The following is a 144179-nucleotide window of genomic DNA, read 5'->3' on the forward strand; positions in this document are numbered from 1 at the left end:
AAACACTGATTTTTGCATATAAATATCTTGTATTTTGACTACCTTAAAATTGAAAACATTCAAATGATGGTTGGAGAGCAAAGGACTGCAGTACTTTATTTACAATTTGTCATTGATGTAAATTATATTAACTTTTTGTAAAGTCAACAAGAGTTTGAACAGCAGCACAATCACATGAAATATTGAGTACTGACCTGAATGAAACACACCAGTATCTGGTTCTTATTCTAACATGATATAAGCTAACCAATGTAACCTTTTGTATTTACACACACACACACACACACACACACACACACACACACACACACACACAGATCTTTGGTAGTTTTGAAACGATAACAGAAAAGCATTTCTGTAATTTCAGCAATAATATGATTTTAGTGAAAAAGGGGTTTAATTTAATTACTGATGTTTACCTGATAAAAAGCTAACTGTATGTCCATATACACTGTTGCATATATTAGATTCAACACTGGAATCTATCATCATCATCAGGGTCTTTCAGTTAAAAAAGTTAATACAGACATTTCCATTGGGTTTTCAGTTATACAACATCCATGTCATTCATATAAAAGCACCTCAAACATTAAAAAAAAACCCCAAAGAAATCAGTAAAACTTCTTTGTGTAACTTCCTGTCTCATAATTCTGATTTGTGCACATGAGCATGCAGTTTCCTTAAAACTGTTCTCCTCCTAAAGATAATGTGAATGTGACTCACCTCAGGACGGCTTCCTGTTGAGATAGTTTGTAAAATCAGCAGTCTAACGTTTCGACAGAATCTGAACGGGGAAATTGTGGTACTTTATATACCCCACCCCTCACGCATGGGCACACAAACACACTATAAACAGAATAGTCAGTAGATTTCAGTGGAGCTCTATTTAGTTGTAGTTTTAAAAATGAACAGTTCACTTCTCTGGAAAATTGTCTTTTTATTTTAGATAATTGTGAAGTGTTGAGTGGGCCTCTGTCTGCTGGACAACACAAACTGCTGTCCTGCTGCTAAAATCTGTCAAATAATATCATAACTCAGTGTTTTTGCATAAGACACTAACATTTTTCCAACACTTCAGGAGATGCTAATGCATAAATGGCTTTCTTTGCCCTCTGAAGAACTTCCCTGTGCAGCTGAGGAGCTTTATGTGGTGAGAGGCAGATAGAAAATCTATCATGTGAAGCTGGGTCTGGTTAACATGTTGAGATTGTGAGCTGAAGAATTTCAAAGTATTAGCACAGCTCAATAAGTACAGCTCAACATTTCACATCATCTGCTGTTCACACATGATCTTTCAGGACTGTGATCAATAGTCATGCTGACAATAAGCAGGTTAACAGTTCACAGGGGCGCAGTCGCAAATGTCAAAGAAACCAGAAGCAGGCAGAAATCCACCATTCAAATCAATAACAAGCCTGAAAACCAGTCAGAGAGGCAAACAGAGCTGGTAACAAAATATATAAATAAATAACTGAATGAATGAAGTTTATCAATCTAAAATCTGTTTATTGAGAATGTTATTCAATGTTTATCCCAACTTTAATTAAAAAATACAGAAATCAGACAGTGTGAAAACAATAACTAGGACTTGAATATAAATACTGTATATCCAGTCATATATAATTTGGTACATTTTGATATATTTTTGTTGGTGCTGATTTCAAATCGTTTTACTCCCCTTAAAGTTGCCGTTTTACTGTTTGTAGGAAGTGAGGAGCTCTGTGTGTGTTCTCATGCTCTCATTAATCAGGCATTTCAAACATGAGTTGTAGCTCAAGCTGTGCTGTTCATTGTCTCTGCACCTCCAGATGGTACCAGGTGATTGTAACATATTAGAAATACATTATGAACAAACACAATAATGCATTTGATGGTTTATTGAAATATGTTTGACATTATTATGACATCATGGTGCATCAACTTATTAGGAGGATGAAACAAAACTCTGTTGAATTAACTTGATGTTCTTCTTCATGTAAAATAAATGTGACAAACTGAAAACCAGTTTGTGGACAATGAATCATAGATAATGAGTGAGAACTAACAGTAACTCATCTCGGTCCAGCAGATCTGCCTGAGAATTATTCTGCTCCAAGTGGGCTTAAGTATTGTTTTTCCCTCCCTCTGTCTCTCTTTCTCTCCCTCTGTCACCTGGGCGGAGTTCATTGTGGGTTCCCGCCTTTGCCAAACACACCTGAGAGATGGTGAACACCTGCGTCTCATTAACCAGCTTCTGCTTAAGGGAAGAAGCGAGACCGCTCTTTGCTGGATTGTTGCTTTAGTGTCAGTGAAATCCTGGCTAGGACACTATAATTTCCTTGGTTTTTGCTTCTTGTGCTAACACGTTGTTTCCCTGTGTACAGACACCCTGGACCTGCTCTTGTTCCTTACGAAAAGTCCAGTGTGAGAGAGGCGTGAGACACTAATGAGACAGAAGAAAAGAGAGTGTTCACCCTCCTTTTCCCTGTGGATTCCCTGGAGACCTGATCCCTGCACCCTTGTTTATAGCACTTTTCCACTGTCACACATTTCACTTGTTGTTTTTGAATAAACCCCCATTCTTTCTTTGAGCGAAAGAGTCCTGCGCTTGAGTCCTCCAGTTACCATAGCAAATTAACTTTATGTTCTTCTTCTTCATGTAAAATAAATGTGACAAACTGAAAACCAGTTTGTGGATAATCATAATCATAAATAATGAATGAGAAGTGACAGCAGCTCATCTCAGGTTTTCTTTTATTACTTTTAAATTACTTTTAAAGACCCAAAACGTGCAAAGTTAACGAGTGCTTGATATACATGTCCAGGGCCAGGACTGTTCGCTCGCCCTTTTTTTCTCTGCACTGACAACACATAGTTTGGAGTAACTATGAATGGCCAAAACAGCTACTGCTATTGCTGTTATAGTTATCGGTGCCTTGCTTTTCTATGTTCATAACCCCCCCCCCCCCCCACCCACACCCCCACCCCCCCCACCCCACCCCAACACATCTCCCCTCTTCCCATTTTCTTCCTTTATGGGCTACATTTTCTCAACACCGCATTCTTTGCTAAACTCTTACTATGCCCTCAGTAAACGGACCACTGACCAGCACCACTTTGGTTAGCTAAATCTCTGGGGACTAAACCATCCAGTTAAACGCAACAAAATAGTCTCTCATCTCAATACATTGAAAAGTCGCATTGCTTATTTACAGGAAACCATCCTGATGAATAAGGATCAGTCTAGACTTCTTAGAGTCTAGACAATATTTTCACTCAGATTTCAATAGTAAAAGCAGAGGAGTGGTTATTCTAATACATAAAGATGTGCAGTATGGGGAGTCTAAAGCTCTTAGGGATAAGAATGGCCGCTGTATCATTACACAAGCCAGTCATTCTTGCTAATGTTTATGGTCCCAATTGGGATAATGTAGATTTCTATAGCAATCTTTTTTCCCTTCTACCAGATCTTGAGTCACACAATTTAATACTGTACATAACAGTGAAAAATATCAAGTCCATATGCCAGCCCAAGACATTCTTTCTCAATCTGAGCTTATTTGGTTTCAGCCTTAGTCATGGATCTAGAAGCATAAGCAACTGGTTTCCAGCTCCCCTCTTCAGCTTGAAGTAAAACAGCTCCAAGCCCATCCTTTGAGGCATCTGTTGAGATTTTCAGACTCTTATTTGGATCATAATATGCAAGCACTGGGCGCGTTGTCAGTGTGGTCTTTAAATCGTTCCATTCTTATTCATGCTTCGCTGTCCATTTAAATTCCATGGAATCACAAAGTAACTCCCGTAGTGCTGATGTTCTCACTGACAAGTTAGGTATGAATTTTCCAACAAAGTTGATCATTCCCATCACTCTGAGCACACCTCTCTTATCTGTCAGCCGTGGCATGGTTGCAATTGCTTTTATTTTTCTTTCATCTGGCTCAATACCTCCAGCAGAGAATGTGTCTCCCAAAAATGTTATTTCCTTTACACCAAAGTGACACTTGTCACGACTGAGCTTTAATCCATTCTCACTCACCCGTTGCAGCACCTTTAACGGTTTTTCATTATGTTCTTGTAGGGTGGAGCCCCAAATAACCACATCATCAACATAACAGCGAACACCTTGTAATCACCTGCTCCTCGTTGTCCAGTTGCTGCTTCTGCACAGCTGATGTGGTACACTCTTTCTACTAGATTTAATCTTTTGGATGTCACGCCACCCAGCAGCGATTCACGACCCTCTGGTACAACATTAAACAATACATCATAATCTTTGTGTTTTATTGACACTTTAAGTCTGCATTGACCACTGCTTTCAATATTCTTCCCATTGTAGTCTTTTAGAGGTACCCTTTTCTTTATTATTTTGGGCTTTGGTTTCATAGCATTGATCTCTGTCATGCTGATTAGGTTTACATGTATCAATCCTTAGTGTCACCAAAGTTTCTTGTATTGGGAGTGAAATACTCCACATGTCTTCATAATCTGAGCGTCTCTCGCTGTCTTCTGCTTCATTATGCTCAGTTTTTACATCCCCAAGTGACACTATGCCCACAAAGAAAGTCTCACTTAAGTCAGTCACTAAATGCACCGATTTGGGTTTGGTTTCAGACAGACATTGTATGGCAAAATGATTTTTTCCATTGCATTTTAAACATCTTTTGCCATAAGCAGGACACTGTCTAGGTTCATGTCTGGCACCACATCGCTTACAGGAGTACAGTGTATCCTCTTTGCTGGACTTTTGTGACATATTCTTCCTTAATTTCTTTTAACCACAGCTGTTTTTGCACTATCATGTACTGCAGTGACACTTGTCTCATTAAATGTCTTTGCATGCTGCAGGGCTAACTCACTTGCATGACACAGTCTTTCTGCTTCATCCAGAGTTAGTTGGGAATCTCTGAGCAGCCGTTCTCTAGTACCTTTATTATGGATCCCATACACAATTTGATCACAAACCATAGACTCTTTCAGCTCTCCAAACTCACACGACTGTGACTTTAGCTTCAAATCAGTCACAAAGCAATCAAAAGTCTCTTCTGGTTGCTGCATCCGAGATCAGAAAACATACCTTTCATATACTGTGTTCTTCTGTGGTGAACAGTGTGCATCAAACTTTTTAACCACTTTGTCGTACTTATTCCTGTCACCAATTTCCTCAAACTCAAACATGTTGAAGACTTCAATGGCTTGAGGAACAGCTACCGTGAGCAGCAATGCAATTTTCCTGGCATCGGGTTTAGAGTCCAGTCCCATGGCAGCCATATATACATATAAACTGCTGCTTAAAACACCGCCAGTTGCTGGCCACATTCCCCACCAGTTTCAGTCCTTCCGGTGGCTTCAAACTTTCCATCTCAAACAGAATTTTGAACGGCTATCACTTCCACTCTTTCACTTTTACTCCTGATACCATGTGTTGTCTTCGTAGCGCTTGACACAGCATCCACTTATGGTTCCACTTCTTGTGGCCGTGTCTTGATTTTCTCTACATGCATGGTTCCCACAGTAAAGCATAAAGGTGGAGGTGTGATGGTGTGGGGGTGTTTTGCAGGTGACACTGTTGGGGATTTACTCAAAACTGAAGGCACACTGAATCAGCATGACCACCAAAGCATCCTGCAGCGACGTCCCATCCCAACCAGTTTGCATTTAGTTGGACCATCATTTACTTTTCAACAGGACAATGACCCCAAACACACCTCCAGGCTGTGAAAGGACTAAAGAAGACCAAGAAGGAGAGTGATGATGGAGTGCTGCACAAGGTGGCCTGGCCTCCACAGTCACCTGACCTAAACCCAATGGAGATGGTTTGGGATGAAATGGACCACAGAGTGAAGGCAAAAGAGCTCAGGTGGTAGAGCAGGTCATCTACTGATGGGAAGGTTGGTGATTCAATTCCTGGCTTCCTCTAGTTTGCATGCCAAATATTCTTGGGAAAGATACTAACCCCAAGTTGCTCTCCAGTGCATCCATCGGAGTATGTGTGTGAATGTTACTTAGAAAACACCTAGAAAAATGTGCATGGGTGAATGCACAAGTTGTGTAAAGTGCTTTGAGTGCTCAGACGAGTAGAAAAGCGCTGTACAAGAACCAGTCCATTTACCAAAAAAAATCAATTAAAATAAAAAAACATGCTGTATTTTAGCCTTACTGATTGATTAATGAATTGATTTTTCAGAGTGAAAACAAGGAACTTGTCTGTGGTACACTACATGCTCCACCCTATTTACACACACACACACATACACACGTTTTAACATCATAGTGAGAACATCTGATTGACACATTTTTTCCCCGAGCTCCTTAACGTAACTAACTTTAAACCTAAATCTGCATTTTGAGCTGCAAAAGTCCCTTCAGATTTGTGCAGACTATGGTAAATACTTTGGTTGATCTGTTAGCCAGTGCCTATTTTAAAATTCTACTCAATGCTAGTTATTAATGTATTAATTTCACTTCATATCTCTGATAAGTGGCACTTTTATTTTAGGGATTCCTGCAGCCAGTCCTTAGCAGTGCCATGTCTTCCAGCACAACAGGAAACAATGACCCTGCGTAATTGCCATTTTTATTTTAACAGACTTTATTCAGTTCAGTTCTGTGTAAAAACTTGATAATAGGGCTTTGGAGCGTGATGTCACGGGGGTGGGCGTGGAAAGGATTTTGGCCCGATCCGCCATTTTGGGGGTCTAAGTAAGGAGCGAAAGCATAGCCATGGTTCGTACTTGCTGTGTGGTCGGCTGCAATCTTACGACCGGCACGGGAATAAGTTTCGATTGTCTTTTTATGCTTTCCCAACCTGGAAGCAACATGAAGGAGCTCATGTATCGGATATTACCAAACGAAGGCGTCTAGGCTGGATAGCAGCCGTGAGACGAGCTGATATCAAGTTCTGTTACGTCTCCAGATATCAGCTGGTGTGCTCAAGACATTTTCATTCCGGTAAGTTCTAAATATGTTCACATCACACTTTATAGCTGAATAATATCATCGTTGGTGGTCTCGGAAGTTATAGAAATTGCGATCAAACATAGAATGGAGTGACTTGATTGGTTGATGTAAAGACAATAAATGAAATGAGACAGGAAGGACACAAATTGGCGTTAATAATTTACCCGATTATCAATGTGTTAATTTACATGTACTTTACAATTATGGGCATATAATATGATAACGATATTTTAGCAGTTCAATGATAAATGTGTAACATTAATTATGGTGGGGGGTGGGAAATGGCTATTTCACTCGATGCACTCCAGCTGACTTACTTTGGTATGAATGACGACGTACTCAGAGTTTGGCGGCTTGAAAATAGCCAAATCTTGCACCCAGCCATTTGTAAATTGGATGTGCGCCTCCAGTGACTTGTAATTACGAAACTGGTTCGCTGTGTAAGCGCTTACTCCACAAACAAGATACGTGAAGATATCGGGGTAGGACAGTGGCGGTAAGTCGTCTGGGTCTTTACTCCACTGACGTATTTCATTTGGGTCCATATTTGCGATGCACTCTATTTTTTTTCAAGTACCGCTGCTTCGCCTCTGGACGCAATCGGTCTCTATACCGTCCGTTTTCTTTTGAGCTGCTTTTAAGCATCTTTCTTGTCGTCGTCGTTCCAACACAGTGTGTTTGTTTTGATTCGTAGACCCCGAAAATGGAGCTGCGCTCCCACAATGCATTGCAGCGTGACGTCAACTCCAAAGCCCTATTACACACAAACCTTGAATAATTTCCTTTACCCTTTTCAGAACTTGTCCCTGTAGTGCAGGTGTTTCAGACAGGAAGTTGGTTTAGTGTGTGAACAAAGATCTCTCATATTAGGTTTATTTACCCTGTGAAAAATTAGATGCAAACGTCAGTACAGACTATAGCTGCAATGTAATGTACATATGATATGTAATCAACATGTTGCATGAGCATTTAATGATTGTGTCTCTCAAGGAAAAATAGTGGGACATGTGTCTGGACAAGTTGATGACAAGAGTTAAGTTCAAATAGTCACATTTCCTTAGAATGTCCTCACTGACATAGATCATCACAGTACAATAGGTGAAAATAAGTCAGTTTGTCAGTTAACATATTCCATAAACCCATAGTTGAAGTCTCCATGAAAATAATTACTGACCCCTGAATTCTTGTGTAATGGTCATATTTGTTTAGCACACACACAGTAGACTGTGATGGTGAAGGTTTAAATGTAAGTAGTTTACTCTAACAGGTCCTGCATGCTGAGAAACAAGCAGCAGTAACCACACGGGGAAACATCTGTGGCTGAAACAAGAATCAGTATATTAACTGTGGTGACTTTCAGGTTGCACATGGTAAGAAGACATCTTTACCATCATGTACATCCCCAACATTGACATCTGAGTGTAGGTAAGATAGAGGGTTTTTTTTGTTTGTTTTTTGTTTTGTTTTGTTTTGTTTTTTTTTGGGGGGGGGGGGGGGGGGTAATCCACAATGGGTTATTACTTTTTTACTTCACCAAGCTGTTCACATTTGCATGAATGCCAAAAAACAACAGAATGAGAAGAACAATGCAAAGTGTCTGAGATCAACTGCTTGTTGCCCATCTTCAGGATAGTGATGCTGCAGACTCATGTCAGCAGCATCAGCTGTCATAGCCGTCTGCATCTCTTTGTCCTTTGAATTTGTAATACTATCTATCAGAATAAAGCCACAATCAAAGTCCAGGATAAGTGTTTGAGGAAAGACAGGTGGGATTTGGGGGGTTATTAAATTAGGATTGATTATCGCACTGCAACAATACAATAATATCTTCTGCTCTGGAGAAAAAACAGTCTGGGATATAATTTATTCATGTTTTTAATCATAATTCATTATGCTTATGTAAAATACTTGCATTTGAACCTTTACCATTGTTTCCCAGTAAAGTGTGTCTTTGCTTGACAACAGTGAGCTTTACCCACAAGCTGAAAGGTGTCACAGTAACCACGGTGACCCATATTTCAACCACAAATGTTTTCCTGTGATGTTACTGTTGATCATTTCTCCTCATACAGGAAATGGTTGAGCAATTTTTCTTTGTCTTCATTTTGGATTTATAAATTCAGTTTCCACACACTGCAGTAGACTGGTGATCCTGTCCAGGGTTTAAAATTGATGTAAAATTTAAACACACACACATTTTGAGGCTAATATAGAAAACGGAAAAATAAGTAATAACTGTGGTTCATTCTTCATTCACACGATGACCTTCAACCTTCCTGTCATGTTCGGGTCAAATCAGTGGGGCACCATTTGTAAACTGAATCTTGCTGAAATTAACGCCAATATTTTTCCACATTTAACTTAAAACCTTACAAAAACATGTTTTTTTGAGTCATTTTTTACAACATTTAGTAAAATATTTATAACTTTTTATATTTAAAACACAATGTTAAATATTAAACGTTAAATGTTAAATCTAAATATTATATTTAAATCTAAATGTTAAATCCATTTAGCTAAAAAACATGAGAAGAGCCGTTTTGTCGGCTAATCAACTGTTCAGCAGTAGAGCACCCTCAGCAGCTGCAGTCTCCACGTCGCAATTCCCGCAGCACAGCTGGCAGGCAAGAAGTGAAGCAGCTCTATCGGCACACATTAGCACCGGAGGGTTTCGTAAACCTTTTATTTTGGTATTTCTGTTGACCTGTACAATAAAAAATACATTTGCATGTTAGCTACATTTTTATTTTCCTGTAACATTTAGATTTAACATTTAACATTTACATTTAAATATAACATTTACATTTAACATTTAACATTTACATTTAAACATAACATTTAGATTTAAATATAACATTTACATTTAACATTTACATTTAAATATAATATTTAGATTTAACATTTAACATTTACATTTAAATATAACATTTACATTTAACATTTAACATTTACATTTAAACATAACATTTACATTTAAATATAACATTTACATTTAACATTTAACATTTACATTTAAATATAACATTTACATTTAACATTTAACATTTACATTTAAATATAACATTTACATTTAACATTTAACATTTACATTTAAACATAACATTTAGATTTAAATATAACATTTAGATTTAACATTTACATTTAAATATAACATTTACATTTAACATTTAACATTTACATTTAAACATAACATTTAGATTTAAATATAATATTTAGATTTAACATTTAACATTTACATTTAAATATAACATTTACATTTAACATTTAACATTTACATTTAAACATAACATTTAGATTTAAATATAACATTTACATTTAACATTTACATTTAAATATAACATTTACATTTAACATTTAACATTTACATTTAAATATAACATTTACATTTAACATTTAACATTTACATTTAAACATAACATTTAGATTTAAATATAACATTTACATTTAACATTTACATTTAAATATAATATTTAGATTTAACATTTAACATTTACATTTAAATATAATATTTAGATTTAACATTTAAAATTGTGTTTTAAATATAAAAAGTTACAAATATTTTACTAAATGTTGTAAAGAATGACTCAAAAAAACATGTTTTTGTAAGGTTTTGAGTTAAATATGGAAAAATGTTGCCGTTAATTTCAGCATGATTCAGTTTACAAATGGCACCCCTTACAAATCTGACCGATTTACAACTTAAAAGAGTCATAAATATTGAGTTTTACATCTGTTTGCTTCAACACCTTATGATATCCTCCACACTATGCACACATATAAAAGTGATGAGCACCACCTTTCACTGAATTTTGAGTGTTTTTATCAACCTTATGTGGTGTTCCTGGTCAGACTGCCATGGGAAATGAATGGGAATCAATATTAATATTAATAATAGTCCATATTAAACAGGTCAGATTAAGACTTCATCTTTAATTTGATGTCATTATGTCATGTTAATAGTTAAAATGTTGAAATTTAATCATTCTTATTAATAAGATGTATAAAGACCTGGAGAATTGTACATCTGTAGAAAGTCTTTAGAAGCAGAACAAGCTTGTTTTGTGCAAACATTGCAACAGTTAAAGTTTTACAGTCAAACTCCAGCATTCATTAATGTGAGATGAGTATCTTCCCGTCCACTTAGGCTTGCAAAAAAATGACTTCAATTTTGAATGATAAAAACTGATAAAGACTTCTTTACGTCAGATATGAGGAAGTCTCTGATTAGTTTTTGACTTCCTATCTTTAAAATGTGTTGCCATTTCAAACCCTATGTCTCCATCTAGTGACCAAAAAACTTTCTTTACATGGTCATACTCAATGAATAAGTGGCTGTAGCTTCACTAACATATCATTTGGATAACATGTGCATTTTAATTTGGTTTTTTAATTAAAAAACTAAATGTATGATATGATGATGGTACTTGGTCTTCGACCCAGCAGTCTGAGTTTGTGTTGACTTTATTGTTTATTTTTTTGGATTTAAGAGAAGATTTATAATCTGTCTCTATTTTTAGTGTCGAGTATATTATTTTTTCATGCATCTGAGTTTATTTTTTCTGAATTCTAATATTGATCCTTTGTTCCTCATGATGTTAGTTTCAATGTCAATGTCCTGTTTCCCAATAATGTCCCTGATCATGTCTGTCTGTGTTCTGTCTCCATGGCTCTCTGCATTTGTAGTGCTATGTGTTTTTCTCAAATTATGTTCCCATGTTTATGTCTCTATGTTTTGCACCTTTGCTTTATCAGGTTGTCATGTCTCAATGTCTGTTTATCCCCAGTCCCAGTGTCAAGCCCTCATGTCTTAGTCTGAGTCTCAGTGAGTGTGTGTTACTTCCTGTTTTATGTTGATAGTCTGCCAAAGCTTTAATTTTTGCTTCCCTTGTCTCATCAGTCAGATTGTGGTCAGCTGTGTCCCCCAAGTGTGTCCCCTCTCCCCTAATCTCCTGTGTATATATTGTCTGAGTCCCTCTGTGTCACATTGTCCCCACAACCTGTGTGTTCCCATGTGGTTTCTCAGTTTGTAGTTTCATTCTTTCTTAAATATTTGTGTGTTTGTGTCATCATGTACAGCAATAAACCTGCCTCCTTTTTTTATTCATCACATCTGCTGCAGCATCATAGCTGCAATGTTGTATCTGCAGCTACCTCTCCTGCAGTCTTCTCCAAACTGCAGCAACACAAAGATAACAGCAGCTTGTCGATGGAGCCTTTCCACATTAGAAATAAAACAGAATCAAATCCATGAAAGGACCGAGATCCAAATTGAAGATTTGAAGGTCAGGAAAATTAATGGGGTAATGAAGTGAAATTGTTACAATATAAAAGAAAATTATGGGAAGGAACATCAACCATTAAACAACAAGAGAACTAAGGTTTCTAAAATTGTGTTTTTCTTCAGTGGGCACTGAGATGGCAGCAGGTGATATCAAAGTGTGCTCGTAAATCTGCACAAACTGGTGTGTTTAGTCACCAGATGGTGGCATAAAGCTGCAAATGGCACTCTGTATTAAATATATATGCTAGAGGGTGTGTTAAGCAGCTGCGCTGGTTTTAGTCTTCAGTCATGTAATAAGTACATGGCTATGTACCTAAGTATTCACCATCACTGTCTGCGTGACATGTATTCATTAATGGCTTTCACTGATATTGATTTTTATTTTTCACTGATGCTGGAATTCATCTCTTTAGGCTTCAGTCACACAGTCCTAGAAACCGGTCAGTGACCAGAGATGGGCAGTAATGCATTACTGTAATCCGATTACTTTTTTCAACAAGTAAAGTAAGGGATTACTATTGCAAAAACGGTAATTAGATTCCCGTTACTTTCCTGTAGGAACGCTGCATTACTGCGTTACTCAAACCGTGATTTTTTTTTTGCGAGAATGTCTCACGACAGTCACGTAAGCGAGTGCGACGTTCGTGACAACAGCTGTGTGCAGATCAACAATGGATCATATATCGAGTGCGGGAGAGAGTATGAGCGTGCAGCGTTTAAAGCATGGAAGTACTGACCTTACTTTGAGTTTGATTCCATACAAAGTGACAAAAACATTAGTGTCCGCTGTGCGTGGGAAGAAAACTTGTTTTTACAGCGAAAAAAACCCCTAAACTTCCAAGGAAGCACCGGGTGCGCTACCACATAATGGGAAATTCACAGAGAAACTCGCTGATTCTTCAACTGACCGCTGCGGCACACCTGCACCAGGGTAAACCTCTGCCTGCCCCACTCCTGCTTTACAGGTGAAAATAGAGCAACAGGACCGCTGAGTCTTTGACTTTATTTATTTTCTGCTGTGTTTTACTTGCATATATTTGAAAGACTGAGTGTAAACACAAAAACTATTTTATTTTATGTGCTGGAATGTGCAGAAAATAGGTTTAAATGTTAAACTAATTTCTTTCAGTCAGAGAATGTTGCATATAATTTAATTTTGCTTGATGTATAAAGTTAAAAGATTAAAACTAATAAAACAAATTTTAAAAAGAGACTTTTCCATTTGATTACATTTTATATGATGGAGAAAGTAGAATTGGGCTGAAAAATCTATTTCTTTATCACCTATTCAGGTTGTAAATCATCTTTTTAAAAAGTAACAAAGTAATTAATTACTTTTGAAAATAAGTAATCAGTAAAGTAACGGAATTACTGTTTGGGGGAAGTAATCAGTAATTAGTTACTGATTACTTTTTTCAAGTAACTTGACCAACACTGCTGCTCAGTAGACCATTTTACACTTTTAATTTCTCACAAAATTACTTCTAGAAGGGAGCTGCGTCCTGCATGACACACTGCCGCGAATCTTGAAATGGCGGTATGCGCTAACAGTTTTATCACCTACCCCATTCTAGGCTAAACAATAGTTACACAAGCATTCAGTAGTCGCGCTGCGTAGCGTACTCAGGGGTTATTGTCTATTAGCTGCAACACACCTTTTCTCAGCTCCAGCGAGGCTGCGACCTTGTCTTACTTCTCCTCTGGTCTTTTCCCGTTATCTCGACTTTTTGCAGCCAAGTGTGGGCGAGAGTCTCCTGCAAACTTACTTCTAAGAGAGTGATACGCTGTAAGAGCCTTTATTATTCAGGGCCGAGTCCATTTAATACTGCACTATACAATTAGAGGGCACTTTGGTTAATATAAAGCATATATTTAAATAATTTCGTCTCAACAGTTATTCCTTTTTATTTCAACCTGAGTGATGGAGTGATTTTTTTCACCAAGCTGTCCACATTTGCATAAATGCCAAAAAACAACAGAATAAGAAGAAACAATGCAAAGTGTCTGAGATCAACTGCTAGTTGCCCATCTTCAGGATAGTGATGCTGCAGACTCATGTCAGCAGAATCAGCTGTCATAGCCGTCTGCATCTCTTTGTCCTCTGACCTCGTAATACCATCTATCAGAATAAAGTCCAGGATAAGTGAAGACAGGTGTGATTTTTGGGGTTATTAAATTAGGATTGATTATCGCACTGCAACAATACAATAATATCTTCTGCTCTGGAGAAAAAACAGTCTGGGATATAATTTATTCATGTTTTTAATCATAATTCATTATGCTTATGTAAAATACTTCCATTTAAACCTTTACCATTGTTTCCCAGTAAAGTGTGTCTTTGCAGTGAGCTTTAACCACAAGCTGAAAGGTGTCACAGTAACCACGGTGACCCTGTCCAGGGTTTAAAATTAATGTATAATTTAAACACACACATTTTCAGGCTTTTATAGAAAATGAAAAAACGTGTAATAATCGTGGTTCTTTCATTCACATGATGATCTTAAATATTCAACAGGTCAGATTAAGACTTCATCTTTCATTTGATGTCATTATGTCATGTTTATAGTTAACATGTTAAAATGTAATCATTCTTATCAATAAGATCTATAAAGGCCTGGAGAATTGTACATATGTAGAAAGTCTTTAGAAGCAGAACAAGCTTGTTTTGTGCAAACTTACCAACAATTAAGGTATTAGAGTTGAACTCCAGCATTCATTAATGTGACATGTGCATCTACCAGCCTCTGAGGGTGTGTTATAGTTGTCCTGTTGTTATAGTTTAGTAGTTTTTATGTTCCCTTAACATAAACAAACATAAACAAATATAAATCCATCCAAGTAAACACTGACAAAAAATGTCAGTGTTATAAAACAAAGTACAGCTCTGCAATGTCCATCAATGGAACACTTTTTGTGCAACCTGAAAAAGGGAATTTACTCATCTAAATAAAAGTGCTTATGGGATTCAACCAAAATATCAAATCTGAGATTTTACATGTTATCGTGTTTTCTCAGTGTTTATTTTTAACTTCCAAATTTTTGTGCAGGAATACAAACTGGTCGACATGCTCAGCTCTCAGGACACTTCTCTGTGCATTTACTGTCTCCTGCAAAGGAGAAAACTCTTTGCAGAGACACTTGTTCCAGGAATGCAAAGGAAACTCCTTGCTACTTTGGATAGCTGTTCATAGTCCTTCCACCAACGTAGAGGATTTCCTGTGAGATGCAAAGGGACCTCATCTCTATACCTCTTGATCTGCAGCAACATCATGTTCTGATTTTGATACAGTATCATCACCAGTAGAGGTAAACGTAGCTCCATCCAAGTCCACCAATGCACATGAGATCCTTGGTCTCCTTAGGGGTGGCTGAGGGATGGAGGCAAAGCTGTCTTTGAAATGTGGATGATGAGCCTCCTCTTTGGCATTCTCCTCCTCCACCCGTTTGTCAGTCTTATTCTTTTGCTGCTGAAAAACATTAAATCCAACTAGTATTAATGTCACAAAGTCAAAATTCAAATCCAAGATTTACCCTGTTCTGCACTAATATTTACTACAAATGTCTTCAATACAGTTTTTTTTTTTTACTTTATTCACTTGCTTATAACTTCAATTGAATTTTTCCAATTAAATTAATTCATTTATTTATTTACATTTTTTTCCTTCTTTATCACAGTCACCACAGTGTCCAACAGTCTGGAATAGATGTCACTGGTCTCTGCTTCAGACAGGAAGGTCCTTAAACCGAGGATCAACAGTTGACGCCATCAATAGTGTCGCCCTCTCATTGACATATCTCTTTCCCAGATCTTCTGTTATAGCGGTCTTAAGGTCCCTTACTGTTGGGGTATCATCATTTCTTGTGCACCCATTACAAGCACAGCATGATGAGGAGCAATGATGGACAGGGTTGGCATGCTCTCCTCTGACATCACCAGGGTGGCGTCCTTTACAGGCTTCAGCGCAATGACAACTTCTGCACATATGATGTCAGACTCACTTAATGTAAAATTTCTTTTTCACTCTTCCTAACTTCAGCAGAAAGCAGAGCCGCACAGATGGCTGGTTGCTGTTCTAAAAATCGTTCTATCACATCATAGGAGCTGTTCCATCTTGTAATTATGTCCATGATCAATCTGTGAGCTGGTACCTGAAGGAGGCGCTGTTTCTGCTTCAACTGATTGCTGGCTGTGGTGCTGCGCCTGAAAAAGGCTGTTACATGTCGGATCCTCCCGAGAAGTTGCGCCACGGATTGTATTTCCAGTGCTTTCTGTGAGGCAAGATTCAGACTGTCTGCACAACATTGTATGTGCATCATGCCTGCAAGTCTAGCAGCGACAGCCACGTTTGGTGCATTATCGGTAACAACAACAAGGTCCTTTGCGTTTAATTCCTATTCAGCCACGGCGTCAGTTAGTAACGCTGCAATGTGTTCACCTGTGTGACTGCCATGCATGGCTCAGGTTTGTAGTACATGAGACTGAAGGTTCCACTGGTCAGTAATGTGATGTGCTGTAACAGTTACGTACGATTCAGTGGCTCTCGAAGTCCAAGCGTCGCATGTCAAAGCAACTGTCTCTGCCGAGCTGAGAGAGTCCGGCACTGTCGCTTTGGCATCTTGGGTCAACTTTGTCAGAGCAATGTCCGTGATGTGTTGTCAGAAGAGAACAGTGTAACGCGGCTCCAGCATTTTAATCCTATTAACAAATGCTTTATTCTCCACAACACTTAAAGGGCGCATGTCATTGCAAATAAAAACAAGTACTGACTGCATTATTTTTGTTGCACGAGTTGAAGTTGCTCATCGTTTCGAACTTCTTCAATTGGCCATTAAGCGGGATCACCTCGTTTCGCTTTAAAATTAGCATTGGAAGCTACGTTGCTATAGTGTCTAGACACATGTGTTCATACATTTGTTGTGTTACTTGAATATTTGACTCTGGCAGTGCAGATTTTATAGACTGCATTGCTCTTGTCATAGTCTTTACTAACTTCTTTTGTCCTGAATCCAAAATAAGTCCACACATCAGCTTTGTAAGCTGCTCAGTCAGCAGTTAGCTGGCACCATTTGCCACACATCCACTGTTATACTAGTATACACTATATTTTCACAAGTATTCACTCACTCATCCAAATCACTGAATTCAAGAGTTCCAATAACTTACACAGGAACATAAGATCAAGCCCCGGGTCAGGCACACTGCTTCTACAAATATTTCTGAAAGAATAATTACAGTCCTCCAAAACTTCAAGTGGCCATCAGATTAGCTGAAGAACGGTGCGTAGAGAGCTTCATGGAATGAGGCAAAGCAGCTGCACACAAGCGTTACACCAAGTGAAATGTAATGCTTCTGATACATTACTGTGAAACACGACACCACTGAGCAGTGCAGACGCGTTCTCTGGAGAGACAAATTACGCTCCTCCGTCTGGTAATTCATGCTCTCAACTTTGTGGGAACAGTTTGCGGAAGACCCTTTCCTGTTCCAACATGACTGCGCACCAGTGCACAAAGCCAGGTCCATAAAGACATGGATGAGCAAGACTGATGTGGAAGATCTTGACTGGCCTGCACTCCTAAACCTTGTGGAAAGCCTTCTCAGAATAGTTGAAGCTCTTATACCAGCAAAGGGGGTCAGACAGTGTGAATTAAGAATGGGATGTCAATCAAGTTCATTTGAAGTCGAGTGGCTTTATTGACATTTCAACCATGTGTAGTGGTACAGTACACAGTGAAATGAGACAACGTTCCTCCAAGACCATGGTGCTACATACGACATATAACAGACAAGCAACCCAAGACTACATAAAGTTGCAAAACAAAAACAAAACAAAGACAGTGCAACACCAGACAGAACAGACACAACAGTGCAATAGAAAAGTGCAACGTAACAGTGAGTTATGCAATATGTGTGTGAAGACAGACGAATATGTAACCCAACTTACGATTTATTATCAAGAATGACCCACTAGCCAGTATCAGAAAATCTAGGATCGGCAGGAGCCCAAGGTATAAACACCAATAAGGAGGGACCACACCAGAGAGACTGTTAGCTTAGCTGCTAGCGGACTTTCCGCCTCGTTATGTCTGCCCTTTTCTCCTTATCAAATTAGGTTTTCCCCACTTTGCTTACTCACCGATGACATGATGATCAAGGTCAACAGCAAGGGTAGCTGGGAGCTCATTGCTGATTGGTTAGTTCTCTTGTTAATTAATTAACAAGAGAACTAAGGTTCCAACAATTCTTCGTTTTTCTTCTGTGGGCACTGAGGTGGCAGCAGGCAGAGCTTTGAGGGTCCAAACCAAAGTGAGGATGAACAGGAAAGAAGGGACGAGGGCAAAATAAAGGAAAAAATAAGGAAAAATAAAGAAGAATCCAACAAGAAGTAAAGAGATAATAGACAGGATCCAGACCAGAACAGAGAGCGGCACAGGACATTTAGTTTGTCTGATGCAGTTCCATTGTGGATGGGTAATGACCAAACACCTGCAACACAAAACAAACAGACATTCTGATCATTACAGGAGGACATTTATCTTTAGAGGGACGCTTGAGAATTAGATTTAATGCAATACACACAGAGATAAACAGACAGGTACCTTTCAGTAGCAATGCACATCTTGAAGCTAATACTAGCAAACACAGCACAGCAAAAAATTAGAGGAGAATACTGAAAAACGCGAAATAGTTCACTGTTTGGTTGGATGATGAAAGGGACCATCATGCTGCACTGGACTAGATTGGAGAATAATAATAATAATAGTAGGTGATGGGGTCCTGCTCCTTTTGTACCTGCAGAAAATATTAATGCAACAAGTCACATTGATGCAGTAATGAACATGCCTTTTTGAATTAAAGAGATTTGTTACAGCAAATGAGTTTATTTATCCTGTCTGTGGTTTATCCTGTGATTTAGACTTACGAAAAACTGAAATATGTGTAAAAGCTGCAAAATGGTTTGATGGAATTAAAAAGAGTGACAGATTGGTGACCAGGGCAGGTTTCACTCCACCTCTCACACTGTGACAGCTGGGATAAGCTTCCACTTCAGAAGCAGAAAATGGATGACGGATGAATTCAGAACTAAACTTTATGAACTTGTAACTCATAAAATGAACTTTTAAAGTGACCAAAGTGAAAAGATTTTATAAAACTAGACTGTTTGTAAAAGTGAATTAGTTCAGCAGGAATGAGACATAGAAAGTATTAAAAGTCTTCATTTACGTACCACAAAACACACCCAACAGCTCACTGCCATGGTCAAAGGAAGGCAGGCATAGATGTTTATCAGGACGATTACATGGATTTCATCAAAGCTCTCCATCTGTAGCAGACTTTCTGTATGATGGAGCTGCTATAGAAAAATCCACCCAACTCTCTTCTCTTGGCCAAAAGACTTGCCTGTTTGCAACAGGAGGTGTTAAAATAGTGAGCAGATCAACATTGTTGTTATTTTGATATGAAATTATAGCTAAAGATATTAGAGAAAAAAACAAAGTCTGCTAAAATAAAAACAAAAGTGGAAAAACAAAAGAATGGTTGATTTTTTATTTTTAATATAGCGCCAAATAACAGCAACTATAATGTAAGGTAAAGACTCCACAATAACAAACCCCTGCAATCATGTGACCCCCTCTGAGCAAGTGTAGCAGCGTTTAAAAAAAGACTTGACACCTTTTGGAGCCACAGCACATATTTCACATTAGAAAATCACACAGCACACGACCAAACAAAAACATCACAAAAAGCATTAATTCTTCGTGCACCAGTTTTGGCAGAATTGGCTCGGTTTGTCTCCACAATACCTTTTTTGCTTTCTTCTGACAAATAATCATGCTGGGCCTTCATCTGGGTCGGCATTTCTCCAGGTTCCAAGTCAGAGCACTGCTTTTCCTTTTCAAATATTTATCTACTGCTATTACGCTCTGCGCCGTCTCACAGCATGACTACTATTCAATTTCTTCTTCGTCTTCTTCTGTTCTACTAGCAGTTGGCGACCCATTTAATTAGAGCAGGTATTTGTACTGCCCTCTAGTGGAAGAGAAGGTAATTGTTCTACCCATTTCTCCGATCGCTTAGAGCAGTGTTTCTCAAAATGTGGTACGCATACCACTAGTGGTACTTTGGCTCACTCTGGTGATACGCAGGAAATCCCCCCAAACATTTTTTAAGATTAGATAATATACCATTTTTGAGGTATGCAAAGACGACACAAGAGTTCCCAAGGCTCTTCTTGGGGCCGGAGTCAACCAGAAAACATCTCCCCAAGCATGAGTCCTTTATGAAGTGCAGCCTTTCCTTATCGCCAGCAGTCTCGGCCACTACGGAGCACTGGCGGACACCGGCATTAAAACTGCAAGGGCGGCAGACAGCGCCGTCTGCACCGCTGTGGCTTAACCGCCACAGCAAAAGTTAAAATGTACAACTCTGCTATCAATATCGACATAAATGACGACAGAAAACTAAACAGCAGTGGCATGTGTAGGGTTACTGAAGTTGGGCTAGCTGGTATATAATTATGTGCTGTGTGGTGGCAAGTGACACAGCTATGGTTAGCATAAAATAAACACAGTGAAGCTGGAGGATGAACAGTAACTTTTTTTCACTCGATAAATTTAACGTGATGGTTCCCGATAGTTAGGGACAATGCAATTGCATGGCATGATGCTGTAAATGGACCAAACTTCAGTCAGGAGAACAACTGTAATATAAGGTTAGTCATTAATATACTGATGCATGGGCTGGGCTGTAGTTACATCGTGAGGTTTTAAAAACCTCAGCAGGAACACAGGGGAGGCACAGAAACTAGGAAATTTTAAATACAAGTTATAAAGAATATAGCTTAAACCAAAATTACAAACACTACCTCACAGACTCGAACTGTGACCTTAATAATGGATTGGATTTATATAGCGCTTTTCAAGGAACCAAAAGCACTTTTTACAATGCCACTATTCATTCACTCTCACATTCACACACTGGTGGAGGCAGCTACGGTTGTAGCCACAGCTGCCCTGGGGCAGACTGACAGAAGCGAGGCTGCCATATCGCACCATCGGCCCCTCTGGCCAACACCAGTAGGTGGTAGGGTAAAGTGTCTTGCCCAAGGACACAACGACTAGGACAGAGAGCCCGGGGATCGAACCAGCGACCTTCCGGTTACAGATACGCTTCCCAACCCCCTGAGCCACGGTCGCACCGTGTCAATACCTAAGTAGGTGTCTCTGGAGCATATGCTCCATATGATCTTCCAGGATAATAACATTAACATGTCTCTGGAGCATGTTATGTTATTGTCCTGGAAGATCATATGGAGCATTGAGCACACAGTGCAGATAGTATGAAGTGTTTAAAGACCATCTAAAGTCTTTGTCGTTCACAGATGAACATCAATATATGAATCATTTTATTCCTATAGGTGTAAGAAACCTTAACATTTTTTTGGTCTTATATAACTTATAATAGTGAAGGAATCCAAAAATAACGCACACATTTTCTTTTTATTTGCAGGCCCTATATAAAATGATATAAAGTGGACTTAAAAAGTCTGCATACATCTAGCACTTCCCAGACACACACACACACACACACACACACCTCTTTCAGATGAACACACTCGTCCACGCTCAGCACAGCCACAGTGTGTCTGACACACTCTGCTACCTGTGATTGCTAAATGGAGATCTGCAGCAGCTGATGGAAGTTTGTTGCTTTCATTTTTGCTTCTAAGTAATCTAACTTTAGCTCATGCTTTTGTAATTGTTTGAGCTTTTTATATTTATGTTTCAGAGCACTAGCTTTATATTTGTGCTGGATTTGTTATATTACTATGTTTAAATAAACTGTAGTCAAAGGGAGGAAACAGCTGTGACAAACCTGATGGAACCAAGCACAAAACACTTGTGGCTGAAACACGAGTGAGTATTATCTGTACAAACTTCGAACAGCTGGCAAAAAGATCTGCATCATGTATGTTAGTGCAACAGGTTTCTGCTTCACTCTGCTGTAACAGGCCGGCCCAAATAAACTCCTCGACTTTGCCTTGTGTTGTATTTTTACTAATACAAAACTCTGGAGCGGAGGTGTCATCAAGTACACCCCCATTCCAATTGTAGAAGGAACGAGCTGCATTCTCGGGAAGTCCGGACTTCCGTGTGAACTTAAGAAGTCAGGACTAGCGAGAACACGAGTACCCAGGGGCGGTCCAACCCCCCCCCCCCCCCCCCCCCAACACGAACACAGACACATATAACATATTAAGGATTGTACATTAACATATTTTATTGTAAACACTGTTGTCATAACCAAACTAAATTTAACCAGAGAAACACATAGATAGAGAGAGGGATACAGTACTGTCAGGGCTGTAGACTTTCTGCCACGGTTGCACTGGTGCTCCTAACTTTTGTGTGTGTGCGCCAAAGAAAAAAATTTAGGCGCACCTACAAAACACAACAAACGTTAGCCCGCAAAGCCACAGTGAACAAAGCAGCATAGCGCAACAAAATTCAATTCAAATCAATATAAGACTTATTTGTAACCTACATCAACAATCATGTTATGATAAATTACGTAATTACAACTACAACAGAAGACTCACCTTTGTGGAAATGCTTGGAGCAGACTAACATGTGAGCTGGAGTGTTCTGGAACGTTGTATTCGGTCTCCGTCGGCTCTTTGTTACTTTGGAAACATGGCTTGAACAATTTCTGTCATGCGACCGGCTAATGCAGTTAATAATACAACAGCTTCTTGCCATTTTTTGTGTTTCTTTTTATCGCTGTGTGACTGTTTTCATGTGAAAGCCTGCGTGCGCCAGTACCGCTTGCCACGCGTTCCCAGAATCCTTTGCGGTTTTACCTCGTAATGACGTCACATTATCAATCTCCTTTTGTTCCTGGAGAAAGTATTTAACTGAGAGCCATGTTAGGCTCAGGGAGACTCTCCACCAAGCTTGGTTTTCTGTTCTTTGTTTTTGATTAAACAATGTTAGCTACCGCTCACCACTTGTCTGCAGGTTTTATTTAATGGAAAACTTCCACAACATTAAGATCATACAACCCTCCAAAAATTGAAAACCACCAGACCAAATATTTAGTTATTTACATTGGTCTTGATTATTCAATACAACATAATATCATAGGGGCTTATCCCATCTGTCTATCCCCTCTGGCAGGCGGCAGGGGACACCCTGTCACCAGTTTATCACAGACCCAATATAATAAAGCATTATAATCTGATGAGACTTTAGGTTTTTTGCTATATTTTGTACATAACTTGGAGTATGATAAAATGGCCTTGCATACCGGAGCAGAAGGTGAACAACTTATGAAACAATTTATTTTCATGGTGTTGAAATCTCCCAATTCTTTGAATCTTTGGGCTGAAGGAAGGACAATACTCGGTGTATCAATGCTCAATCAACAATCATTTATTTCCATATAATTCAACAGTCAGAGCATTACAACGTCTGGACGGGAGAGATGCTACCAGAGGGTCAGGCACATGTCTCAAAATGGTGACGGGTTGCTCAGCTTTTTATAGTCTCTAGTGGCCCCCAGCTAGTCGTAAAAGCCAAAACATCACATTTTTTCTCTGTTACAGCGCCTAAGTTATGACCTCGGCAGTTGTTTCTCTGCTTTCTGTAAGGTGGGGGTGTGGAATGTGGTCTATCTATCTCCCCTGTCTTTAGACACAGAGTCTCCTGCTTACAATCTTCTCTTCATGATTCAACAATTAAGCATGTCAAGAAAACAGTGTAACACATTCCCAGCAGATCAAGGATACAGAGTGATGCACATTTATCTAATGAACTAATATGTGAATATGTTCTGTTAACTCAAAAGTATAATGAGAACTACACTACATACAGCTCACACACTCTATATTAAAGGGTATAATGTGATCTACAGCAGTATTCTAATTCAACTACTTTGATTACATATATAAGGTAACATATAATAACAGAATAATCTAATAATGGCTAAAAATAAAGTTACTTTATTAAACCCCAAATCCTGCTTCACTGTGCAGGCCTCTGGCAAATCTAATGAGGCTTTATCAAGCGCAGATAATTCTTAGTCAAACTACTGTTACAGAAGTTTTCCATTTAATAAAGCCTGCAAACAAACGGTGAGCAGTGGCCAACATCCTTTAATCAAAAAAGAACAAACACCCAAGCTTAGTGAGAGAAGCCATTATCGCGGGGCCTCGACCGGCAGGGTTTCACCTGAACCTGGCAGGTTTAAATACCTTCAGGAACACAGCTGTTGGCAAGGGAGGCTTAGCACTCCCTTGCTAACTCTTACAGTCCTTGAAAAGACAAAAGGCTCTTCTCCCCACTCTGGGTTCTTTGTGGGTTCTATGCTTAGCATCTGTTAACAGCATGAATGTGAGAGACATTGAGAGATATTAAAAACCCAGAGGCACCGAGGCATTTTACAATAAAATAATGTAAATAATACATAAATTCCTCTACACTACAGATGCAAATGAGCCTTTGTGCCATCTTCAATTATGTGAAGAAATGTATATAAATACTTTCCTATTTTTGAGCAACATTTGAGTCTAGTATTCATTATTATTCATTATGCTTTTGTATGTTGCTTGACAAAAGTGAGCTTTTACCCACAAGCTGAAAGGTGTCACAGTAACCACGGTGACTCATATTTCAGCCACAAATGTTTCCCTGTGATGTTGCTGTTGCTCATTTCTCATCTCATTTCATACAGGAAACGGGTGAACAATTCTTTGTCTCCATTTTGTTTTTATATTATCAAAAAATTAGTTTGTGTTATTACTAGGTTAAGTTGTAAGCTTTACCACAACAAATGTGAACACAAGCCACAATTGCTCTTCCTGGTATCTGACTGCAGTTGATGCCTGAATTAGTGAATAACATCAAATGTAAACTCTCATCAGTATCATAGTTCTAGAGAAGATCTAACATATTATCACATTTTGTACACTTTAACATAAATATGATGTGTAAGAGAAATTTAGCTGATTAAGGTAAAGACCCTACAACAATGCAAGAAAACAGAGAAAACGACAACAATCATATAACCCCCATATGAGCAAGCCTGGGAAAACTGTGAGAGCACGTACTCTCCTCTTTGAAATAGACTGAGGGTTTCAAAAGAAACAAAAAAAACTGAATATTAAATAGGAAACCCTTAAATATATAAAATGCACCTAGTAGTATAGACCAGCGGTCCCCAACCCCCGGGCCATGAGCCGTTTGGTACCGGGCCGCAAGAGTTAAGGCTCGGGTGTGAAATCAATGGTTTTCAGGGTTTTTATCAGTTTTAATTGTTATCTTTTAATCGTTTTTATCGTTAACTCCGCTTCCCTGGGTCTTTTCCCATGTGCTATGAATAATCTTCTTTTTTTGGTATCGGTACTGGTTTTATTTTGTTGTATTTGTTGTATTTTAACCTTATAGGGCGGTCCGTGATAATACTGTTGGACATAAACCGGTCCGTGGTGCAAAAATGGTTGGGGACCACTGGTATATACTCCTTGTTGTGGGTAGTATTCTAATTTCACATTTTTAGGAAGACACTATAAGGTGACTTCTGCTGTTCAGCCTTGTCTCACATTTCCAGAGAAATCGTCCCAGCCACAAACACCTTAACACTGGCCTAATACACTTTATTTGTATAGCTGCAAGGCTAAAACAGAGCTCGATAAAACACTGGCCTCTGAGGTTAAGAGGACAGGACTGGAAATGATTTTAAAATAACCCAGCAAACAATAGGCTAAATGAAAAACTGACTTTTCTTAACCTCCAGGTTAAGTTTACAATGAATATAAAATTTAAAAAGTTTTTGTGATATAAGCATATTTGCATCCACAACCAAATCATGCAGATATGATGAAGGAAAACGGAAGCTGTCCAGAAAATAAACATGTGACCTTTAAGGCAAGGAATTGTTTAATAAAAAAGGGCCAAATTTACAAAGGGACATCACATAATGCATATTGAATATAAAAATACTATATTATTTGCAGATAAAAAAACAATGTGGATATGAAGTATCAAACACTATTAACAAGAGCAGAGCTCCCACTGAGAGCACCACCACTAAAACCTAGACCTGAATTTCATTTCATGGATTATTAAAGGATGGTTTTTGTTTGTTTCTTCATCATTTCTAATCTCTCCCACTGTTTCCTGCACGTTTCTCTCCTTTTATGTCAGTCAGATTATCACACTGGTGTTGTAACTGTTGGTGTCACACTGAGATCTCCTGCAATGTTGTCCATACCGCAGAAACACAGACGTGCCAGCAATCTATCAATGGGCCCTTTACGCATGAAAACAAACAGAACCAAGTCCATAAAAGGACTGAGCAGAAATAAGCTGATAACACTATACGGAAAGTCCATGCGATATCTAAATGTTGAAGTACAACAAACGGCCATGGGAAAGATCATGAGAAAGTGGTTAAGCAGCAATACAACTAAAGTTCCTAAAACTCTTCGTTTTTCGTCTGTGGGCACTGAGGTGGCAGAAGGAAGAGCTCTGAGGGTCCAAGCAAAACTGAGGATAAACATAGGTGAGAGGTTGAAGACCAAAATAGTGATGGAAAATTGATGGTTCAAAACTATGCAAAGAGGTGCAGTGATAACACAAAGGATCCAGACCAGAACAGAGACCAGCAAAGAACCTTTAGTTTGTCTGATACAGTTCATCTGTGGGCAGGTGATGAGGAAACACCTGAAACACAAAACAGACAGACATGCATTCATATCACAGGGAACATTTCTCTGTTTAAGGACTCTTTAGAGTATAATGTAATGCTCAGAGACATGTAAATGCACAAAGAGACAGACAGATACCTTTCAGCAGCAATGCACATCTTGAACTCAAGATTAGCCATCAAACCAAAGAGGTAAATACCGATAAAAATAGTTTCAGTGGTGTAATATTCATGGCCTTTGTTTGACTTCCAGAAGATCATTGCACTGAACTGGATTAGATTGGAGAATAAGAGATTTGTGTAGTAGGTGACCAGAACCTGCTCCCTTCGTACCTGTAGGGAAAATTAAATTATTAATTAGTTTATTAGTTAATTAGTTAATAATTTAATTAATTAATTAATAAGTTAATAATTAATTATTAAGTCACTTTAACGCAATGAAACATAGAGTGAGGCACAGAAAGAAAGCAATCCCAATAATGTCTTACATACCACAAAACAAAGCCAAAGGATGAGCAATATAGTCAAAAAAAGGCAGACAGTAATGTCCATCCACGTCACCACATCGAAACTCTCCATCTTTATCTAACTTTGTGTGTGGTGGAGTTGCTGTAAAAGAAATATCCGTCCTTTTCTTCAGAAAATAACCTGTTGAATGGAATAGCATGCTTGAAAAGTTGGAAGGTTAAAAATGTTCTTTTGTAGCCATTAAATTCTGGACAGAAGCATTGGAAAAGATGGAAAGTCTATATGCTTGACTGATAAAAACAAAAATAAGTGATAAAAATGTAATGGTCCTTCAAAACTTGTTTACTCAAATTAAACTGAATGGAAAGGCAGGCCTTAAAGAAGAAATTTACTGGCTCACGCGACGTCAAACCTCAATTTTACACCTATTTAAATTCACTGTCCAAAAATACTTCAGTAGTACATTCACAAACAAAACATATATTATCCAAGTATTTTTTTCTGTAATGTAACTGTAATACTTAATAATGTAACATGAACATTTTATCCATTAGGTGCTAAAAAGTATAAACTTGTAAGTATAAATTTTTATCCTATTGTATATTTTATTCTATTTATTCTACTTTATATAGTATTTTATTCTTATTGTATTCTAATTTTGCTATATAACTTTTGCACTGTCCACTTCCTTTCCTTTCCCACGTGTGGGACTAATAAAGTTTATCTTATCTTATCTTATCTATTCGACTGGTAACTGAATATAGACAAATATATTGGAGTTACCACTATATAAAAAGCGCTTTGTGATAACATTATAAAAACAGAATATAAGGTTTGTATCTACTTACTTGCTTCAGGGCCACTTTCAGCTCAGCTAGTTGGTAAAATGAAGGCTATGAAGATTCGATTCACAGACTTAATTTTCCGAGTGAATCTGAACAAGGAAACTGCCTGGGGTGTATCATATGCTCCACCCCATTGACACCCCTACGCGCGCACACACACACACACACACACACACACACACACACACACACACACACACACACACACACACACACACTCTCTATCTCTATCTCTCTATCTCTCTATAATCTGTTACCCAGTGCCTAGTTTGAAGTTTTACTTAATTCTAATTTTAAATATAATAATTCCACTTAATATGTCAAATAAACAACACTTGCACCCACCCCTGAGCAGGCTCCCTTTCTTCCAGCAAAATGGGAAACAAGACATGAATATGAGGACTCACTCAAACAACTAACTTACCATGAAGTTTTTTTTTAATTCAGTTTATTCAGTAGTTCAGCATGAATTCATGATTATATACAGACCTTGTTAGAGTTTGTATTGTTGATTGTCATTTATGCTTACAAATATTCAACCATGTATACTTAGAGGCATATAATTAATTGTGTGTGATCTTTAACAGGCTGCAAAGGCTTGGTGTGTATTCCACACTAGAATGCACACCCACATCCTGGGAGCACGAGAGAGGTCATACCTTCTCTTATTGTTTTATGGTAGGATTAACGTAGTTACGTCTGTTCTAGTCTAAGTGCTCTTTGTGTATAAATGAACTGCTGGACTTCCTCACGGTGTTATCTAGGATGAGGGGGGGTCTACCCTCTTCCTGACCAAGGATGTTTGCTTGTGTGCTTTTATGATCCTTTGATCAGCAGTACCCACACACACACACACACACACACACACACATCCAACACACACATCCACCACACACACACATCCACCACATACGCCAACACACACACAGGCAAGGTACTCTTTGTTTGTATGTAGACGTCATATGTTAATGAACCTATGCATATTCATGTAACCTCAATAAAAGGGCAGTGGTACGGGAGAACGGACGAGAGCAACTGGGGTCAAGCGAAGGAACGGCGCCTGTCCGGTTCTCTCCCGTGCATGAGAAACATGAAGAACTTTGCCTACTTGTGTCTTGCTTTGCAGTGTAATTATATTGCCTTCAACGTTCCAGCGGATGGGTTCAAGCTACAAACCTATCAGACCTAGATTCATTTCATTTGCTCTTTGAACTTATCCATGTTTCAGTGTGAGGATGTAAATGACAGACAGGAAGTTGGTTTAGTGTTTGAATAAAAACCTCACATATTTATATAATTTATGCTGTTGAACATTAGATGTAAAAGCCAGAATAAATTATAGGTTCAATGTTTAAATCAGTGTCTAATCAAAATGTGAAATGTTCACTCTTGATCAGCACATACACAGTAGACTGGGATGGTAAAGCATTTCATGATTATCGGCGTGACGGCCACGGGGCGGTAATCGTTCAGGCTGGTGACGGGAGACTTCTTCTGCACTGGGAAGATTGTGGCTGATTTTAGACAGGATGGGATCCAGTGAGAGGTTGAAGAGTCTGGTGTAGATGAGATAATAAGAAAAGATGAAAAAAACTATTAATTAACTACTAATAACTTTTTTTGTCAAGTTAAGGCCTGATCCGTCTGAAATCCATAGCCAGTGCTCTGACACGGTGCCATCAATCTTTGAATGCTGAAAAAGCACAGTGTATCCAGAAAACACATTATATGCTGCCATAAATGCACTGCCCAACTGTCCCCTCTAACACTGCCTTTCAGCAGCATGCAACAGCAAACAGGTCGTCAGAGGAGCCGAGATGATGATTAAGTTTAACATTTTCTAAAATATTGACAAAGCACTTTAAGCACAAGAGTGTTAGTTAATAATTTAAAAATGAATATTGTCTGTATGGACTGCAACTCCCCCCCCCCCCCCTCCCCCCAAAAGGTGCACATGTAAAACTGCGGTGTTAAGCGATGCGGTTGAAAAATTTGAGTGCGCCTAACTTTTGTGCGCCCATGGCAAAAAGTTAGTCTAGAGTCCTGGATTGAATGAAGAATTATAAATGTCTCCTGAATCGGGATTTCTCTGTTCTATCATGGGGATCAAAGACTCGGGTTTAATAGTTGGCATTGAAGATGCCAAATCTCTGATAAATTCAACTTTAACTTCTGGTGGTCCTGCAGGCTGAGCAGACGTTTGTCTTCCAGCACAACACAAAACAGTGACTTGACTATGATGATTAACTCTGATGGTGCAAAACACTGCCTGACTACTGAATTTGTAAAATCACTGAAACACTTTGCAGAAACCCCAAAAATAATTACAGATATTTGAAATTATAGTTTATTTAACAGTTTACCGTGATCTGGATCATACAGAAACCTACTTTCACTTCCTTTGCTTTTTGCAGCTCTCTGCAGCTGCTTCAATGTGGGGAGGTGAGGGGCAGGAAGTTGGTGTAGCGTGCGAATAAGACCTGGGAGGGAGGGGGACCTGAAACTGTAATTGGAAGATTAAATGAAACACAATAAAGAGGAAATATCTTTAGTTTTGGTATTTATTAATTTGGCAACATTTGTTATCACAAAGGGCCTGACAGGCTTTTATGGATGTGTTTGTAGGGGCTTTTGGATGTCAGCTGCTTTCAAAATGTTGTGCTTATTTCGTAATATCTCTACTGATTTTGCTCAATGTCAATTTTGACAAAAAAATCAAAGTTACACTCGCAGTAGCACAGGAACAGAGCGGGAGGGAGAGAGAGAGAAAGAGAGCCAGGGACAACAACGTCACATTAGAAAGGTATATAATCATCCACAACTATTTTCAGTTGCGGATGATAAAGGATTCAGAAAGTTTATTCATGCAGGTCCATATGACAGAGAATATGCATCTTCTTTTCGTTTTCATATTTTAATTTATATTTAATTGTGTTGTGGTTTGCAGTGTTTTGTGTTGTTTCATTTTAAATTTGTTTAAAAGGAAAATCTGAAAATTTAAATAGTTCAAAGTTGAACTGTGACTAGTTGGTTTTTGTATTATATGATTTATTTATTACATTTTATGTGGAGTGAATAAATAAAAGTATATTTACGGTGGCCCCTACAGACAAAACACGTACAAAACACAACAGAAGTGCTCCAGGATGCTGGGCGCAGTGTTGAGCTTTTGTTCATAGAGGCTACACTAGCCAGCAAGTACCAACGACCGATTTGGTGTGTGGTAGTAACAGGTAAACAAAGATTTTTTTAATTATTTGAATATATATGAGTGCTTGTGTATAAATACACAAACAATACACATATGCTTTCATGCTTTCAGTTGTGTAATTTAAGTGATCTAGGTAGCTCTGTTTAGGAAGTTCAGTTAACGCTAGAAATGTGTTTTGGAGTTTGTACGTATTTTGTCTCTAGGGGCCACCACGTGTATTTATATATAAGCATATATAAATAAAACCACTTTTTTTTACATTAATAATTCCTTTTGTGCATAATTTTATATTATTGTTTATAATAAATTAATTAAAGCAACAAAACAACCTGAAGAGCCGGTTCGGAGCCGAAAGAGCCGGAAATCCCATCACTACTATACTAAGTACAGGCCATTGACCATTTTACATTTGAATCCAAGGACTGGAAAGAAAGTCAACATACCTGACAACTGACACAGTTATCATATGTGTATATCTGTACACATATGATAACTGTGGTGAGTACATATTACTGGTTAATACATACATTTTAACTGTCAGGGTCCTGGGTCAGTGACCTAGTGTTTTGAGTTTTGCATTTTGCATTATTTTTGTCAGTATTTATCATTGCTAGTCTTTTGGTTTCAATGTTAGCGTTCGTAGTATTCTGGTTTCTGTCTCTGTGTTCCATGGTTGCTCTGTCTCCCCTGTCAGCCGTATTCCCTTGTCAAGTCCGCGACTATGTGTTATGTTTCCTGTTTTACTTTGTAAGTCTGTGTCTCAGTGTGTCTTTTGCTTCCCCAGGTCTTGTTGCGCTTGATTACTCCCAGGTGTACTCTCCTCCTGTGTCCCATTCTCTCGTTATCCCTCCGTGTATTTTAGCCCTGTGTTTTCCTTGCTCTGTGTCACATCGTGTGTGAAAGGCTCTCCGTGGTCCCTGTCCCAGGTTTCCTTGAGTTTTTAGTTTTAGTTTCTCAGTAATCTTTTGCTAGTTTTCAATTAAAGGATTTTGGTTCATTTTTTGTGCTTGCATTTTGAGTTCACTTTTTTGTGTGTGAGTCCTGCATTTGGGTCCGCCTGCTGCCTACCACGGCCTCACATGACATTAACTAACGTCAAAGTCAAATGCTTAGTGCGAACCACTCATGTACTCCAAGGCCAATCAGTTGTTACGATCCATGAAAAGTTGTTGGTAATATTAAGTTTGGGGGTGGCGTCATATTTGGTGTGAACTTGAGCCAAGCTTGAGCTTCTTTTTTTTTTTTAAACTTGAGCTGTTATTAATATCTACTATGATTCAAAACTTTAAAACTATATCCTCATAACTATGGACAGCTAATAAACAGACAGACAGAACAGATTACATTCTCCCTCTGAACAAAACATAAACATGATTATATAAATACAAAATGGAGGCGATGAGGAATTGAAAAACCATCTCCTGTAGGAGCAAAAGTAACCACACATCACTGTGACAGTGTTCATCTTGTTAATAAAAGTTTGTGTTTGTCCAGCGTGGACACACAGTTGAAACTCGGATTGTGCAGAAATGTTTGATGATGATGATGCCATACATGTGAAAGTACACATTGTCCTCCTGTCTGAAAGTGTTTGTGTCTTTCTGCAAAGCAAAAGGTGTAACTGTGTGCCCCCAGTGTTGTAAAGCAGCGGTCCCCAACCCCCGGGCCTCGGACCGGTACCGGTCCGTGAGTCGTTTGGTACCGGGCCGCGAGAGTTGAGGCTCAGGTGTGAAATGTCTGGTTTTCAGGGTTTTTATCGGTTTTCAGCGTTATTTTGTTATCGTTTTTATCGTTAACTCGGTTTTCCTGGGTCTTTTCACGTGTGTTATGAATAAATCTTTTTTTCGGTACCGGTAGTTTTATTTTGTTGTATTTATCCGCGACACCTTAAAGGCCGGTCCGTGAAAATATTGTCGGGCATAAACCGGTCCGTGGCGCAAAAAGGTTGGGGACCGCTGTTGTAAAGCATCGTAATTCTAAGAGAATGACTTGTTCTGCATTTATGGTGTATGTGATGAAAATATCCATACATATTTTGTTTTTAAAAAGCATATCCAATTTTCAGTATAAGATAACATATGAGGGCTCTTTTTCATTAATGTATTTTCATTGAGGTTTGTCAGTCCTTAAGTAGGCGCCTCTGGAGCATGTCACGTTATTGTCCTGGAAGATCATATGGAACGTTAAGCACACAGTGCACATAGTGTTTAAAGACCATCTAAAGTCTTTGTCTTTTCCTGATGAACATCTATGGAGTCATTTTATTCCTACATTTTGTCTCATTAGGTGTAAGAAACATTAAAATGTTTTGTCTTATATAACGTATTATAGTCTTATATACAATGTTTTAAAGTTGACTTTAAAAGTCTGCATTCATTTAGCACTTACTGTAAAATGTCTGTATGCTTAAAGTACTGCCTGATATTTCACTTCCAGATGTGGATAATCTTAGCTGTCTGATTGTAATTCTAGAATTGACATTGATGGCAGCAAAAGTTGGGAAAGAGTCACGTTTACTTTGGTGAACAGAGGAGACGATTTAAAATATACAGTCAAGAAACAAAATAGTAAAAACATTGCAGCTGTTTTAAAAAGATAATTGACAACAGGTGCAAAACATATAAACGTAAGTGACACCTCATTCTTAATAAGTAGTGTTTAATATGATCCCCCGTCCCTGCTACTATAGGAGCTTCAACTCTTCTTGGAAGACTTTCTACAAGGTTTAGGAGTGTTTATGGAAATTTATGGCCATTCTTCCAGAAGCACATTTTTTTTAATACAGTTAATATTTGTGAGGGTTGATTTGCTGGATTTCTCTGTGTTTCTAACAGTGTGCTTGTAATTTGTTTTCCCCCTTTTGTCTGTATTAGATAAGTCATCACATCAACAACCAGCATTTTATCTGCAGCTCTTTCTGCTGCAGTGTTCTCCGCAGCACAGAGATGACAGCAGCTTGTGAATGGAGCCTTTCCACGTGAGAAAAAGAAAATTCATGAAAGGACCAAACAGAAACAAACTCAGGTAGAGCTGATGGAAAGGAAAATAAATGGCATAATCAGGTGAAATTCTTCCAATTGTTACAGTGATGAATATAGCAATATAGCAGAAAGCTGCATATATGCACCTCAGTCTATGATTTTATTTGGCGTACCACTTCATGACTAAGCTGTTGTCGTTCCTAATCGCTTCCACTTTGTTATAACACCACTAATAGTCCTTTTCCACTAGTGCCTACTCAGCGCGATTCGGTTTTTTGGTTTCCATTAGCTAGTACTATTAGGTACCAGGTACTTTTTTTAGTACTCGCTCCGTGATATGAAGTAAGCTGAGCCGATCTGAAAACCTGAGCCTGCATGCCACCAAGCATTTAGTCGTGAAGAAGTTTCGTGGCTGGACTTGTTGCATAGGTGGCATCCTATCATGGTACCATGCTGGAATTCATTGAGCACCTCAGAGCGACCTATTCTTTCACAGATGTTTGTAGAAGCGGTCTGCAGGCAGAGGTGTTTGATTTTGCACACCTGCGGCCATGGAGGTAATTGGAACACCTGAATGCAATGATTTGAATGTGTGAGTGAATACGTTTAGAACTGTACTGTACATCGTGTGATGAGAGCTCTTCTACGCATTTTGTTTTGGCTAAGGTGCTTAGCCCACATTAAATTTAGCTGTAGGCCTTTTACAGTGACTCAAGAATTGAGGATTAGTAAGTAAACTTCCAGCAACTCTGGATTTTCAGCATTACAAAGAAGTTCATTTCCTGTTGGGGTACACAATCATGTGAAACTTAGACTGATCAGGCCTAACATTATGACCACTAACAGGTCTCTTAAAACTAGGTCCCTTTTGTGACATAGAGTTTTTGTTTACAGATTACGAACATCGTGAATCCCGTATTTCACTAAGCCCAAGCATAACAGATGGTTAAATTCACTTTTGTCCTCTCATTTTACCATCTACCAAAAATTAACTCTTCATCACGTCATTTAATCCTGAACTAGCGAGATTTTGATGTATTTTGGTTTTAATGACTCTAAATTAAATGTTTTGTTTAGATAAGCTAATTTAACAATTTAATTGTTTACTTTGTATTATAACAACAATTATAACACTATGATGGGAATCCTCCCGTGTGCTGGCGAAACTGTGGATACCAAGGAGCCCATCACACCCATATTATGTGGGACTGTCCTGTGCTACGGACTTACTGGAAAGACATTCATGGTATATTACAAGGCATTTTTAACTGTACATTCCCTCAGGATATGAAGACAATTTTTTTTGGCTGTATACCGCAGAACTGGTCCAAAAATGACATATGTCTGTTAAGAGCTTTATTGGTTGCAAGTAAGAAATGTATAACAAAGAAATGGTCCTCGCAAGACATACCGACTTTGTCATTATGGTGGGAAATTACGTTAGAGATATATAGGATGGAGGAAGTAACAGCTTATGTTAATGACAGGATGGCCTGGTTCCATCTGTGCTGGGATAAGTGGGTCCAATACGTTAATACCTATAAACCGAATTTTCTCTTTAAAGCTTGAAACCACCAATTTAGTTAATTGTTTACTCCCGACAGAGCTTTCTCCTTTTATTTTATATATATATATAATTTTTTTTTCCTTTTTTTTTTCTTTCTCTTTCTTTCTATCTGTCTTTCTTCTCGTTTTGTTTCGTTTTTCTCTTGTAAACTGTGTTAATTAATGCCTGTAATCATCTTTATGAGGTAATATTGTAGAAATAAAGAATATAAAAAAAAAAAATAACAACTCATGTGATAACTGGTTGATAACAGCCTGATAACAGACGCTTTGTAGAGATCTCCGCTGGTTTATTTACGAGTTCTAATATCCGCCTGTACGCCTTACATGTGAACGCAACACAAAGCACGCATGTGCAAGTTTCTTGTCGAAGCCGATTGGTTCGTTTCAAACTCAGAGCGCCGTCCTGTTATTTTGTTTAGCTCTACGTTGGTTAGCATAGAAAAGAATATTCTTCTGTTTTAGCGCCCGATGTTCCAGATATAACAGCAACGTGAGTATGTTTGTCGAGTAGTATCCCAATGTAACGGTTACTGTCCGACTCCTGTTTCGGAAAAGATACCGGACATTTGTTAAAAAGTGTTGTGATTGTTAACTGACAGGTGCGGCTCCTTGTCAAGTGAAGAGTGGCACTAATCAGAAATTTGTGATACATCAATGAAAAGTGCACGAGTGTCTGGAATAGACGTCGATGATACAGTGATGACGCTTGGCTGTGACTTGGCAAAAACGCTCACAAATCTATTGTTACGGTGTTTTCCCCTGCAGTGCTAACCATTGTTGTTAGCTGGCTAACTTAGCAGTTAAATCGTAGCAATGAGCTAATCAGTCGCTGGCTAACGAAGCTGACTGACTTCTTTTGTTTATTTATTTGTTTGCCGAATTCACAGCGACCCTCCGAAACGCCTGCTTTTTGAAGGGCGGGATTTGCACCAACTTGATGACCATACTAAATTGATAAATGTCATGTTTTTGTACAGCGAGGTGTGTATGTGTGATCATTTAGCCCTGTGGGCTGTTTTGACAGTTAATTTTTAAATCTACAGTTGCTTTCTCATTTTGTTGTTGTTGTTGCAGGATGATGGAATCATGCCCTGACAAGGCTGATAAGCAGGAACAGGTAGCAGCTGACGTTTTGAAAGGGGCGCACTTATCAGAAGTTGGCACCTTACCAGACTCACAGGTAAACCAGGTCTTTTATACAGTGCTGACATAAACGCTTGTGTTGACCATACGGGTGACTGTGTGACAGAAATAACGTGATACGGGGTACCTACTATGTTTAAAACATTATGAAGTGTTTACAGCAGCATGCGCACACTTGGCTGTACACCTGGGGGTTTCGTGCCTAAGAATCGGTCCAAGCACACTCTATTAAACAGAAATGTGTACAGATTCAGCCTATTTTGGGCCATTTTCTAAACATTTCTATCCACAATTCTTCAATAACTGCACCCCAAATGTCTCCATGCAGTCAAAACCTTGTACATAAAAAAACATAAATCACAATCACAGTCAGAAAGACTGTCCCCAAGGGGCAATTAAGATACAACAGAGCAGCATGATGTTGAAGATAAAGACGGGGCATAAACAGGCAATAAGAGTGAGATAATAAATACACAGAATATACATCATATACACAGTTTTAAAATTAAAGTGACTGAATATAACTGACTGAAAATAGATAATTTATTAAATATGTTACAAATAAAACTAGGATTTCATTGATGTAACTTTTCCTGGACTGATACTGACTTGTTATTAGTAGTAATAAAGGAGCTGATATATATTTGCTGTCAAATAAATAATAATTTAATGTTGGTGTCCAAATTTAGACTAAAACAGTTCACCAGTCATTCAGTGTGTTATTTGTTAACACAGGGAACACTGCTATTCAGAAGCAATGTTAAACGGGACTAATAACCAAAACAAGTAAGTATGTCAGGGGATTTGAATGGCCAGCTAAAGTTTGCTTGTGAAGCAAAGTGGTGGATTGTTTTCACAGTAACCGAAGCGTATGAGGTAACTGAAGGAAAGTCTGCTCAGAGGTGTGGAAAGTTCAGCAGGAGGACAATGCTGGTGGTGAAGGACTCAACGGGGCAAATACATCAATTAGTTTTTCAGCTATAAATAGATGACTCTAGCACTTTAAAAAAAAAAAAAGTATTCGCAGATTTAGTCCCAGCTGTCTCCATTTTTGATTTCACAACAGCAGTGAAAGTTACTGCTGTAGATTATGTTGAAGCCACAGTCTTGGTTGTTAGAGACCCGCAGGGAGTGACGGAGATGTTGAGTAGATGAAGCCGGGTGGAGTTTGAGAATAAAGTTTTCTAAAGTGGACGAGAGCAGCGCTTTTTACTGTGATTGCAATTAAAAAGCCATCAAGAGTCTTTTATCAAACCACCTGATCAACAAGCATCCTTTCACTGGTCCCATCCCCCGGCTCTTGGTTCCACATGTGCCCGAAGAAAGACAACGTTAAAACCAAAGCTGTCAGAATGCAGACGAACTAGTTTAGTTTAGTTGAGCCATCTTTAAATTTGGCTGAATTCCTTTTAAACTTTGCTGCAGACTGATGGGAGACATCCGCTCTCTCCTCTTTCAGAGGTATTTGTACAGATACCAGAAACGTGTCTAAAATATTGGTAAAAATGGCAGCGCTGCTGTCACTGTTTCTTAGAAAGCAAGAAATGTTGTCCCAGTGTTGCATTTAATGACATTAAATGCATCATTTGATTGGCAGCGTATTTGAGATAAATGGTTTTTATCTGACAGCCAAACAACTTGCATTACATGTGAACAGACTGATATAACTGGACACAAACACTAATAACACGTTTCAGCCTGGTTAGTATTATTTATGTGTAAATAATCTTGTTTGCACTGTCACAGCTCTGCCTTTCTGCTGCTTCCTAATTTCAGTTCATTCTTGTATATGTCGCATAAATTCACAGCAAGTCGCCTCAAAATGCTTAATGTGGTTAAGGTAAAGAGCAAATCACATGACCCCATATAAGCCAGCGTTTATCACAACATTGCAGCATTTACCTAGTGGTTTACTTATCTTCATGTGTGCAGTCTGAGGCTGTCATTGTTCTCTAGTTTAGCCATGCAAATGCCCCTTTGTGTGCTTTCTTGTTCTTTTATGTTGTTTTAAGTCTATCTTTCCTGTTTCTGTTTATTTATTTATTTATTTATTTTTATATAAAGGCTGTACCTTCCAGGAACAATAAGGGCAAAAAACATGCCACTTTTATATGATGCACTCACATGTACATGTTAAACATTGTTCACTGGCCCTTCTTAAATGAAACAAATAATAGAAATGATGTGTTTTTCTGTCGGCCACAGAGCAGCAAGTGCAGAAAGAGGAAGAAATAATGCTGAATATCGTTAAATAATCGGATGGATTCTAAATCAGATCCAAGAGTTCAAGTTCTTATGGCTTCATACTTTTAGTGTGAAAGGGAGGAAAAAACCACTCGGTGGCAGATGGAACCAATAAAAGACAAAAAAAAATTAAATTAAGGATACAAAAAAGTGTAAATTATAATACTAAATGAATAACATGGTAACAGTAAATTATATTAAGACTAAGACATTAAATTGAATGGATTGAAACTTTATAAGTAACATAGTCCACTGTTCCACAGACGATTGTTCAGCGACTGTTGGTGGGAGGCTGGGAGACCTGGAGGCAGAATGTGGTGTTAATATGCAACAAAATTATGTCAGGATGTTTCAAGAAAGTTTACTGAACAGTGATTTGTTGACGTTTGCAGACAGTAGGAAACGTAAATGATGTAAACGTTCTATCCTTACACACTCCCAAATTTGACGTGTCAGTTTACTGAATATGTAACCCCACTTGTTTACTTTTCCTGTCATATGAAGTGTAACTAGTGTGATTTGTTTACATCTGGGTCTCACATCACCAGCTTCTTCAGCGTGTTTGAAGTAGCTCCTTTTTAGGTACAAAATCATCATCCAAGGCTGACGCGTGGCTCTCAGACATCCGGGCTTGTCTCATTGCACCAAGGAATATAAACGCATGACGTTTGTAATATAATGTATTGTGGAGCTGATGCATGGAATGCGATGTTTTGGCTTTGTACAACAGAGCTGGTGTGTTTAAAAAACAAAACAAAAAATGCTGCGACATTTGTGTCGGTGCCTCTGACCAGTGTCTGGGAAGGTTTGGGACTGCAGTGCATGTGGAAATGGGATTAGGTGTTTTAGTCTGGCAGGGACCGCTAGAACCTTCAACCAGCCAGGCTGCCACATTTTTGTAATGTTTTTACATTTTAGGTAAGATTAAAACATTAAACTGGAAACAGTGGAGCTTTTTTGCACCCAAGTCAAATTCAAGCTTTCATTTACTCTGTTTCTTCAGTGTGTTGAGTTGGGTAAGATGCATATATTTGACTATTAAGATATTTAGGTACTTGGTTATACATTTTGGGATTTGGCAAGCAGCAAACTCTCAATGTGAAGAATTAAGCCAAAAACTGCAGTTCCTCTAAGAGCCACTAGAGGCTCCAGAAGTGGTCCAGTCCCTGTAGGCTCCCATGTTGAAAAGTTTACAGCACAAATGAACATGTTAACCTTTCAGCCTTGGTGTTGGTGCAGGCCTCAGGTTCAGACTCGGAGGTAATGAAACTGTTTTGCTGATGTTAAAAACATGTGCAGGCCCCCAATTTCCCACAGAGGAAACTGATTATGAACCAATAATGAAGTGTTAATGGAACCTTATGTATAAACACCGACATATCCATCCATGGCCTGTTGTGCAAACTGAACGTAACATCAAAAATCTCATCGTTCACTTTGTGATTTTTCACTGAAATCCGATGTTTCCTGCAGGATTCCTGCACTGAGGAGAAAGAACACCTTCAGGTCTACCTCCGAGTCCGACCTTTCACCTCAGCAGAGACAAACAGTGGAGAGTCTCAGGTAAAAAAAGAATGAAGTCATGGACGTAAGAGTAATTAATATGCTGGATATTGATTGGAACTGAATTTGTGTTCAAAGTGCAGACACCGAATTCAAAGGCCATCGAATAAACAGAACAGGCTTTGTTTTGTGGTGGAGAACTTCTTCCACAGTGTCAGAATGATGAGGTTCTGCTGATGCTTCTGCAGATCATGTTAAGTGAATGTAAACTGAACCAGAATAACCCCCGTCTGTGTTCCTCCTGTTACTTATTCATTCACTAACAGGACTGTGTTACCATCAAGCTCCCTGACACAGTTCTGCTCAAGCCTCCCAGTTCGTCCCTCTCAGCAAGACTGAGCACCGACAAAGCTTTTCCACAGACTGGACAGCACTTCCAGTTCTCTCAGGTTGGTGTTTCCTGGTGTCACAAAGTGTTTTTATCATCAATGCCCACAGAAAGATTCTGATGTTCCTTATAAATGATCCATACCCTGTCTTTTTTGCTCAGTCTCAGGCCAGAATGTTGGAGAATTCCTCATATTTAAATATGAGACGATAAGTTTACCGTCAGTACAGATGTGCCTTTTTCCTTCCTTGGACAGGTGTATGGCCCTGAGACAACACAGAGGGAGCTGTTCGCAGGCACGGTGAAGGATTTGGTGAAAGATGTTCTCGAAGGCAGAAACTCTCTGGTTTTCACTTATGGAGTCACAAATGCTGGGAAGACCTTTACATTCCTCGGTATGTGGCAGTCCCTCATGTCCTGAAGTGCATCACTTTTTATGTCAAGGAAAGTTGCTTTGCAGTTTTGTATGAAAACCATCTGACTGATGCCATCTTGTGGTGGATCAGTGTAACAGCAACAAACACTCATGATTGTGAGTCCACTGTCTTCAACACTGGATCTCGTCCAGCTGCTGTCTTGAACCTGTTTTGATGAACTCTATACTCTAACATGGAAAGACATTTAAAAAAAAAGAAATAACAGTTGAGCTGTTTAACTCATCTAAAATTGATGTGCAAGTGTTAAAGCTTACTAGCTTTACCTATCAAGTCGCAATTCAAACTTTAGCTAGCTTCACTTTTATATACGACTGCCAGGACTATTCGACAGAGTCGCTGAGTTTTCCTTTTAAAAAATAATTTCTTTTCTTTTCCTTTGGAGGTATTTGATCTCATTAAACAGCCTGTATGGCTTTCATGCTCAGGCTTGTGGAGCAGCCTGTAGAAGTGAGATCAGAATCAGTGTTTTGAGTTTTTATTGTAAAGGCTAACAAACGTGTGTGGGCTGGCTGGTTGATGATGATGGATTTGACTGTAAGAAATTAATTGTACATTCATTCCCTTGATGAGAATCGATAAGAATTTAGCTGGTTTCTGATTCATTATCGATTTTTGTTTTCACCATGTTAAAAGTCGCCACCGTCTCTCAGCAGGATTTCAAAGACATCGATGCTGTGTGGTCGCCTGTTTGTGCTCTTTGTTGTGATCAGTGTTGGAGTTGTTACTTAAAGTATTGCACAGGATACTTTTTGCTAAAGTGATGCAGCAAGTTACTTAATTACTCCCAGGCGAAAGTCATTCATTATACTACTCCACGAAATCAGCCAATCACAGTGCAAGCAGATCGCCAGTTCCAAGGAATTGAACTACTGGGAACCAGTTCTTGATTCTCATCCCTTGATGTGTTTCTCACGTCACGATTTAACACTTCATACTTTTATGACTTTTATTCTATGTTAATAACTGACTGACTTTGAAAGTTAATAAAACTCGACTGCCTGTCGATGTGTCACAGTCCATCATCATGCTTGTGTCACTCAAGGTCCGGATTCTGACGCTGGCATCCTGCCCAGGTCTCTCGATGTCATCTTCAGCAGCATCAATGAAAAGGTTTTCCCTGGAATGAGCATCAAGCCGCATCGCTGCCGAGAGTTCACAAGGCTCACTGTGGAGCAGCAGACGGAGGAAGCATTGTTCAAGCGAAGCCTCCTCAGACAGCTAAAAGAGGTAGTGTGTGTGTGTGTGTGTGTGTGTGTGTGTGTGTGTGTGTGTCTGCTCACACACACACACACACAGGGGACACCTAAGTAACATAATACTTTCCCTAACCTTAACCATCAAAAATGAACTAAACCTAACCACAACCTAACTGTGACCCTGACACCAAAACCACATTTTGAGTCCTTCACATGCGGCATGTTCGAGCGGCACAAAGTTCTGCTGTGTGTGTGTGTGTGTGTGACTGCAGTCATAAACATGTTGTAGGAAGTATTTCCTGACAGTGAAGAAAGACTCTGCTGTGGGAACACCCGACACCCACCCTGTGGGGCCAATCAGTGATAGTCTGTTCTGGAAGGTTTTGAACGTTGTTCTGTTGTGTTTTAAAGAATTGAAGCTGTGTTTTACCTTTGTTTGTTTGTTTTTGTTTTTTTGGAGCTTGTCGGCAATATTTTCATACACATATTTGCAGTCAAATATAGAAATGTATCAGCTACGCCTCACACAGCACATGATCATCAGAGGACCATTAAAAACCTTCTATAGAGCAGTGTCTGCTGCACAGTTTCATCACATTAGGGGGAAGTGAGGCCAGAATAACAAACAAACAAGGGACATTTTAAACAGTAGGATGTGAGGAAGAGCCAGGTGCTAGCAGAACCATTCACCATGCACACCAATGAGCCCTGCAGACGGACACTCAAAGATCCTCGTGAGCAGAGAGGGAGAAAACAAACAGGTGCACAAGAACGCAGGATTGCAATTAGACTCAAATATCAGCAGGGCTCTAACAGGGTGTTAATATACGGCTCAAAGAAAGCATTGCACAGCACTGCAAGATTGAATATTTGCTCTGAACCCACAAAGTGGTTTTCAGAATTGCAGGAGTGGTTTTATTTTACTGTTGCATCCTGTAAACCATTTTAAAGCTTGTGATGAGTCTTTGGTGAATCTCAATCATGTGGTGAACTCTTCTCTAAAGGTTTTTGTCTGCTCTTGCTTATCAGCCACACATGGTTTTATGTATTTATAATATTTTATTATTTTTGCTTTAGAGTGCAAAGAGCAACATCAGTCTGAACTCGACCAACAGGACTGTCATTGAAGGCAAGTTTTACATTTTAATGTAGCGCATGCAACACTGAACATGTCTGTGCTGTTAATATTAATGTTGTAGTTATGACAAACATTACAGATCAAGCTCCAAGACACGAATGTATTTTACAAAAGCAGTGGGGATGGTACAGTGTGTGTGTAAATGTGTGTGTCTGCTGCAGGCACCTCCATGCTGTGGACCAATGCAGAGGATGAAATCTCACTGGAGGTGGAAGCTAACACCAAGTTCTCTGTTTGGGTTTCTTTCTGTGAAATTTACAACGAGAACATTCACGACCTCCTGGAAGTGGCGCCTGGTGGGGCCCTGAGGAGGACCGCACTGCGCCTCTCGCAGGATGTCAAGGGAAACGCGTTCGTCAAAGGTCAAATCTAAAATTATAAGTAAAAGCAGAACTAAATGTCAGCTTTATCGTAAGTTTTCTTATGAGAATGTAGGAGAGCCTTCTCAGTGACTCGTACGCTGTGTTTGTGTATTTCCATCTAGACCTGCGCTGGGTTCAGGTCAACAGTGCTGAAGAGGCGTACATGGTGATGAAGTTGGGAAAGAAGAACCAGAGCTTCTCCTCCACTCGACTCAATCACCTGTCCAGCAGGAGGTGAGGACGACAGGCTGCAGCATTTAGACCCAGGCTGAGGCTGCGTCCACATGTACACGGGTGTTTTTTATAAACAGTGGATGTCAACAAATCCCGTCACACGTGCAGTTTTGGAAATATATTAGGGCTGAACGATTATGGAAAATAATCTAATTGCGATTTTTTGCCCCAATATTGCGATTGCGATGCGATATGCGATTATTTTTTAAGGTCTTTGTCTTCTGTATTATTAAACAAAGACAAGCAATACATCATATAGTATGGCCAATACTATATTACATTAATTTTAAACTGTTCTTTCCTGGAAGACAGACCTCTGTTATGATGACATGAGGTGATGCATGAATTGATGACTGACATTTTTATTTAACTTCTTCAATCACAACAGTATATTTGAACATACACAATAGTTTATTTTTAGCTTACAAACATCTGAGCATAAAGTGCTGACAAGGAACCCTGGTGTAAACATTAAAATGAAAGTCAGTACAATGTGCAGATTGCAGAAATATACATAAACAAAATCAGTGGCTTTACCACACTCAGTTTTTCCACATCTGTGAACTACTAGACAGTCATTCAATTAAAAAATAATATTAAATAAATAAAACTAATAAATAAAAAATACACACATCTTACTGATCTCTGCAGTCAGTAACATTACACATAAAGTGCAAACATAATAGCAATTGTATAAACACACACACATTGGACGGTCTAGCCTTCTGAATCAGAAGGCTAGTTCTGATTAGCGTCACCGCTGTCTCGGTGGAGTTTAATAAACTCGGCCGTCTGCTTCTTGCTATCTAAAATATAACCAGACACTGGTGTAAATTCTCGACTGTCTCATACTTCTGTTTAATAAGTTTTCTGTTTGACGTTTAGTCAGCTGTGTGAAAACCAAGGAGGAACCCACCCGGGGGATTAATAAAGTTTTATTTTATCTAATCTAATAACTTTAATCTCAGCCAAACCGATTTACTCACGAACAAACAAAACACTGAAAAAAGCCCAACAATAAAATTTTTAGGTTGTCTAAGTGACTTATATATTACGTTTAACCCGAGCAGCGAAACTCCGCGGTGATCTGAAAATGATGTGCCGGGAGTTGTGCCGTTCTCGGCCGCATCAGTAACCCTCGAGCTCCCGGCTAGCTGTCGAGCTGGTGGGTAGCAGACGCCTCTGAAAACGTCGAAGCACTTTTGCAAATATGGGATATCTTGATAAACCGAGCAGATATTTGATGTTTACACAACTACTTTCTCGCCTGAAAATATGTTAAAAGTTTATTTTGTGACCCAGAAAGATTAGTATGAGTAATTTTAAAACTTAGTAGCGGCCGCCATTGCTGGAAACTGGAGTTTGGCTGGGCCGCGCTATGAATTCTGGGATATGGTAGTAATTTGGACAGCCTTCGGCGCGTCGCTGTGACGTAATCGGTCTACAAATGCGGCCTCAGGAGGATGCAGCCCATGAATTTGGACATGTCCAGAGTATAATCGCAGCCTTTGCGGTTAGAAAATTGCACTTGATCATGTCGCGATATTATCGCAAATGCGATATATCGTTCAGCCCTAAAATATATCTCCATCTGCTTGTACACGAAGTCAAAGACTGTCAAGAACACGCCAAAGCAGCAGGTGACCAAATAATCCTGACTGTGTAGAAATGTTGGCCAATCAGAAGTGTAGAAGCCTGGGAGGGGAAGCGTAAACAAAGATGGCGCATAGAAGCAGTCTGTCTAAATACAGGCACAGTGACTGTGTGTGAAAACAGCATCATTGTAGAAATTCGTCTCATGTAAACAATAACATGGCGCACAGCTTTGACGTCGGGTGAATAAATCTGTTTTCTACACGTAAACGCAAAAACTACGTTTTAAAAAATCTCAGTTTTCAGTGATTTTAAACGGCGTTTATATGTGGACGAAAGGCCCAAACGCATGGAAAAAGCTGCGTTTTCAAAAACACCCGAGGACGTGTGAAATGAACTGTGGTTCGTTTGTGTGAACGCAGTGATCCCACTCAGGTGTGGACCAACCGCACTGAGACTCTTTGGAGTAGGTGCTCTAAGAATGTGAATGAATGTGTTATGGAGAAAGTCCTGGCAGCCCAGTGCTCAGACTTTGGGTTTAGGTGTGGACGAGGAAACGTCAAAGGTGTGCGTCGTTTTTGATGCCACGCTTTACGCCACATTATTGTTTAAATGACATAAATTTCTACAGTGGCAGAGACAAAATACTGATGCTGTTGATCTGACCATCTGCAGTTTTACACGCTTACATGTCCCTCCATTGAGAAAAGCAGAGGTGTCAGATTCTACGTTCAACACAGACACACTCACGACCCAAATCCCAACATCGGTTTTGAATAAATTAATTTTTTTTAAATTAAATTTATGTGTTTTATTCATTTCTAAGATGTGAGTCTACACCAACCAAAATACTGTCTTTAGTTATTAACATTTGAAATGATGAAGGCACTTGAAAAGTAACAAAGTTATCTGCCTGTTCAGAAAAAGGTTTTGTGAGGGTACAAAACCCTGTTTACTGTTTCCCTCCCAGGCTTCTAGGCTTCTGATTGGCCAGCATTTCGTTTTTAGCGTTTACATGTGGACGGAGATTTTTTTTTTTTTTTTTTCAGAACTGCACGTGTGGACAGGTTTTTTTTTTTTTTTTTTAAAGGAAAAATCTTGTTTTCAAAAATACCCGTGCACGTGTGGATGTAGCCTAAAGGTTTCATCAGTGGTGAATAGTTGAGTCATTTAAGGAGGCAGCACTAATACTTTAGTCTGTCTGACATCATTTCAGCCCTTTGACCAACAAGGTTTTTCAAAAGTGACAGAACTGAATGCAAAGTTAAAATGAGGAATGATCAGTTTTGTCCAGTGAACTTGTGTTTGTACAGTGTTTTCCTTCATGCAACATGCAATGAACGTTTCTCGGTGTCATACGTGTTTGCAGCAGTGAATTTCCACAGTTTAAGACTCTGCACACTGAACTCCACGTTTGTTTTACTTCAGACTTTTAAACAGCACGAGATTGATCAGGTTCTGACATCATTAAACATGACAAAGTCAGTCATAGTGGTCAGTATCAGGCAATATATACTAGTGAGAAAGAGAAGAGCTTTTACAGACCTCACTACAATTATGTATTTAATATGAAGCAACGCCTGCTCTGGGCCGTCACCCCATGAACTGCACGAGAGGGCGGATCTGTTACTGAGAAATTGTTCTGCTTTTTTTCTTTTTTCATTGAAATGTGTGCTGTGATTCTTCTTCGTGCAGCCACAGCATTTTCTCCATTCGAATTTTGAGGATTGAGGACGTCGGGACACCGAGGGTCCAAACTGTCAGCGAGTGAGTAAAACCAGTGTTTGAGCACATAAACGAGTGTTTGATGTGTTCTCAGATAGTTAAAAATAACTGTGTGAGGTGGGATTTAAGCTTCTTCGTCAAATCTATATCATATGTATGTTGTAACAACAAATCCTTCTGGGAAGGGTAAGCCGTAAGCTGATATGCACTTTCCTAAAAATGTAACTGCGTGTCAGTACTGTCATTTCCTCCAATGCATTTGTGGTTACTACATATGAAACTGTTTTTTTGCAAAAGGCTGGCATAGAAAGAATCAACTGGAAGACAGAAACCCAGCAGAAATTCCAAAGCAACACAAGCCCACTGTGCACACGTGTAAATGCTGCTGTGGCTGCTAGCATAGACTACCTTATTGGCTTTATCTAGATTCAGCACAAAGTATGCTCTGTGTTGTTTGTGTCTTCAGGTTGTGTCTGTGTGACCTGGCTGGCTCTGAGCGTTGTGCGAAGACTCACAACAAAGGAGAGCGTCTGAAAGAAGCAGGAAACATCAACACGTCGCTGCTCATTCTGGGAAAATGCATCAATGCTCTGAGACACAATCAGCAGGCCAAGTGAGAGTTTTATCCATCCTTCGTTCCCTCTCTGTCTTTGGTTGATATTGAGTTTTATTTATATCATAAATCACAACACTTATCACCACACTTTGTCACGGGCTAAATATCCCTACAATATTAGAGGGGAAACCCCAACAATCATGCGAGGGAGCACTTGGTAACAGTGGGAAAGAAACGCTCCCTCTGAACAGGAAGAAAGCTCGATCAGAACTTTGCTCAGAGAGGAGCAGCTGCTGCTGAGGGTGAAGGGAGGAGCAGAGAGCAGAGTAAACTAATGTTTAAATGCAGATGGTGCATGAACGCTGTACGTAAAAGGTGGACTTTTGTTTTTATCTCAGGAAAGTGAAGCCAGGACACTGGCTGCTTTGGACCTGCATTTTTTTCAAAGTGTGACAAACAAAAGCATCAGATGCCTTTAAAGATCTTTTTCAAATGTTGCAGGATTAATGATCCAGTCTGCTGTACGGTTAAAAATGACAGAATTACTGCAGACATCCGCAACTCGTCTCGTTTTAGCCTGATTTTAAATCTTCTTGCAGTCTGGTTTAATGCTTACTATAGCTTCTCTGGAGAATGCTGGAGGCCACTGCTTAAAGGAGTGTGAACAATGCATTGGTAGTGGACACAAACACAAGTGCTAATGCTGATGCATGTGTTATAAAAATGCATTACTGTTTCACAGTGAAGCTGCTCTGTACTCTTTGCCCGTTCCCTCCAGGCTGCTGCAGCACGTTCCCTTCAGAGAAAGCAAGCTGACCCACTACCTGCAGAGCTTCTTCTGTGGTCGGGGTAAAGCCTGCATGATCATCAACATCAACCAGTGCGCCTCCATGTACGACGAGACGCTCAACGTCCTCAAGTTCTCTGCTGTGGCGCAGAAGGTTCATACATGTTTCATTGTGTTTGTTCGTGGGCTCCGGGCTGCATTAAGTCTGCAAGTCATCCCTCTGTTTGGAAACTGTGCCAACACACACCCACCCACCCACCCAGAAGTGGAAAAGTACAGTCCACAGGCTGAACGGTTAAAAATCTTCCACGTGGTAATCTGTGACAATCTGTGCAGCAAGAGAACCATGCAGTCGTTGTATTCCTCTGTGTGTCACTGTAACCTATTCATATTACATTCATATCTAACCTACCATGTCAGATTATGGCACTTGGTAAAATTCCCAAATGTTCTCACATGTATTAAACATCATATATTTAGTTTACCTTTTTCTTCTTGTGTGTTTTCAGGTTGTAGTTCTGTCCTCCAAACCCGTTCCCTTCATGCCACAGAGGTCTGTCGGTGAGGTGTCCTTCATCATGAACAGCACGGAGAGTAAAGCTCTCCGGAGCAGCAGGACGAGCTCCCTGATGGGCTTTGAAAGCAGTCTGGAGGACGTACAGGTAGGACGAAGAGATCACTTCCTCACCGCGGTTTACAAAGTATTTCATGTCGTTTACATCTTTAATTGGCTTGACTTATTGTCACATAAATCTCCATTAAATGTTTTTATCCAGGAGGATGAGGATGATGAGTGTGAGGAAGAGGAGAGCATGATGATGGACACCACGGATCAGGCCGAAGCCGAAGAAGACGGTGAAGATAAAATTCTCGTCTGTAAGAAGACGCATCAGGTGAGCACATTTTTATTTCATCAATGATCTGGAAGCATTCGCTGCCCTCAAGGTGTAGCTGTGCTGTGTGGGTGGAGCCAAACTGGTGGCAGAGAGTATCACCTTCCCTCACTGTGGAAAAACCCGGGGGGGGGGGGGGGGGGTGTCAAACGTCAAGCCCTGGGGCTAAAGTAGACCACTGAGCTCTGCATAGTTCGAATCACTGTGAGACTGTAGAGTCAGATGTTAGTGGTGTTATAGCAAAGTGGAAGCGACACAGAGCAGAGTCAGCAGTTGCTGAGCTACGTGATTCAATTCCATTTTATTTACACAGCGCCACATCACAGCAACAGTCGCCTCAAGGTGCTTTATACTGTAAGCTAGACCCTACAATAACACATGCAGAGAAAAACCCCCCTATGAGCAGCACTTTGGCGACAGTGGGAAGGAAAAACTCCCTTTTAACAGGAAGAAACCTCCAGCAGAACCAGGCTCAGGGAGGGGCGGGGCTATCTGCTGTGATTGGTTGGGGTGAAAGAAGGAAGACAGGATAAAGACATGCTGTGGAAGTGCGCATCTAGTGCTCAGATGTTGCCACCTTTTCTGCAGTCAGTGACTACAGCCCTCCAAACTTTACGTGGCCTTCAGATTAGCTCAATGCAGGTGCAATGCAGTGCTGTGAAGCACGCCGCCACTGGACAAATCGCCATTCTCCATCTAACAGTCCAGTGGACGAGTCTGTGTTGGTGGTTGCCAGGAGAACAGTACTTGACTACATCGTGCCAAGTGGAAAGTTTGGTGGAGAGGGGATTGCAGTGTGGGGGTGGAAAGAACTCTTAATGCTTCAGCATACACAGACATTCTGGACATTTTCATGCTCCCAACTTTGTGGGAACAGTTTGGGGATGGCTCCTTCCTCTTCCAAAATGACTGCACCGGTGCTCAAAGCCAGAAAAGACATGGATGAGTGAGTTTTGCTGTGAAAGAACTTGACTGACCTGAGCAGAGTCCTGACCCCAACCCAACAGAACACCTTTGGGATGAGTTAGATCGGAGACTGCGAGCCAGGCCTTCTCGTCCAACATCAGTGTCTGACCTCACAAATGTGCTCCTGGGAGAATGCTCAAAACTTCCCATTAAAACTCCTAAACCTTGTGGAAAGGCTTCCCAGAAGAGCTGGAACTCTCATAGTGGCAAAGAGTGAGCCGACATCAAATTAAACGGTGTGGATTAAGAATGGGATGCGTCCCATATGTGTGTGAATGCATTTGATACAGTTTATGTTCACACCCCCTACCTGAGTCCACAGCAGGGATGGACACCAGCCTTTTTTTTTCTCAGGGCCACAGTGATTTGGATGAAACATGTGAACGGGTGCTGAACAGTTGTATGAAGATTTTACACCCATAGCTTTGTAGACATAACCGATAAGAAAAGGTCCTGGAATTACCTGGTAGAAGATACCAACTTGTTTCTGTCAGTATGGATAACTGAGACATAAAACTTGATTTTTACCATCAGAGAAAAGAACAGCAGTGCAGCGCTCTGTTTAAACAGTTACTGTGCAGTGCAGATTTATCGGCCTGTTCTGCTCCTCATGTGGTGACTGAGCTGCAGGTGTTTTTCTAAAATGGAAAGGTAACATCAGAGTCTGTGGTGACACAGGTGTGTGTGTGTGTGTGTGTGTGTGTGTGTGCGTGTGTGTGTGTGCGTGTGTGTGTGTGCGTGTGTGTGTGCGCGTGTGTGTGTGTGTGCGCGTGTGTGTGTGCGCGGTGCTGTGTGAAATTGTGAGAAACATGTGGGTAACAGAATGTTTGAACATTCATAGGATGCTTTGTGTGTTGAAAGATGTGGAAGTGTGAGTCAGTGTGAGTGCATGTGTGCGACTGTTCCATGGCAGTTTGGGGTACATGCTGTATGAGAAACGTGCTGACTTCAGTAGCTTTGCTCGTACTTGCTCTCGAACGTGACTCTGCAGCCTCAAATTAATTTGTCTATCACGTGCAGAAGGACACGGAACATTTTTGATATGAACGCTCTGCAAAAATGTTGCTTCATAATTTGACAAAGTTCTCATTTTTAATTTAACTGTGAAACTTGGGCAGTCTGTACCTAAACCTCATCAGACTCCTTTAAATGGTTTGTTGCAGAGGTCTAAAGGCAGAAAGCTCTGATCGCAGCTGTAGCCTTCTTCTGTCTGAGAGGGGCAGCCAATGAACGGAAGCCCAGTATGAGAGAAATAAGGGTTTTTTGAACAGTGACTGGTTTATCCTATTACACCTCATGTGCATGTCTGCAGTGGACGACTGAATATAATTATGCTCTTCAGTCAAATGCAATAAGAAGTCATCAGCGTGTGTCCACAGAGGATTATCAAACTGTGTGAAAAGGTTTTGTCTAAAGAAGTAAAAAAGTACAAAAGCTCATGTTATGTTTTGCTGTTTTGTCCCTCAGAGGCAGGCGGTGCTGTTAAACCACCTGCAGGTGCAGCTGAAGAAAGCCAGAGCTGAAAGTCTGCTGATGGAGTCCCGAGTCCGAGAGGACATCGGCAGAGAGTTCTCGGAGCTTTTCTCCGAGATGCAGAACGATTACAAGTGAGACCCTTGTAGAGCTGTCCTAACAATGATCCAGGGGGGGATTTTATTTTGACATCTGAACTCAAAGTCACGCGAATGTGTTTGTGTTCGGCTCAGTGAGCGTCTGGCCAGGGAGAGAGAAATCCTGGAGGAGCGAGCTGAAAGGAGGCTGGAGATTTTCAAGAATCTCATCAACAAAATGGCTGCTGGACCCAGTGGAGAGGCAGAAGCTGTGGTAACACAAACCTTCATTTACGTTCTTCAAAGTCCTTCAGTTATTGTTGTCTTTACCAGTTTGTTCTGTGCCTGCTGATTCACTTTTGATTTAAACATAAATGAGATAAAAAGAAATCGCAGACTACAGGTGGGTAATCCTCTCCGACGTCACATCGTCCTCATGTGAAACAACAATAACAGATACATCGCTGCTGGATAAGATAAGATGACCTTTATTAGTCCCACAAGTGGGAAATTTGTTTTGTTACAGCAAAAGTACAAAGTTATGTAGCAGAAATTAGAAAATACTGAAATGCAATGCAATAAAATAAAATACTATATACAATAGAATAGAATAGAAATACAACTGCTATATACAACTGAGTAAGAAAATACAAAAGTACAACTTCGTCAGAAGAAGGATTGTACAAGAATTGCACATATAGCAGTCTTATTGCACATGTGTGGGTTTGATCAGTTGCAAAAGTCTTTGTTGTGGAGTCTGACAGCAGTGGGGAGGAAAGACCTGCGAAATCTGTCAGCTTAAATACCTGAAATAATGCTACACAGTGCCATCTTTGTTTGCTTCCTGTCTGCAGCTGTTTGTTCAGTCTGTTTTCATCACCACGTGTACAGCTCAGTATTGTAATGAAAAACATGCACGCCCTGACGGGGTCGCTCAAAGCCCAAATTCATCACGTTTCAAGCACATCTGTGATGATCATATTTAGAATAAAAGATGAACATAAGGCAAATATAAGCACTGAAGTAGCCTCAGTGGTGGTCTGTTGTAAATGAGTGAAAATCTAACACAACTCGATAGTTTTTGTTTGTTTGTTTTTTCCTCGAGTGTTGAAAACGAGTTTGTGGTTTCCAGCTGCAGGGGGCGGCTTTCTTTCATGTTTTGATAAATGTTGTGCTCAGAGGTCCGACCTCGAGTTTCTTTAAATCTAAATCGTCACAAATTTCTGTGCAGTCGCCTGAAGTGTTTGGAGGATTCTCCCTGTTGGAGTTTAAATCAAAAAGCTGTGGACCTCACCCTGTTACTGCAGGGATAACATGCATAAGGGATGCTATATGTTGTTAGAGGTATATGTATACATGTGCATGTGTGGGGTTATTACCTCTACATTAAATAGGATTTCCAGGATGCGCCCACTAAACTGTTTCTTTCTTCCTGCAGGACAAATTTCTGAACTCCTGCTCCTCTGAACTGGTGGGAGGAAAGAAATCCACTGATGCCGCTCAGAGAAGTGCAGATCCAGGCCGAGCAGGGCCTCGGGCAGGTGCTGAGCTGGAACCGAATGAAGGGCAGCAGGAAGCCCCGGAACCGCTGGCTCACAAGTGCAATGGTAAAAACAAGACGGCGAACACAAATCTATTAGTTTATTCGTCTAATTAAGCAGATGGTTTGCAGATAAACACCCAACAGCGTGAGCACATGGCCTGCAGAAATATTTTCTGTTGGATGAAGAATGCATTTGTAGCTCTGTTCAGCCGTAGCATAAAAATGTTCTCTGATAAATTTGTGTTTGCATATTTGAAATTAGTTTTGAGTGGCCAAAATGAAGTATTACTGGTGCCCTACTTTTGTTCCTTTTCTCTCTTACTTAAATGGTGTAGCCAGAGGAAATGAGAATGAGGAGAAGAGGACAGTCCTCTTCGAGCTCCAAGAAATGTCATCAGAGGTTTCCCGGCTGGAGAAACAAGTGGGAGACCTGCAGAGGACGGCAGAGCTGGCCCAAGAGAAGAGCTCACGTGAGAAAGAGCAGCTGCAGGTGGGGAGCACATGAACAGGAGGTGCTGTGTGGTCTCATCTGTTTCTTGTCTTCACAGCTGTAACCGTCCATGTACAGTTAAAAGTAGCTGTTCATCAGTATTTATTACCCAGCCTGGTTTGTCTTGGTGGCAGTACAGACACTATAAATTATACCTGTTTACTTTTGTCTGCATTACATGAATATCTCTTTTCACATTTCATTTCACGCCTGTTTATATGTTAAACTGGGAGTAATCCATCATTTCAATCACTCAGGGGGCTTTGACAGCTCTCCAGAAAGAGCTCCGAGCCAGAGAAGAGGCCCTTGCTGTGTTGGAGGGCCAGACTTTGGGAAAAGAGGAGGCACTAGCATCTTTAAAGGAGGAGAGGAAAAAAAGGGATGAGGCCGTTGCAGCAGTTGGAGATCTAAAGCAAAGTAACGAGAAGATGCTGGAGTCCCTTGAAGAAGAGAGAAAAGGGAAAGAGAAAGCAATGGCAGCCCTGGAAACTGAGAGGAGAGCCAAGGAGGAGGCCATGGCAGCGCTCGCTGCTCTTCATGAAGAGAAGAGTAGCAGGGAGGAGGAGGAGAGGAAGGAGATAAGCAGGCTGGCAGAGCAGAGGAGGCACGAGGAGGCGGACGCACTCCGACAAGAACTGGGAGAGCTGACTGTGAAACTGGAAACTGCAGAACACCAGGTATGATTTTTACCCAGAAATGTGACCAAAAATGTTAAATCGATCACCCCGAATACGGTGACGGCCCTGGAAACAGTTTACAGCGCTCTCACGCATCAGTCGAGATGTAGTGATTTTAATGTTTTTCTATGTATCAAACTTGTGTATAAAAGTGTGGCGTCAGGAAGAAGATCCAACTCAAATATCTGTAGAGTTAAAGTTGTGGGAGCTTCCAGCTGTGGTGGGAATAAGAGGGCAGCCAAGAGTTTGATGCTTTTGTTTGTTTAAACTCCAGAAAATGCCCAAAGTGTGTGTGTGTGTGTGTGTGTGTGTGTGTGTGTGTGTGTGTGTGTTTTCAGCTACATGTCGTTTATATCATGTGGAATTTTGTCTCTTGTGTTTGATTAAAACTCCCTGTGCTTACCATGAAACTGCCACAGGTGACCAGCAACGCAGAGAGAGCTGAAAAAGCCTTTGTCCAACTACAAGCTGCTCAAGCACAAGTGGATGAACAAGCCAAGGCGATTCAGGAGAAGTGTTCCCAGATCCAAACTCTGACACAGGAAGCTGACAGGCTAAAGCAGGAAGTGCACACCTCTGCAGTGTCACAAGGTGCGAATGAGAAACTGCAAGAGGAAGTGTCTCAGTTTCAGAAGAGCCTGGCTGAGGAAAGACAGAAAACTGAGGCCAAGCACAAAGAAGTGCTGGATCTGGAGCACGAGCTGGCTGAGGTCAAACAACAGCTGGCACACAAACAGCTGGTCCTGGACCAGCAGCTGGAGCTGTCGAGTCAGAAGGAGGCATCTTCAAAACAGGAAGTTGAAGAACTGCAAAATAAACTTAAGCAGCAGGGAGAGATGTCACAGGCACCACTGGATGATCTCCAAACTCAGCTCGAGTGCCAAAAACAGGATTCCAGAGAAGAAGCAGAGGAGCTGAGAGGAAAACTCGAGCAGCAGACGGCGGCCTCAGAAAGGCAGGTCGAGCAGCTCAAAGAGAGGCTGCGAGAACAAGAAGCATCATCGCTGCAGCAGCTGGAAGAGTTGAAACGCAGACTGAGTGAACAAAAATCCAATTCCAGCAAGCTCGTGGATGACCTCAGACAGAAGCTCAGCGAGCAGGAGCGAGCTGCAGAGCGCCTCAAGACAGAGGTGGAAGACGCCAGGATTCACTCAGAGGCTAAAGAGCTCAAGAGGATGAACTCTGACCTCCAGGCTGAGGCTGCGTCACTCAGGGAAAAAGTTTCCAATATGGAGAAACAAAAGGAGTCCTGCAAAACCGAAGCTCAGCCGTCGTCCTCAGAGACCGAGAGGATGCTGGAGGAAAAGGACAGTCAGATGGAGGAGAAGCTAGCAGAGCTGCAGAAAGAGCTGCTGGAAAAGGATGCACAGGTGACATCCCTGAAGAAGAGTTTGCAGGAGGCTCAGGAGCAGCGTGAGGAGGATGAGTGCCAAGCTGTTCAGGAGGCCCGGCGCAAGGAGGTCGAAAGGAGACGGGAGCTGCTGGCGGTGGCGCACGAGGCCATCGCTCAGAAGGAAGTCGAGCTGAAGAAGAGAGACGAGGACATCAGCAGGTAACTCGTCATTGTGTTTAGATCTGAGGCAAGTTGGAAAGTTGGGCCTGTAGCTGCTACATCATCGTTGTTAAGCCCAGTGAAACTGATCAAAGCCTTTTCATGTTACATTTAGCTCAGGATTACAGACGCGTCGGTTCCCGCTACAGCCGGAGTGTAAAATATCTCCGCTCTCAGCCCGGCTCTCTAAAATCCCGCCTCCGCCTCCCTCACGTATCTGCTCTTCCAAATCACTGTGAAACACATGCTTTCAATCATTCTGATGAGTTTTATCTACAAGAGTTGCTATTATGGGAAACTCATCAGCCCAGAGCTGAGCCTGCCTTTGTAATGACTGCATTAGTGCGCAGCTGCTCTCAGAGCCAGCGCAGAGCTCACAATGTTACTGATGGTAAATGAGAATTCTTGCTGTTTGAGTCTAATTATAACTTCTAAAGTAACAACAAAAAATCAGGAAAGATGAAGCCGGGTTCATACTGCAGGTCACAAACATTGTTCCTCTTCACCTGAACAAAACTATTAAATGTTTTTATTTACCTACATCTGTGATGATTTCATGACTGTATCAGGTGAACATCGAAGAATATTTATCTCTAATTAAAACCTTGACTCGATCAGGATGAAATTAATTGTTATAGACCGCCTGTATTGATAAAGGTGTTCGTTCATAAATTTCTGCCCCTCTCTTATAATCTGGGATTTAGAGATGGTTCCCTGGAACATAAAGGTGGTTGAGTTGCTAATTAACAATGAAAAATGACAGTAAAATGTTGTTCTTATATAAACGGTGTTAAAGGGAATACTAACTAATGAGAAATGTATCGCTGTAGAACAGACTGAATTCTCTCTGTAGGTGTGTCGCTCTCCCAAACTGCTGTTTATATCCTCTCAAGGAGAAAAGTAACAGAGTGGGAAGCACTGACTGTGTTGTTCATCATTTTTTTTAGCACTTATTAGGCTGCTTTGGTTTGTTCGTACCTTTGAGTCTGGTGGACGTTGTAAAAATCCAGCCATGAAAGAGTCTGAACATCGTGTCTTTCCCTCTCAGGCTAAAGGAAAACGCCAAGCAGGACTCAGAGAAGGTGAAGAGCCTCAGCGTGGACCTTCAGAGGAAGGAGGAGGACTCTTCAGACCTCAGAGAGAAGCTGGCTGACTACAAGAAGCAGATGCAGCAGGTCCAGAAGGAGGTGCACGCATTATTGGATGTTTCAGTCTGTCGCTCACACTCCTCACTGCTGATGCAGTTTACTGCAGCACATCAGCTGCTTCCAGCAGAGTTCTTACAGTTTTTTCCTAATTTGGTTTATTTTATTTAGATTTTTAAATTGAGTTTAGTTTTGGTTGGTTTCCAGTGTGAGTTTGACTGTTTCAGTTCGGTTTTATTTACTTTAAAATGTTTAGTGTCAGTTTAGTTTTGCGTGAATATTAGAACTCCAGTGCAAAGATGGCTTTAGTGCCAGTGAGAGGTCAGGATTGCTGCTAATTCTTAAATAAAGTAGATCCAGTGATCTACATCAGTGACAGCAGGTCCTTAAAAGAACAAACTTGGCTTAAATGGGCTTAAATTATGTTTCGATGTGTCTTAAATGTTTTTAGCCGTGTCCTCACAAACATTTCAGACATGCACCACATTTGTGCCTGTACACATTTATCCTCACGGTGCTATCAGGAGTGAGCTGGACCCCGTTCATGCTCCAGTTAGGCTGGTACAGCCCTGAGCAGCAGAGCTCTGAATCACAGTTAACCTGCAGAGCTGCATGCTGGGAAAAAGTCGAACCTTTTACTTTCAGAAACCTTTAATGCTGATTTGTGTTTGTAAAAATAGTAATGACTGCTCTGTGGTCTAGTAAGATAGATTACTGTGACTGAGTAAAGTCAGCTTCAGATCCTTACTTTTTGTCCTTTTTGTCCAGATTTCAGCCATGAGAGACGAGGAGAAGGTTCTGAAGCAGAAACTGTCCGACGCTGAGAAAGCAAAGAAGCAGCTTCAGTCTGACCTCGCCGGCAGAGACCGAACCATCCAGCAGCTCAAAGTGGTGAGGTCATCTGTTCCTCCACCAGACACTACTCACTGTGTGGGAGCAAGATCATCATGCTGCTGATAATAATATATTGTGTAATGTACATGTGATGATGATAACTAGTAAATGTGAGACCGTCGTTCTCTTTGTGGGGAGCGTCTCATGTTGTTGATGCCTTCTGCCTGCCTCTGTAGGAGCAGTCATCTCATGCAAAGTCTGACCAGACGCTGCAGCGCTACCAGCAGGCCTGTAAAGGTCAGAGTTTCTCTGTGCTTTATTCACTTATACATGTTGTTTTTTTCCCCAAACACATTTATCTTAACGTTTAAGCCGTCCGTCCACTTTCTCCCACTTACCTTTATTGCAAAGGCAGCGCTAAGCTCCCCTTTCTCCGCCACCTACTCTTTCTTACTGAGTGAAGAAGGAAGAGTAAAAATCTGTCCTCACCAACTGTCTTTACCTGTGAAAGGTCCTTCAGTAAAGACGTTGGTGCTCTTCCCATGTTCATGTGTCCTGCTCTTAACTTCACACAATATGGACTCTTCAAATATCGCCAAACTGTTGAACAGGAAAAATGTTCACTCAAGCTTTCCCAGTAGTGTCTAACTGGTTTTTATGTTAGTAACCAGCAGAGGTTACTAACTTGTTCATCGTGGTGGATGTGAACCTGAACTTTTGCTGCGTGTGTTTTTGGTCGTTCGTAGAGCTGGAGGCCAAGGAGCGGGTGATGGAGGGCATGCGTTTGGCTCTGTCGGAGCAGGAGGATACTCAGGAGCAGATGGAGCAGGTCCTGGAGGAGAAACTTAACCTCATCCAGGAGCTCTCCAGTGGTAAGAAACAGGAGGTGAAAAGAAGGCAGGTTTTAGTAGTTAGAGGAAGTCGAAGGCTCTCGTACGGACACTGGCTCAGGTTCAGTCTTTTATAGTTCAAAGCAACAGTTGATCGACTTTGACCTTTGACATGCTCTACTTCTAGTTTTCATAGTTTTAATTATGCAGTAAATAGAGATGTTCTCTGCCCATTTTCTTTCTCTTTTTTTTACGGTACTTCTTGCACTCTCATGTCTTACTAGTTATTGTAAAGCTATACTTAAAGTTGCATTTAACTTTACATATGCTGTGTCGTCAGTCTTCGTTCTGTGCTATAAACCTTTTCAGAGGTGGAAAAATTGAAAGAGATGCTGCTGCAGCAGCAGGGAAGTGGAAACAACACACACCAGCAGCTCAGCAACAGCCAATCAGATGACTTAAAAAGGGCCAAACAGGAAGCAGCTGAAGCTCAGGACAGCGTGAAGGTACGGAAGCAGATTCATTATTAGCATTTGTGTTGATGTCCCAGAACAGAAATGTTACCAAACAGTGTGTCTGCAAGTGGACTTTGAGCCCAGGACTTAAGATTACATGTATATTATATTCTGTACGATCATGTGTTCAGTCTTTTCAGTCCTGATTACAGTTCACGTGTCTTTGGCTGGTCCGATATGCGTGTTAAACAGCTGTGTGCGTCATCGTCAGGATGATGGGGATCATTTTGTTATGCTGAGGTCTGACTGCACCAGATCTTCATCTGCGATTGTCGAGCCTGATCTCAACAAACAATCAGCTTGTCTTCATGGACGTTAGTTACGATTTTGTGGCAGTTAGCACAATATCGCGTCATCTTGGCAACCAAATAAATCAAGCTTTTTTTTTTTTTTTTTAAAAGAAAGAAAAGAAAAAAAAGAAGAAGAAACAGAAACTGTTGTTTTCAACCTAAACATTGATCTTTGTCTAAGTTTAACACCCAACTTCAACCTAATACTTTGTGTTCTGACTCTAACCAAGTACATTTTTGTTAAAAGAAAAAGTGTGACATATAAAACTCCGACCTGCTGCGTGGAGGAAGTGACTCGCTCGAAGAAGAATAAACCTTAATAATAGCCGGGGTCACATTGGTTCTTTTTAGGACTGAGGGAACTGCTGTAGGAGACCCGTGAGAGCGTCAGATTCCTCCACACATGCAGTCAGTGGGGTGAGGTTAGTTCAGGTGATTCTAAATGGCCCATAGATGTGACTGGTTGTGTGTGTCTCTCTGTGTTAGCACTGGGACAGCCCAGGGTGTACCCCCCCTCTCGCCCCATGTCAGCTGTGTGATATGTTTCATTCCCACGTGACCCTGATTGGATAAGTGGAAGAAAATAGACAAATTTATTAAATATGTTTTTTCTTTAGACAGAAGGTGTAATTCAGTCTGCCAACTACACACAAGGGTTCATGGTTGAGTTTGGAGGAATTCCTGTTAGCAGGCCTTTGATTTTGAGTCAGGTTTGCAATAACATAGTTCAGCACCTTTTTTTTTTCTTTTTTTTAGTTAATTTGAATACATGTTTGCAATTTTACCTTTTACTATTTTTAGTTTTATTACGTACTATTTTTGTTCCGTAGATTTCTGCAGAGAAGCACCAGGCGGACCGCAGGAAATGGCTGGAGGAAAAAGTCTCCCTGATCGGCCAAGCTAAAGAGGCCGAGGACAAGAGGAACCAAGAAATGAGGAAGTTTGCCGAAGACAGAGAGCGCTGCACTCGGCTGCAGAGCGAGCTGGTAAGAGGAGGACGATGCTAAAAACTGTCTGACACCCACCATCGACCAATGAGGGTTTGAACCGAGTTAGATTGTGATGGCCATTCAACCACTTTCTTATTATCAAAGGACCCACCTTACAATAAATTCAGCACAGACATACGTATTAATTACAAACCTGATTAGTTAAAATGTGGCTTTTGCTTTCAGATATGAGCTTCACAAAGTTGCTTGTGATGCTTACAGCGGAGGATGATTTTTACTGATGGAGTTACTTTTGGAGCGCAGCTTTAATTGGCGAGAATGTTGGTCGGGCATATACAGTGGGGCAAAAAAGTATTTAGCCAGCCACCGATTGTGCAAGTTCCCCCACTTAAAATGATGACAGAGGTCAGTAATTTGCACCAGAGGTACACTTCAACTGTGAGAGACAGAATGTGAAAAAAAAATCCATGAATCCACATGGTAGGATTTGTAAAGCATTTATTGGTAAATCAGGGTGGAAAATAAGTATTTGGTCACCTCAAACAAGGAAAATCTCTGGCTCTCACAGACCTGTAACATCTTCTGTAAGAAGCTTTTCTGTCCCCCACTCGTTACCTGTATGAATGGCACCTGTTTGAACTCATCATCTGTATAAAAGACACCTGTCCACAGCCTCAAACAGTCAGACTCCAAACTCCGCCATGGCCAAGACCAAAGAGCTTTCGAAGGACACCAGGAAAAGTATTGTAGACCTGCACCAGACTGGGAAGAGTGAATCTACAATAGGCAAGCAGCTTGGTGTGAAAAAATCAACTGTGGGAGCAATCATCAGAAAATGGAAGACATACAAGACCACTGATAATCTCCCTCGATCTGGGGCTCCACGCAAGATCTCATCCCGTGGGGTCAAAATGATCATGAGAACGGTGAGCAAAGATCCCAGAACCACACGGGAGGACCTGGTGAATGACCTGCAGAGAGCTGGGACCAAAGTAACAAAGGTCACCATCAGTAACACACTACAACGGCAGGGAATCAAATCCCGCAGTGCCAGACGTGTTCCGCTGCTGAAGCCAGTGCATGTCCAGGCCTGTCTGAAGTTTGCCAGAGAGCACATGGATGATACAGCAGAGGATTGGGAGAATGTCATGTGGTCAGATGAAACCAAAGTAGAACTTTTTGGTATAAACTCAACTCGTCGTGTTTGGAGGAAGAAGAATACTGAGTTGTATCCCAAGAACACCATACCTACTGTGAAGCATGGGGGTGGAAACATCATGCTATGGGGCTGTTTTTCTGCCAAGGGGACAGGACGACTGATCTGTGTTAAGGACAGAATGAATGGGGCCACGTATCGTGAGATTTTGAGCCAAAACCTCCTTCCATCAGTGAGAACTTTGAAGATGAAACGAGGCTGGGTCTTCCAACATGACAATGATCCAAAACACACCGCCCGGGCAACAAAGGAGTGGCTCCGTAAGAAGCATTTGAAAGTCCTGGAGTGGCCTAGCCAGTCTCCAGACCTCAACCCCATAGAAAATCTGTGGCGGGAGTTGAAAGTCCGTGTTGCTCGGCGACAGCCCCAAAACATCACTGCTCTCGAGAAGATCTGCATGGAGGAATGGGCCAAAATACCAGCTACTGTGTGTGCAAACCTGGTAAAGACCTATAGTAAACGTTTGACCTCTGTTATTGCCAACAAAGGTTATGTTACAAAGTATTGAGTTGTATTTTTGTTATTGACCAAATACTTATTTTCCACCCTGATTTACGAATAAATTCTTTACAAATCCTACCATGTGAATTCATGGATTTTTTTTTTTTTTCACATTCTGTCTCTCACAGTTGAAGTGTACCTCTGGTGCAAATTACTGACCTCTGTCATCATTTTAAGTGGGGGAACTTGCACAATCGGTGGCTGACTAAATACTTTTTTGCCCCACTGTATGATGCTGTTTCTCCTTTTCCGTCAGGAGTCCCAGCTGGCTGAAAAGGAGAAAACCATGGAGAATTGGAGGCAGGAGCGAGACACTCTGGTCGCAGCTTTGGAGGTCAAGCTAAAAAGGCTTCTTTCCAGCCAAGCAGAGAAAGACAAGCTCATCCAGCAGCTGCAGCAAAATAACACACAGCCGCCACAAGAGGTCAGTATAACATAACGAGGATCACAGGCCCCGGAGGCAGAGTCTTAAATCGGGCTCCTGTTATAAAAGAAAGATGGGAAAGGTTAAGCATGGTGGTTTAAGGCATGATCGTCTGTTTCTTGTGCAAGATACGGGGTGATATTTGCAATGTGTGTCTCAAACACCGTCAGGTAATGTCCTTCAGTATAAAGTATATTTAGTATATAATAAAATAAGCCTACAGCCCTGCTGTGTTTCACCTCAGTCTATTTACAGCCCATCAGTTTAAAACCTGCTGTGATGTGATGGATCACCGTTTAGTCAGAGGTGGACGTTTGAACTTCCTGCCATGTTTTATTTCTTTATTTAAATCTTTAAACAGGATTTATTGAAGAGGACTGAATAATGCCTCGTAGAGCGAACAGGTTATCTGTTCCACGTTTTCTGCATCCCTTTTTTGTTTTTTTTAAACCTCACATACACCTTTGTGAATGTGGAACTATATCTGTTTTAGCTTTTAGGCTTTTTATCATAGTATCATCACTCAATGTGACCGGGCAGTCCACCTAAAGCATAAAAGAGTCAGTTGGGGGAGGGGTGTTATAATTATGCACAAACCGTATTGATTTTAAAAAAAAATTGGTGGAGATCTGCAGCCAGTTTGCTGCAGGCGTCTCTGTATCGGAAAAGCCACTAAGTGACGTAAAGGAAAGTCAATAAGTGTGAATGTGGGAAAAACAGCTACAGCATTGAAATATTGACACTGCAGTGCTGATTGCACACAGATATATGAAGTCACTACAGGGACTCACTGGACTTGTATTATGAGTGGATACAGTTTCAAATAAAATAGCGTCGAGCCCTCAGATAGCACATCCTCTGGTCCTCTCCATGCCTCTCTAAGGATGACTTTATGGGTTGAAACCCTACGCTGTAACGTACGCCGGGACCTGCTGTGCATTTCTGCAGATATTTAAGTATGCGTCTTTTTTTTTTTTTTTTCCCCAAAAAAAAGAAAGAGGGAAAAAAAGTATCTGTCAAATTTCTGCTGCCGGTTTTCAAATTTATTTCAAGAAAATGGATCAAAACAAAAAGAGAAGCTCATCCAATGCAGAAGGAGCTGCTACCAGCTGATGGTTAGTCACTAATGGACAGTCCACACTAGCGTTGTCTAGGTAACCGTCTAATACATAACCCTCCTCCCCCCCGTCATATGTCAGCCAGCAGTATCTTTTGGTCTTATTTATAGTTTAATTCAGTTTGAATTCTACCGAAATCGCTGAATGTCATTGGCTTTCTATGATATCGCTGCTGGTCACTTCCTGCGTGGCCGCCCTTTAGCCCCTCCCACCAGCTACGTGAGTGCAGGAGGTGAGGAAGAAAGGAGAGATGAGTCGAAGCGAGTAAAATGTGACACCCTTGTGTCTGGATCTCTTCAGATATGATGTTTGATAGAACTGCAGCGCGAGTTGTTCTGCCTTAAGTTGTTGAACAGCCACTGCTGTTTTTTGACCTCAGGTGTGACAGGACAGAAAGTTTGATCATGTTTGTTAAAAACTTGTTCTTCCAGTGTTGTTTTCATGCTCCTGCTGTTTGCCATGACTTTTGTGCAGTGAAGGTAAAAATGCTTCAGGAGGTTTGCAGCTTACCTCCTGTGCACGCTTCAACATGGAGTACTGAGATGGATGTCTGAGTTGCAGACAACTTGTTGGAGATTTTAAAGGGGAATGTAATAAAATGTTAGTCATATTTTTACACAACTCAATTTTATCATTTGGTATCGTCTGCATCAAATATATCTTTAATAAATAAAATAAGAGTTTCCTTCGCTGTGTCCATGTTTTGATCAAGTGCAGAAACCTCAATAACCTAATACTGAAATGTTGGCATCAATTTGGTGATGGAATGAAAAGAGTTCCTGCCTGTTGCCTCGGTCGTTTAAAAACGTCTCCGCACAGCAGTGATAATGAACGACGGGGATCCGCCGCACCGGCCTGCTTTTGATTGTTAGCTCATTTATGTTGCCGGTTCCTCTGCCGTTTGTCCAAACGTAGTTCTTCATTTTCCCACTTTGATGGAAGTCAAAGCGGCGTAAACGCTTCCAGGTTTTAATGGAGCCATAAATATAAAAAGTGTTTTATATCCATTTATTTTAGTCTCCAGAAAACAGTTATTCTTCTTTATCAGCTTGTTTCTGTTTGAATGGTTGCAAACTCGCCAGGAAATACTAAACCGTGCCCGCTGATTTGATTATTTTCCACAACAATAACAAATAAAAGGAAACCAAAGAGAAAACACTTCACAGCCATTCGTAACAAGGAAAACACGAAGCCTTTATATCTGAGCGATGCACAGAAAATGAGTTTCAATTATATTTTTTATTTTTTTGTGCTGTTTATCTTTCTAGTCATACAGAACTTTAAATTGAAGCCACTGTATATGTTCCAGGATGATTCAAAGTCAGAGACCTCAGTTCCGATGTATTGGAAGCAATTTTGTTGGTTTCTTAAGAGTTCAACCTTTTCAGAGTGTTCCTTTTATTCTGTGGTGAGGGGAATGGATTCTACATCTGCAGGCAAACAGGGCTCTCTCCCCCCCCCCCCCCCCCCCCCCGGTCTCTCCCTGTGTATATGAGGTGTACCACTCTTAAGCTTTATGTAGTGCGAGCTATTGTGTTCAGTGCGACTTCCTTAGAAAGTATTAAACTTTCCACTTTGACCTTTCGAAGTTCTTCTTCTGGCATTGATTTAAAAAATGAAAAGCTCATCTCTGTTCGTCAACGTTGCATGCTGTTTTCCATAAAGTAATCCCTTCACGCCTCAGAGTGGCTCAGATCCAACTCGACACCTTTTGCTTCCTTCGGTCTCCTCCATCTATGAATATGCAAATTAGTCCCAGTTTCTATTTCCACCCACCGGCCTGCAGCTCAAACATACCTGCTCACCTTCGACTTCTGCTCAGATAGCATAAACTAGTCTAGGCTGGGCTAGTAGTTGTAGCGTTGGGGTAATTCAGGCGAAGACGTTCAAGCCAGAAACCAATTCTGATGGAGGGTGAATGGGTCGGCAGCAAGCTGATGAATCAGGAATGTGCCGGGAGGTGTGAGAGCGAACCGTATCGGTGTATCAATACAAAGGAAAATGAATTGATATGTGTTGAAAGTCTATATTGTCAGCCATCTCTGGCATGTTTCAAGGGTCTCTCAAAAGCATGAAATTGAAGGTGAGATGCAGAAAACATGCTCAGTGTCCATGAACTTCCTGTTTCAGGGCAGCGACGGTGGTCCCAGCGTGGCGACGCTGCAGGCTGCTCTGTCTGAAAAGGAGGCAGAGATCCTGAGGCTGACGGAGCAGCTCAAGGCCTCCACAGTGAAACAGGAGGACACAGTGACACAGGTCAGTGTTTTAAGCCTTACTCGAGTCAAACAAGAACTTTTCAAAATCAGATATCCACCCATGGTCGCATTTGAAAGGTGGCTTTAAAGATTTGTGGTTTTAATCCTCCACACTGGACGGCAGTGGTGCTTATCTTTGATTTATAGCCCCGTTCAGACGTGCACTCTTTTCATCGTAAGCCGACAACATCTGAACCTGTCGGCTTCATGTCTGGATGAACGTTCTGCTAACTTTTACTTAAAAGTTGTTCTGGTAAAACCTTTTATGCCCTTAATGACCACCAGGAGGAAACTCCTGTGGTTTCCAAAGCACTGCAGGTCCTGTAGAAGTCTATCAGGAAACAGCCCTTGGACGTGACCTCTGTAAAGCCTGAGACCATCCAAATCTGACTTTATCAGGCAGGGAGCAGAACGCATCCTGTGTCTGAGCAGGAACCGAGACGCTTAAAAATGTTCAAGCATGCTTCGACATCTTTGCGCCCTCAGATTACTCCTATGGTTTAAAAGTATGTTAGGAGCGCCTTTAGCTTAAAGCTCAATGTTTTTATGTAGCATCTGTCAAAACTGAGGAGTCTTTAAACAAAGGGCCGTATTTTTAGTTTTACATGGAAAAAGAGAGCAGATGTAAATGAGTGCATAGCTCTGTAGTTGTTTTATGTTTGAAGGTGAAGATGGCGGGCAGCAGGAACATTTTTTTTCTCTTATGTTCAAACAGATGTTCGTTTTCATTTCTCAGCGAGCAGGTCAGAGGATAACGGGACGAGAAAAGAGCTTCAGGCGTGCAGATTTGCTTTCGTTGGTTTGCTTAGCGCTTCAGCTTAAATGTAAGAAGTGTAAATATAATGAAAAAGGCAGAGGACGCCCGGATTAGACACATCTGATCTCCATCTATAAACAGAGGCAGAAGATGAGCAGAGAACACGGACAAACTGGGCTGTTTGTAACAAGGAAACGTCTGGTATAGTTTACCTGATATAATATAAAACAATCCCATCAAGAAAGTACAACAATACATACCAAATTGAAGTGCAGTGGTCAGTTATGTGCTAAAAATAACTCGCGATAGGTGAAATCTGCCAGCTTTATTTCTCAGACAGGCATGAACATTTTCACACTTTTCTCTCTTGCTTAAACACTCAAAGTTCAAACCCTCATAGAAAAATAAGTCCAGCATTGTAGAATGAAACCAAAGACCCGCGGCTGCCTGCAAAACGTCTCGTCGACATTGTTGTTTGTTGGGGAGAAAACCTACAAACACACAGTGCAGCGCTTCAGTGCTAGAGATCGAAGACTTATGTAAATTAAATAAATTTGACAAGCTGAGCGCATTCTGTACTGTACAGGAGACACGGCACGAGATTGATCTACAGCCAATCAGGACGCAGAACACAATGAGACGTAAAAAAAGTGAACCGCATTAAAGCGAGGGACCACTGTACTCTTATTTTATTTCCCCTCATACACAGCATCTCATGGAAGTAGAAAAATTGTATCATCGGAGCAGCAAATGAAAAAATCCCACTAAAATTGGTGACAAATCGTTAAGTAAAACAAATAAAACGAATGAAACTGTGTACTTCTCTTTGGTCCACCCATTCCTGGGACGTGTGGGTGAAAATCCCCTGATGTCCCAGGATGAGTGAATGTTTCCTTTTAGTGTTAAACACCAGCTGTGAGTAACCACAAAGATGAGTGTGAATGACAGCACTGAAGGAAACAAACTAAGATCTAAACCCTGACCCGATATATGAATAAAATCATTTCAATGGTGTGTGTGTGTGTGTGTGTGTGTGTGTGTGTGTGTGTGTGTGTGTGTGTGTTGGAATGTGAACATATAGAAGTAAGATAGCAAAGCTGTACCTGTACAAAAATATGTAGTGTCCAACTTGTTTGTGACTTTTATCACTTTTTATGTCTTTTTTTTCTGCAATTTGTAGCTTTGGGACCAAAACAATCAAAAGACGTTAATAATAACATGAGATGTTTTCTCGTTCTGGCAGCAGCAGGCTGGAAACAAAGAGAGCTCTGCTGCTCTCATGGAGAAACCCAGGAGTGAAACCATCGTCAGGAAGTCTGGAAGGAAAGATACCAGAGCGTCTGTCAGCAGCCAGGTAAGCTGCTGAGATGACACGAGTGCAGGAACAACAGCTGTGTACTGAACCACCTCCTCCTGTGGTCTGTAGATATCCCCTCACACACAGTCCTTATTAGAGTCACAAACCAGTGTGTGGGATACGTGACAGAGCCTTTGTGGTGCTAGAGCTGGGGAGTGGCGAGAGGCGATTTTTCTTTATGAACCGATAACGTACGCTCGAGTTGGCGCGTGTGCTTGAGCCACGGCTCTTTTGAGTGGCTGTGACCACAGTGGTGAGTTTCCGTGTGCTCAGTTACAGCTGCATTAGTCAGCCGACTTTATTCCCTCTACTTCACCTTTTTCTCCAGAGTAATAGTGACACACAATAGTAGCCACAGAGTTAACGTTATAGCCATAAATAACACATTACAGATAACATAAAACTAAGGCAGATTTGGCAATTTGAATTAAAACATAATGCAAAAACCAGACTGAGAGAGATAACAATACTGTGTATTAAATTAATGATACAGATCAAACAGAGGGAACGGGAAAAGGTCAGATACAGTCTGCAGCTGAGGTCATGTGACTGGAGTCATCAGAGCGTTCTTCCAGTGCAGTCCAGCAGCTCTGCGAATAATCCAAACACATTCAAAGACGATTGATCTGACACATTGATTCAAAGACGAGCCAGCAGTGAGTTCTGCCTGCAGCTCAGACCACCCCCCCCTTTGCCTTTTTGTTGAACCGTGCCTTTGGGCGACAGAATTTCTGTATCGATTAAGTTTAAACTTTGAAGTTTGAACTCACCACAGTTCTTCCTGTGGTGGCCGTACCCTCTGTGGCATCTTTGCTCTTTATGTGAGTTCATAATGTTCTTTATGGCTCTGGGTGCTTTGGTGCACGAGTTTTGGATCTAACAGACCCCTGACGGTGTTGTCCAATACATACTCTCAACTTAGTTTGCGGATATGCTCCCTCGAACCTGCGACGGATCTCCAGCAGGCGTCACTGTTTCACCTCTCTCCAGCCTGCAGTAAACAGAAGAAAAACCAAAGAGGCTTCTGTTGGAGTCCTCATTATCAGGCACTCAGAGTACCAGCTCTCACACTTTAGACTGTAGGTGGTTGCACTAGAAGCCAATTGGTTTCTGCCAGTTCTGGACTTTGTCCAAATTCAATTTCAAAGAGAAGACAGCTTGATGAGTTTTTAATCTGCTGTGTTTGGCCAAACACTAATTCCTGTCTGCAGCCTTTACAACACCTGAGATTTTACTACATCCAAAATGAATAAACCAAGAAATCCAAAGTATTTTGCGTAAACACTAACAGCACATATAAAATAATAATCTAAGATTCACGTGTGAAGTCAGTTTTAAAGCGTTCGTGCTCGAGGTTCCAGCGGACTGAGGCCTTTCACAGCATGTCTGAACCTCCTGGAATGCAGATATGTGATAAACTGCCTTTAGAGGTCAACAAGTTGCAGGACTGCATGCAGCAACTTTTCCCGTATCTTTCACTCTCAGAAAAAACAAATTTCTACACAAGTGTAAGGGCCGCCCTGTTACAACAAGCTTCTTTCATTTCTGCCGACTTTTATGCTCAGTGTCAATTTTTGCACGACCTTTGTTTTTTCCTCGTCAGCGAGTCTTTTCGCGGCGTGCAGATGAGCACTTCAGAAGTTGTCGTGATGTGCTTTTCATAACCGGAACTGTTTTGAGTCGCTGTCTGCTTCAGTGTGGGTCGTGTGCTACAAAGCAGGATTTGGGGCTCAGCGAGGTGACTTCAGGGTTAACCCTGAGTTTTCAGGGTCACAAAGTTTTTTTTTTTTGACTTCCTGCTGGGGTGTATCGCCATGGTAACTTAAGCCACACACCAAATATTCACCTGAGCAGATTATCATTAAAAGCCAAAATCAACACACATAAAAACCATCACATAGCGACTAATCTGTTAGCGTCACGTTTCCTGGACGATCCATCAAACCTCGACTCTGTGGGACGACAACAGTAAGGTGTTCAGTTTATAGAAACGTCTTTCCTTCATGAGCATCACTGAGAAATGTGCTTATGTAGCTGTCTTATTCCTTGTTTTTCCACTTAGCTGAGAGTCATTTTAAAACCATTAACCTGCACACTATTACATCTTGTACAAAGCCTTGGTACCAGGTTGAATTTGACTGTTGTTTTAATTGTTCCTCACTCGCTCTCAGACTGTTTAACGCTGCGGGGCTTCAGCTGAATGACATCTAAACAACATGGAAACTTAACTACATGTCACATGTTTAAATGATGGTGCTGTGAGAGTCGTCTCACTTACAGCAGAGATTTTTATTGCGATACAGCTGTGACGTGCTTTTGCTCTCGCTGCTGGCGTGGCTCTGTGCCTTTTGTGATGTCGCTCCTTATTTTAACCCACATCACTTCTGATTGGCCTGTTCATGGTCACCTTTCATGTGAGGTGATTTACAGCTGATGGCTCGGCTTTTTGATTTGATAACACTCAGCAGTTGTGCCAACTGGCCTCGACACCTTTATTGTAACAGGCGGAGAAGCCTCGATCGCCAGACCTTGTGACATTTCTCTCTGGAGTGATGATGAAGTGACCCTTGACCTTAAGCCCACATGTGGTCCCGCAGGTTTCGAGCGGCTGTCCGTCAGTCCTGGAGTCCTCTGAGATTTCCACAGAGGAGGGCAGAATGAGTCGCTTCCCTCGGCCTGAGCTGGAGATCTCCTTCAGCCCGCTGCAGCCCAACCGCATGGCTCTGCGCCGGCAGGGAGAGGAGGGCGCCGTCACCGTCAAAATCACCCGCTCAGCACGCAAGAGGAAGAGCGGCGAGATGGAGAAGGTAAGAACCTGTAAAATGAAAGCTGCTCGTCATCAGGATTATCGAGGAAGTAAAAATCATAAATTAGGAGGTTTGTTTTTGTTATTGGCTGAACTTTGCATTTAATATTTCCCACATTTCCAAACAGGTGCAAAATAGTGCGCACGCAAACATCACACTTTAAATGAACCCATACTCGTAACAGTGCGTCCCTCTAGGTTTCCCAGAAATAAATCAAATGGGGGGAAAAACCCAACTGCACACAGAAGCCTGAGCCGTGATCCAGTTACAGTTTCCAGGTACAATCAGGGGTGAGGGTTGTTTATTTCTCCACCATGTTGTGTTCAGAAAATCTTCTCTCAGCTCCATTAATCCAGCCGGTGCAGGCTGAGCATGGTTGTCCTAACACGTACCTTTTGCAGCAGCAGCTGTAAACAGTGTTAGATTTGTTGCTTTCTCTCCAGCAAAGAGAAAACGAACAGCTGTGACGTGAAAGTCTATTTATGCTTCTAGGAATTTCTGCACTTCATAGTCTAACGGTAAAGCAGGCAGCAGCACAGTTATTCAAGTTTTGTTTTTTCTAGTTGGTTTGTAGTTTTATTTCATTTCAAGTTTTTATTTTGCATTTAATTTCACTTCAGTTCATTTCCAGATTTGCTTGTTTCAGTTTTTGTTGTGTTACTGTCATGCACGGTGTTTGTCAGGCAAGACTTCAGTTCACAGCTTTGTGGAAGGCAGTTGGCTCAGTCCTGCAGACGAGCTCCATAAAAAATGTCTGTAGTTTCTACACAGATGCACAGAAGCCCTTAAATTAAAGCTAAAAGTCTGCGCTTCGGTCGGGTTTGACTGGTTGCTAATTTAAAAGCTTCCTGGTGTTTTTAATGCTCTGCTGGATCTTTGAGTGGTTGGTTGGTGACGAAGACGTTTTGCTGATGTTTTTCAGAATCACTCTGACGTAAATGTTTCCTGAAACATCTGCAACAGAGCACCGCCGCAAATGACCACACACAACACAGATGCACATAAAATGTGTCCAGTAGAAAACATTTTTCAAGGACCAAAAAAAAGTACTTTTTATTTAACATATTTCCCACAACAGTCCCACAAAGAGCTCCATGTAACTGCCAGGAGCTCAACGTGTAGTCTGCATACTGTGTAGGCAATGTGTGACTCATACAAGTAACAAAGTCGATCCATTCCCATCTGTGCCATCTGGAAACGGATCACATAAGTTTTCATCCTGTGAAATGGTCAGCGCCGCGGATGCTCTGTGATGCTCTTGGAAACCAGTCCCAGAGTGGGCTGAAGGGGCTTCGTAGAAACGGCTCTCAGACGGAGGCATGTATAGAAAAGTGAAACTGCACTGGAAGCTGAGCAGAACTGTGGACCTGCGCTTGGGTCGCTCGGTTGGCTTTGACCAATCCGAAGGAAGCACATGTAAATATTAAAGGGAACATGAATACGTGCACACACCTCTGGTGGTGCATTAAATTGTACAACTTCAGTTTGTTGCAGAGAGGAAGCAAAACCAATGTGTGTGCATCTAAAGAAAACATAACAATCATTCAGAGCGAAATATGGAAATAGAATATTTTAAACATCGAGTACGGTTCATTTTTAGCGCCAATAACATTATCCAAGTGATTCCTTCAGATGTAACACATTCAGTGCAGATGATAAACACCAACACATGTAGCAGCCACATATGACACTCATTCATCATAAATACCAGGAGAAACACTCAAACTTCCTCCCTGAGAACACGTTAAACGACCCCACACTCACAAGCAGACGAGGTCGAGTGCAGTTTATTCGCTTCATTCGACGTATCGCTCTTCCTGTCTTTGGCACAAAAGATTAATGCTTGTTGCAGACCTGTGTGTTACAGATCATTCACTCCTTCTGTCACGCTGACAGACTATTTTGAAAACTTAACATGGCTGTGTTCAAGAAAATAATTTTTTAAAAATATGTTGATGTAAAGTGAAAAATAACACACTGCAAATAGTTCTTTGTTTTGTTTTTAATTGATGGCGACTCAGCCCAAAGTCGGCGTTTCCTTTCTCTGTCAGGATCGGGGGTATCCTAAATGATTTTTATATGTGCTTCCAAATATTGCCACACTGAAGTGTTCTGGTTTTCTCAATAACATTAGACGCAATTTTCCAGACCTGTCACCGTGTTGCTCCTATAAACGCCACGTTGTCCTTATTTCCATATAATCACAAGAGGCAATGTGTTTGGGAGGCGCTGATAAATCCAGAGTGCTGAGGCATGAAAGTGCCTTATGGCAGTAATTCATACTCACACGTGCTCAGTGTTTTTAAGTTTACTACTGACAAAGTTAGTTTAAAAGCAGCTTTGTTAAGACCCAACAGTAAAGTTTCCCATTTAGAGCATGCCAAACTTTGGGGTCGGGTCAGGTTAGCTCTAAGCCGTGTCTGGGTTAAGAAATGTCGTCTTCTTTGGTCATTACCCAGAGCTCGTGGTTGTAGGTGGTGGTAAGAACGTAGGATCTTTGCCTTTACACTCAGATCTCTCTTCTCTATACAGGAAGTCCTGAAAATGCACAAGAACCTTTTAAAGCAGCAGCATCGCTCGAACCCTTTAGTAGGATTTGGTTTTTAGTTCAGTCCAGCAAATCACACTGACGCTTTGCAGCAACGAGGAGCTGTTTATGGAGGCGATTTCATTGTGAGAATTCTGGTGTGTTTTGCACTTTTCTGTTAAAATGCACGACTCTGATCAGTCCACAACAAAAACTAGTTTGGGGGTTCCTGTGATGTAGAACTGTGGACTATATTTAACATCTCGACCTTATCCTGGCACGTCCACACATTCAGGTTTTGTCACAGTGACAACAGCAGCATGCAGCTCGTATAAAAGCTGACTATCCTACATGACTGCACTGCTGTTACACGTTCCTCTCCTGCTGTGAAAACAACTCACTTTTGTGGTCATCATATCTTTCAGTTTGACATCCTTGCTCATGGACTCGTTGGCACTATTTGACAGCAGATTTCACAGGTTCAGGCAACAATAGGAACTGTTTGTGACCAAGAGCAAGGGCATGAAGGATGATGTAAACAAGCAGGATCAAATTTGGGCTTTGACCATACAGAGAAAAGTAAAACCAAATGTTAAAGGAAATTTGGTTTACAGAGATTTCTCAAACATTGAAACAACAATAGGACGATGAGCTTTCACAGATGAAAACTCATTACCTCTATAGTAAGGGAACATGGTGATGGTAGAAGGCAGCTTTCATTTGTGGGAGAAGTGCATTTCTCAAAAATAAAGTGTACAAAGACGTGCATTTTAATGACAGCAGTCACCTCAGGTTGTTGTTGTAGTTTTGTAACTGAATCTAACTAAAAAATGAATTAATACGTTTTATGTAAATGCTCTTCAGACTCCATTTGCCTGATCCGTCATGGCACTCGAGCCCTCTTCACTCCACAAAAAGCGCACCTTGTTGAATAAAAGATGAAGATCATATTGAGTTGGTACCAGGAGGAAAGCTATTTAGAAACTAAATGATTCAATGTTGTGATGAAGCAACTTAAGATGTTCCTCACTCATGTGTTCTTCACTCAAACTTTTAAAAATTGGGGTTAAAAAAGGGCAGACGAGTAGGGCAGAGGATTATTTGCAATAGTAGTGCCAAAGAGGTACTCGAGTGTTCGGCGCTGAGACCGCGTAATGGTCTGTGTGAGCTAGAGCTCCGGGGTGGAGCTCCGGTCGTGTCGTCCGACCACGTCTGTTGGACAATACTATTAATGCCGTTCAATGGAAAACAGACAATAGAACTTATTTTGAGGTGACTGCTGTGACACCAGTGCTGCTGGTTTGGCCCCATACTCCTCTCTCATCTCCTGACAGTGCGGCAGTTAGTTAAATCTGATTTTATAACATCAAGCAAATTATATGGAAACCGAGACCTTCAACAGCTGTACTCACGTGGAAAAATGCCCTTTTAAAGAGGGAGAGCGCTCCATTAGAACCAGATGTTTGGGAACGCAGACCACAAACAAAGAACACACACATTATTATAAAATGGATTGCAATAGAGTTAGTGGTTACTATAATGTGTTTGAATTTGTTCAGCACTTTGTTATAAGGTTACAATATTAAGCATTATTAAGGTTGGTAAGGGTTCATACCCCTGGGAAGGTATTAGCAAGTGTTTCATTCATCATTTATGTAGCATTACTACTTCTTAGTGTGCCTTTTGTAATTATACATGTATTATTATGACAATGATCACGATTACTCCTTACATATTTACAGCATGTTCAGCAGTGATAGCTGTACATGCTGTAACAGTAACAGCAGGATAGATGTATCTGTGTTCATACATGACATACTAAAGAAGAGTCATGATATAGAAATGATGAGTCATTTACAGCAGGTATAAATACTCCTGCTGCTGTTTTGGTACCAGCAGCAGGAGTATTTACACCGGGGTAAGAGCCGTGCGATGGAACCCAAAGTAATTCCACTAATGACTGTTGTTCTGCTGACTGGGCTCAGTTCAAGAGAGAAAACTGGAACAAAAACAGAAGGCAGGGAAGTAATGAAAAAAAAGATGAATGGCTTTGTGTTGGGAAGGGGCTGAACCGATGTGACGTTACATCAGATTTTATTCTCGGTATCTGGGGCGCTTCAGTCAACATTTATGAACATGAACACCGGTTTTAAAAGGCAGTCTAAAAAAACCCTCACAGAGACGCTGAGACAAATTCTGCACTAGATTTATTTGTTTGTTTGTTCTAAACAATGAGACGGTCTAATAAAAATCCTCAGTTAAAGCCCAAATGTTTCAACGGAGGCATCCTCATCTGTGCAAACAGAAAAATAAGGCGGGAGGTTGTGGAAGAAGAAGGTATACAGGAAACAAATGAGGGGGAGGAAAGTTTTAAAATCAGAGTGAACTGGGCCAGTATAAATTTGAGGAAAAGTGCAGAGGGAGGCAGAGGCAGCGCAGAAAATTGAGAGATTGGTTGAGGGTAAGGAAGGAGAATGTCAGCCAGGAAGGAAGAAAAGAAACAAGGCAGACGGGAATCACAGAAAAGAGACAGCAGAAGGAACACAACAGCACAGTCGAGAGGATGGTAGGAGGAAACGAGGGGAGGCAGGGAGGAAAGAGGAGAAGAGGAAGATAAAAGTAGCAGGCGAGCAGAGACGAGGGGTGGAGGGAGTTTGGATGGCAAGATGAAAGAGGAGGGATTGTGGGTAGGGCTGTCGGATAGGAACACAGACTAAGAAGCAACGAGGGAGGGTAAAAAGCGCAGCATCTGACACGGCGGTGACAGTTACTGCTAACCTCACTGTGCTCGTAATGTTGGCTTCCATTAGAACAACTCTTATTAGCTTCATCAGGCATCTTTTAAAGTGTGTACACTTACTGCACCGTGCTCATCCACCGCTGTGTTTTATTGTCTTTGCACAATAAAGCCTTGCATTACCTCTGACATGTAGGACGTACTAACTAACAGGGATATGCTCACAGTGGATTTGTTATGCTAATTTCCAGCTCCATAGTTGTCCTTAGACTGCACTCCAGTAAAATCTTGACTCATCTTATATTTGACCTAATGCAGACCAAAAACACATTGTGGCATCTGAACTTGCAGGTAAGGAGATCAGGTCATGGTTCTGCCACTAAAGCAACATGTTGTCTGCTATCAAGCTGGAAATGTTGCAGATCGTAACACCTTCAGGTGTTTCTCTTTGAGCCTTTTTCCATTAAAGCTGTGATGTTTCGCCCCATAGTCAGATATGCATTTTTATTGTCTTTTTTTCCTCTGGCTGGGAAAGTCTGCAAATACCACGGGAGGGATGTTTACGTCCTCCTGTCTCTCCCCACATCATAGGTGGATGCACACTTCCTTATGTGAAGCAGTGGTGTGGTTGGTGGGTTTAGATTGGTAGAAAGATAACAGTTTTAATTTGAAACAGTGAGGTTTGCAGATTCATGTTTTATGTATTTGTTTTGATGATTTCTGGAAAGTGACATTGCTTCTGAATTTTATATCTTTGTGGTATTTTGAGCGCCAGCAGTTTTATTAGTTTGATTATATCAAAGGAGACGGAATCTCTCTGATGTGTCCCAAACTGGGCAGCGCACACCAATGCAGTGTGGACAAAGTGTGTACATTTAGATACTAGCGCAGAACAATTTGTTCAGTTTCTGTCGTCACCGTAACATCATGTCTAAAACTTTGCAGAGCGAGTAAAGACGAGTCGTCTTGATGCATTGGCTGCTGTGATTGCAGCCATTCCCCAACTGTGTGAATGCTACTCGCGGTCTTTGATCAGTGGGCTTTGGTCAGTGGATGTTGATCAATGGTCATGAGAATTTGCATAATTAAGATTAAGGAACTGACCTCCCAGCCCATTGTTCCTTCAGTGGGCTGGTTTCAGTCATTATGCAAATGTACTGTTTATAAGATTGAAACCTGCAGTCAGCTAAGACTAAAGAAGTTACCTGGATGAGTGACCAAACGTTTCTCCCACTGAAAACGTCCAGATGAACAGAATCAACTTTTGGAGGCAACGATGAGTCATTTTCTGAGATGGCCGTGTGAGGCCTTTGTGCTCCCACATGTAGGTTTGTTTCCTCCATCATTTTAATTATTACAACCTGCCATCAGTTACTGACATTTACTCTTCTTTTTTTTTTTTTTTTTTTTTTTTTTTTTTGGCCTGTCCCGTTTGGCTCTTTTGCATCAGAATTGTTGTCTAAAGGCAAAGAAAGATGCCCAACGGATTTACTTTACCAAATTGACCATCCCAGCATTGCCATAATGGTCCATTTGATTCACCTTTTATTGTTTATTTTATTTTCACTTACTGAATACGGGACAGACTGGACTGGGGGAAAGAAGGGGAGAAAGAAAGAGGGAAAGAGAAACAGCTGAGAAGAGGGACGGGGGAGAAGGGCAAAAGACAAAAACCAACAGAACGGGCAGAGAAAAAAAAATCACCTGGATCACCTGCTGAGAAAGAAAAAAGAAAGCAAGCAGAAGAGAACAAGAGTAATAGAGTAAACAACATCACAATGATATATGGGAATATGACAGTAAATACTAAATGTTAAACATTATTGTGCAGCACATAAGATCAACAGAACACAGTGTGCTTTGAGGTAGGAGCCAAAAAGGGTGTAGTTTGTGGGTGTGATCACCCGTGTGTACACCTGTGAGCATGGACGCGCTTGTTTTTTTTTAAAAGGTTCCTTCATGTAATGATCTGCTAGAGGGTGTGGGGGGGCCACAGCCCCGTCCTCCAGGGTATGAAGCAGGTATGGAGGAGATCCAGGCCCCAGACATCCAGAGGCCCCCAGAACACAAGAGACCAAGGAAGACCAACAGAGGGGCAGCCGCGCCACTGTCCCAGAAAGAGCTGAGGAGAGTCCCAGATGAGGGCTCACTCAGCAGCCGCGGAGCAGAAGCCAGGGGGAGTTGCAGTGACGCGCCCGTGAGCTCCGCCGGCAGCCAGCCGTGCCTGAGTGACCGAGCCCCAGGCCGAGAGGCCGGGGGCACCCCACCTCCGAAGTGGCCCGAGCGAGCCCCAGGCTCCAGGCCCCGATAAGCGGCCGCCAAGGAGTGAGCCGGTGTGTACCCGGACGCCCATCCCCGGACACAAAGAACCACCAACGCACCGATGTCTGAGGGGGACCGCCACTGGCAGGGGAAGTGGTGGTAGGGGGAGATAGGCCTCCAAACCTTGGAGGGCCTGAGATGTCCCCAGAGAGGTGGCGCCTGACACCCAACCTGACATATAGACACAGACATACAGGCACACACAGATACAAACATCCATTCCCACCCTCATGCTCTCATATGCACTTACTCCACACTCAACCAACGTGGAGACAGACATAAAGAGACGTTGTACACACGATCACACTCCCCAAGCGTACTCTACAAACCGGGTCTAGGTACCCTTGCCCCTGGAGGGGGGAACTGCACCCAGACCCAGGTGGTGTTTCCCTTTTCCCTGCGGTGGGGGGAGGCAGACCACCCCGACTCCGCAGCAGCAGGGAGGCCCCACACTCCAGACCGCAGTCGGACGGCCAACTCCTCCTACTAGCCCCCCCGCTCCAGCAGGTCGCAGAGAATGGGGGTGAGAGAAGACTCCAAACCTCCCTCCACCCGCTCATTGTAGTGTTGATGCATATGTGTTCTAAGGTGCAATTAAAACCCAGGAGGGCTTGGAGCTACCTGCCAGAGAGCAGCAGGTAAGCGCATAGTCCCTCCTGCTAGCCCTCAATGTCTACGTGTATTTAACATTGAGAGGTGGGCAACGACGCCAGGGGTGAGGTGTACACCCTGATGGTAATTTGGACTCCGTGTATCGTGCCCACCCCCAAGATCCTATATGTATGTGTAATGAGAGTGTGAGTAATGTGAATGTCTAAGTTGTGGGATAAAATTGAGGCAGAGGCAGCCAGAAGGGGACAGAGGGGGGGGGGGTAGCCATTTACTCTTCCTATGCATCCAGTGTGGAGTGGATTACAGTGTACTGTGGCTGCATTGGCTTTGTTATTTTTATTTTTTTGTGACACTCTGTGTCAAAAACAACTCATGTTCGTGGTAGCAAAATCCTTTCTCCCACCATTTAACATATAACTACATGCATTGAAACAATGCGGTGCTTGTTCTTTTAACCACAATAGGGTGTGTATGTTTTTGTATTGCTTAAAGTGACTCACAGCCAATGTTCTCCTGGGGTAGGGAATAAGTAGCGGATATTCGCTGGATCTTGTAGAGGCTCTGTAATTGACTAGTCGTGTATTGGCCCTTCAATCTGTCTCTCTGCGGGTCTGTGTGCCGGCAGGATCTTGGCCTATCTTTGATCCAGCTGAGAGCACAGGCGGAGAGCAGGTTCGTCACTGATTAATGGGATCACTCTTAATAGAGTCTCACAGAGGTCAAGGAGAGACTGAGAGTCGGGAACAAACAGACATATGAAGCCCTCACAGTGTCAGCTATTTTATTTTATTAAGCTCAGTTTCCTGAAGGAAAACCTTCATGTTCAACACAAATGTAGTAGATTAGTCAGAGGTGGAATTTGAGGTTTGATTTAGTGCTTATCTGCCACATTATTAATAGATTAGCAATTATTTCTCTTCCCTCTTGATCTGAAAGCCGACGTGAGCGTGGCGAGTAAAAATGAAACTTAGCAAGGGTCATTCGTAGAGAAGCTCTTTTCAGCTTTAAACTGGTTAGTAAATAATTAAATATTAGCGGTGGTAGGCTCTAGGAAATATTTGAGCAAAATAGAATTTTAATTATAGCCTGTTTAAAAAGATCAGTGCGAAGTTCAGTTTTGCAACAGCCTGCAAATGATGCCGTACAGTGTCGGAGCTGGGTGATGTGGAGAAAAGTGGCAGCAGTATGAATACACAGTATGCATCTTTTTACAAACAAACACGTTACAATCACTGTTGTTAACAATGAATGTGTCATTTCGAAGCTCACAGTATAAACCATGTTGTTAGGTGGGGTTTTACCATAGATGGTGTAAAGATGGACGCGGCCACTGATGTTACCCGTGGGCGACTTATTTTAGAACTTAAATGCCACTGACAGCAGGAGATATGTAGTTCACTGACACTAATGTCTTTCATTAGACAGGAACACACACACACACACACACACACACAGATCTGTACATAGTGTGTGTGTGTGTGTGTATTCCTGTCTAGCTATCTTTGTGAGGACCGAAATCTGCATTCTGCTATACTTGTGAGAACCAACAGTCACTTGTGAGGACACACAACCCGGTCCTCACAAATTTGAAGGCATTTAAAGGCATTTTTGAGCCTCAAAATGTGGTTCTAGTGTCAGGGTTACAATTAGGTTATGGTTAGGGTTAGGCAATCATTTTTAATGGTTAGGGTAAGGGGCTAGGGAAACCATTATGTCAATGAAGGTCCTCACTAAGATAGCTGAACGGGGTTGTGTGTGCGTGTGTGTGTCTGCGTGTGTGCGTGCGTGATCAGCATCCCCGTTATCATCAACCTCAGGCTCAGCTTTTCTTTGTGTGGTGCTACACACCCCAACACCCATAACACATCAACATAAAACAAGCTCATTCTGTTCATACAGATAGCAGCATTAATCAAAATGAACAATAATCACGTAAATACAGTAAAAGAAGCGTTTTTAATAAACATTATTTATCCTCAAGTATAATTTCTGATTGACTCTTTTACGTCACGTCTCATTTACATTCATTTACTTTAGTTCCAAGATCGGGGTTCTAAGATTTCACCCATATTCACGCAGCACATACACACCCTGCCATCAGCTGTCTCTGTTTCTGTTCTTACTGGTTTTTATATTAGTGTCTTAAATATCTTTTTCTGTGTATATAACATTGGTATATTGCTATTTTATCTAAATGTCACCAAACCTCCCCCCCACCACACTGCAATAAACTGAGCAAAAAAATATTAATGCAATATTTTTTTCCTCTAACAAACTATATCAATAATAATTCCAAATAGAAGACTTCCTGATATGACTACCTGATCATAACTGCAATAACTTTTCAGTACAGACACGCCTTTCAGCTCTAATGGAGCAGAACGAAAAAAAAGTCTCTTGGCTGCAGAAGACACCGACCTTATTGCTCCCTGAGCCACACAAGCCTTTAAATCTTTAGCCGTGTTTCTGCTGCATCCAGGTTGTTTTCTCCTTGGCTAAATTCAATGGTCGAGGCTTTCCAACAGAATGTGCTGAACATTGAGGTGCAATGGCATGCACATACTGCACACAGTGTTAATATTAACATCCTCAGGCCTGTGTGAGTAATGTTTATAATAGTGAGAGTGTGCATCTCCAGGCACACATGAGAGAAACTATTTGTTTTGAGCATAAAACATGACTGCAGCGGGGAGATGGGGACCCTTTGGGGTGCTGGGTCTTGAAGAGACTCTGCATAGCGTCATAGGCCACCTGTAACTGAAGTGTAAAAAATGTTTGTTTCTTTTTAAAATGCCAGGAAGCATTAAACCGTGTCAGTGCATCCTCCTCTGATAACCTGCCCACAAAGATAAAAGTTAAGTGTTTATATTTCGTGTGTCCTCTCCTCGCTGTGCAGAGAACCTCAAATTAGCAGGTGAATTTTAAGAAGACAGACGTGTCGGGTGGATAACCTGTGGACTCGAACACGTTTACTAGAAACGCCACATCTGACATTTTCTGCACAGTCTCTTTGTTTTCTGTACCACTGCCATCCTTTCAGTAAATATCAGGCTAAAGGCAGGAGCCACACTCATTAGTATTGGTTAACACACTGTTAGTTTAGTCAGTTAACAAACAGTCCTGGAAGTCCAGGAATATAAAGGGATTAGTTGTGGTCCTTCTACAGCAGCAAACCTCGGATTGTGCTGGGAAGGTTTTGCAGCCGAGTGAGAAGTGCCGCTGAAGAAAATAAGCCAAATGAAAGTCTGAAGCCACGATCCTCAGCTGGAAAAGAGTGGATGGCCCACTCCAGATGGAAAATGAGTTGGTGCCTGTGGAAGAGTTCAAGCATCTCTGAGTCTGTTCACGAGTGAGGGGAGAGCATAGCAGGTGATGCAGACACTTCACCTCGCTGCTGTAGCTGAGAGAGCTGAGCATGAAAACAAAGCTGATCTACGTTCCTACCCTCACCTATAGCCATGAGCTGTGGGTGCTAATCCAAAGAATGAGATTGTGGAGTAAAGATCTTTTCCACATCAAAAGAAGGGAGGTGAGGTGTTTCTGGCAGCTGACTGGGACGCCTCCTGGAAGCCTATTAGAGGAGATGTTTTTGGCAGGTCCAGCTGGAGGAGATCCCGGGTCAGACCCAGGGCAGGCTGGGTATCTTGGCTTGGGAACGCCTCAGTGTCCCTGGGGAGGAGGTGTGAAGTTTGTACCTTTGTTTCCAGTCAGACACGTTTGTGCTGTTTATCCGCTTTAGAAATTGGAGCCTTTTCTGAAACCCCAGTGTTATAAGACCTCGCCATCAGAATCGCAGTTTAATGTTTCCAGCATTTCTCTCGTTATTTATTTTCTTGTTTATTATTTAAATTGCATTTGCACCTAAATATCATTTTTTCAATTTTCAGAGTAATTTTCAGTTTACAGAATTAAAAAAAAAACGTTCTCAAACATGCACAAGAAGCTACCACAGAACACAAAAAGAATTCAGTAATAATTCTAAATGAGCTCTTATTAAGGTTCAAGGTTCAAGGTTCTTTATTTGTCACATGCATAGTTATACAAGTATAACACACAGTGAAATGTAGCCTGACACGCTCCTCGACATGTGCAAAAATGGGGGGGGTGGGGGTGTAGAGGAAGAACATTATATATATCTACATATAGTATATACACTGGGTGAATGTGCAGTAGTAGTATTACTCAGCTGAATAAACAGTAAAGGGTGCAATACTGATGTTTTTACTACAAGAACACAGTTAAAGGAAATGTACTCAGTGTTTTATCCAAATTATATTCTAAACGTTGAATACTCTGTAGAATACTCGACATGTTACATTGTAACATTTTAACACCTTTTCCCCTGTTTTTCAAAGTCTTGTGTTTTCAGGAGGAGTAAGCGGCGAACAAAAACTGAGGTACCTGATTATTTCTATATCATAAGCCCAGAAACATCCACTCTCATGTTTTTCATCATCATTCGCCTCATTAGTGTATATTTCACTCCTGGATCTAATACAGTTCTAACTCACCATTTTCCCATTATGAACACGTTACATCATTTAGTAAATCCACTTTGCAGAATCACATCTAAGCATTAAGTGTGTTGAGTGACCTGAAGGCTGCATAAATGCGAGGTGTGATCAGAAACGTCTGCCACACGGCCGTCTCTGCAAAGACCGTCTTTGATTTCATTAACAAGGTCGTGCAGCTCAGGAGCGTTCCAGCGCTGCCCGAGTTTCTGTTCAGGCCACTGCTGTATGTGCACATCTGCTCTTTCACTATGGAGCCCCGGCAGAGAGCAAACATCAGCATCTGTGAAATGAACCCAAACTATGGCGTCTTTAGAGGAGTTTCGCTGGAATCCCCTGCCATATCGAAGCCCACAGGGGGGCACATGTTTGTGACCCTCACAGGGTCTGAGTGGCTCTCACACTCAAGATGATGATGATTCCACCAGATTCAAATACTGCTTGGTGTATTTATTTATTTATTTATTTATTTATGTAAGGCTGAATACGTGACAGAGTATAGAACCTGATCAGTTTAAAGGCTTCACTCCAGATGTGAATTGAAAGTGCAAAACTGTGAAACATGGGTGATGGATGAGCACTCCACATGTTTCTGGGTCACTCAACAGATCTGGATCACCTTGTCTTCTCTGCTAATTTAGGATTGAAAATGAAGGATTGCGGTTTGACACTGTAACAGGTCCAATCACGTCCCAGACACACAAGTGGGACAGACAGACAGAGCCGGGACTTCAGGGCAGCAGTCTGGAAGTAGCAGCTTTGCTGAAGGTGGTGTAGCACTGTCCAAGGATATGTTGAAGGGGAGACTGGGGCATGTTTAAACTGCATGTTTTTTGGTGACACAGAACCTGATAAAAACGCCTCGTGTAGGAGCCGTAAATCAGGAAACCTTTTTTACTGTGAACGAGTTTTAGTTTCTTCTTTGGCTCCAGGCCGACAGATGTTGGACTGAAAACCGTTAAAATGCAGTGCAGGAAACCACCCTTTCATCCAACATGCCGTGCATCAGTAAGATACGTTACGGATGGTGTAGCCCACCGAGGGTGTATCTGCATGCACATAATGTGATCGTTCCCAACAAGCGGAGTAAAGCATCACACCAAATGAGGTGTTTACATGGGCTGCCTGTTGAGGTGTTTCATTGATTTACTGGTTTCCATCCTACAGAGTGAAGTGTGACTAATGATCGGAGGCGCCACCTTCAGCATGATGCTGTAGTGTCACAGATTCCCTCCTCTATTTGACCTCTGAAACACATTTGTTCCATGATACAAACGGGCACACAGCTGCTTGGCTCGGATGAGGTTTTGCTCATACTTGATGTGATTTGTGCGGTCGGGAGAAAAGCAGATTAAGTTTTTATGTGTCATATGTAAAAATGTGGCTCATTAGGCACCGCTGGTGTACATGTTTCTAAACTCACAAAGGTGGGGCCTATTCCCTGCTCTGTTAGTTACAATAATGTTCAGTTACTGACGCAACTTCATGGCTGCAGGATGTGCTGTTGAACTGTATTGCATCATATCCAGGAAGTTGTCTCTGTTAGCCTCCCTACCCTCATTTAAACAGCAGTAGACAGTAGCACACCTGCTCATTAATAATTTACTGCAACAGAGTTCATCTGTCCGCTTAAAGGATTTCTTCTTTTTTCCCTTTGTAATCTGAATATGTGTCCGATTATTGTCTCCCCTGTGTTTTTTGCTACATAAAGATGTGCGGCAGCAGTAGATGCTGAAATTAATAAATGTTTACGACATTAAGACATTAGCAGGAACTACTTATCATAAAAATGCTTTGTAATTGTCTTTATTGAGGGGACATGGGGGCGTTTAGATGAAACACATGACAGTAAATGGAAACCGGTCAGTAAACCAACAATAAGTGATAAGCAAAGAAAAATATAACACTGGAAACCAGAGCAAAACAAATCTATTGTTTATAAATATGTAATTAGAGTTGTATTAAGCAGAGATCACACTCCTGAAGACTTCCCCCTCTCCTTGGTCTTAACTGCCAAAAAATGGCCTAAATTTGTTTGTTTTCAACCCGTTAATTTACACTGTTCTTGGTAGATTGTGTTGATCATTATTTAAGTGAACCGGAGGTCTCTGTGTTTATAAATGAGCACACTTCTACATTATGATATTTTCACCCCCTTCGGCAACTTTTGCAACTCCAGCTTCAAGCTCGTTTGGCCCAACTAGTAGATGTAGCTTGAGCCAGAGTCGTGACAGGTCTTTCCACAGCTTGCTGATTCTCATTTTAGCTGCAGGATAGATGGAGTTCAAATCATTCTCTTTTTTTTTTCTGGGTGTTTAAAAAAGTAAAGTTTGTTTTTCAACATAAATTTTCTCTGTGAATGTTTTTAGTGTTTCAGTGCAAGAACATCACAGTAAGTACAGCGTTGCTCTGTGTTTGGTTTCCACAAACACTGCACGTGTATTTGTGGAGCTGTGCTGTTGTCCTCCGTCCTGCAGGGAGGTCAGCGTCGATGTGGAGCTACAGAGCGGTGCTCCTGGAACCTGCCGGGGCTCAGTTCAGTTCAAGGACACTTGAGCAAATAACTCAGGGTCAAAGTGTAAAATTATTATCACCGGGTCGCATGTACGACCACAGGCTTAAACTGACCCCTGACTTCTTCTTGTACTGCTGAACTTTCAAAATATAAGTCGGCACGATCCACTCAGCTTAGTATCTGCTGAGAAACTTCAGCTATGCTCATGGAGGTGGAACACTGGATATTCTTCAAGTAGCCCCATAAAGTAATAAATACCAATGCTGCTGGATCGGTAAATAAGCAGTTTCCTTATAAAATATATGGAATCTAATGGTGATATGTCAGTGTTGGGCTTCGAAGGGTTTTTATGAGAGAGAAGACAAATATGCTCCAGTTATGAGTTTTGATAATTTATTATTAAACTAGTAGAATTTCCGATTAGTTTTACATGCTGCCATGTTGGGCTGTTCGATATAACGATATATATTAGATGATGATATGAAAACGTCTTGTTTCATTTTAAGCTATCGTTTGTTTCATGGTGTCGCAAAAGAAACTGTTTATGGCAATATTTGTTTTCATCGCTTTGATGGTCGCTGTAGAAGTTCTTAAAGTTCTCTCTTTCTCTTATATTTAATATAACCACACTACCGACGGATAAACCTTAGAACACGCCGTGTACTAAATACAAAGGATATTGCGGCCGTTTCTACTTATGTAACACTCGACTCCAGGTACACGATGCCCAGCTGAAGACGCTTCACGCAAGTAGAGTTGCCTGAGATTCACAGAATATACAGAAAATGTAAAATTTTTGTGACGTATGTTGTTGTCGGGACGATAAACGTCTTATATTGGGATATGAGATTTTGGTCGTATCGCACAGCCCTACTGCCGTGGACCTCCTCTCTCTGGCTCAGAGACAAAAGGCTTCCACACCCAGACACTAAACGCTTTTATTGCACGTCACAGAAAAGTAATATTGACGTGATTGAAACAGTTTAGCGTGGCCTCCTCGGGTCTCATCTCGGGGCGTCTCTTATTTGGAGACGACCCTTTTGCAGGCAAAACTCCCGTTACCATGACAGCCACCTCTTGTGCACCGGTCAGGCCTGTAGATTTAAAGATGGAGGAAGAGTGCATTCCATAGGAGCAGATTTATGAGCGAGGCTACATCCCTGCGAGGGGGTCTGCCAGTATCAGAGTGTGCCGTGGAAGACAAAACACAACTACTGTGAGAAGAATGAGATGTTAGCCTGAGATTAGGTTTATGGTTAATTTCAGAAGCATCTGTTCTTGTTTTTCCATAGATTTTTCAGGATCAGTCAACATCCCAAACCTTGTTGAAGCAGTGACACTAATATTAATATCTTTGTTTGAATGGGGAGAAAGACGGCTCTCATGACGTGGTGACGGCCATGAATCGATTTTCCAAGAAAGCCGTTATGTTTGAAGTGCTCAGTGATTAGTTATAGGTGGAATCCTTCATCGCCACATTCTGGTATTTTCTTTTATCTATTCTAATGAAACACGGGCTGCATTTATATCTGCATCCTGTGTTTCATGGCTAAGTGTTGTTTTTATTATAAAAACATTAAATTATCATTATGGTGATGATTGCGCTCTTGTCTTGTTTTAGAATCAGATCTCAGTGCTAACGGCAAAGTGAAACCCTATTTTCAGAAAAGTTTCCATGCTGTGTAAAATGTTGGGATATATTTATCTGGAAACAGTAAACACAGTTAAATGCTGAAACAAATTGGTTTAATATGTTTGCATTTTGATTTTACATTTTTTGTGTTTCATCAGTAATCTACCCGGGGAAACCAAACGTTTCTTTAGTTTTACTCCTGGGAGATGAACTGAGCATGTATTTAAAATCACATGTATTCCATTCTTTGCGTGGTATAAAAGGTAAATTGCAATCACTCCATTTTTGGAAACGGGGTTGTTGTGTTCCTGCCATTCGTCTTGTTCTTCAGAGCAATTATGCTCTGGAATCATTTACATTAAATTGCTACTTCTTAAACGGAGTGCTCATATTTCATCGCTGACACCAGGCAGGCAGTTGCATGGTGAAGTGGCTTCTTCTCTGATGGGTTTGACATCTGCAGGCAGTGACCCAGCAGAGATTCGGCTCCCGATTTCATCAGCCTTCCAGACTTCTGCACCAATTCAATTTTTCTCTGAGATAATGGAGCATTGGCAGCTGATGCATGTATGCTGACACGCCACGTTCACGCACGAGCAAATAAGCCGCTTCTCCTTTTACTCTTAGCACGCAACCCTTTTTCCTTCTGCCTTCCCCGATTTTTCTCCTTTCAGTTTTTTTTCTTTTTTCTGTTAACCTCGGACCCCTTTCTCCACATACCCATCCCCCCCCCCCTCCATCTCATCTCTCCCAGCCAGCCATGTCTCTGTTCAGCAATGATTTATTGATGATGGTGCTTTCTGTAGTGGAAACATCAGTGGTAGCCCAGAAAGTCTTTACCTGAGTTTTTTGGTTGTATAATGTTGGCGTTGGTGAGGAGTCACTCTGATCCACACACTGATGCACTGTCCTATTTTAACTACGGCTCAAAAGTTACAGAAACCTTCATCTGACTCCATGAAAATACAAGTAATTGGAATATTAATGTCTTTATCACTTCAAATGTTATCAAACAGATTGACAGGCTTGAGATCCTGTGAGAGAGAGAACCACCTAACTGCTTCCTCTCTGCGTGCGGCGCTTGGAGCTCTGATTTGGCTCGCTGTTCTGTGGTAGGAGTAAACTGGCACCAGTGGAGCAGCGTCTACTGGATATGGCACGGTGCTAATCTAAATCTCTCTTGTCCTGCACAAACCTCCCACTTTGATACCAAAGCTCCCAAAACATCTCATTTCCTCCATCGCGTGTGACGGTTGTCATTAAGTGCTCCCACAGCTTTTATTCTACGTCTCACAAAGATTTCTCATCCTGTTCATGACATTTTGCTTTTTTACTCTTACGCTTTCTGACGTCTGCAGATTTGTCTTTTCCTGTTTATAACGTGGTTGGAGATATTGGTGTTCCTCTGCACTTCTGGCCAGAGGCCAGCTTCCTGTAAATATTCCCTGTGTTTTGTGGGTCCCATTTATTGAAGCTGCCAGTTGAAGGCCTGTTTATCAAACACGAGTCTGATGTACTGTCTGATAGGTTTGTAACATAAACCTATTCGCTGGAACGTTAAGGACAATCTGCTACGCAGCAAAAGCAAGACTCAAGGCACCAAAGTTCTCTGGTTACTCATGCATGAGGGAGACCTGGCTGGAGCCAAGCGTCGTTCCACCACTTGACCACTGTCAGACTCTCAGCCAGGTTTCCTCACAGCACTCCTTTTATTGTGGTTACATGAATATGCATAGGGTCATTAACATATAACATCTTACATAGGTATACATGTGAACAAAGAATACTGTGTGTGTGTGTGTGTGTGTGTGTGTGTGTGTGTGTGTGTGTGTGTGTGTGTGTGTGTGTGGGGACTGCTGATCAAAGGGTCAAACATCCTTGGTCAGGAAGAGGGTAGCCTCCCCCTCACCCTAGATGGTTCATCCTAGATAACACGGTGAGGAAGTCCTGCAGTTCATCTAAACAAAGAGCACTTAGACTAGAACAGACGCAACTACGTTAATCCTACCATAAAACAATAAAACACGGTATGACCTCTCATGCTCCCAAAGTGCTGTCTAATACACACAAAGTTTGCAGACTATCAAGGATCAAAACCTCTACCAATCTACAACTAATTACAAAACTCTAAGCATATATAAGTAAATATTTCTAAGCATAAATGACAATCAACAATACAAATCTAACATTTCCCCCCTTTTTGACCTTTATGCCTGAAAAGTTCCCAGGTATGAATACCTCATGTCTGACAGTTTCAATGCAAACATTTTTATACTCAGCATATGTCAAATCACCCTAAATTACTGAAAGGTACACAGTTTAATAAATGTATTAGCAGTTACCCCATTCATTGAGCTCATCTCATGGCAAACTGCATCTTACGAGCAACCAAAGAAATTGTTAATTTAATAGTGAAACTAAAAAAGTAACATTTTCAAAAACATCTCAACTTGGTGGTGCTTCCTCCGGGTGTGCACATCACATGTCTCTCTGCAGAGTGGTTTAAGCTCTGCAGGGCGTCATGAATGTCTCTTCCAGTTGTTTCCGTCACTGTCCATAGGACCAGAGTCCAAATGTATGTAGAATAGACATTCAAACATACTAGTTGGTTTTGTGGTTCGTCAACATGGGTCTCAGCTATTTCCAAGCTGCAGACCTCTCAGCACTCTAGTTTTATGGCCTCTTACCAGCCCCCATCACCTGACTTCAGACCTTCGTCTTGTGAGGGGGATATTTATGACTCCTTAATTGTCCACGCTCTGCAGAAAAAGCTCTCTGTGGAAAGGGTGCTGGGTTCCGTCATCTTACTGCTGTTATGATCCCAGCAGCCTTCAGAGTGTCATCGTATGCACAGTACAGTGGCACAGCGTTAGGTGATGTTCATAGGAAACTGCTGTCATCACCACCATAGCTTCTGGTTCCTGTGCTTTCACAGAATCATGATGTCATCCTCGAACTCCTTCTGCGCTGTCGATGGAGCTTGGCACGCTCCCCTCATCCCACGAGTTTTCATGTTCCAACGCTGCTGAAGGTTTAAGGCAGAGCACGTCGTACACCTTAGTCGTCTTCCTCAGCGTCAATATTGAATCTTTCATTTTATTTAAAATCTTGCTGTGGGAAGTCTCCTCTTGATTTCCTGGAAGCTTAGTAGCACAGCTCTCTGTGTGATGTCTGCTGTGCTGAAGATGATCTCTGATCCTCCTGAAGCCTCTCTCCCATCTTGTGGACGATCCTCTCCTCTATTTTGCAGGCAGTTTCATGGTCCTTGCTGTGGCTCCAAGGTCTGATTTCATGATGGGCCCCAACCAGCTTGACCTTTGACCTCAACCACTGCCTGGCTGTCAGCTATGCCTGGAATGGTTCACGCTTCTCACTGGGCCTCTGAAGATTTCTCAGGAGATTACTGCTGCACCTGTATTTCCTTGCTAAGAAGAAAAACTTCTATTTGGAGAGCATGTCAACAATCATCAAACCACATTCTTTAGTTCAGTGAACTTTACTTATAGGCCATCAAAGCCTCATCTGAACATGGGTGCACCACTTGCATAGGTTTAATATTTGTAAATAAACGGCTAATCACACAAATCACTGCAACAATAATAAAAAACATTGTTTAATGTTAATCCTTGGACCCCTCCTCTTGACGCATGGACACATCCATGCGTCAACTCACCAAACCTGGATTCCAGTCTTAAAGAAAAAGATTAGCTAGATCATATCCCAGGCAACATCAGGGCATCTCCTCCCCTGGAGCAGCACCACCCTGGACCTATAATCCTGCAATGAAAATGTTAGTGTGCTTTGCATATTAAGTTTGCTTAACACCTGGCTCTCCCAGGAGCCTGCATACACACCATCATGGCCTGGAAAACAAAATCTGGAAGTAAAATCAAACTCCATACCTGTAAACAATTGTATCATAAGGACAAGAAGCATTCAACATCAGCAAGACAAGTGTCATGTGCAGGTTTTCTCAAATCAGTAAACTACAATTATTTTCATAAGTCGCCTCAGACATGGATCATCCCATGTACTCAGGCAACATTAATGTAATCGGTGACTGCTCTTAAGCAAAGTCACTCCACTTATATATTACTATGGGCTCAAAAGTGGCCAGCTAATGAGCCCATATCAAACTATCCCAGAAACACTGTATCTCTTATTTGTTTTACTCATGTCACTTGTCCGTTTCAGCTGAATCTTCCACAGCATTCTCAAAGAAACTAACATTAGCAATACACATTGACTGTAGTCAGACAGAGGTCAGACACAGGTCAACAGGTTCCAGAGGTGCCATAAAAACACCATAAAGTCAACCCTAGCTGTGGAAAGAAGTAACACCAGTTCTCAACACAGGAAATTTCACACAGGTTATTCACATTATCAAAGTAACCTTCACATTTTCCCATCAACACAATGCAACAGCATCACCACTCATAACCTGTAAACACAGTTTTCCTCACACATAAACCCAGAAATCCTGTAGTAGGAAAAAACATCAACCAGTTGTCCTGGTATAAATCGCATCATCAATTCACATGAAGAACTGGCATGCTGTAAGAAAAGAAAATGCAAATATTAGCGCTTGCGCAGGCGTATGCATACTTTGTCACAGATATCTCTGTGAGCAACTCAAGCCTATGAATAACACACCTGATAAATGCACAGACACAGAAAATGGCATTTAAAAGGTTAAATCATCATGCAACCTCGAGTGTTGCTGTCATCTTTCTGCTCCTGTAAAAGGAAACACATGGGTTCATCTGCACCTTTGTCAGGTGGGGGTTAGCTTCACACAATCATGTTCAGTCAGTCAGTCAGATATTTTAAAATTCTTACTCATTCACTCAGTGGTTCCTTCTTTTGCTAATTGTGGAAATTATCATCGCATTCGTTTCCACGCTCAGCAAAACGACGTTATTTCAAAAAGAAAAATAATTTAGACTGGATTTCCTCGTTGAATCCTTTTTGGGGGGGACTCTCATTTCCTAATTGTCCCAAATAAGTGGCTTTCTCCTGAACCCATTTTAAATGTGGAGAAACTCACTTGCAACAATTTTCTTGACGACGTGTAACGCTTTTAATTCCCGACTTGCAGATCTGCTCAAAGAAAAGAAATTCACAAGCAAAAATCAGTGCTTGTTCAAAAATGAAAAATAAAAAATAACAGAGACTATCAAACCAAACTCTCAGTGCACTGTGAAAGTATCAAAATAAAAAGGCCTTGTTAAGTCATGACACAAGCTCCTCATCTCAGGAGGGTAAATCATACCATTAGCATGGTTTATCATACCATCATACTAATCGGCAGGCTCAACTTCACAACAAAAGAAAAATCATCAGCTAGATTCACTCCAAATCAACCATCAGCTGCACAACACACAACATAACCCTAATGTCATATTAGCTATGAGTTTAATCACCCGGTCTGTGCTCTTCACTCATTTAAGCCACAGATCTATTTTATTCAATTTTTCCTTTTTCCCTTCATCATAAAACATGTGACATGCTGTCATGCACTTCACAAAACAGTCTGTTCTGACGTATTCAGAGTTGTGTATCTAAATACAGGATTCACTCGCACATCAAAGCAGGAAACTCAGTGTTTTAGAGTCTCCACTCAACACACAACAACTCCAACACATCTCATTCACTCGTGCTAGAATTCAATCACCTTTCATTAATCTAAAACCGATCAACTAATTTGCATATCAGCTATTAACCCACTAAGTTGACAGGACGACAGAAAAGCATGTTCAAAATAGTATCACAAAAGACAATTTCCCTCATACAGTAAATTACATGTGCTGCCTCAATCAAGCAGGAAGCTTCTCCCAATTTACCATTTTAACAACTAAATTTATTGTCTGATCACTGGTTGGTCAAACCAGGATCTTTTTTTTTTTTTCCCACAAAAGTTAAATTGTTGTCCTGCAACTTGTAGAGTCAATTTTTTTTCTTTAGGATAAATTCAGTATTTGATAACAAGTGTCTGCTAAATTGACACTATTGTAACACTGATGAAAGATAACAAGCTAATTTTCATTGCATGGGTTTGTGTTATTAGGCAGGTCTAATGCATGTCTGTGGAGCTGCATCTCCAGCAGAGCATGTTCTTAAAGCTGCCTTTCCTACACATTTCTCTGCTATTATTTAATCATTTCTTAACTAATGTGCTATGAGTCTTCATGAGTCATTTTGTGTTTGGAATTGTTAGTAGGGTTAATGCATGTTCTGCTTGTGTGTGTGTGATTTTGTATATGTTTCTATTTTCGCAATGTTTCAGACTCCGTCTCAATTTTCCAACTTAAGCAGTCAGTTTTCTTTTCCCCAGGTTTGCTAACCCAAATTTTGATTTCCCACATTAAATAATTCCTATGTGTTCTCACCTAGTCTTCTCACTCTGTTGTCCTCTCCCTCTTCAACAGTCCCGGCAGTTCTCCTTCAGCTTTGTCCTGTCTAGTAGCTGAAGTGCTGCTGCTGCCTTCTTGGGCGACTTCTTAGCAGCTGCTGCCGATTTCTTGGCTTTGGCCGCGGCGGGCTTCTTGGCTTTGCTCTCAGTAGCCTTGTTCATCTTGAAGGATCCGGAGGTCCTGGTGCCCTTGGTCTGCACCAGAGTGCCCTTCGCCACCAGGCTCTTGATGGCGGTCTTGACACGGGCCTTGTTCTTGTCCACTTCGTAGCCTCCGGCAGCCAGAGCCTTCTTGAGAGCGGCCACGGACAGGCCGTTGCGCTCCTTGGAAGCGGCCACGGCTTTCACAATCAGCTCGCCCACGCTGAGGCCGACCTTCTTGGGCTTGGAAGTCATCGTCTTCTTCTTCTTGGCCTGAACCTCGGCGCAGGGCGTGTTTATGATGGAGCCTTTCCCACCACAGCGCTGGCACGTTGAACGCATCATGAAGGGTCCATTTCTTTCATGTCGCTAGCCGCATGTGGCTTGCCCGAGTCACTCAGTCCTTTTTGAGCATTTCAACATGCTGCCGCCGCAGACCCTGGCCTCAGATCCAGCAAGTTTAGCGCGCTGATCTCCAAAAAAGTCCCGAAGGCCAGAAAGACGTCAAATAAGTGTCTCGTGCTGAGAACTCAAACAAAAACTCCTCTTCACGCTGCCATCTTGCTCGCCCCTCCGTGAAATTCAACCAATCAGACAGGAAGATGGGTTTGCTTTCTTCTTCTTCTGCTGTTTATCCACATTGCTGCTGCTTTGCTGGGACTTTTTGTGCTCAGGACTTGCTGCTGTCTCTTTATCATGGAGCTGCATTCCTTATCTTCAGGGAGGAGTGAGCTCGCTTGTGAGGTTGAGAAACACATGGCACTGTAAATAAGTCAGCCAGAAACTTGGCCTGCATGTTTCCAATGATGTTAAACTATAACTTTCTTCCGACTGTTGCATGTGGAAAATTGATACAGGTCTGCTTTTCACCTGAAAGTGACAAACTAAAACATGTTCATTATTATCATCACTGCTTAATCAACACACATCTCTCTCTCTCTCTCTCTCTCTCTCTCTGTCTGTGTTTGTGTGAACAATCCTTTCTTAAAAGCAGAAAATGACATTGTAGTTGTTTTTCGGCTGATCAACACAAAACCTTTTTCCTATGATTATTTCTCTTCATCTACAATGTAGTAATTTGTCTCTTTTTCACTCTTTTTTTTTTTTTTTTCTTCACAATAGCTGGTGGTCTGCAAAATCACCGCTCTCACTCACAATCAGAGGCAATCACTTTTGCACAGTGCACAAAAACACTGTGATGTCAGACACATTCACACTCACTTTTTCATCTGCATAAATCATATGGCTGGAGATATGTGCCATGGTGATCCATAAGCATGATCACCAGTTTATTTAATTATTTTTAATCCAACAAAACAAATAAACAAAAACATGATGCTGATGCTACACACACACACGAGTCAAGGTGCAGAAAAACTGCTCATGGAAACGCTGCACACTCTCTGTTTCCCTCTCTTTGAGTAGTTCTCAGACAGCTCTTGATCTGATAATGTGTAGCTTGCTCATCAGCTCAAAAAACAAAAACAAAACTGCAACGCGACATCACACAGTAGTTGCATGCTCTGCCCACAGTGGCAAAGTCTTACACTTACATATTCAACACAGCTTCTCCATCATGTATTTTTTAGATGTTTCATACAGGGTTGAGCATATTAGTTGTTTTCACAGATGTGCTCTATATCTCAACAATGGTTCATAATAAGACGACAGTCTTCCACACAGGTCAAGTGCCTCTATGCACTTCATGAGTTTAAATATTTACCTATATCACTTCACCTCACATGTCATTGTACTGAATTTAAGCAACCACAAGCTTAATGTAGATTACTTTTAACAACTATCCACCTCAATTAAATCTATGGTCTGGCACACAGGCTGCTGTCGATCAGGGCAAGCTAAAGAATAAACATTGTGTCAGCAAGGGGTGGGGGGAAAGCCATTCACCAGAGCATATCTTAAGTGCTGCTGATGTGGGCTGGCCTTCTCCACAGCTCTCCAAGGCTGGTGTGTTTTCTGAAAACTTCTAACATTTGAATCTCTTCCATTTATAAGCCTGCGATTAACCGCACGGCTCAGGTCCGCGTGACCGCGCTCGCGTGAACCCGCGCAGCTGTGGAGCCGTCGCTCTCTCTCTTTTTTACATAAATACTTTGTGCTGCCAGGAGCAAAGTCCAGCACAAACGTCTGTCTCCCTCCGACTCACTCTTGGTTGCTTAGAAACCCATGATAACAACAACAGTCGGTGTCACAGACCACATGTTCTGCTCCGCACACACAACAACAACAACAACAACGACGACGACAATGACAACAACACAAAATAGGCCTACTGTCCAGCACAATCTGGACCCCGCGGAACTTCTCAACACCCCACTGAGCGGTGGAGAACTCACTACAGTACCCCACACAGCGGTCTGTATTTCGCCCCACTAAGACGGCGAACCAAAAAAAGTTCGAACTGCGCAACTCTGCGACTTAATGCTTCTGTACAAAAAACCCCACTGAGCGGCCTTGTACATCGCCCCACTTAGACGGCGAATTTTAGCCCCACTGAGCGGCCACGGGCAACACCCCACTGAGCGGTGAAGACGTAATTATAGCTATAAACTCTTTTTTTTTTTTTCTTACTTGGAGTTGCTTATTGCGTGTAGCATCAGTCCCGAATCCCATCAATCGCCATCCATCGAGGAGAAAAAAAACAGACGGCTAATCCACCGGCCCGATGACGAATTCTCACGCCTCAGGACTTTGTTGCAGGACCTCTATAAGTCCTGGCTGACGTCAGTCTTTCGGTGTGTCTCTTTTCCCCTCGGTGAACGTCGACTCCAGGGATCCGGCTCTCGAAGGACCAATTAATGATAGGTTTGTAACATAAACCTATTCGCTGGAACGTTAAGGACAATCTGCTACGCAGCAAAAGCAAGACTCAAGGCACCAAAGTTCTCTGGTTACTCATGCATGAGGGAGACCTGGCTGGAGCCAAGCGTCGTTCCACCACTTGACCACTGTCAGACTCTCAGCCAGGTTTCCTCACAGCACTCCTTTTATTGTGGTTACATGAATATGCATAGGGTCATTAACATATAACATCTTACATAGGTATACATGTGAACAAAGAATACTGTGTGTGTGTGTGTGTGTGTGTGTGTGTGTGTGTGTGTGTGTGTGTGTGTGTGTGTGTGTGTGTGTGTGTGTGGGGACTGCTGATCAAAGGGTCAAACATCCTTGGTCAGGAAGAGGGTAGCCTCCCCCTCACCCTAGATGGTTCATCCTAGATAACACGGTGAGGAAGTCCTGCAGTTCATCTAAACAAAGAGCACTTAGACTAGAACAGACGCAACTACGTTAATCCTACCATAAAACAATAAAACACGGTATGACCTCTCATGCTCCCAAAGTGCTGTCTAATACACACAAAGTTTGCAGACTATCAAGGATCAAAACCTCTACCAATCTACAACTAATTACAAAACTCTAAGCATATATAAGTAAATATTTCTAAGCATAAATGACAATCAACAATACAAATCTAACACTGTCCTCTTTCAGCTCTCCACCAGGACCTCCCACTTCTTCCTCTTCTGCTTCAGGAAAGTTTGTAATTATCCAACAAAATGTGAGCAAAATGTCTCGTTTTGTTGGCAGTTTCCCACTTCATCACTCCGAACACAAACACTGACAGACTTCAGAAGAGAGAGATTCTTTTTTTCTGGCCCTTTTGTTCCTATTAAACTGCCCGTCACATGTTGATGCTCCAAAACCACAACTAGCCAAATGTATTGATTTTTTTCCCCTTTTTTTTAAATTTAACAAACAATTTTTCGCTGTGCCAGTTTTACTTTAAAAAGAGACGTCCATTAAGTGTTAAGCCTCTCAACAAGATGAACTTGCATTGTGTAAAATGACTGAATCTGATGAGCTACAGCTTCTCTTCAATTAATTCTTCGGGTAAAAGAAGCAAACTTTGACGTTTGAGCGTCTCCTGTTCAGACCAGGCTGTGTCTGACGCCTGTTCTGTGCTTCTCCATAAAGAAACAGCTGTAGTAATAAAGCATGTTTGAGTCCAGAATGGGAAATAAACTGGAAATTTCAGCTTAACTTTGTTGCGTAGGTTGCCTGTGAAATTTCCCAGCTACTAATATACGTTTAGAATGAATCATGTTAATTCACAGTGAATATATGGAAGATTAATGCTCCTGTTCCTGTTCTGTAGGTGGATACAGGCCAGCACAAGTACATTTTAAGATCAGTTAAAGGCTCCGGTTTCCTGTGTGTCACATGCAGAGCAGACATTGTGCTGTTGAGATAAATGTTGTAACAGTTATGACATCAAAGAGGTTTCTGAGGTGTATCAACCGCTTAGTGTCCTGTTTTTATAGTGAGTGAGTACACGGTCTGAACGTGGCGCTCTGGTGTACATTCATGTGTACGACATGTAGCAATGACCACATCTCTGCGTCTCGCCATCTGATCTGCTTCTCTTGGCGCTTGATTCATTGTCTCTGGTACATTTTTGTTCTCCACACGTTCCCTCTATCATCTCATCTCTGCGCCTCTACTTCTCTTGCACACATTTCATCTCGCTGACTTTCTCCACACATTCCAATTACACGTTCGTTCTGTCGCTTATCGCGGCTCCTCTGCTCGTCTCCTCTTCTTTCACGCTTTCCTCCCCGCTCTCTCTTACACTCGCTCCAGCTTCATCGTCTGCGTTCTTCACATATTTTATCTCTGCTTTCGTACTTGGCGGTCTGCGTTCCCTTCCTCCTTCCTTCCTTCAATTTATTAAAAAAAAAAAAAAGTCCAGTGAGTCACTGGTGACTCCATGTTGTGACCTTCTTTCTGCTTTCAAAATGGAGCGTTTTCATCTCATCCGCCACGCCCACTCCTCCTCTCAGGTCAGCCTCATCCCAAACGAGAGTGAGTCAGAATTGATTCACTAAAAAAAAGTATATGTTCAGGGATTTGTTGTGCTGGAGCTAATGCAGGCGCATCATATCTGAGAACGCTGTTTTTAGAAACGCACAGCACACATTTGTCTGTTTTCTGTTCCTTTGTGGGCTCCAATGAAGCACAGCGTGGAACCCGTTATAGCCACCCCGACCATGAATACTACACGGACATGATCCCTCATTGACTTCCCAGCCTCGTAATGGGTGTAGTTGGTTTTGCTTGTAGCCACAAAGGCCCTTTGAAATAAAGCAGCCAGTACAGATGTTCCTTCCTTCACTCTGCCAGAACTGAGGTTTGTGCTGCAGTACACATCAGGCAGTTGGTCTCATTCGGTAAGGCTGGAGTTGTTTGTGATAAGATACAAAATATGCTGATTATTAAGTTAAGGCCACCTGGGTTGGCTGGAAGACTGTTTACTTAGCCTAGCAGGGCGAAGGACACTGTCTCAGCTGAACTGTGGACACGCACACACATACATGTACACTGATATGCACACACTCATCCCCCCTCCCTTTCCAAACGCCTTCGATGCTTGTTCCCTCCTGGGAACACGGCGGGTCTGAGCCCGTGCTGGAATGGTAGCGCTGGGCAGGATGGCTGCTGTGTTTGCTTCGGATGACTCCTCACCCCCCACCCGACCCTGTGGCTTGTCACATGTTCCATAATGTTGTGCTGTGGACATTTATGTGCTTTTTTTGTGCAGAGGAGGTTTTTTTTGTTTCCTGTTCTCATGCTGTCCTCCCAGGAGCCCAGCATGAGCAGAGGTCTCTTTTTTTTCCTCTTGTACTTTCCCATTGTAGTGTATATTTCAGTGTTTGTTTTCTGTAACGCTACCGATCTCCGACCTGTATCCCCATGTGATGTCTGTGTTGTGTGTGTGTAAGGCTGGGGGGGGCAACCTGCACATGGCGAATAAAGCCTTGATTGATTATTAATTGTAAAATATGGCCAAGTATTTGCAATTTATAAAGATGACAATTAGTATAACACCGGTTTAAGGTTGGCGCATAAACGTTACATAAACGTCTAACTGTCTGCATTTTGGTCTGTGAAGAGAATCAAATGGGCATTTTTCATTAAACTCTACAACATTCAGTTTGTACGGCTTGTGTTGATATGGAGACAAAATTAATTTCAGGTTGAGTCAAGGCTGCCTCACAAAAATGCCCTGAAAAAACAGGAAATTTCAGGTTTGAGTCGGTGGATACAGCTCGTGTAAAATCACACTTTGGTTTGTGAAGTTTGATTAGAAAACCTGAGATGACTCGTTGGCTAACAACTTGGCAATCACCAATCATTCGCTAATGAGTATGACCTACATGGGGTGATGTAGCTCAGAGGTGGAGCAGGTCATCTGCTAACTGGAAGGTTGGTGGTTTGATCCCTGGCTGCTCCAGTCTGCATGCCAAATATCCTCGGGGAACATGCTAACCCCAACTTAAATGTCTGTTAGATCAAAAGCACTTACATAAAAAAAGCACAGCGAAAAGTGCTGGTGTGAATCGCTGAATGGGGGAAGTTTTGTTAAGAACTACATAAGAACCAAAGTTTACAAAATGGATTTAATGTTCTGTTCAGCATGATTAAAAAAACTGAACTCATAAGTTCGATCACCAGGAAAGTGTTTACTGAGGTCGGGGCTGTTTTCCTTGTGTTCACTACGAACCCGCGAGATTCTAAAGCCACGGAAATGAGAAATTCTTCAATGGCCAAGTGAATCACCTGATGTCAGCTTTTATAGCACGCTTTTCATTTACTGAATACAAAACTGAAGGCACAAAGAGCCACAAACACACAGGTGCAGTAAAGGTCTGGCCGCGCATCTCAAGGGAAGAAAACGGTGTTTGGTGATGTCCTTGGATTCTAAAGATTTATCCGGTTTGTCCAAGTTCAGCTTAAAGTTTAAAGTTCGCTCACATTTTGTTTGTGGTGTCTGTTTCCAAAAGCCTTTGGCGCCATGAACATTTGGCTGATCTCACATTCATATTCTTGTGCACCTGTGGACGTTTTCAGCTGTTCTGCTAGCTTAAGTCAAAGGCTGATGGCGTCCACTCGTTGGGTCTCCTTCAGCATCGAAACGATCGTCACTTAGTTTGATTTTTATTTCAGAGAAGTGGGCAGAGTGCAGATTGGGCCATTAGTCGAATCACTTGGACGTGCCTGAAAGGATAAAAGTAATCACTAATTTGAAGTTAGGAAAGTTTTTTTTTTTTTATCTTTACTCATTTTTAATGAACGTGTTCAAGACTTCTTTGTCATTGTTGTTTTTTCTTCTTGCCTCTAATTGGTGGCTGTATCAATGAAACACAGACTCTGTTCTCATACTCACCTTTATTTGATTGACCCAGTGGGAATTTGCATCAGTTTACATTCTGTATGTTACTCGTGTACACTTTGCACAGGCTGTAACCTGGTATTACGGCTATTTGGAACTGAAAGCGTTTCCAGCTTTTCAAAAGGTCCAAAGTTTCTTTTACAGGTGGAAAGAAACTTTAGCAAAAGTGGTTCAGACGAAACATTTGTGAATTTTGAATTTCAAACTGCAACTTACCAGATTTAGAAGTTGCAAATTGAATGCATCCATTCACCATTTACTCACAGCTCCATGCAATCATGTCATTCCACTCATCATCCTGTCATTAATACGCTGAAATCTGAGATGCTTCCTTTAATGAAACATTCTTGCAGGATAGTTGATTCATAGACTGATCCCTGGTAAAGTTGGGAACGACGGAGGAAAACAAACCCAGCTGTTATTCACACATTAGCAGAGGCTTCCCTCAAAAAGCGTATCGATCCAGAACTGAAGCAAACGTCCAGGCGCTCATTTTTCTTTGTTTGCCGTAATGAAAGCTTTTCCACACACTGTTGACAGAAACTCATTGCTGACATCAGAATCTTGTTTGAAAGCGAACATTGAAGCTTAATTGGGTGTTTGGGAAACACCCAGGCATTATATTTTGACTGGTAGTAGTTGAGCTTGTCAGCTCTTTGAGTCCCTCTGCAAAGTAAATACGGCTAAATTGGAGCGTGTTTTCGCTTCTCGAGAAATATTCAGGCTGGTAAAAGTGTCATTTACCTCCTACCGAGGCCACCGGACAAAGCGTGTGAACATCTCGCTCTCGTCTGCATCGTATTAATGACCAAACCCATCTCGTCCATAGCGTCCTGTCATTATGAAACATTTTGGTGGTTATTTCTCCTCTGGTACGGATGACTCAGTGCACACTCAGTATTTTAACACTTTGTACGTGCCTTCATGTTGCTTGTGTGTGTGTTTGTGTTTAGGAGGAAGTGGAGGCAGAGAACAGGCGGAACACGAGAACCAAACTGACGCCAAAGCTGACCCCACACCGGGAAGAGGTGAGAACCACAGAGAGACAAACACACCCATGTGATGTGCAGACACACACTGAACATCACTAATTCATCATTTCACTTGAACAAAGCCTTGTACAGTGCAGTGTTTCTGCTGCTCGCCGAAGTTCACATGATGATATTTTATGGTTAATCGCAGAAATATAGGGGATTGAATTTACCTGTTTGTCGTCAGCTCCACCTCATGTTTAGTTTTAATGCAGACTCTCAGCGATGCTGACAAAAAGCAGCTTTTGAATTTTGATTACGTGCACATCAGCACTATGGTGAATTTAAACATGTCCACCAGCCAAGAAGAGATTAGGTCTTCAAACATCCACATGACAGGACACAGCTCACCTCCACATGCAAAAAGCCCCGTCATCGCTGTGCTTGCATCTTTAATGCAATTCTCTTACATGAGAGAATACTTCCATCCAGGATCAATTTACTAATGGTCTCTGACTGACGGCCAGTTAGCGGCGCCCCTTAGCTTCTCCCGTCCGGTGGTCAGGCCACAGTTGTGTGATCCACGTCACCGTCAGCTGCAGCTGTAGAGCCTGTAACACGTGAAGAGCTGCTTCATGTGCTGCTGCAGTCCAAGACGGTGGAGTTGGTCAGAGACAGCTGATTGTGCTGCTCAGTTGTTTTTCTTTTATTTGAAGAGGAGCGACTGTTAAACAGGATTGTTAAATAATGAAATTAAAAAGCAGAGCGCAGATGTACCCACACACCGTGACATCAGTCTTACTCTGTGGAAAACACCTCAACTGTCAGACAGTTTTCCCATTTAAACGTCATTATCTGCACTCACCCAGAACTCTGACGCAGCCCTAACGAGAAGCTGTTTCGTACGTGCTAACTGTGCTTCGCTGTTCTTTGATCAGAGCTCCTCCCCAGCGGGTCGTCACGACTCCCAGATCAGCGTCCGCAGCAGGAAGGAAGGAACGCTGCAGAAGATCGGAGACTTCCTGCAGAGCTCCCCCACGCTGCTCGGCACTAAAGGTCAGCACGCGACTCGTTATTGTTGGTGACGTTAAACTCGAACTATCTTTGTTGAAGACGATCGTGGGACTGAAAAATGTTCTTTATTTCGAACATAAGACGGAGCAGCAGAAACCGATGCTGCGATTGACGAAAAGTGCGCTTAATGAGTTTTCTGTGCTGCACAAAAGTCACGTTTTACAGAAAGTGCAGAAATCTGAAATGTTCAGGGCGTTTTTTGCAAAGAGGAAAGTTAAGATCACAGCAAAGTAAGTCTGTATAGAAAACTACAAAGCAAAGTGACTGCATTAAAGAGGGTTGGTATTCACATGATCCCACTTCCTCCCTTTACAGTCTGGGATAGATTTTGCTAGTTTGTCTCCTTCACTCTGTTCTGTGGTGCACTGCAGTCACTCCAGCAGTCAGACAGGCCCCAGGCACGCTGTCTTGCTCCTGACGCAGCCTTCTGGCTGTTTTTAATTGCCTGCGTGTAAGAACCCAGATGTGGCGGCTCTTGTCTGTGGAACAACTGAAAAGGTCAGCGTGTGGAATTGAGGCATTTTTAAAGGAGCCTGGTTCACTTACAGAACAGCCCAACCTGAAGTTTCTGGCGGTCGCCGGTGCTTTTATGCATTTTAATTTGTAATTCATCAGGATGCGAAAACATGAACGTGAGGACTGCAGTGGCCGAGCCTGCATCAGTCCATCAGGAGCTGTCCTTCACTGATGCAATGTTTCAGAAATATAAAAGTGATGGTCTGAATGTCAAATATGATGGAGAAAAAAGGAACACTTTTAATTTCAGACCTTGCTGGATCTCACCCCACACACACACACACACACACACACACACACACACACACACACACACACACACACACACACACACACACACACACACCAGAACTTTCCCCACAGATACAGTAGATCCCCTCTGCTGTATTTTATTCATTCATCTGCAGTTATTTTTACTGAGAGTCCAGGAGGCAATCTTATCGGTCCAGATGGGTTTTAGGAATCTTCAAATTTAACTGTGAGTGTTGGGGGGGAGAAACGCAGGGCACACAAGGACAAACCTCAGAGCTCCTGCCGGAGTTATTTGGAAAAGCATTGCGCAGGTTTGACAGAGTAAAAGGGCAAGGGCAGTGAGTTTGGGACACTAATGATGGCTTAAAGGAGAGAGTTAAGACAGCCAACATATTGGAATCAACCAGAGTCTTCTCTGTTTTATCCTCAGGGACCCACAGTTTCACTCGGTCAATTAATTGTGGCCTCAGGGCTCCAAGGCAAGGTTGCTGTCATCTGCAGCCATCTGACCCACCCTTCATCTCTCTTCTCACCTTCACTCGTCTTTTATCGTCCTTATTTTAATTCCTCCACTACTTCGCTCTAGCTTTCAGTCTCCTATTTCACCCCGCTCATCCTCGAATCGTGAATCAGTCTTCCTGCAGGAAGAGCTTCCTATTTAACCTGGAGAGTAACTCTAAGAGCCAGCGTTGGTTTACTGAGGCAAACAAGTTTTCATAATGGACCTAGCTTGTTTGTTTCAGCTGGATAAACACGCCGTCAGCTTTGGATTAATTTGTCTCCCGAGTCGTCTTCACTGATAATTCCTGTTTAAAGTTTTTAGGCTTTAAATCTGCGATTAAAATGATTTATACACGCACACTAAGCATTGTGATTAACGGGATGTAGTTAAGGATGCTGTTCAGCATGCTTCTGCTTTCCTCTAAAACTGTGTCTGCAGCCAAGAAGATGATGAGCCTGGTGAGCGGACGGGCCGGCACAGATGCAGCAGCCTCCTCTTCCTCCCTCAGTCTGAGAGCAAAGAAGAACAAAAGGAAACTCTACAGGCCCGAAATCTCCTCCCCCATCGACATGCCCGCGCACCCAGTGAGTCTCACAGCGTTTAGTGCAAACATGTCCGTATCAGCGCAGACTTACTTTTTATTCACACAAAGCTCCGAGGAACGTTTATTTTCCTTAACAAGTGCTGATCCCGGCCTTTTTCCTGGCTCGGAATGAGCTTTATATTCGTTTGAATATTCCGAATACTTTTGGCTCCAAAAGTTATTTTGCACTCTTTGAAATACGAGCACAGATGTGATGGAAATGCAGACCCTCAGCTTTAATTCAGAGGGTGCTACATTAACTGTTTAGTAGGGATGGGTATCGTTTAGGTTTTATCCGATACCGGTGCCAAATCGGTACTTTTGAAACGGTGCCGGTGCTCAAACGGTGCTCAAACCGGTGCTTAAAGAATGGAGAACACAAAATTGGTCCAAAAACCTCTCATGTTCAGCTGTTTTTTTGTAAAAAGATAACAATGTTAGCCTTTTCTGCAGCTATGGGGCATATATGGTATCACTCTTGGCTGGAAGCAGTGCTTAATCAATGGAAAAAACACAAACTTTGTCCAAAAACCTCTCATGTTTAACTGTTTTCCACTTTTTCTTTGGTCATTTTAGCCTTTTTAGCCAGGGTGAAGGGAGTATCTGCCATCACACAAGAAGACAGCTGCATGTAGCTATGATGATGTTTGCTAGTTCACCTTACATGCATTAATGTAATAACGTGGTTAGTCTACTCAACGTAAATTACACACGAACAACATTAAGCTACTCACGCAGAGAAGAACGGCTGCTGCTGCTAGCAAATACGGCGCATTTCTCGGCTTTTAAAAAAAACGCTATGCGTCTCCAGGTGTTTCATCGGATTCGAGGTGTTACCTCCTTTGACAGTATCACAGTATCAGCTTAAAGCACTTGTTGCTGCTGAGTTTGCATATTTTGCTGTGAAGTACAGCCAGACTTTTGACCGCTTTGCCTTGGGCATTTTAATCTGTAGCTCTGCTCTAACAGAACGTACGTACCTGGCCCCGCCTACTATCCTCGGAAACGTAAAATGATTGGCTAGAAGTGTATCACAGCTCAGGAAAAAAAAAGCACCGAAATAAAGCACCGAAATGTGCGCTGCTTTTCGGTCTGGTTACTACCGTTTATGTCAGAACCGGTGCCATCATGGCACCGGACACCGGTACCCATCCCTACTGTTTAGTTATTGTTCATTTTTATACACAGCCCGTCATTTTCACAGGTCACAGGTAACCAACTGGACAATGGAGTCCAGTTGGTTACGGTCATGTGAGGCCTGTGTCATACTGGCATTTTCCAGCTGTTCACTGGAACTCTCAATATGAGGTTTAAAGAGACGGACCGACATCATCCTGAAAAAATAAACCAGCTCAGCAACAACTAAATGCCTGAAAGACCACAGGAGACATTTATAGAGTGATCACAGAATGATGTCTTTAGTATAAAACCATTGGTTCCACTCAGGAGGAGGAGGGGCAGATTAGACTTCACCCTTTCATCTGAGGGCTCTAATGTTTGGTCTCATTTCAGATCATCAGCAGAGAGCCGGAGGAGAAAGAGAGCGACCATCAGATCATCAAGAGGCGCCTTCGATCCAGGAAGGCCAAATAATTTAGTCCATTTGGAGGCGTGGCCCGCGCCCATGACCATTTCCAGGCTAAGCTAACAGCCTGCTGCTACTTAACCCAGACATGGTGGTGATTTCAGTATTTTCCTGACCGATTCAAGTATTTCAGCGTTAACTTAACGTAAACTTAAGTTTGAGTTTTTCTCAGTAAATACTTCACTTGTTAGATTTCTTTTGTGATTCTTAAGAATCAGAGATGGGGAGAAAAATACAGGCTAGCCAGTTAGCAGTTAGCAGGGAGGCTCAGCTGCAGGTGAGGGGGCAGCATCTGAAAACAAACTCAAAAATCATCAAATGTAAATAAATCTGTGTGACGCACTCAAGACTGACATTCCAATTTATTCTCTCAGCTGTTCGTTGTCTAAATGTTGACATTTACTATCAAGTGATTCTTTTCTGATAACTGTAAGCACTCTGACTTTTTTTAAAACCTTTACGTGCAATCTTTTGATACTGATGTGCTGGAGGTCCAGGTGCATTGATTTTTACTTTCTTTTACTTCTTTTTCTAGGACAGTTAAAGTTGACATAGTTGAGACATATTTAAATGTTACAAGTGGTTTTGTATTGACTTCATGTGCACGTTTGAAAGCTTCTGCACTTTATCTGAGACAAGGAGCAAATTGTGACCAAGTGTGAGAAAAAGTCCGTCTGGTGCTGCTGTGGTAGCCAATCGCCTTCCTGCAGTTAAAGTCATGACTGAGTGTTTTCCCCAGGATAAGTTTTCGGGACTTGTGCCTACCTTTAGTTCTCTTTAGATCACTACACTGAACACCCGACTTTTCTTCTTTTCTACACTACATTAAAAGTTTGTTTCAATCATAATATTCTGAGTTTTCTTTTTTATAACATCTCCTGTTTTGATATTATGTTGAAGATATTGTGGGGTCTTAACTTGAAGTGTAAAGCATCTAAAATAGTGCAATCTAAATAAACAGACAGAATAATGATACTGTTGGGATTATGGGAAGACTAGTGCATGTTTGTGATCTGTGCATGTTTGTGGTCGGATTAGGTTTAAAGTTAAAGTTTTCCAAACAGCAGCTTTTCAATCATCCAGGTAAGCTTTCCTTACCTGGATGATCGAACATGCATCAAGAAGCCATTTTCGGTCCAACTGCTGGTGATCATAGAGAATAAAGTTTGAGCAGATGTGACGGAGGAACCAAAGCCTGGACTTCACTGAACCAGATGGATGGACAGTGAAGGTTTGTCTATTACAGGCATTCATGTTTTTGAAATCGCACCACCTCTACACCAACAAGAAGCTCCTACAGTCCAAATACACTTTTTCTTTGCTTCTCTCTCTGTGGTTTCACGGTTGATGACTTCGTTTTGGTGTGTCTGAAAGAGAAAACAGCATTTTCTCTTCCAGACACTTTTCAGCTCACAGACTGCTGTCCTGCCAAAATCCTTCAGCTCCGTTTTCAATGTCTTCATTAAAGACGTCTTTGTGAATTTATGGTCTTATTTGGTATTTTCATCTTTATTTTTTGGTACCGATTGGAGCCAGAAAAGAAGGCAGGCAGAGAATCCCAACTACATCTCGACAGCACCTCTCAGCCTGTAGGTTTCACCCCACATTTTTGGAGGACAAAAAGCAAAGTCCAGGCGCACTTCCAGTCTCATCTCCTTAACTGAGACACCTGATTCAACAGCAGTCTGTTTTCAGTCTGTTCTACATTTATTAGATTTCGTATGTTCCATTTTGTTTGTAATCTTTTGTAAACTTGTTCTAAGTGACCTTTTAAAGCGGCGCCGTAGTCCAAAACCCACAGTCGTGCCTCCACAGGACTCCATTACTCTGCAACATGCCGACAGTAATCACTCAGTGCACAAAAAATTAAGCAATAGACCAATCACCCACATAATTACAGACATTACAGAACCGCACCGAGGCACTCGAGCAACAAGAAGCAGTTCTGATTTTTGTCATTAATGTCACTTGGGGTGCGGAGGTGGGAGAACGAGCTCCACAGTTGTTGGTGTGTGGGCGACTGAGCTAAGAAGAAAATACTGCAAATAATTTCTCTTCTGTTCACTTTGACGCTCATTTGAAGACTTGGGATCAAATATGAACGTCAGTTTCAGTGGCCATCGTCTCCACGTTTACAACTTACACTGAATATAACAGTAAATCTGCTTCTTGTTTGCTGCTATAAACATTTTTAAGTATTTAAAAATTGATTTTTGTTTAGTTCAGCTTTTCCACATGATGCAGTTTGTCACTCAGATTGTTTCAGTTGTATAAATGTGAACATCAGAATATATTCAGTGCTGATGCAGCATGTTAGAAGACTACAGAGACAAAAGAAAATTCTTCATTATACTTGTGCAATTTAAGTTTTGGGAAAATAAGTTTCAGAGATTTTTGTGACTTTTGAGAAATAAAGGCTTGTGTGGAGCGCTCTCGCTCTCTGAAGACTAAAGGGGAGAGGGAGAATCTACAAAATCTGACTATATTTAAATACATTTGTTGCAAAGATGTTAATAGAAATGTCGAGTAAACACAGCCTGACGCACTGAAAAGTAGCCAGAGGTTAAAATCTCTTAATGCATGACAGGAGGGGAACTTTAGCACTTAAGCATCTGGGGTGAGGGAGAATAGATGGTGTTCACATGTTTTTGTTTTTTGTGCACCACCTGAAAACTGAAGGCTCTGCCTCCCATTCTACTTTTAAATACTCTAGGAACAACAAGTAGGCCTGCAGAGCGAGAGCGAAGCGCTCTAATAGGGTGATATGGTACTACAAGGTCATTAAGATAAGATGGGGCCTGATTATTTAAGACCTTGTATGTGAGGAGCAGGATTTTGAATTCAATTCTGGATTTAACAGGAAGCCAATGAAGGGAAGCCAAAACAGGAGAAATCTGCTCTCTCTTTCTAGTCCCTGTCAGGACTCTTGCTGCAGCATTTTGGATCAGCTGAAGGCTTTTCAGGGAGTTTTCAGGACGTCCTGATAATAATGAATTGCAGTAGTCCAGCCTGGAAGTAATAAATGCATGAACTAGTTTTTCAGCGTCACTCTGAGACAGGATATTTCTAACTTTAGAGATGTTGCACAAATGGAAGAACGCAGTCTTACATATTTGTTCAATATGTGCATTGAAGGACATGTCCTGGTCAGAAATGACTCCAAGGTTCCTCACAGCGTTACTGGAGGCCAAGGTAATGCCATCCAGAGTAAGAATCTGGTTAGATACTATATTTCTAAGATTTTCAGGGCCGAGTACAATAACCTCAGTTTTATCTGAATTAAGAAGCAGAAAGTTAGCGGCCATCCAGGTCTTTATGTCTTTAAGACATTCCTGCAGTTTAACTAATTGGTGTGTGTTATCTGGCTTCATGGACAGATAGAGCTGCGTGTCATCAGCATAGCAGTGTAAATGTATGCTATGTCTTCTAATGATGCTGCCTAAGGGAAGCATGTATAATGTAAACAGAATTGGTCCTAGCACTGAACCCTGTGGAACTCCATAATTAACCTCAGTGTGTGAAGAGGACTCTCCATTTACATGCACAAACTGGAGTCTATTAGATAGATATGATACAAACCACTGCAGCACAGTACCTGTAATACCTACAGCATGTTCTAGTCCCTCTAATAGGATATTATGGTCGACAGTATCGAACGCTGCACTGAGGTCTAGCAGGACAAGCACAGAGATGAGTCCACTGTCAGAGGCCATAAGAAGATCATTTGTAACCTTCACTAAAGCTGTTTCTGTGCTGCGCTGAGCTCTGAAACCTGACTGAAACTCTTCAAATTAACCATTCCTCTGCAGATGATCTGTTAGCTGTTTGACAACTACTCTTTCAAGGATGTTTGATATGAAAGGAAGGTTGGAGATTGGCCTATAATTATCTAAGACTGCTGGGTCTAGAGATGCTTTTTGAGTAAAGGTTTAACTACAGCCAGCTTGAAGGCCTGTGGTACATAGCCGATTATTAGAGATAGGTTGATCATATTTAAGATTGAAGCATTAATTAATGGCGGGACTTCTTTGAGCAGTTTTGCAGGAATGGGGTCTAAAAGACACGTTGATGGTTTGGAGGAAGTAGAATTCCAGCACTTTTGATGTTTTTTGATTCCATAATTTTTTGTTAATACATAATTTGGTCAGACAAATGTCAGCATAGATTTCAAAAAGATTTTAAACTTAGATTCATTCATCAAGATCTGATGTGTGCTTTGAGTGCTTCTCTTGTGGGGTGAATTTGATGCATATTAAGTAACAGGTCATCTCTAAGAAAAGTTCTAACGCGTTACTTTTGGTCAGGCTCATCCCCACAGGAGGGAGAGGCTTTTAAAGCAGTAAAAGGGTCCAACACACGGCTCTGACCACACGCCTTCCTTACAGCATCAAACAAAACCTTTTTCTTTTGTGATGTGAGCCAAGAAACAAGCAAAATGTGACTATTTTATCCTTGTGGGATAAGCAGTCTGTGATCTCTCTTTCAGAATACATTCACTCGATTTGGGATTTGATGCTCTCCACCAAACCGTTTTCTTTTAAATGTTGAAGTTCACTCAAATCTGTGCTCGGCGCTCTCCGAACATGTCATGCTACAGTCCGATCAGGAGCTATTTGTCTCATGTCCAGTGTGCAACATTAACATTCTGACCCAGAGGTGTCTGTAAAAGTAAACAGGGCTTCAAATGGGGGGGGGGGGGGGGGGATTGTCAGCCAGGACATTTGAAAGCCTGCGGGCAGACTACTGCAGAGATTTCTACAGTACACTCACCCAGAATGTCACTTTAAGGTTCAGGTTCACTTTGAAATGTTTGCCTGGTGATTGAAGTGGAGAAAGCTTTGCAGGGTAACTCTCAGTGAGTGGACATCTTCAGGGGACATGATGTTTTTCCAGAGGCTGGACAATCATCAGTGCCTCTCTGCTCAAGGACCTCCTCCAGGATACATACAGGGCAAAAACAAAAATAATTGTGATGTAAACAACAGACACACAAAAGGAAAGAGAGAGAAAGGAGTTTCAGAAGTGGCTTCTTTCCTCTCTCTTCCACACTAAGCCTGTCCGGAGAGAGAATAGCCCAGGTTATTTTTGAGCAGCGACAGCGTATTGATTTCCCTTAAGCGTGTCACGTGCAGGTAATCAAAAAGTGACTGTGGTGAAATGAGGACTCCCTCCCTGAAAGCTTTGAGCTTTTTAAACGTGGCTGTGCAGAATGAGCAGAGGGGTTGTAATTTTGTTTGGATCTGCTCATGTGATGAAAAAAAAATTGACATCTCCACAATAATAAAGTCCTCTTATGTAGCCTGAAGCTGAGTGTTGCCATAGACACTGCCTTAGCTTTTTAACACCAGACATCACGAGTGGATCCGACTGTGAAACTGAGGGAGCCAGCGTCCACGTCACGCACAAGTCTTTGACTATTTTACCTGAATTTGAATTTTTAAGTCATACTCTCACTTCTGTATATCACTGAGCTTACTGTAAGTATTACAGCGTCACTGTAAAAGGGTTCAAGTTCCAGCACTGGCAGCTTCACGTTCCAGGAACACAAGCTGAACCGTTGCACAAACACTCCTCACTGAGGTGATGATTTAAGATTTTATAGGTTTAGCTTTGGAGCTCCGACATGCTTATTTACACAGTGTTAAATATTGAGGGGGTGAGGGAGGGAGGGGGGGGGGAGCTGTGAAATGAATTTGGAAGCAAAGAGAGGTGTTGCTCACACACACACACACTGTAAGTGTGTGTTTTCCAGATCTGCTCCTGCTGACGTCAGAGATGTTCGGGCCATTCGTCCAAACACTGACAGTGTTACTAGCTCACAGCGGTGAGGTGGTAGGGGGCAGATTATCTGTGGGTGTGTTATTGTGTGTTTGTAATGGCTTTGCACCCACAAGCTTTCACGCAGAGAGCTTTCCAACAACACGAGTGGTTCAAGCAGCAGGCAGCGACGGACAAGTTAGACTCCAAAACCGAGCGCGATTCCGTCTTCTTTCTTCCTCAGTTGTGCGAGCTGCCGGGGACAGGAGTTTGGAGGAGCGTCAGCCTCTTGAGTTTCATTTCTGTCAAACCTGAGTGGCCTCCATCTTTGCCTCCAACATACAGAGGCTGGAGCACCTCCACCTCCAACACAGAAATCAATAAGAAAGAAAAGTTACTGTAAGAACAGATGGATTTGCAATCTAAACTGCAGCTGAATTTAAATGTGAAATTCACTCGATGCCATGTTGGATATTATCCAGTGACAGTCTGTGAACATGCACCAGAAACATGGATGTGAGGATGATTTGACCAACATGTTTTTGGAGTTTGTGCTCTGACTACAGCTGAAAGGGAAAAAATTAAGGTTAAAATCTAAATCATGCACACATTTAATCAGAATTAAAATTTCTTTAAAATATCTGACTGAGAAAGTTTGGAAAAGAACATCTCACTTAAGACAGTAAGGGCATCATATCAGAGTTCATGTTTCTATCCTGTTCAGAGAGTTCACAGTATAAAGTCAATGCAGGCATGACGTGAAAATCTCCCACAGGACCAGAAGTTTAGAGTGAATGAAGCTAAAGAAGAGTGATTCAGTGTTTGGCAGAAAGAATGAAACATTTTGGGAAAAGAAAAGATTTTCTCTCAAGTAATTTTATTAGCCGGCTAATTGTTTCTACTTGGTTTGTATCCAGGGAGACAAATAATAAGAACAAAAAGCATAAAAGCTTTCCAAAACAAACAGTTCCAGAATAAAAACTTCAAATTTGAATTTTATTCAATCTGCATTGGAGAAAAATAATTGCTTTAAGAAACAAAGAAACAAACAGTCTAAAGTTTTTATGGTAGTTTAATTTTAACGGAGCCGCAGAATATCAACCAAAGGTCCAGAAAAATAGAAACACATTACACAAAAGTCCCAAATTGATTTGGAGGTCTGGAGAAATCTCTGTGCACAAGCAGTAAGGCCAAAAATCACTAGTGCATGCCCTCAAGTGACACTGCATTAAATACAGATGTGATTCTGTGCTGGAGATCAGTGCATGGGAACACGTCCAGAAATCACCATATTGTAAAGAAGCAGCCATATATGAACACGATCCAGAAACACTTCTCCAGACCGAAGCTCGTTTAAAATGGGCTGAGGCAAAGTGGAAAACTGCTCTGTGATCACATGAATGGAAATTTGAAATTCGCTTAGGAGGAGAGGCTCTGGTACTAAGTTCAAAAGCCTGCATCTGTAATGGTAGGGGAGTGTCAGCGTGCACATCTGGAAAGACTCCATCAGTGCTGAAAGGTTCAATTCAGTTTCTTTCTTTCTTTTTGTTATACAGTTTATCAAATTTGTGTTTTGCATTGTTATTCTTATTAATGCCACACTGCTGAGCCTTTGATACTGGCTGACTGCTAGTATACTTAAATATGTAAATACGTCAGGTGTTCATCTGTCAGATGAATCCTATTAGTCCTTTGCTTGAATGTTGGGATGATTGAGGTATTTTCTCTGTGCATAAACAAAGACATCTCAAGGAGCTGATGAAGGTTGAATCCACCAAAATGTTGTAATATGATAAGAAAATAGCAACAATGAATGAAACAGTGTGCAGCTGATTTATAGCCATAATATATATAAAATCAACTGATTAGTCAAAATAATTCACAAGATTGAGATTGAATCTGTTTCTGACAGAAACACATATTTAAAACAAAACAAAGTATTATGCTGGCAGATATTTTGTTACCACTTGTGGTTTCATTGTCAGTGGATGGCAGATTAATTTAGCCCAATAATCACAGCTGCAGTGGGAGATTCTGCACAAACACATTAAGATAATCATCAAGTCTTTCACTGCATGAAAAGTGGCGTTTCCGTCAGTAAGAGCACATTAAATTGCTGTACAAGGTCAGGCTAACAACTGCTAACAAGCAGAACTGTGGAAATGGTCACTGTGGTTACTTTAATCAGTTTTGCTATGCAGACAGAGGAGTCGCCCCCTGCTGGACACGAGAAAGAAAGAACATTTAATTCAAATTCAAATTCAAATTTTATTTGTCACACACACAACCATACACAGTATGACATGAGGTGAAATGCTTGTAGCTGTGCAATGCAATGCCCGACCATTAAATGACAGTGGTTTTACAGTATTTACAATTTACAGGTTATTACAAAATTTACAGATTTAACTTAGAAATTTACAGTAAAAATGTGCAAATAGCAGAAAGAGATTAAAAATTATAGGAAGTGTGCATGAAGAAAAACCAGAGTGCGTGTGGTGATGTGTGTGGGAGAGTCCAGTCCTACACCTGGTTCAGGGCCCGAATAGCCTGGGGGAAGAAGCTCCTCCTCATTCTCTCTGTTTTGGCCTTAAGGGAGCGGAAGCGCTTCCCAGACCTCAACAGTGAGAAGAGTCCATTGTTGGGATGGGATTTAAGGTCATTTCAAAAAGCAGTCAGTTTCCACAGATTAAGAATGGCATAAAATACAATTCTTGTGAGATAGAAACTCACTGTTTGTTAGGTACACCTGCTCAACTGTTTGTTAATGCACACATCTAATCAGCCACACACATTAGCAACTCAGTGTATATAAGCATGTAGACATGGTCAAGACTGCCTGCTAAAGTTCAAACTGCATGAGAAAATGGAAGTGAGGTGATTTACGTGACTGGATGGGCTGGCCTGAGTATTTTAGGCTGGGATTTTCCCATCTCTAGGATTTACAGAGGACGGTCTGAAGAAGAGAAATCATCCAGCAAGCAGCAGTTCACTGGGCAAAGTGCCTCGTTGATGCCAGAAGTCAGAGGAGAATGGCCATACTAATTCCAGCTGGAAGGCAACAGTAACTCAACAGCTAGAAACAGGAAACTGAGGCTACACTTTGCATGGACTCACCAAATCTTGACGAGAGGCGACTGGATAAACACTGCGTGGCCTGATGAGTCTCGATTTCAACATTCAGATGGTAGGGTCACAATTTGGTATGACGTGAAAGCACAAATCTATCCTGCCTAGGATCAAAGATTCACGCTGTGAGTGGTGGTTTAATAGTGTGGGTGATATCTTTCTGGCACACTGGGCCTGTTAGCACCAACTGAGCATAGTTTAAACACTGTGTACACAGTGTACCCATCATCTGATGGCTGCTCCCAGCAGACTAATGAGCCATGCCACAAAACTCAAATCATCTCCAACTGGTATCTTAAACATGACAGTGGGTTCACTGTACTCTAATGCAGTTGTCAGTCATCAGATCTCAGTTCAACAGAGGATGTTTGGGAGGTGGTGGAATGGGAGATTCACATCATGGATGTGACCAACAAATCTGCAGCAACTGTTTGATGTCATCAGGTCAGCATGGGCCTAAATCTCAGAGGATTGTGTGCTCATGCAAGAATTAAGACAGCTAAAGAGGGTAAAAGGTTGTCCAGACCATTGCTAACATGGTGTGATTAATGAAGTGGGCAGTGGAAAAGTGGAGAGACAAACTTTAATCAAGATAATGTTGAGGACAAATGTTTTCAAATGTCTACAAAAGTTTAATTCTAAATCTTTATAAAAATGACATCAACAATCCATTTAACCTGGGGTTTTAATATGATATGATTTATATAAAAGTGAACCAAATGCATTCTCTTGTTTTAAACTTGTTGATTTTAATGGGTTTTTTTAATTTATAAGCTATAATATTACCCTAACCGATGCAGTGGTTTCTTCCTAAATCATCCAGCTCAGCTTCCTATTAATCATCTTTATATCCAACCAAATATCAATTCAGTTCATGTGCTGGTGGAGGAAAATAGCAATGCAGTCTACAGCGGCGATATGAACATTACTGTCATTTTTATAAGAGCACAAGAGTGCAACGGTACAGTGCAAACTGTGTCCAGAACAGAAACAACTGCCTTATTCTGCTAACATCCTCCACAACTTCAGCGCTTTGCAAGCATGCTAATGCATGTTAGCAATAAGCTAGCCAAACTTTCCTTGAAGGATGGCGGGCCTCTTCCTTAGACATAGGGTGAGGAGCTTGGCCATCCAGGAGTGGCTCAGAGTAGAGCCACTACCTGCTCCACATCAAAAGGAGCCAGTTGAGGTGGTTCATGCAACTGATAAGGATGCCTCCTGGGGGGCTCCTGGGTGAGCTGTTCTATGCATGTCCTACTGGGGGGAGGCCCTAGGGCAGATCCAGGACACGCTGGAGAAATTATATCGTTTGGCTGGCCTGAAAACGCTTTGGTGTTCCCTCAGACAAGCTGGAGGAAGTGGCCTGGGAAAGGAGGTCTGGGCTTCTCTGCTTAGACTGCTGCCCCCATGACCAGTTTTAAGAAGTGTTCTGTGTAATGTGTACAACACGTTACTTATTTTGAGTAGTGCCACCAACAGAGATCACAACAAAGACAGGAAATACATGCACAGACATCTGACCAAACAGGATCCAATTAATCTGCATAAATGGGCTGTCTTTGATATGCTGCCTAGCGATGGTTTGAGAATCGATAATGGAATTGGAGTCATTCAGTTCCCATCCCTACTAATATGCTCACTAAAATCATCCCCAACCAATCACAGCACATGGCCCCGCCCCTCCCTGAGCCTGGTTCTGCCGGAGGTTTCTTCCCGTTAAAAGGGAGTTTTTCCTTCCCACTGTCGCCAAAGTGCTTGTTCATAGGGGGTCATATGATAGTTGGGTTTTTCTCTTTATGTATTATTGTAGGGTCTACCTTACAATATGAAGCTCCTTTAGTCAACTGTTCTGATTTGTTGCTGTATAAATAAAACTGAATTGAATTGTTTTATTGTCCCATCTCTATTAGGAATAAGTTCACACACAAAACAGTGCCGGCACGCAGTTGCACAAATAATTTTCACATGCAAAACACAGATAAACTTGTCTTTTCTTTCCTCACCGATGCGTCTCAATTGTGGCGCTTCTGTTACTGAGTTAAAAGAGGATCTTCTTGTTTGTGATCTGCCAAATGAACTGAACATATTAAGGTTTAACCATGGATGCAGTATGCATTTCTATGCTTCAGTGTCACATTAGTGGTGGCAGAAACCCAGCAGAGTGCTTTGCTTTGTGTGCATCAGAAAGACTTCAATCCAAAGACATCATTAGGAGGAAGAATCATAATGACAGTACAATAGAAAGACAGAGAGAAAATGATAGCCGCACAGGGTAAATGGAGAGGAAAAAAGAAAAAAAGAACCAGGCAGAGCAGGGTAACAGAGAACTTACAGAACAAAGAAAAAATGAGACAAGAAGATGAGTGAAGGTGAGAATTCAAATAAGGACTTCCATCTCTAACTTGTTTTTTCCCCGCCTGAGAAGTCTTTGAGTGAACTGAGAGAAAGGGGAAGAAGTCATGTGTTCTGTGAATGATGGAGAGGGCGCCATGATGCAATTTTAGCACTCACTTCCCACACAGCTGGGCCCTTTTGTGCTGTCTGTACAGCTCTGCCTTCCTGTTCCCGCTTCGCATATACACAACAACATGGATGCGTGTGTGTCTTTCATAACTTTAGAACAAGCCGGATCATTATTCAGAGCCATACTTATTGATCAAATGTCCAAAGGCATGGGGATTCGCTTAAGTCATTTTCAGTGGTAAATTATCCTCAGACAACTGGGGGATTAAAACATCAATTCAGGATTTAGATGGACTTTAATTTTATATCAGAGTGACAGGAATTCAGTGACAAGAACTCAGACTACTGTCTTATATTTTAAGCCTATTTGTCATGATGGCATTTTATAGGTCTAACCTTTGTTGTAGAAACGTTAGAGAGAAAAGAACACACAACGACTCTCTGATAAATAACTGCATCAATGGAATTGCAAGCCAGTCTACAAAAAAAAAATCTAAGTTTTTCCAGCATGCATATATACCTTTTTTTTTGTTAAGTTCATGTTACTGAAATAGGCTAACTGTAACAAATGTAACATAGTTTTTAAAAAAAAGATTTTCTATGGGTATATTTGAATTCTCGGGCAGCACGGTGGCATGGTGGTCAGCACTGTTGCCTCACAGCAAGAAGGTCCTGAGTTCAGTTGGCCATCAGGGTCTTTCTGAGTGGAGTTTTCATGTTCTCCCCGTGTTTGCGTGGGTTCTCCCCGGGTACTCTGGCTTCCTCCCACCATCCAAATACATGCACTTTGTGGGGATAGGTAAATTGAAAAATCTAAATTGCCCATAGGTGTGAATGCAAGTGTGAATGGTTGTCTGTCCCTGTGTGTTAGACTGGCGACCTGTCCAGTGTGTACCTCGCCTCTCACCCTATGACAGCTGGGATAGGCTCCAGCACCCACCGCGACCCTGAAAAGGACAAGCGGATGGATATATTTGAATTCAACTGAACTGAAAAATTCTTGTTTTTCTTTATACACTTTTTGCAGGTGCACACTTCTTTTTCTAAGACAATGAGCATTCGATGTGATCAGTTTGCTGTATATAAACACACAGTTTTGGCTCGGTGTGAGTAATTATATCAGCACAAACAAACCAAACAATACTATGGCATGGGCATGTACCCGTATGGAGAACTCACTGGGTGGCTGGTTTGTTCCAGAGATTGATGAGGAAGGACACAATAAGCAAAAACATCACTGACTGCACTCAACCAGGCTGATGGTGAATAATCAGCGTGATGGTGATGACACCTTTGTGGGCCAAATATGGGAAACAACAAAGAGAAGTTTTTGGATGGCCAGTCATTGAGTTTAGTGTTTTACAGGTTTGGATGATGTGTTAAAATCTCCCAAACAGCCAGCACCAGTCCAGCATGTGGCATTTCGCTGCATTCACACTCACTCAAGAAATTTGTTTAAAAAAACAAAACAAAAAATGGCAAGCTGACAGCTGAGGATCAGATAAGTTATTAAATAAATAAAAGCATGCATGGTGTATTCAATGAGACTTGGAATTAGTGACCAAAACCCTAAATAAGCTATCTCACAGACTTCTGTAGTATCAGATATAAGAGTAGAGTCGCCCCCTGCTGGCCACTAGAATACAATAACGGTTTAATGGACTTTGGCACTTGAGTCTATGTTGTATATGTGGCTCTGAGACAGCTTTTGAAATGTTGTTAGACATGTGGATGAAGACTTCCACACAGATGCTTTGGTCCACAGTATGCAACATCAATCCATTTACAATGGCAGGTCTCCAGTGCACACAGCAGCATACAACTCTCAACTAAAGCTCAACATAACGAAAGCAAGGAACCAAAATCAGGTCTGAAGGCGTCATCAGTTCAAGGTTTAAGTTTGATGCTGATGCCTGCTCAGCGCCAGCATGTCAGCAGATTTACATTTATCTCAAAGCACTGCAGTCACTACGTATACAAGCAAAAAAACAATGGTTTGGCTTTTCTGTTTTTGTTATAAAAATGGGCTCGATTCAAAATGAACACAAAAATTGACATTAGCTTGAAGCTTCAGTCCAAAGGACCAACGGAAAGTGATTTTCCAGCCGCTGACAGAGAAGATTCCTGTGATTTCAGACACGCCATCTCAGATCTGAGACCTGATGTGAATCCATAAATTACCGGGAACCACGAGGTCAGTGAAGACCACTTCTTCCTGTCATCTTTTAACACTAACACGACACCGTGGCTCACTTTGGTTTGTGAGGTGGAAAAACATGGAGATTGCTTCGAGTATTTCACAGGGACTACTTTCCATATCAAGGAAAATTCTCCCACTGCAGGATTATAGTTTGTAGTTTACAGAACAGAGTGAAAATGTAATGTCCTAGATGAGGGACCCTCATCTGGGACTCTCCTTAGCTCTTACTGGAACAGTGGCGCGGCTGCCCCTCTGTTGGTCTTCCATGGTCTCTTGTGTTCTGGGGGCCTCTGGATGTCTGGAGTTTGGATCTCCTCCATACCTGCTTCACACCCTGGAGGACGGGGCTGTGGCCCCCCCACACTCCCTAGCAGATCGTTACATGGAGAAACCTTTGGAATACAAGCGCGCTGATCCACACAGGTATGCACACGGGTGTTCACTGCTCGTAGACCCAAATTACACCTTTCTTGGCTGCTACTTCGAAGCACATCTGTCCTGCGTGCTGCACAACAACATTGAATATTTAGTATTTACTGCTGTTTACACTTAGCTAGATTAATGCGATGGTGTTGTGTTTAGTATGTTGCTTTGTTTTTTTTTTTTGTCTTTTTTTGCTTGTTTTCTATTCTTCTCTCAACAGGTGATCCAGGAGATTTTTATTTTTTTTCTCCCCCCCTTTCTCATTGTCCCTCTCCCCTTCTGTTTTTCCTTTCCTTCCTCTTTCTTTCTCCCTTTCCTATCCCTCACTCATGTCTGTCCCGTCTGTAACATCTGAAAATAAAATATAATAAATAATAAAAACAAAGATCGACCAAATGGACCAATACGGCAATGCCACGATGATCCATTTGGCAAAGTAAATCCATTGGGTATCCTTGTTGGTCTTCAGACAACAATTCTGACGGCTAAAGAACCAAATGGGACAGGCGAAAAAAAACAAAAAGAAAGAAAAAAAAAAAAAAAAGAAAAAAAAGAAAAAGAAAATGTAATGTCCTTACGGAGCAATCGGCTTCGCAGGCAGCAGCCCAACACAAACACATATACAGCATGATGGAAAAGGACTCTGCGAGCCACTGAGGGAAAAAAACATGAGTATACTGGTAACTTTGAGAAAATCAAAGCTTTGACTTAGAAGTCAATTCAATTCAATTTTATTTATACAGCACCAAATCAGAACAGTTGACTAAAGGAGCTTTATACTGTAAGGTCGACCCTTCAATAATACATACAGAGAAAAACCCAACAATCATATCACACCCTATGAGCAAGCACTTTGGCGACAGTGGGAAGGAAAAACTCCCTTTTAACAGGAAGAAACCTCCGGCAGAACCAGGCTCAGGGAGGGGCGGGGCCATCTGCTGTGATTGGTTGGGGTGAGAGAAGGAAGACAGGATACAGACATGCTGTGGAAGAGAGATTAATAGTCAACGTCTAACAGATGCTGAACAACATCCTTGAGATGTCCCACGTACCATAAAGAGATCTCCTGGGGCGACATGAGTTTGTTTCCATTTTTGAGACTGAAACCCCCCAAATTGACAAATCATAGAAAAAACACTGCAATCACTTCTGTTTTTAACAATAAAACACAGAAACAACTTTGAAGACAAGAACAGCTGCTTTGCCTTTTTTACACAGAGCATTAGTATTTACCAAACTGCACCTGCTGCATCGCCTGTAATCAGACACGCAGAGATGGATTTCAGCTTTTTTGCCCTCGCTGTGGTTGATGCCAGATTTTGTGTGATTCATAAACTCTGGGAGGTATAATATAAGCAGCCCACACAGGCTATTGTAATTTTTATTCTACAACATTAAAATATATAAAATTTGTTCTGGTTTTGAGCCTTAAATCCATAAAGTTATAATTAAAAATTAGCTGCGGCTTTGTGTATCATTGTTTTCTGCTTCAGGCAACTTACAGCTATTTTTTTCCTGTTAACAAACGATTGTTCTCATGATGACCGGTGCTTCTGAAAGGGATAATAAATTAAAGAAAAAGATGTCACGTCTCACCTCAACCACAGCTGCTAGCACCAAATATGAGCCTGCGGGGTAATTATTTGCACAGTGCCGGATGTTATATTGTAAAACCTTTAAATAAACCAAACATGGTGACTCATTCGTATCTTTATACCCCACCGTGTCCTCTGCTCCTCTCGTCTTGCCCTGTCAAGAATTTATTTGCTGCATGTTTGAAACATGATATGGGATTTACAACATGTGCAGAGGAAGTGGAAGTAGGAGGCATGTTTTTATATATACAGAGGCATGATGTCAAAGGCTTAAAGAGAGTGTCACCCAAGGTTTTTAAAGGTACATTTGATACACTAAAAGCCTGTGTCAAAGAATATTTTTCCCCTCAAGTTAAAATAAGAAAAGGCACTGGCTCTGACGTGGTCCTCTTCAAATGTAACCCACATTTTCAAACAGCAGGAGCAGAAAGATCACTTTATTTATCGGATTTTCAGTGAGTGACTTTGCTCCTGGAGTGTATCCAGCTCACCTCGATCCCTCACACAATAAACTCACTAAATAACTGGGAAAAAAGCCCCACGTCTTTACAAGAAGAATTTCAGGAAACACTTTCTTGCCAGCAGGTGCATGAGGGGATATACTGTTAGCTCGCTAACAAAGCAGAAGGAGCAAAGCGCAGCCTGGCTAAGTTCTCAGGCAACATTGAGAAGGAGGACGCTTTATTTCTGGCCCAGTACACATAAAAGGAATAACAGGAGTAGAAAAAAAAGACGAATCAATCATCCTAACCAGCCGCACCTCATACCTTCATCCACAGATATATTCAGTAGGAAACCACCTAAACATCCATATTACTGCCTGATCCTTTGGCCCATGAATCTTTTTCTACTCCTGTTTAATGACGGGAGCAGTCTAAGCAGACCCAGCAAACATGGTTAACACAGTAGCGTCATCTGTGCTACCAAGCATCATCTCATCCGGGTAACTTTGGGGTCAAACCTGGGTTTTCTGTAGTACGAGGGTGGATCACTTCTCCTTGGTAACTTATGCTGTGACCCTAACCTGCTCCGGACCAGGCGTGATCCAGATTAGAGATCGGCATGTGTGAAATCATTGATCGACCTACTGACCGACCAAGTCTGCAGAAAAATAAAGCCACCATTCCTCGAAGATCCATCGACCTTTGTGCATCCATAGCCGGAGGGTGGGAATGTTTTTTGTTTCCCAAATGAGCGTCAGGAAAAATACAGATTGTTTGAGGCAACTCGGTTCGTTTGTTCTACAAACAGCTTTTTGCACTTGTGCACTTTATATTAGTCGCAAGCAGACTACATTTGTATTTATTATTTGCTTACTCTCAGACCATTAAACTCCATCAGTGCAGCAGCATAAAAATAAAATCTAAAACTATCTGAACATCCATTTAATGAAATACTTGATTAACACTCGATTAAACTAAAATGAATATAGTAGCTCTTTTCCAGTCTTACTGACCAAAACATTTAAAGCGAGCACACATTCATACAGCACCTTTAACACTAAACTGTAAAGTCCTTTCCTCTCACATCGATGATTCATCTGCAGCTGCTGTGTTACTTGAATTCTTTATTATGTTTAGAACCCCTTCATATTTTTCCAACTATCGTTCCCAATCAGCGACTGGTACAATAAATGTGCACATCACTGTATGATCCTTACAACACATTATTATTGGTCAGATGTTGCCAATGTCACACCTTTCATGTGAACATGCTCATGACTGGATCAGCCGACAGATCGGACCTAGCTCCGGGTGACCACTTACCCACTAAGACACCCTGGGTCTGTTCAGCTTGCTTAGTAGTACAAGACCTCGACAAAACTGGTTGAGTTATGACAGCAACAACTGCAGCAGAGTGTTTTTATAATACATACAGAAAGAAAAGAAAGAAAGGAATATTTTTCACATTTGTGATGCAGCATGCAAACAGGCCCAGGTCTATTCATATGAATTTATTTTATGCATCAGAAACTGTTCAATAAACAATATTTGCTTTGATATCATGAACACTGAACTTTTGCTGCTTCGCACTTTTGCAGAATATAAGTTGACAACATGAGCAAGAATATTTGACTGACCACAAAGTTGGTTAATTAAAATACTCTTGACATACACAGACCAGTATCACAGGAGCCTGTTTACTGTCATCATCATTGTCACCTGTGTGTAAGCTCAGTAGGATAAGGAGTGGGTAAGAATAATAAGAAATCAGGAGTTCGATAAGCCTTCATGCCAGGCATTTTTTCTGTTGGTGATCATAACAAAAGGGTCTCAAACTATTCGAATAAAATTTTATTTAAATATAAAACAATTCTTGAAGACAAAGCCTTGCAAAGCCCAACAGGATGTTCAGGACACACTGAAAAGTCACTTCCAGCAGTTGTGGACTTGTATTTTTGATGCCGTTACAGCTTCCATGTTGGAACTGTTGTTCAGCCAAGACATCAAGATTACGCTGAAATGTTTGCTTTCTTCAGCTTGATACATGACCGCTTCTGCCGATAAACACAATCGCCTGCGTCTACCTCGAGTTCCCCTGTTAGAAAAGTACCTCACCTAGACATCCAAAATGAAGCATCCCATAGAGATGCCCAAATGGCCTCAGTGAGGGATGGGAAAGAATCACTGCAGACTCTGAACCAATCACCCATCAGTCTCCAACTCCTTTGTTTCCTCACTGATACATGAAACACCGAAGCTACAAAAGGATCTCAGCTTGGAGTTGTTCCCTTTTCATTTTTGGGATAATCGTCCCTATTCCCACAGCACCAAATCACAGCAACAATCGCCTCAAGGTGCTTTACACTGTAAGGTAGAGCCTACAATAACACATACAGAGAAAAACCCACCAATCATATGACCCCCTATGAGCAAGCACTTTGGCGACAGTGGGAAGGAAAAACTCCCTTTTAACAGGAAAACTGGTTAACTGATTCTCAGCCTGGCAGCACCAGACGCAGGGAGGGGCGGGGCCATTTGCTGCGACCAGTTGGGGTGAGAGAAGGAGGACAGGGTAGAAGACATGCTGTGGAAGAGAGACAGAGATTAATTTCTTTAAGCAAAATTAATTTGCAGATGTACGAAGATTTCTGCAAACACAATTAACAAGTTAAATTTAATTACTCTCACATCGATTTCTATTTAAAACTTGGGTATTTAGCCTTTTTATAACAGATAAAGCCTCAGTTAATGAAGTTTATGAGCTGATGGCAGAAATATTTGCACAATTTTAAACCCAGGCTGCCCAAACTTGGTTCACCTGGCAACAAACCCGTTTAAAGCAAATCATGAGCAGGTTTTACAAACACACCATACACACAATGGATGTATTAAAGGCTGGAGACAAGCAGGCAAATCTTCCATCTGGACCAGATTACCCCCAAATTCCAACTCCTGCAAATAGCTCTCATCTTCAGACAGAGACGTTAATCCCCAGTGATGCAGAAGCAGGACAGAGTCAGAAGAAATGACTGCATAACAACATGAGTGCAGCTTGAGGAACGCTTCAGGTGTGTAAGTCCCCATCATACTGCTTAAAAAAGCAATATTTCCCAATTACGTTCTGTCCACAGAAGAAAGTCGACAGAGGCTGTTGTTCCTGCAGCGATGGCCGCCCAGTAAACGCAGAGTGCCACAACTTTATAAAAGAGTCACTGTTTCATTTGAAATGTACTGGAGTGAAGAAACGCCGCAAGAGAAATCATGTCAGTGGCCTAATAAGCTCTGACTACACTACATCGTCTTGGTAGGAGCTATTTTCTTCTAAGCAACAAGCAGTAAATGATGTGTCCATTCCCTCTGGGTTATGTTTAGCCAATACAAGCAGACACTTACAAACAGCCCTTTAGTTTTAAAGGGGACCAGCTGTTATTCTTTTCCTCATTTCTGTATTTTAATACTTATGATGGTGGATGTTTACTTTATAAATACGTTTGTTGCAAATTATTATAAATGTATATTTCTAATATTGCACTTTTTCCCCATTATCAATACATTTGATTAATGACAAGAAAATGTAAAAACTGAGGGAAACATCATAGCAGAGGTTTGGGAGAGCTGCAGATGAACAGGAGGTGATGTGAAATGAGGAGGTCTTATACTGTATCCTGGAAGTTCTTGGTGAATCATGTAGGTTATAATGAACTTTGGCTGTAAATTCTCTCATTTGTTTAATGACAATGGCGAGTCAGGACTAGAGAAAAAAACATGCACTCAGTGTGCAAAGTTTCCAGTAACGAGTTCGTTGCTTGCGCAGGGAATCCCTGGGAGTCAAAAGTGCTCTGTGCTCAATGATCTGCAGTTCAAAGCAGCTTGAGGTGACCGTTGTCTGAATGAGCTGGGTGCAGGGCGCTCGTGAAAACTATGTTATTTCTTACACTAACTGCTTGGATCAGACGGTGTCCCAGACAAAGCTTTCGTACAGAACAGCTCAGGATGAGCACGTAGTTACACAACATTTAACCTTCAAGGTAAGGCCCCGATACAGCCTGAGAAACACAGATTTTCCATTTAGGGGATCAAACATGGCAAAGGCTAACATTTCATTTTGTCAGACACATTAGTAACTGTGGTCATAATTGTTATTGGCGTCCGTCCTACTTGCAGTATGTCCCTGGCCCTTACAGCTTAATCACTTTGAGCATGATCTCTCCTCACAATACTGATGACCCACATTCATACTATATTCTATTTTCTCACAGTACAAATTTTCCTTTCACTGTCCTGATGCATGCTCAATCATTCAGGTAAGTAGATCCTAATGTTTCGTCACTCATCCAGGTGACTTCTTCAGTCTCAGCTGACTTATAAACAGGACATTTGCACAATGACTGAAACCAGCCCACTGAAGGAACAATGGGCTGGGAGGTCAGTTCCTTGATCATTAATATGCAAATTGTCATGACCACTGATCAACAACCACTGATCAAAGCCCACTGCTCTCTCTTACAGAGATTTGGGGAATGGCTGCAATCACAGCATTGTAAGATGGTGACAGATGATCCTTAGGCCCCCTCCTTCATTCAGAGATGGTCTTTCCCTTTTCACATAAATGGCCTCCTTGACTCCGCGCTCAAACCAGCGTTCCTCCCAGTCCAGGATGTGTACATGGTCTTTGGTCAAAAGTTTCAGTCATTATGCAAATGTACTGTTTACAAAGTCAGCTGAGACTGAAGCAGTCATTTGGATGAGTGACAAAACGTTTCTCCCACTGAAAACTGTACGTCCAGAAGAACAGAATCAACTTTTTGGTACTTTCATTTCACTGTTTTGGCAACTTCTTTAATAAACGCACTGACAGTGCTCTGGGCTCTTATCTTCCGATTGTCAGCCAAATGGAAAAAAGACGTTCCTTTAAGCTGTGTAAGCCGGTGAGTGCAGAAGTCCAATCCAGCTGTTTCACCTGAGAGAGCTAGCCAAGGTAAAGCCACACCTTCCAGCTGAGGTCCAGGTCAAAACTAACCTTAACTATTCCACGGTCTAAACTTAAATCTCGTGACCACAGAGCCTTCTCTGTGGCAGGTCCTAGACTCTTAGATCTGCACCAATGCTGGAACATTTTAAATTGTTATGGTCTGGCTTTTAACACACATTGACCAAAACTTTTGGTTTCAACAGCCTTATTTGTCATTTTAGTGTTTTTTATTGACTTATTTTATTTATTTTTCTATATTTTACTGCATCACTGTTGTGCATTTTATTTATTTTAGTTCACATTGCTAAGGACTTTATGCAGCACTGTTGGTAATGTGCTATATAAGTAAACTTGACCTTGACTTGACCTCATACAACCCCCCACCCCCTTTAACAGAAGCTTTAACAGCTAAACTGGCTTTAATGCCAAAATACATGTTTTTGAAGTTTGGACAGAGAGAAACAAAACTGGAGACGTGTCCTCCAAATCGCTCCGTTCTCTCTCTGACCCTCTGAAATGAGTCGTGGGAAAATCTGCTATCACTGAACGCGCCGCGCTCTCTCTCTCATGTTCTCTAATTTGCTGCGTGTCTGATGAGATGACAGGAGAGGTGCTTGACAATCACAATAAGGATCCAATTATTTTTGACCTTTTTCAAAAACAATGTTGCTGGTCTGTTTCCTCTCAGTGGACTGTTATCAGCTGTCACTCAAGTGGTCATACACCTTTGATAGCCCACCCCCTCAGAAACACAATACAAATTGGATATCAATCACACGCAGCGATGTGTCACTGCTACCTTTGTCACAATAATATAGGAGACATTCTACCTGAAGACACTTCCTTGAATGCCTGCATGCAGTTTTCATGAGAGACCTCTCTGCTGTGTATTTGTTATTTTTGTACAGAGGGAGCGATCGCTTCAGCTACAACATTTACAGCCGTGCATTATTTACACACTCTGACTGGAGGCAGGAGCTGAGTATAAGTCAGCCCTGAATGAAGGCCCACACAGTTGTATCCCTTCCAGCATGCAGATCTGGGTTTTGGCTGCGGCCGACGGGTCACCGGAGTGAGTGCATTAGCATCATTATTCCACCTCTGCAGTCTTTGGGTACTGACAAGCCGTCCGGAGTAAAATGGTTTATTGATAAAATATGTGTGGCTGTCTGCCCGAGTCTTTTGATTTGAATCAGTACATCTGAACATGCGATGGAGAACTATTATTAACATATTTATAATCCCGGAGAGCTGACACACAACCAGGCCACACTAAATTGGTTTATTGATAAACTATCAGTCCTCTAAATCTGCAGGAGCAGTCAGCCGCGGGAAATGTTTCAGCGTGTGTGTGAACTCCTCTTTCAAATCCATTAAAAATTGTCTGCCTTCCTCAATAGGTGTTGACCTTACACAGGTTAGCCATTTTTATTTGTCAGTTTACAGGTTACTTATTTATTTATTTTCCCTCCTGGGACATTTGCTAAGCTGACTGTGGTTACTATGGTAACAGCAAACGGGTATATTTGAAACATGAAATTACAAAGTTACCAGTTCATGGCTTGACATTATTTTGATCGTCCTCGACTGCATTTCATTTACGTTGACACATTTTTATTAACGAATTAAAGTGTAAACAGATGGATGTAGCCAGCATTGGTTTTGGAGCGAGGAGCGAGCCTACCCGAGGGGTGTATTATTTTTTCCTATCTTCCTTCTCTCACCCCAACTGGTCGTGGCAATTGGCCGTCCTTCCCTGAGTCTGGTTCTGCCAGAAGTCTCTTCCTGTTAAAAGGGAGTTTTTCCTTCCCACTGTCGCCAAAGTGCTTGCTCACAGGGGGTCATTTAATTGTCGACTTTGGACACAAAAGAGAGCCACTTTATGACACTGAATATTCTTTTGACTTTCAGCTCGCCGCAGCTTCCTAACCTAATTATTTCTAAGTGCTAAGTTTACAACTAAGGCTTGTTAGCCCTGTATCAAAGCTGCATCCATAAACTGAATACGTTTATGGTAAGCTAATCAGAGGAAAGTAATATAAAAATAATCTCAAGCACAAGCTTCCTGGAATGGCTTTTAGTGCAATGAGTTTTATTATTGGTCAGAAACACACTCAGACAAAAACTGGTTCATCCCAAAGAAAAAACTCCTAAACACAAACTTAACAATGTAGTGTATGCTGCACAGTGCAGTGAGGAATGCCCAGACCTCTACATTGGAGACAGCCAAACAGACCAACGCATGGCACAACATAGAAGAGCCACCTCCACGGGACAAGACTCGGCTGTCCATCTGCATCTAAATGACTAACTACACACTAAAAGTGTGAATCTTTACTTTTCTGCTGTAAATTTTAACACAAGTCTGTGGAGATTTGGTCTGTTTTAGAGAAACTCTCAAACGACCATCAGAGAAACTGTTTGAGGCGCTTTTATCAGCCTCAGAGGTTTCTGCTTGGATTACAACATTAACAAGACAATTTGAGTCCAGCATGGGGAAAATCACTAACAGTCAAAGTGGCTATGTAAAGATGGACACACACTGTCAATAAATTGAATTGGAGAAAAAGTGCAGACTGTGTGGGAGGTAATTATATCAACGATGCTGATGCTTTATGTCATGTTAACACACACCTGACCTAAGCTGGGCAGGCAGAGACTACACACACCACGAGGGAGAGCGCGACAACGAACAGAGGAAGACACAGACAATTTATACACAGGAGAGTGATTAAGGGAGATGGAGACACATGGGAACACAGCTGAACTAAATCATAACTAATGAGACGGGGGAAGCAAAACTGAACATCACTCCCACAAGACAGGAGTCTGTCAACACACACACACACACACACACACACACACACACACACACACACACACACAGAATAAGACATGTGAACTTGACACTGGGACTGGGGATAAACAGACATGGAGACATGACAGACCGGGAAGACAAAGCGGCAAAAGACAAAGAGATAAACATGGGAACAGGAGGGGAGACACGTGTCGCGACCACAAACGTATTCACGGAGACAGAACACAGAGACACCAGACAGACTCGGGGACATGACTAAGGAGATTGCAGGGAAACCCGGGGACACTGATGACAGAACACAGAGACGAGACAGAGATGGACTGAAGGAGAATAAAACAACCAAGCCAGAAATCAAAGACCCAGAAAATGACACAAAATGTCTGGAAAGTAAGTGTTATTCAAGAAAACGCACACCTTTGCTACACAAGGGCTGCCCACCACCAGTGTTGGGTGTAACACATTACAAAGAAATCTAAACTGTAATCACACTACATTTTTTTCAGTAACTCGTTAATGTAATAGTGTACAACATTCAGTAATCACATTACAGTTGCAATTATCTTCTTACTAGCGTTACAGACGTTCATTAGATATCTGCATGCTGGGTGGAATCAAGCAAACATGCTTTTTTCTTCCTGCCTTGCTACAATCAGCTGTAGGAGTGGCGATGTGGACATCACCCAAAACAGAAACAACTGCAATATGTTGCTAACACAACTTCTGCTCTTTGCAAGAACCTGCACAGAAAGCATGCTAATGCTACGCTAGCCAAGAACCCAGAATAATGATAAAGGTCTTGTTATCTGTTGAAGTTCAGGGCAGCAGCATGTCATCACTCTGGGTTCTTGGTAAGCTTAGCGTTAGCATGCTGTCTGTGCACGTTCTTACAAAGGACAGAAGTTGTGTTAGCATTGTGCTCTTGTTCGTTTGTGCAATAAAAATAAAAGTAATCTTCATATCACCACTGGGAAAGGGAATTGACAAGAATTTAGCAATTCCTGTTCCATTATCAATATCACTTATCAATTCTCACTGGCTCCACTTTCCCCATCACAACAATCACTGAGCAGCATTTCACTAGCAGGGACCACATCCTTGGTAAAGGGATGAGGAGTGTGAATAGTGCTACGGTTTGGGGAAGGCTTGAAGGGGACTGGGGACGGCTCTCAGGCCAGGCAGAACCCCATGTACTAACGAGAAATAAAGGGAGGAAAGGAAGAGAGGAGAGGAGAAGAGAGGAAAGAAAAAGGGGGGGCATGAAAATGAGAACAGCAGGTATTGGAGAAGGGGGGTTTTTATAGCCTGAGGCTGGAGGGTGCGTGAAGGAGGAGTGGTCCCGCTCCTGAAATTCAGATGATATCTCCACATCAAAGATGTTACATTCATGCAAATAGAGACAATCTTCCTCTAGTGTGTGGCACTATAGCCTCAGGTTTACATGGTTAACTGTAATTATGAGGTAATGCACTTGGCCATTTTACAAATAAATGATAATGTAATGAGTAGTGTAATACTATAAGTCACTCTCTCTGGCAAGTAATTAGGTAAATGTGCTATATTACTTTACTTTGTGCTGTCTCCAGCCCTTCCCATCTTGCATTTCTATACAAGCTTAGTGGGCACTAGCAGTTCCTCGATAATGACCACCCGTCTCTCCTCAGTAAGTCCAGTTCCATTGTCTTGGACTGCGTCGATGAATATAGTCCTTGCTCTACTCTAAGAGTTGGAGGGGCTACAACGAGAACCTGTGGCAGTGGTTAGGAGGGGGACAGGGATTATCACTGCCTGCTGCCACAATTAGAATCTAATTCAGTGGGACGCACCGAACAGACTCAGCAGAGAAATCAACAGTGCAATCTGCATCTTGCAGTCCCTTCCTCAACAGTTATTTTCCTCTAACAGAGCACCTTGTGTATTCTTTCTCACACATGTGTTCAGCAGTAACAAACTGAATGAGCCACAGTCATCTGTTCACACGTGACGCAGCAGAATCTCATGCTGATGAATCATCCATCTTAGCTGTGCGCTCGCCACACTGTTGTTGTTAAAAGAGTTCAAACATCACAATCAGCAACCGAATCTTCTACATGCACAATGAGAGGTCATATAAGGTAGTAATATTCTGACACTGAAGAAGTCCAAATCCAGCCTGAAGCCCATGTAATGAAACCCAAACATGGAACTTTAACCCCTCTCAGCAGCTGTTTGATTTGGGTTTTTGAACCAAAGCTGTAATCCTACGCACACTTTGACCCTGAAATCATAGATCGCAACTTTTAACCGATTTTAACCAGACTGTCGATCCTCAAGAATTTACATCCCAGACCATCTCATTCATTTTCACTGCAGCCTCCCTTTTTACAGTGCTGGCACGTGAAGGTTCTGTAAAACAAAGGATTTCTTATGGAAACAAAACAAAACAGAAAAAACTCATTACTGTGTTGTCACACACGACTGGATTAACCTTCGAGGAGGCCTGGGGTAAATAAAATAAGCTGCTGGTCCCTACTGATTCCCCCATTTCTCTCTCCAAGCGCTGCATATATGGTAGTAATTAGCAATTACTTTGTGTTCATTGGATTAAGTGAAATTTCATTTAGTAAAATGCGCCGTGGAAGCACGAGATAAAATGAAATAATCACGGCCTTGAAACCACATCTAAACCGAGGAACAACAAACCACAGTCAGTGTGGAAGCAGGTTGTTCATCTAAAACAAAAAAAAAGGAGCGAAGAAGAATCATGTTATTCAGGTTGGTCCACTCTGTTATCATCACAGACAGAATAAAAGTTTTATAAATATATAAAGTTTTTATATTGTCTGTTAGATGAATGTGCAATAATTGTACATTTGATTTTTAAATGTAATTATTCAGCCTTAGATCATTTAACCGGACAGGGACAAAATGTAGGAGACAGGAACTGAGTACAAACGTAACAGTTTACTGATGGAACAGTGAGATTAGTGATGCATCCAAAATGAAGGTGGATGGAATGATCTAGAAAATGTCTGGAGCTGAACTGAATCTCCGACCCTTCTCTGTCTGACCTGACAGCTGGGATAGGCTTCAGCCCCCCCGCGATCCTAAACAGGATGAACAGAAGAGCATGGAAAGTTATTTCAGCCTCATCGTCATTCTAATATCCACATAATCTAACTGTGACAGACATTTATTGATCAACGTGACCGATTAGAACGCAACAAATATTGAAACACTGATTCTACAGTAAAGTTCAGAGTCTGTTAACTGCTGATTGTCCACCTGAAGAGGTGTGGATAAAGTTATGCCTGAAGTCAGTTTGTAAGGAAGATGCATACTTCTTGCCTGACGTCGTCATGAGCTCTTGTCTGTCATTTTTAGCTGAGATTATTAAGCAAAAATAAAACCAGGTTTTCTAAAAACTTTGGGCTCACTCTCCTCATTATGTAGCAGCTGTCGAGCTGTTGGCCATCACATAAAGTCAGAATTTAATACTATATATCTGAGGTAAGAAGAAGAAGTGTTATTTTGAAATGTAGATCATGCAAAGTCACTCTGGTAGAATCTGACTACAGAAACATGGAGCTGGGAATCGGCTCAACAGGTCCAACTTTAAGAACTAAAGATTAAGGTTTAAACCCAAAGAGCCCCTATCTTCATAAAGGAAGAGCTCCTCAAGGTTAACACTTCTTAGGTGGAACTGCAAAAATCTGATCTGCAGCTCTAAACGCTAATATAACTTTAAAATTGTTTTGATCTAAATTTAGATTGAGCTACTTTTTGATATGTAAAGCTTTACAGACTTTTGTCATCAAACCAATACTGTGCTTTACACATTCTTTTTGTCCAACAAGTGCACTTCATTAAGTACCATTACAGTCACAAGATGACTTACTTCCTCGTGCATACATAGAAAGCCGAAGATGTTCCCCATCTGAGCAGGTCTCAGTGAAAACTTGGATGACCACTGGTTGGGTCAGATAGAGCTGGGGTCGAGGAGGGCTTGTTTAGAAGTGTAAACTCAGATCAGCTGATCAGGATCAGAAGCTTGATTTTGTCCTCAACATTTAACCATCACTGCGTAAACAGCATCAAGGTGATTTCAAGACCAATGCACTCAAATTGAATCCACAAAAAGAATTACCATGTCATAGCATTTCATGAATTTTGTGTTTTCCTCTTATGATACATCCTGTGTTTTATTCTCTCTCACTCACTCACTCACTCACTCACTCACTCACTCACTCACTCACTCACTCACACACACACACGTTTTCAGATCTGAATGAAGACATCTAATTGACATTATGCTTTCCCTGGCCGCTTACCCTAACCCTCCACCAGAACCTCCACCAGAACCTCCACCATGAGCTAACTGTAACCCTGACACTAAAACCACAGAGTCTCAAAAATTCCTTCAAACTTGTGGGGACGGGAAATTTGTCCTCACAACTGACTGTTGGTCCCCACAAGTACAGTAGCAAGCCAATGTTTTGTCCTTACAAAGACATCTTTGTAAGGACAAAAAAAAAAAAAAAAAACCACACGCGCAGACACACACACACACACACACTGTGAGCTATCTATCTAATCTAATCTAACTGTCTTTTTGCCTTTTTGAAAACATGTTCTATAATTTAAAAGGTGTACATTTCTGAGTTGTCTTCAAGTGTAAAAGAATACAGTGGCTTGCAAAAGTATTCGGCCCCCTTGAACTTTCCCACATTTTGTCACATTACAGCCACAAACATGAATCAATTTTATTGGAATTCCACGTGAAAGACCAACACAAAGTGGTGCACATGTGAGAAGTGGAACGAAAAACGCTGTCCATCTAATCTGACTGGGCTGGAGCTGTTTTGCAAAGAAGAATGGGCAAAGATTTCAGTCTCTAGATGTGCAAAGCTCCCATATGGAAAAGAAATAGTAAAAACATATATGATTTACTCATGAAAGTGGCCACTTTCTCATTACTTTCATATATTTTTTTAGTAAGTATACAAAACATACAAGTTTCATTATATAATTTTTCAAGGGATCTTATATGTGTTTTCACTCTTGTATGCTTTTCATACAAGTTTCATACAAGACAGATACAAACTTTATAAGATTTATATATATCTTTTCCATATGGGCTAGTAGAGACAGACCCTCAAAGACTGGCAGCTGGAATTGCAGCAAAAGGTGGTTCTACAAAGTATTGACTCAGGGGGCTGAATAATTACGCACACCCCACTTTGCAGTTATTTATTTGTAAAAAATGTTCCACTTCTCACGTGTGCACCACTTTGTGTTGGTCTTTCACGTGGAATTCCAATAAAATTGATTCATGTTTGTGGCTGTAATGTGACAAAATGTGGAAAGTTCAAGGGGGCCGAATACTTTTGCAAGCCACTGTAAATAGCTATTCCCCTTCTTAAATAATTCTCCTCATTCCAACAAAACCCTGCTGGTACTGAGAATGTGTAGTTGGCACCTCAGATTACTTTCTTTGACTGCTCCAAACTTCTGTCGTTCTGTCAGTGCTAATCAGGAAACGCTGGAGAGTGTGGACTCCACATGAAGCTCTGTCAGTCTGAACCTGATCTGAACTGTAGATAGTCCATCTGGACTGGTTAATCTACCTTAGCACTTTAGGACAGAAGATAAAGAGAGAGAGAGAGTCCCTGTCACTTTCTATTTCCCCCCTGGCTTCATCCGACTCTCCCTCCCTCCTCCCCTCAGTCAGATCTCTTCTCCAAAAAGGTTCCCCAGTAACTACATTCAGCATTCACCAGAAGTGCTCCAGCGCTCGGTGGAAAGTGTGAGACTGTGGCTTTTACTCATGTACCTGCATTAAACGCAGCGACTCGAGGTCAGTAAATATTTTCACATCTCCAGGGATCGGAGGTCCTCCGGGTCAGTGAGGACTCTCTGTTGGGCTGAACACTGATGTTAATATCCGGTGGAGCTGTGAAAATGTTGTGTCTGGAAATGGACTATGTGAATGTACAACCGAACATGAGAGGGAAAACGAACTGAGCATAGTTTCAGTTTTTCTACTTTCCAGTCAAATGAATCAAATAGACAGAAAATATTAAAACGTATTAATGCAGTGAAAATGATAATGAGAAAAGTTCAGGAAAAAAAGTGAACAGACCTGAGGTAGAACAAGTTACACATGTCAAATACTCCAAAATGCTCACATCGCCTCAAAAGTCCATCTGAATTCACATTGAAAGTAAATGAAGCAAATTAAGATTCATTCATGCGTTTGTGCCATTCTGATGGAAAATAAATCTTTCCTGCAAAGTTCGCAGAGGAAACACATTTGAAATTCGATTCCAGGCTCTTTTTGTGTTATCTCGACATCTTTGGTATTGAATATGAGGATCTCCAAGTATATGAGACTTATTCTTATTCACTGCTATCAGGAATGTTTCCAAGTCTCTCTCCATCCTCAACAGTTTGATCGCAAGATTGTAATTTAGATATGGATACGTCTACTCATGTATGTAAATATATTACACTGACAGTCGAGCGCTCTGCTTTCAGAGTGGGGGCTGTTTTTAATTCACTAGAGACGGAAAAGAGGAAATTAGAAAAAAAAATGCAAAGTAGAGGCAACTAATGGCATACAAGTGAAGTGGTCTGAAAGCATCTCTCTACTGTAAATTCTCTACACACATATTACTCATAATACTAATTAAACTTGAAACAATGATCAGCAACTTTGTAACTGGAGAAATGACAGATGTGAGAGTGCAACGTTTTCACCCTAACAAGAGATTCTCTTTGAAAGACGTCAATATTTCACCAAGATGCTTGACCCTGAAGGTGATATCACAAGAGCAGCAAAAACAACAAAGAAAAAATGCATTAAAAGTTAAACACATTAAGCTGTGAAGGTTTACAGTAGGTGACATTCCATGTCCCTATTGCCAGTCTTGGCAGCCGGGGGTCAGTCCGCCAGGGCCTCCACTCCTGGCCGCCACCCGACACACAATGCACCCGACCTGCGGGTGGTGGGCCTGTGGGAGGATGGGCCCATGTCTCCTCTTCGGGCTGTGCCCGGCCTGGCCCCATGAACTAAGGCCTGGCCACCAGACGCTCGCCCTCGGGCACCCTCCCCGGGCCTGGCTCCAGGGCGGGGCCCCGGTAACTCTATCCCGGGCAGGGTAAACTGTTCCCTCGATGTTCTTTTCATAAGGGTCTTCTGAATCGCTCTTTGTCTGGTCCCTCACCCAGGACCAATTTGCCATGGGAGACCCTACCAGGGAGCAAAAGCCCCCAGACAACATAGCCCCTGGGATCCCTGGGACACACAAACCCCTCCACCACAATAAGGTAGCGATTCAAGGAGGAGAATCGCTAGGAGGAGTTCAAGTATCTCGGGGTCTTGTTCGCGAGTGATGGGAGAAGGGAGCCGGAGATCGACAGACGGATTGGGGCTGCAGCTGCAGTAATGCAGACGCTGCACGGTCCGTCGTGGTGAAGAGGGAGCTGAGTGTAAAAGTGAAGCTCTCAATTTACCGGTCAATCTACGTCCCTACCCTCACCTATGGCCACGAGCTGTGGGTAGTGACCTGAAAGAACGAGATCGCGGATACAAGCGGCAGAAATGAGCTTCCTCCGAAGGGTGGCTGGCCTCTCCCTTAGAGATAGGGTGAGAAGTTCGGACATCCGGGAGGGGCTCAGAGTAGAGCAGCTGCTGCTCCACATCGAAAGGAGCCAGCTGAGGTGGTTCGGGCATCTGACAGGTGCCTCCTGGGCGCCTCCTGGGTGAGGTGTTCCAGGCATGTCCCACCGGGAGGAGGCCCCGGGGCAGACCCAGGACACGCTGGAGAGATTATATCTCTCGGCTGGCCTGGGAACGCCTTGGTGTTCCCCCGGATAAGCTGGAGGAGGTGGCTGGGGAGAGGGAGGTCTGGGCCTCTTTGTTTAGGCTGCTGCCCCCGCGACCCAGCCTCAGATAAAGCGGATGAAGATGGATGGATGGATGGTTTACAGTAGTACTCATTCTGAAACTCTTTACTCTTCACATATTTCTCCAGACAGCATTAAGATACTGCTCAACACAGCCGTGAAAAATAGCACAATAACACATCCCTTACTGCTACACCTCAAATACACTCAATTAATTGATTATCAACAAATGTAACCGCCGCTCTAAAAGCAGGAGTTTGGTTAGTTTGCTTTTATATTGTATGTATTCCTTAATTGCAAATGACACCTGAATTGTATTCAGAATTGAGCCTCACTTATGGAGGTCCACAATTCTAAAGTGTGTGTAAATATCTGGTTTTAACTGTGAATATACTGCTGTGTAGAAATTCCTCTTGTTTTGCATAGAAATATACTGAACATCATACAAAGCATAATATATAAAATAACATCTACCTGAGTTTTTTCTTTGAAAGAAGCTCCTTATGTCCATTGTTGTGTTCATCAGTACATAACTGAAACTGATTTATAGAGTTTGTTTAGCCGTGGAGGGAAACAACTGAAAATATGAAGTAAACACACATGTGAGCTAAGACTCTCTAAAGAAACAGCATTGTTGTTGTTCAGCTTTTCATTTCACCATTTGTTGATTCACTCGAAGAGCAAGTAACGTAATATGAGTCAAGTGATCAGTTTGATATCAATCTTTTGTGATGCACCGTCATATTTACATTATTTGTACAGTACGAATGATTTGCTTTGCTACCTGGTCAAACTTAAGCTCTCCTCTGTCTGCAGCAAATTACACTCCAAAAGACCCCGGGCTTCTGAAACAACAACCTGGGCTTAAGCCCAGTAAGACACCCCCACCACCCTCCCCCGCTCCGCCGATGCCACACAGTGAGTGTTCTTCAAGGATTTATGAATTAGTCCTCAGACTTGTAGGGAGGTGAAAAACCTGAAAAAGTTGTCAGAGTTGCTCAGGGCTCTTCTCAGTGTGAAAATCACTATGAAACGTTATCAGAGATCACATTTGCGTTAGATTTAAATGACTTCCATCATCTACATCCAAAACGCTACCTGCGCATTTCTGGCTGCAAGCCCTCAGCTACCTTTGCGTGATCATGACCACAATACTTAAGGGCAGTCACTGTTGTTTCATTTCATACGACCTCTGTTCCCCATCTGCTTTCACCCATAAAACTTTTCATAATACTCCAGGAAGCAGAACAAAAGTATAATGGTGAAGCGAAAGGTCAATGACCAGGGGAAATGTTAAAGGACACAGAAACACCAACACAAAACTGTCTGCAGATGTCACAAACTCATACAAGTTTGCAGCCATTACTGAAGCTCTAAACTTTAACTTTAAATTAAATGTCAGTGGTCAGAACACGAAACATATTTTTGGAAACATATCAACATGGCCGTCGTTTGGAACTAAAGGCCATCCTCAGGCCTCTGGTCAAGCTAAGTTTAGCTTTTGGTAAAACATACAGCTCTGGTTGTTTACCCAAGCCAGACGGATGCCAGCTGTTGCACAAATTGCAGTATACTTCAGAAAGACAAGCGCACAATCAAATCATTTCCAAATGTGAATCCCCATGTTCACTTGGAAGGTTGCCCCAAATGATGGAATAAACGTGTTGTGCATCTTTCAAGGCCATGAAGGATATCCTCTATGCAGGTCTCTGAAATGTTCAAATCTTTGCATCCAAAGTTTATGTTACCTCAACAAAAGACTAGCTGCAGCCGCTCAGTCTGTAGTCTTTACTTTATAATATAAAGCTCCTTGAGGCAACTGCTGTTGTGATTTGGTGTATAGAAAAACTGCATTGAACTGATATTAAAGCTGACATCAGTGCCTGTCCACAGAACAAAGCTGTACTGCCAAATAAATCATCGTGGATGGAAACAACAATGTTCTTCCCCCAAAACAAGTCTTTTTGGCAGCACCAATAATTATTGTGCACAGGATGGTCATACTGGTGGACATGGTCTCTCCACCTTCAGTTTCTCCCAGGCTCCAACTTCTGATACATAAAGATACGAAACATTTGGTCCTCAATCACGTTGAGGTTTGGGTTGATCCTAAAAAAAGGCACCAAACAGAATTTGCTCTTGCATTAGAGTTTATTTCAGCTCAGCCACTTAATGGCTATTTTTGGAAATTACCTCAAAGAGCTCCTGTTCTTATTTTAGAGACTCTTCATGTTCTAAATCTTAATCCTTAGTATTTAAATTTGGACCTATTCTGCACATTTCTAATTTATGTAATAACTGTTTTTCAAAGTGAAGACTGACACCTGAATTTTTAGAAATGCTGATTTTATTTTAAATGAATAAATAATATCAGCTAGAAATGACGTCCAGGAGAGCATGGCTGCTCCAGGAATGCTGTTCTATCAACAGTCAACACAGTTTTGTTTCAACCATGGCACTAATACTTCTCTTTCAGTGTAGTTATATTTTGTGGTGCGATTTGGAAAAGAACAAAACCAAGATTTCAAAGTGTCCATGTCCCTGAGCCCCTCTGTGACTGCAGGGTCCCACGAAACTGCTCAGATTTTATTTCATCAGCAAATTCAGTGAGTTGAGAACATGTGTTGACCTACTGTGTGAACAGTTTCACCCTTTTCCACTTGATGTTGCATGATCTAATGAGGCAAGTAACATCTTTATGCGTGATTTCCCTTTACACTAGGTCAAGCTTCATCCCCGTCTGCCTCCAGCTAGTTTTCCCCCAGGAAAGTTGACTGTTTCCATCCAACCACAAAGCTAAAAAATACTGCTTCTTTTTGTCATCTGAACTCCAAGTAGGTCCTTCTGAGTAATGTGAGGTTCTGAACACGCTCAACAAAAGTCCTTAGCTGAAAAAAATAAATGTTAATGTAATTCAGTGCACTCAATCACAGCAATTTTCATTTGATCTCTGGGCCTGACCTGTTCTTTCTTTCCTTTTACTGACTCTGAACACTCCAGGCGGCTGGTGGGAATTAATAGGTGTTAAATGCAGGTTCAATAGCATTAGACTGTGACAGTCCACGCTATGCATGGAACCAAACCAACCAATGATGAAGAGCACATATTACATTTAGAAGCATGCAGCTGAGGCAGCAGGACACACAGATACAAACCATAATCATGAGATGGAAATAGGTCAACATGCTCAGATAAACACGCACAGCAGGGCTGCAGGCTGCAACAGTCTGGTGGCATTTAAACTGGGCACAGTGAAGCAGTCACTGGTCAGCAGATCTGAGAGGTCTCTATTTGGGCTATCAAATGAGCAGTCCACAGATATAACCTGGTGCTGATGCAAAACAAAAACATTTAGGTTTTAGCTACGTGTCTTGGGTAATCCAGGAAGATAAGCCAGGACAGGACAGATATGGTCCCTCTTTTTTGTACCGAGCTTCACTCCTACACTTTGATCAAGCTGCCGACAAGATAAAACTGACTAAGCAAGTCCTACCAGGAGAGAAAGACAATTAACAAGTCAAGGAGAAATAAAAGGTTGAAGTATAGTTTGCAATTTTTGCTCAGTTTTTGAGCTAATCTATAAAATGAAAGAAGCTGGTGCTGATAACTGAGGTGGATTTGCTGCAAAGGGTTCAATATTGGCGCCGAGCCCCATTTTAATTTGGAAAACAAAATTAAGTGTACAACCAATAGACTTTCAGTCTATTCTTTTTTTGTTATTTAAAATGAAACAGATTTATGGCTTAGTGCGGGTCTCTCATTATCTTTAACACTTAAATTGATTCTACAGTTGGGAGACTCAGATTCAGTCAAACGCAACAAAGTTGGCTGGATTATATGAAAGCGACTCAAGACGTTTTGAAAGCAGAGCAGTGAAATATTCTGCCCAGGCAGTTTGATCTCATCTCATTCGGTCCACATTTCACTCACGCAATACAAAACAATTCAATTCAATTTTATTTATATAGCACCAAATCACAAATACTGTCTCCTCAATACAACAGATAAAAAACCCAACAATCATATGACCCCCTATGAGCAAGTACTTTGGCTACAGTGGGAAGGAAAAAGAGAGAAAAAAGAGATGAAAAACAGGATAAAGACATGCTGTGGAAGAGAGACAGAGATTAATAACAGATATGATTCAATGCAGAGAGGTCTGTTAACACATGTTGAGTGAGAAAGGTGATTGAAAAGGAAAAACTCAATGCATCATGGGAATCCCCGGCAGCCTACGTCTATTGCAGCATAACTGATCCACCTGATCCAGCCCTAACTACAGTGGCTTGCAAAAGTATTCGGCCCCCTTGTGTGTGATCTAATGTCAGTACAAATACAGCTGCTCTGTGACGGCCTCAGAGGTTGTCTACGAGAACATT

General features: G+C 41.6%; 1 protein-coding gene and 1 long non-coding RNA gene across 10 annotated transcripts; one reads left to right on the top strand and one right to left on the bottom strand.

Moving 5' to 3' along the window:
* Positions 1-26137: 26137 nt before the first annotated feature.
* LOC309719943 lies at positions 26138-28324 on the bottom strand. The gene is made up of 4 exons (XR_014280365.1): positions 28241-28324; positions 27417-27572; positions 27064-27257; positions 26138-26941 (listed from the first exon to the last, which is right to left on the bottom strand). It is a non-coding gene; the product is annotated as an uncharacterized lncRNA (long non-coding RNA).
* Positions 28325-34084: 5760 nt separating this feature from the next.
* Positions 34085-108964, top strand: LOC309720850 (kinesin-like protein KIF20B). 9 transcript variants are annotated; one of them, XM_082558042.1, is made up of 37 exons: positions 34085-34171; positions 34322-34472; positions 34926-34986; positions 37073-37178; positions 40859-40948; positions 41215-41337; positions 41533-41671; positions 42756-42940; positions 43987-44038; positions 44209-44409; positions 44532-44643; positions 47932-48003; positions 48428-48574; positions 49296-49458; positions 49814-49966; positions 50081-50197; positions 52631-52770; positions 52870-52987; positions 54152-54320; positions 54592-54746; positions 55004-55423; positions 55843-56975; positions 58024-58162; positions 58889-59011; positions 59191-59251; positions 59701-59826; positions 60154-60290; positions 61420-61575; positions 63513-63680; positions 66929-67054; positions 69054-69164; positions 71765-71974; positions 84528-84569; positions 103587-103661; positions 104543-104660; positions 106387-106532; positions 108044-108964. In XM_082558042.1, exons 4-37 carry the CDS (start codon positions 37074-37076, stop codon positions 108122-108124), a joined length of 5613 nt encoding a protein of 1870 aa, XP_082414168.1. In that variant the 5' UTR covers positions 34085-34171; positions 34322-34472; positions 34926-34986; position 37073; the 3' UTR covers positions 108125-108964. The 9 variants fall into 9 exon arrangements, with proteins under 9 accessions (XP_082414168.1, XP_082414166.1, XP_082414163.1 ...); XM_082558040.1 differs by lacking the exon at positions 34926-34986 and adding an exon at positions 36886-36979; XM_082558037.1 differs by lacking the exon at positions 34926-34986.
* Positions 108965-144179: the final 35215 nt, after the last annotated feature.

Source organism: Aulonocara stuartgranti, assembly GCF_965226115.1.
Source record: "Aulonocara stuartgranti genome assembly, chromosome: 13".
In the NCBI taxonomy this organism is placed as follows: domain Eukaryota; kingdom Metazoa; phylum Chordata; class Actinopteri; order Cichliformes; family Cichlidae; genus Aulonocara; species Aulonocara stuartgranti.

Excerpts from the sequence above, each read along its gene's own strand:
- LOC309720850 (XM_082558034.1), top strand. The coding sequence starts at position 34,880 with ATGCTGGAATTCATTGAGCACCTCAGAGCGACCTATTCTTTCACAGAT. Across the intron at positions 42,941-43,986 it reads TCCTCAGACAGCTAAAAGAG|AGTGCAAAGAGCAACATCAG; the intron begins GTAGTGTGTGTG and ends TTTTTGCTTTAG. Across the intron at positions 106,533-108,043 it reads TCGACATGCCCGCGCACCCA|ATCATCAGCAGAGAGCCGGA; the intron begins GTGAGTCTCACA and ends GTCTCATTTCAG.